The 133,836-nt window shown below is 37.1% G+C and overlaps 2 protein-coding genes and 1 long non-coding RNA gene across 6 annotated transcripts; 1 reads left to right on the top strand and 2 right to left on the bottom strand.

Moving 5' to 3' along the window:
• Positions 1–34,937: 34,937 nt before the first annotated feature.
• Positions 34,938–35,523, bottom strand: LOC126626662 (uncharacterized). The gene is made up of 3 exons (XM_050296037.1): positions 35,394–35,523; positions 35,177–35,307; positions 34,938–35,109 (listed from the first exon to the last, which is right to left on the bottom strand). The coding sequence occupies exons 1-3, from the start codon at positions 35,521–35,523 to the stop codon at positions 35,008–35,010; spliced, it is 363 nt and encodes a 120-aa protein (XP_050151994.1). The 3' UTR covers positions 34,938–35,007.
• A 16,207-nt stretch (positions 35,524–51,730) lies between these two features.
• LOC126626655 (pentatricopeptide repeat-containing protein At5g47360-like) lies at positions 51,731–55,374 on the bottom strand. 2 transcript variants are annotated; one of them, XM_050296032.1, is made up of 3 exons: positions 53,673–55,374; positions 52,578–52,707; positions 51,731–52,012 (listed from the first exon to the last, which is right to left on the bottom strand). In XM_050296032.1, exon 1 carries the CDS (start codon positions 55,267–55,269, stop codon positions 53,836–53,838), a length of 1,434 nt encoding a protein of 477 aa, XP_050151989.1. In that variant the 5' UTR covers positions 55,270–55,374; the 3' UTR covers positions 51,731–52,012; positions 52,578–52,707; positions 53,673–53,835. The 2 variants fall into 2 exon arrangements, with proteins under 2 accessions (XP_050151989.1, XP_050151988.1); XM_050296031.1 differs by lacking the exon at positions 51,731–52,012 and having other exon boundaries at positions 52,407–52,707.
• Positions 55,375–72,726: 17,352 nt separating this feature from the next.
• Positions 72,727–75,759, top strand: LOC126626663 (uncharacterized). 3 transcript variants are annotated; one of them, XR_007624759.1, is made up of 3 exons: positions 72,727–73,347; positions 73,440–73,550; positions 75,106–75,759. It is a non-coding gene; the product is annotated as an uncharacterized LOC126626663 (long non-coding RNA). The 3 variants fall into 3 exon arrangements; XR_007624758.1 differs by having other exon boundaries at positions 73,435–73,550; XR_007624760.1 differs by lacking the exon at positions 75,106–75,759 and adding an exon at positions 74,141–74,394.
• The last annotated feature ends 58,077 nt before the right edge of the window (positions 75,760–133,836 follow it).

Raw genomic sequence — 133,836 nt, 5'->3', positions numbered from 1 at the left:
TAACTCAATCCATCTCTATTGACGAAGATTAAGATCCCTCTGAGTAAACAAATACTGGAGACTCTTATGATCTGTGAAGATCTTACATTTCTCACCATAAAGATAATGTCTCCAAATCTTCAAAGCAAAGATGATAACTGCTAACTCCAAATCATGTGTAGGGTAATTCTTTTCATGAGGTTTCAACTGCCTCGAAGCATAAGCAATTACTCTACCATGTTGCATCAATACGCAACCCAAACCATTCAAAGAAGCATCACTATAAACCTCATAATTACCGATATCATCAGGAAGTGCTAGAACAGGTGCATGAGTAAGGTAGTACTTCAGTTGTTGGAAACTTTGCTCACATTTATTATCCCACTCAAACTTAACATCCTTTCGAGTCAACCTCGTCAATGTCAGAACAATCATTGAAAAATCCTTAACGAACCGTCTATAGTAGCTTGCTAGGCCAAGAAAACTCTGTACCTCGGTGACGGTTCGAGGTTGCTCCCAATTCTCCACAGCTGCCACTTTCTAAGAATCCACTTGAATGCCTTAAGCAGAAATGACATGTCCCAAAAATGCCACTTGATTCAACCAAAATTCACATTTGCTAAACTTAGCATACAGTTGGTGTTCCCTCAAATTGTTCAGCACCAACTTCAAATGTCTAGCATGCTCAGCCTTAGACTTAAAGTATACCAGAATATCATCAATGAAAACAATAACAAACCTGTCCAAATATGGCTGGAATACTCGATTCATCAAATCCATAAAAGCTGCCGGTGCATTAGTTAACCTGAATGGCATCACAAGAAACTCATAATGATCATATCGAGTCCTGAATGCGGTTTTAGAGACATATTCAGTTTTAATCTTCAACTGATAGTATCCCGACCTCAAGTCAATCTTAGAAAATACATAAGCACCTATAAGTTGATCAAACAAATCATCTATAAGAGGCAATGGATAACGGTTCTTAATGGTTACTCGATTCAATTGCCTGTAATCAATGCACAGCCTCAAAGTTCCATCTTTCTTCCTCACAAATAACACTGGAGCTCCCCAAGGTGAAGTACTAGGCTGAATAAAACCTTTATCCACTAACTCTTGTAACTGCACTTTCAATTCCCTTAATTCAGTAGGAGCCATTTTATAAGGAGTTAAGGATATGGAATTCGTACCTAGAAGCAGATCAATAACAAACTCCACCTCTCTATTTGGCGGCAATCCAAGCAAATCCTCAGGGAATACATCCGAAAAATATCTGACCACACGAACATCCTCCACACTACTAGGAGCATCATCATTCAACACCACATGAGCCAAATATCCCTGACAACCTTTCGACAACAATCTTTTTGCTTTCATGGTTGAAATAATATCATGCCTCACCCCATTAGGCTCTCCTACAAATGTAACTTCAGGTAATCCAGGACAGTGAAATGTGACTGTCTTCCCATAACAATCTATCTTGGCACGATTATAGTGCAACCAATCAGTGCCCAAAATCACATCAAAATCCATAATATCCAACGGCATAAGATTAGCCGGCATAATAATATTCTCTACTATCATTGGACATCCTGGATATATCCGATCCACAAAACACATATCCCCTCTAGGCATAGAAAATTCTAAATTATATCCTAAAGGTGTAGGATGAGGTTGTGTCACTTGAGCAAATGTATGAGAAATAACAGAATGTGTAACACCACAATCAATCAATACTCTAGCAAAATGACCACGAATATTTAACGTACCCATGATTAAATCTGGATTATTCTGGGCATCTTGCAGTGACATGTTGTGGATACGTGCCTAGTTCTGCTGTCGTCCTCCGCGACTTCTGTTGGCATGAATACCACGTCCCTGCCTCTGCTGACCCGACTGCCTCGAAGATCCTGCACTATTAACAGCAATCTCTCCCTGCTGGGGCTGTTCCCCTTGGTACCACTAAGATCCACCGGCTGAATGTGGCTGATAAGACATAGATACTCCCTGATACTGAGGGTACCCACTTTGATACTGAGGATCCTGAGAATACTGCTGCTGTCCTGAGGTGTAGTGATAGGATTAAAAGCACACCACAAAGTAGCACACAAATGTCCTATTGATTTTCCTTATTAACACTAAGATTTGTCAATTGTAGCATATGAAAATAAGGGTCTTTCTCGCAGAAGTTTGTTTTATCTAACTACCTAAAATGTCACAAAAACTGGGTTGCTGTCCCTACTAACCAGCCACCGAAAAATAATTATTAGACCAACTTAGACTTATCTAAAGTCTACGAAATTTTATATGCAAATACTAGACACACAGAGCTACACTCACACAAATATTTGGGATTTTTGGAGTTGATTTTCTTTTTAAATTAAATCGAACAAAAACAGGACAGAAACAGATATTAAGTAGTTCACAAATTAAGAAAAACGAGTTAGGGGTATTGCTATCCACCACCAAATAATCATGCAAACATTTTATGTTTCATTCAAATTTCTTTTATTTCCGAATGAAGATGCTCAAGTTGGCTCAATGTTAGAACTCAACCTATTACTCTTTCTTACGTAGTATGTTAAGAGAATGACGTTTTCAACTTAACTTAGTCCCCAGCATGCAATCTAGAATGGTGTGTTCATAGATTTAACAAGTAGAAATCATTAAGAACGAAAAGAGTTTGAGTCATCACAAGGCATCGTAAGTACTGGCGTTGTCTTACTTATCCTAGAAATTGGTTCACATGTTAATCGCAATTAACAAGTACTACTCTAGAGCATATGTAGGTCCTCATTCGACAAGGGTAGGCACACACATATTCATACCATTAGAACCCTAGATATGCTTACTAAGTATGCATCCATAGAAAACAAATAAAGAATTCATCAATGAGACAACTAGTGAACCAATTTTCATCCATTCATAAAAGTAATTCAAACAAAATGTCATAACAAACTTGCAATCATATTCGGGGCTTCAAAACAGCCCCTAACTTCTAAAAATTTAGTTACACATAGTTCTCAAATTAAACCAAAGGAAAGACATGAGTTTGAGAAGATAAAACCAAAAGAAGAGAATGCCAAGATTTCCTCCTTCCTTTTCTTCCTTCCTCAACGCAGCAGCCTTGCCTTTTTTTCCTTCCTTTCCTTCTTTTTTTTTCTATCTTTTTTTCCTAAAAAAAACTACTCTTTTGCCGCTGCAACCTCAGCCTTTATGCCCATGCTTGCTGCCTCATTTCTGCTCCATAACTCACCCCACTAACAGCCAATTAGTGATGACAATAAGTGAGAGGAAATGGTAAAACAATTGTAACTCTTTGGGTAGCCTTTATGCCAATTACTCCCACTTAATCCTCATCTTTATTTTCATTTCCTCTTATATTTGAATAGGTATCAGCTGGCTTGTTCTTGGCTGCATCAGTTTTGGCTGCTAGATTTATTGGGTTTATTGCTTTCATTGCAGTTACAAACTGCCCAGTCTCTTGTGAACCTTTCAGTGTTAAAATGGTCATAACTTCTTCTACAAAAATGATATTAACAATCCGTGAAATGCTCCAGAAAATAGACATCCGTAGCTTTCCAAGCATATATGGCTCATTCTCTAATTCATTTTGAGCTGTTCACAACTTGCTTCCAAAGTCAGCTGACCTGCACAGGCAGTTTTGACGAATTTGTTACTTAATATCCAACTTGTGCTATTTTTCTTTTCTTTGCTTGACAAATCCTAGAAAACACAAAAACAAAGTAAATAGCTCAAAAATATAAGGAACTAACTAAGAAAAGACAAGTGAATTTGATGTAAAGTATATATAAATATGAGCTTATCAAATACCACCACACTTAGCTTTTGCTAGTCCTCAAGCAAAACGAAGAAAATATGAAAAAGTAGCAACATGAAAAACAATAGCTTCCCCCTATGTGACCCTTATAGAATTTCATTCAAGAAAAAAAATCATCAAGAACCTTAGCTAGCACTAAACAAGCTAATCCAAGCTCATCTTCCTTATTCAAATGTTAGCAGTAACCTTTTAATCATCCATGAAGTGTAGTGTGTGTAATAGCCATGCTAATGCAATTTCAAGTTTTTTTTTTAAAACACCACTTCTAACTAGTGATCTTCTCATGGGACATACACTCAATCACACATATGTTTAGTTTAACTTGTTTCGCTCAAAGAATCAGATGTGAAAGATCTACCATAAGCTTGCATAAAGATCTCATCTCCACAATCATAATTGCAAAACTTGAATCAAGAGGACTTTTATTGGTTGTAATGAGGCTTAGGAAGAGGGTTATAGAAATGAAAGGATAGGTATACAAAAGTTCCAAGCTACATTGCAAGCAATTCTCTTGTTGAGATTTACAAGAACTAAAGCTCTCCAACCACTCTACTAATACCTCCAACCACACCCCTAAACTGAAACTTAAAAAAACACTTTTTATTTGCTTTGTATACTTTTTTTTTCTTTCTATTTCTTCTTTTTTTTTTTCTTTTTTTTTTCTTTTTTTTTTTGGAACTAATTTTGCACATAACTAAATACAAACATGAAATACCCCCACACTTATTCCTTTTCCAAACTCCTTCAAAGTACTTCACAAACATTTCTCATAAGACAATCTCACATTGCTCACTAGCTAGCTTGGAAAAGGGTATGGAAAAATGTTTAAGGTATAAGGGTAGACATATCTGGTGATAAGAAATAAAAGGCTCAACATATACGGCTCAAATTGGCAATCTAATGATATCATTTCTCTTTAGGAAACATGCTTATTTGGGCCATGGTGATAAACCTAATGCCTCTATCCTTTTCAAGTTCATGCAATCAAATGACAAACATTTCGAAAGATCGTTACGCAAGTTCTAGAGATGTAAGTCACATAAGTTCATCACACATGAAAAAATATGAGTGTATGAAAAATGCACACACTTTCAATAGGCTCAAAAACTCACATAGGTTGTTTATGGTCACTATATTCACATGTGAAGTTTTAAGTCATACTTTAGTTTCACATCAACAAGGCTATGTGCATTTGGTTTTTCACAGATGATTAAACATGTACAAGGCTAACAAGAGAATAAGGAATTTCACACAACACATGCTTACTAAATTCTTGATCCCTGTAGTTCAAATTCAATCCAATTATATCATTGGGTCGGGAAACTAACAAAAATCTAATTCAAAGCAATAAATAAAACAAGACAATATTTTTTTGAATTTTCAAATTTTCTGAATGTTTTTGTGTTTTTGTTTAGAGTAAATAATACTAACTAAGAAAGCAAAAAGAAACAACATGAAAACAAATCAAACCAGTTCAAATTTTCAATTTGGACTGAAAACAAAATGAAGCATTTGGACTGAAAACTTCCCCAATTTGCAGTAAAATCAAGCAGTGACCCCTAAACTCCAATTCTGCAATCAACTCCAATGGTGGGCACGATCAAATTTTCCTACAAAGAAAAGAAATAATTCAGTTTAGCATGCAAGAAAATTCAAAAAACAAAAACAAACGGAAAATTGAAAAATGAAATAAAAAGACAATGAATAGAAATATTGGGTTGCCTCCCAATAAGCGCTTGCTTTTACGTCCGCAGCCAGACGGTACCAAGAGTAATCATCCAAGGGGAGATAGTTCTTGGAGGGGTACAACCTCCACATCATACTTCGCAAAAGACTCATAATATGGCTTGAGTCTATGCCCATTCACTTTAAACATGTTTCCGGTCTTTGCACTTTGGATTTCCAGTGCACCATGAGGAAAAATATTAGTTATAACAAATGGACCAACCCATCGAGAACGAAGTTTACCTGGAAATAACTGAAGGCGAGAATTAAATAGAAGAACTTTTTGTCCAATGGAAAAGCTCTTCCTTGATATCATCTTGTCATGAAATGCCTTTGATTTCTCCTTGTATATTCGACTAGACTCGTATGCATCATTCTGGATTTTGTCTAACTCATTCAATTGAAGCTTTCTATGCTGTCCGGCAACACTCATGTCCATGTGGTAGGCTTTGATCGCCCAATAAGCTTTGTGTTCTAACTCTACTGGAAGACAACATGGTTTCCCATAGGCTAACCGAAATGGGGACATTCCAATAGGAGTCTTATAAGCAGTCCTATAAGCCCACAATGCATCGTTTAAGTGCATGCTCCAATCCTTCCTACTAGGACTCACAGTTTTCTCCAGAATTTGCTTCACCTCACGGTTTGATACTTCTGCTTGACCACTAGTTTGCGGATGATAAGGTGTAGAAACCTTATGTGTGACATTGTACTTTCTAAGCAACGCTTCAAATGTTCGATTGCAAAAGTGACTCCCTCCATCGCTGATGATTGGTCTAGGTGTTCCAAATCTTGCAAAGATGTTAGTCTTAATAAAATCTGAAACAACTTTTGAATCATTAGTTTTGGTGGCTTTCGCTTCCACCCATTTAGAAACATAATCCACAACCAATAAAATGTAAAGAAAACCATTTGAAGATGGAAAAGGTCTCATGAAATCAATGCCCCACACATCAAAGATCTCAACAACCAAAATAGGGGTTTGTGGCATTTGATTTCTTGGGCCCAAGTTACCTGTTTGTTGACAACGATCACATGTTGCACAAAACTCGTACGCATCCTTAAACAAACTAGGCCAATAAAAACCACTCTCTAACACCTTCAGGGATGTCCTCTTTGCTCCAAAATGGCCACCACATGCATAAGAATGACAAAAAGTTAGAATAGATTTAAACTCAGATTCGGGGACACACCTTTTAATCAATTGATTAGTGCACTATTTCCACAAATAAGGATCATCCCACTCGTAGTATTTGGCGGTTTTGACAAGCTTATCTTTCTGAGCACGTGTAAAATCATCCAGAATCTTTTTGGTGACCTTGTAATTGATAATATCTGCATATCAAGGGTCAATAGCCTTTAATGAAAACAATTGCTCATTCGGAAAACTCTCATGTAAAGGGATAAAATCTTCCTCTGTGTTTGAATGCACAAATCTGCTAAGATGATCTGCTACAACATTCTCACTCCCTTTCTTATCCTTGATCTCCAATTCCAACTCTTGAAGTAGAAGTATCCATCGAATAAGTCGCGGTTTTGCATCTTTTTTTGTGAGTAAATACTTCAAAGCTACATGGTCAGAAAACACAATAACTTTAGTCCCAATAAGATAAGATCTAAATTTTTGTAAAGCAAATACAACAACTAAAAGCTCATTCTCTGTTGTTGAATAATTCAACTGTGCATCATCGAGTGTTCGAGATGCATAATAGATGACATGTGGCACTTTGTTGACATGCTGCCCTAGAACTGCACTAACAGCATAGTCTGAAGCATCACACATCAACTCAAAAGGTAAACTTCAATCTGGTGGTATGATCACATGAGTCGTGGATAACAACTCCTTAAGCTTGTTGAATGCTACCACACACTCTTCATTCATATCAAATGTTACATCCTTTTGAAGCAAACGGTACAAGGGTCTAGAAATCATTGAGAAGTCCTTCATAAACCTACGGTAGAAACCTACATGTCCAAGAAAAGAACGAACCTCCCTGACAGTAGTAGGGATGGGTAAAGAACTAACAAGTTCTACTTTAGATTTATCAACTTCAATTCCATTTTCAGATATGATATGCCCTAGAACTAATCCATGTGAAACCATGAAATGACATTTTTCCCAATTTAAGACTAGATTAGTTTCTTGGCAACGTTTTAAAACTAGAGACAAATTATATAGACATGTATCAAAAGAATCACCATAAACTGAAAAATCATCCATGAACACTTCAATTACCTTTTCCGAAACTGTAATACTCATTAGTGGACATTTTTCCTTGCCTCAGATGAGTAAACTCCTGTTTCTTAAGATCGATATATGCAGGAGGAATGAACCTTTTCCAAAACTGTTCCTTAAACACTTCCCAGTCTACAATCTCTTCTGGGGTCATCTGGTAAGACTCCTGTCTCCACCAGGATGCAGGCTGTTCTTCCAAAAACCAGGTAGTCGTCTCGACCCACCTATCAGAAGAAAGATTCTCTTGACTTTGCATCACCTGAAAGGTCTTCTCCACATGATTCAACCATTTTTCTGCCCCCTCATGACCTTCATTACCCATGAAGTGAGTCAATTTCAGATTATGAACTGTCTCAAGAGGTGTCTTCTGGGGAGTACGGAATGCTGTCTGAATGGTAGAAACTATAGCTTCCCCTAATTGAGCACTATCAGGGAAACTATATTCAGCTGATTGACGAGGCTCTCTACGAGGCAGCATAGTTCTGACATAAGACATCACAAGGATTAGAACATTCAAGAATTATACAGGACTGCTAAACCTAGGCTCTGATACCAAACTGACACACTCCAACCGAGATCAAGGCATGCTGTCCGTCATGTGAGAGTGAAGTAGCCATGTACATAATGCGGAAGCAATAAAGATAAGAAATATACGAATAATTAAAAACCAAATTACTAGAGTGCACTATTAAACAGAAAGTAATAGGAGTTAGTTACAACAGTAAACACTCCTAATCAAAGCATAAAAGTCTAGGTGCAGTCCAGTAGGACAAGTACTAATTATACAGTACCATAAGATGTCATACAATTATTTAGATATGTCAGAACCGTCGAAGTCCTCGCACCCAGCAACTACAAACTTACCTAAAACCTGGAAGGGCACAAAACAGAAAACGTGAGTGGGCAAAAACAAATGTTTTACAAAACCATTTCATTTATCAACATATCTAACCCCTCGCTGTAAAATATGTATAATTTTTCCCAGAATCAAGGTATATGCATATACATAAATATATATGAAATTATATCAATTCAAATCATGCTTCACATAATCATATTCATATGTATGCCATGCCAAGATATAACAGAGTAAGCAATTCAGGTAAGAATAATTTCATATAAATATAACATGTTAGTCGGAACCCCTGTGGTAGTCTGTACGGTTGAATTCACAGCTCAAACTCAATCTAGCCGGAGTCACTACAATGACCTATACGACAACATACTGCACAAGAGTCAGAACCAAAGGAACAGGTTTATACGGCAATAATGGGTGTGATATAATTATGCTCAATACTACTCTCACATAATAGCTAGGCGATAAATCGCTAGTCACCTACGAGTCGGAACCACCTAAGATGGTCTATTCGACAAGACTGTGCACCTAAATTGGATCCAATATGAGTATATGGTGCGGGAGGTGACATAATAAACAGGCCTGTGCCAAATCTCTGACTAAATCACAATCACCCTAGGTGGAGTTTTATGAGCTCAACATTATTCAATCACATATCACATCATTGACAATTCACATAACCAAACATAACTCACCTAAGCTTACTTGAGCGTCCACAACACCGCATTTATATATATAAAGCATCATATACCAATTCATATACGAATTATACTTATATGCATGGCATTTACGACATACTTTCATTTAAACACATATTTCTGGGAAAATATCTAGTATATAAATATATATTGAAAACCAGAAGCCCACTCACTGGTATGTCGAAGGGTCATAGCCCCCGAGTCACCCTTGAACACGCTCTTCCTCAGGATAAGTCTCACCTATATGCGAATTAACTATAAAAACATTATTTAAAGCACATAGGCAAAACTAGCTAATAACTTCTCATACAATGCTCAATTTTGGTATTTGAATATACCACAGTGACCTACACAACCTCAGGATCATTCCCAATTTTTTAGAATATTTTTCTGACCTTTCACGCGCTACCATGCGCCGGCGAATGCAGGGCAATACGCGTGGCCACGCGCAGGGAATCCTGACGGATTCTCTAACTGCCGTTAGGAATATTCCATGGAATATTCCATTAAAACCCAACGGTAACTGTTAAAGATGACTGACGGCATTAGCATATTCCATCAACTTAACGGAATATGCTCATTTCTTCTCCGGCGAGTCACCGGTCGCCGGTTTCTGGGTAAAACTTTAAATTGCTTATTCTCTTTCGTTTCTTCACCATTTTCCACAAAATTGGTACCAAAATGAAGTTAATAACATGAAGAATCACGTTATATAAGTTTCAAGGCTTAAAATCTACTAGGTTTTCCCCGAGAAAGCTCGATAGTTTGGCTTACCTAGATATACGTCGATCTCAGCCCTTCAACGTCCAATTCCTTCCAACGAAGTACCCCGAGACTTGTGAGGACCTCCTTAAGCTTCCTATAACCTTCAAATTCCCTAAAACACAAGATTTCACGTATGCATGAACAATGACAAAATCGGAGCTAGGGTTTCCACGTGAAATCGAAAGTTTCCTTACCTGAAAATGGTACCTTTGAACTGGTATGGTCCTCACGAACACAATGGTGATCTTAAAACCTTCGATCTACAAGGCTTGAGAGGGTTTCTGGGTTGGTCTGTACAAAGAAGGGAAAGAGAGAAAGAGTGAGAGTCTGAGAGAGAGAGAGCACAGGAAGGAAATAAAAGGTGGGTGTGTGTGTGGTCCAAAAGCCACCAATCAAAACTAAGAAAAGTCTTAGTTCTAATTGGGTCACCAATCTAACACAATTTAACCCAATAATAATTCACACACACATCAATTAACGTCCGAGGACAATTTCATCATTTACATCATTGACAATAGAAGTTCGGGACGGGCTGTGACACCGCTTGCCACGTTATCACTTAACTGTGAAATTGATAGAAAAGTTAACAAAGGTACGACATTGTAATGAATTCATAAGTTAAGGTATGACATTGCAATGTTTAAAACATGAGGTATGAGATTGTGGTCCGACTCATAGTTGAGGTAGTTTTATATAATTTACCCAAAATAATAATATCTGTAACCATAACTTTATTTATGGAATCACTTCAAATTATGCATAACCTGCTTCCTGTAGAATTTATGAGAAATTCATAAATTCCGTTAATACGCTAATTCTTATAAACGCTAATCTAATATAGGTGTAACGTAGAAAATTCGTTATTAAATATATAAATGGAAACTAAATAAATATATAATATTTAAAAGCAAAGACTGACCCATAAATCATGTCGTCGGGTTAAACCCGCCTCGTGCTTATCGAAAGTCCTTGAAATGCGTTTCACCTAGAAACGAAATCAGTTATGTAAATATATATAGTAAACTAACGTAAATCCGCGTGTTTGTACAAAGTACGGCTAATAAAGAAACTAATTTAAAACGATTGAATTTCGAGTTCGGCACGTCGACAAACCTAAGAAGGGACATCCGGTTCCTCCATGCACTACCACAAGGTGGTTGCATAGGCAGCCACGCGCTGACCACCACCCATTCAACGCGTCTTCGCGATTTCCAGATTTTTGCAGATTTTCTCTCCAACTTTCAAAGCTCCGTTTGAGCTCATTTCTTAGCCAAAATCAGCGATTCAAGAACCAAATAAAAGCTCAGAATGTGAGGAACAGAATACCAATTAAAGGTGGAGGTGAGGTTGACATTGATTGGAAAAATGGCATGAATGTGGCTTGATGGCCATAGTTCTTGTCGAAAATTTAGGGAGTTTTTTTCCCCAAATTGTTTTTTCAACGCCAAACTCTACAATATCACATTTATGCACTTAAATCTCGTTCAAAACATTATAAATGAGCCATTTAGGGTCGTTGGAGCCTTACCTTAGTCGTCAACGACGAGGGTTCGCTGGAGAAGATGATGAAAAGTGTCCAAAAGTCGCTATGTAGCCACACCGTCAGACCGGAGTTTCCTGAACTGGCTAGATGACGATGATGGTGACCTCACAACGAGTTAGTGGTCTAGCTTTCAATGGGTTTTGGCAGAAGACGACGGGGCTCAATCTTGGTAGCATCTACGTAACTGCAGCGATGAAACGAGCAAAAGAGAGGGATAAATGATGATGGAGAGAAAGTCATGGTAGTTGTGAAGGATGATTTTGTGAAAACATGTTCATTTAAGCAACATCAATAAGCATGCAATTAACAATCAAAGGCGGAATCATGCTTGCATGCACTTAAAAACAAAACATTAACCATGAAATTCAAAGCCTAGTAGATTGGTGAACCAAGACTCAACTCAAATCAAAGTGAGTTGAGAAATATACCTTTGTAGATTCCTCTTTGCATAAGCAAAGGCTAATCACCCAAAGAAAGGGCCTTCATTCCTTGCATATTAAATCTATGGATTTGGATGGATGAAAAGGTTTCTCCAAGTTCCCAAAATTGAGAACCTCTAAGTATCTTCACCAAGGTTAGATTGGAGAAGAAATGAGTGACCTTGGAGTAGTGGGATTGCTAGATGCACCCTCCAAGGGGCCGGCCTTTTTAGAGAGAAATGGAGAGACATGTTCTCTCCAATTTTTTCCAAAACAAACCCTTAATGAATTTTGGCTATAAAGTCATATTTATACCTTTATTCATTTGAGTGGCAAACTTGTAAATAAGTCCAAGTTCACTACCCTTAACCATATGGCCGGCCTTAGGGTGTTGTTTGGGCTTTTAGGCTTTTGTGAATTAAGTTGTCATACAAGTTAAGTCAATGGGCTTGACATTCGAAGCCCATTGGGCCTAAACGTCCAAAACTATCCCGAGGTCTTTAACGAACTTATTCGTTTGATTAATTAACATATTAATTAATCCTTGCCATAAATAATTAAACCATTTAATTATTCTTACTCATCTCCATTGTTTCTTCAATCTCCACCTTACACGGTGTACGATCCATTAGGTTCCTTTTAGCGAGGCAGTGGGCGATTCAAACTCTTTCAAATCGATTGTGAATTGAAACTTACTTTCAATTCTCCCTTTAGTGATTATACACGTTTAGGGCTTCCACAAACCAAGAGTGACACCTAGCAGCATATCATGGTTACCCAAGCTAATCAGAAGAGGTGGAGAACCTATTCAGTTTAGGATTACAAATGCAATACGGTCTTTCTCTAATACAATACTCTTGACCACATTGTTTGGTTTGATAGTTTATTTATTCATGTCTACTATCCAATGTGATTCGTGTGCTTATATGATTACCTTGAATGTGATTTGGAACGCATTCCTAAATCTCATTTATACTCTGGCCAGAGATTCTAAATCATATCATAGAGTATTCTTCCTCAAACAGTTTGAAGGTTAGAGATCCCTTGTTGCGCATTCACTTGCCTCTATGGCTAAGTGGCTTAACCCCAATGATGTCGTGGACACTCCAATGGAATGACGTTTGACATAATCAAAGATCAAGTACTTAACCACAAGACAACGACGATGCCTCAGGTCAAAGGACTACTTTGCATTATCCCAACCATGAGTTCTCATGTGACATGAATATGAGAACTCTTCGTTGATCGTGTTCAGTGAACTCATTCTCTATTGAGCACCTACGTACTTGTCTTGATGTCATACACACCAATGACTCGAGACTAGTCACTCTCCCTGAGAGAAGATACAGCACGTACTGATCTTAACGGACTGTCAATGCCCAATTGGCAATCCTATGATCAGGAACGTTTAGGATGTGTCTACGAAAGAATGGTCTCATGAATCTAACTTCTTTAGATCGCATTCTCCCAATCACATATTCCTTGGACTTTATCGTTTAAGTATATAACATTTATATGAGACGGCTCAAACAATAATCTTTGCCCTTTATAGTTAAACTAGATTAGTTTAACATGCGAAATGTCTGTAAAGTATCATCATATGATTGGTTTTAGGGCACATTTCCAACAATCTCCCACTTGCACTAGAGCCAATCAGCTTGGTCATCAGTGATGATACCTCTTATGTAGTCATTTCATAAATGGCTGAATAGTAGGCCTAGACAATGGATATCTATATGTTATCCATAGAAGCAACCTTGAGAATAACGACGTCACCATTATACATGATTCTCAATCATGCGGTTCAGTTTCTCATTTGAGTTCGGACCTTGATGAGACCTTGATTCCCTGGCTTGAGCTATCGCCCCATTAGTGTCATACACTTTCTGGTTGGAACCGAATAGAGAGTTCATAAATGAACTTTCCCATCCAAACAACATTGTTGTAAACTTCTATATGACAATATATTTTGCATTCATAATGGAACACACTAAAGTCATTACTTTAATGTTTCCATCCAAATATCTCTTTATTCATAATAAAGAGATATCTGTTTATCTCTTCATTCATAATGAAGAAACATCCAATGATGGATTAGATTCATAATCTAATACATTCATGCTTCCATTACGTTACTCTAATTCTTCCTCGATCTTTGAGGAATTTATCCTTTAGTATTTCTTAAATACTTAAAGACTCACTTGACAGTTGCCATGGTTCTGATCCTGGGCTTGCACTGATATCGTCTTGCACCTTTCTAGGTACAACTCATATCAATGTTTTTCATACAATATGAAATACATAAATCACCTTTCTGCGTATGCATGAAGGATTCTATTTACGCATTATTTCTTTGGGAGTCAAAGAGTACGTTCTCTTTGAGAAAAGCAACTCCTTAGTCTCACTAGAGTTGTCCATTTGATTGAAGTTCATCATCATATGAGAAACTTCCTATCATCTTTTGTCTATATTTAGGGCTTGATATAATCCAATTATATCCTAAAATCTATCAATATAGATTTCCATCCCATGTATATAGACTTTATCTCCCATATACATTCTATCTTCATATAATGTTTTAAAGTCATAACTTTAAAGAAGAAGTATTCTTTTCATTTCCAAAATTAATATATCATATATATTTAAATTTTAGGAACATGATTAACTCCCTTATACATTCTATCTTCATATAATGTTTTAAAGTTGTAACTTTAATGAAGAAGTATTCTTTTCATTTCCAAAATTAATATATCATATATATTTAAATCTTAGGAACATGATTAACTCCCACTAATCTTTTGTAAACCTAGTAAACAAAAGATTCATTTACATCTTTACGAGAAATCAAACGATTTGATCCTTTTCTCATAAGATGCTCATAGCTCCCACTAGCTTGCTTAGATTCATGATGGATGGATCTCTACAACTTACATGTCTTGTGATTTATAGTTTTAGACATATATTATCAAGACTATCTTAATAATGGTTTCGGAAACCCATATTATGTCCAAACATTGAATCACCATTTAGTTGTAGCTAGCTATCTTCGAATTAATTGAAACCAAGACTACGTCAAAAATGGTTTCTTCAAAGTCAACCATTCTCTTTGATTGTAGTCACCTTAAGCTACCAATTAACTTATGAAGGTTTCATTATTTCGGGTCAAATGGTATTTTACCATTTCCTTGAGTATATATCATATATACACTCAATGTAGTCATAAGGATTTTCATTCTTATTTCTTTCGAATTAAGAGGTGTAACTCTATGACATAGTCATAAAGTTCAAACCATTCAACTGAGACGGTTTATAAATCATTCTCGACTATCTTGGAGCTTTTGGTATAGGAACTAGGTTGTTATATTTGTTGATTACTTTCTTGTCTCACAAAGAACCTATTCTTTTGAGTTCTATCTCTCGTTCATTTGCTCTTAGGCAAATCACATTGTAGGATTACAATGAACTACCCAACAAAACAACATTTGTTAGTTGGTTTATAGAAGTGATATCCAAAAGTTAATTTAAGGATATCCCACAAGATTGTTATCAAACAAATATTGCTTTTAGCACACAACCCCAAATCTTAACATGCTTAAGATTTGTCTTTCTTTCCAACTACATCTTATGGAGTTATGAAAATTTTGGAAGATCTTCTAATTGACAATCATATTGTTTTAGAAGTATATATATCCTATATATGGGTAATAGATAACATCTAACGAACCAAATCTTATTCGAGTTCGTTCTTCTCCTAATGGAGAAATTCATTATCTTATGATGCTATTTTCCTTGATATCTATCAAGGAAACTCATCTAAAGTGTTACTTTTCCTTGGATCAAATCTAAGGAGGTAATTACTTTAGATGTCTTACTCATCAACTTACATTTCTTGAATTCTTTGAAACATTTTACAAAGTATTCGGACTTGTGTTTATTCAAAACAAACTATAGTCCAACCGAGAGTGATCTTCGGTGAATGTCATATAACATGAGTATGATTATGTTGTGGACAAGTGCCACTAACATCTAAGTGAATTAACCTCAACAACTTTGTGATTCTTTCTTCTTTCCAAAAGAATAAAGATTCGAACATTTTGCCTCTATACAATTTTAACAAGAAGGTATTGGATCCGGATCTAACGATCCAAAGCATCCATCTTTCACCAACTCGTAACTTATGTTTTTAGAGGTATCACAACTTTAGTTGGGATTAGTCACTATCTTGCAACCTTTTGGGTTTTAAGCATCATTGTATTCTAAACAGTTAACACTACCATATCATCTCTACTATAGAGATAATTAATTAGATTACAATAATCTAATCATTCATTAATAAAGAACAATGTTTTGTCAAACAAAACATTTATCCATTTCACAGAGTGACGGAATTTAGTTCCTTAAAATTGGAATATAAAGACAATCTATGTTTCTCCAATTTCTTTGGTAGTTCATATGAGGAAGTAAGTACCATCTGCTTTCGCAGAGATCTACATTTGATTCACGTTTTGAATGTGAAGTACTTTCTCTTCTCTCATATATCTTCTACTTCTTATTAGTCACACTTTTACAACGATTGTAAAACATAGTTACTAATACGGAATCAAGCATTCAAGTAGAAGAACCAACTGTTTTGAACTATTCAAGAACAATTTACAACACCTTCGAAATGTGTGTTCTTGACACTTGCAAGACATTTCTTGCAAATACCCCTTCCAATGTCCATCCTTTCATAAAGAAAGTTTGTTCCCTTGGAGTTAATTCTTATCTTCTTCATTTGACTTTCACCTTTGACTACATTAGTCATGGTCCCTAAACTCCTACTATCTCTCTTGAAACTTATTTCAATTGTGTTGTACACATCAAACATTTTGGAGAGCATGTGGTTATTGTTCACTACATAGTTTACAATAAACTTAGTGAACCATTAGGATAGGGACACTTAGGTGAAGTCCTTGCCTAGTTTCCGTCTCGTTAAGTGGTTTATCACTTCAACACTCAATGATTCAAAATCATCATAAGTCCATGTTGATGGACTGTTTTTGTCAATCAACCATTATGTTCTAAACATAATTACAAACTTTCAAGAGTTGTACAAGGCAACTCTTATTTCTTCATACAACAATTTGTAAGTGAAGAATCATGGCACATTAAGTGTCCATGCCTTTGTGCTTTCTTCTAAAGTTCCTTGTTCATTTAACAAAGAAACAAGCACTAATGTTTGCATTGACTAAGGGTTGTTCAAAGCAACTCTTATTTCTTCATACAACGATTTGTAAGTGAAGGATTATGACATTAAAAGTGTTGTCCTCTTTATGATAGACTTTTTCTAACATCTTCTTCCAATGATACATTATCAATGGGAAGATTGTGAGGATGAGACTACTTAGGTACATTTACAAGCCATTAAAGACAATCTATGGTTTTGTAGTACCAAGTCCGGAAACTAAAGCTTTCGGCTTTTATTTGTCAAGTGTTGGATAGCGTTTGCAAATATATTGGTAAACAAATACATAACGAATATAAATTGATTGATTTTAAGCCATTTGATTCGGGTCTTTAAATCAAATAGCACCACCCACTATTTTTGGCAAATTCCATATCCCTCATTGGAATTCGAGAGTTTTGGATGAAACTCTTAGTAGGGTATGGGAGACTCACTACTACCAAGCCCACCTCACAATGATATGATATTGGCTAGCATTAATAATAATGAGAGAGTACACTTACTCATTTGCATCTCTTGCAAGTACCCATCTTATTTGGCCTCTAGAGAATGTAACCTCACAATGATATGATATTGGCTCCATTGCACTTAGTTAAGTCATTCCCACCATGCTTAGTTCATGAAGGGGTTCAAGAATAGCCTCACAATGATATGATATTGGCCATCCTCGTTGCCTACACTCACCTCATCAAGTATGTATATAGACTCCTCCTGAGTATAAGCATGCACTTTGCACTCCCCCATGATAGGGTGAAGGCGGTGTACAAGTCATAAACGATTGGAGCTACCATGGTGGAAGGCCACGAAAAAGTGTTCAAAGCACTCTCACGCTTATCAACTTAATAATGGTTTGGTTGAGGGTTTTAGGTCTCATCACATATAAACATTCATTTTAATCTATATTAAAACAATTTTGGTCCTATTACAACTATTGGTCCATTTGATTGTTTTAGTTGTATATAATACTCCCACTATGCTTATAAAACGGTTTTTAAAGCAAGAGTATATGATACTACTAACACAAGGTTTGCATTCATTGATGGACTATATAGTTGCCTTAGGGCCTTAGGATGACTATTAACCTTTGTTTAGATTCAACACGAGCCTTGTGTTGAATCTCGGTCTAGGGATGGAGATTGATTTTAGTTACGCGTTAAATCACATTAAGGCGTGTTGTCTTAGGGGCGTTGGACCCAACTACTTCATTTTCATGCATATCAAATAAAGCAAGAAAGAAGTACTTCAAAGTAAAGGTGAGCTTATGCTCATTACAACATTTGCATTAAACAAATTACTTTAAAGTAAAGAAGAGCTTAAGCCCTTTTACAACATTTGATCAAATCAAATTACAACCAAAATCTAATCTACACATTCCCATGGTTCAAACAAATTTGAAACGGCCTATCACATAGCTCAATTATATTAGGCTTAGGTTCATAATCACCCTTTAATTAATTAACACTTTAACTAATTAAATTGAATGCAACATTTTCATTTGGTTTTTGTATCCATAAAATTGATTTAAATGGAGCTAAACAAAATGAAAATCCAATTCTCATTTAAAGAGACAAAACAATTTTGTTCTCTACCTAATTTGGGCCAATATGCAATAACCACAACTTTTGGGCCATAAAGCAATTAACCTCAACTTTTGGGCTATATTGCAAACCTTTTGGGGTCACTTTGTAAAGACACAAAAGTCCACTACTTCATGTAATTACACTAGAACCCAAAATTTAATCAATGCAAAAACTTCATTAAAGGAGCAAAACAATTTGTCCTTTAGCGTTTTTGGACCTAAACGTAAAAACGTAAACTTTTGGGCCAAAGTGCAAATACACAAAAGTATCAAAACTTTATGTAATTGCATAAAAGGCCCCAAAAGTACCCCCACTAGGGGGTGGCCGGTTTTGGAAGAAGATAGAGTGATGTGTGTGTTGATTTGTGAGTTTTAGACATAAAGCAACAAGTGGTGCAAGTGGTGTGTGTGAAAGGAAATTAATCCTTACACACCCACCAATATCTCTTACACCATTTAAACAAATATCTAAAACATTTAAACATTTGAAAATCATAAAACATAAACTTTATGAAATAAATCAAAACTTTGAATCAAAACACAAACCTTTTTGTTCTTGGCAAAAATGTCAAGAACAATGAAGAACACTCATGAAAAAACTCAAAATTTTCCATGAACATTTTTCACCCAAAAACATTCCAAAAACATTCAAACTTTAGGGAAATAACATCTAACCAAACTAGGGTACATAGGGGTTCCAAAAGTCACTTGAAAACACTTTTAACAAGTCAAACAAGAACCCAAAAATCCACCATTTGGATTTGGCCGAAAATCCCCAAAGTCATGGCACCAAATTTTAGCTCCAATATTCATGCTCATATGAACTACATCTACAACATTTGAGATGGCAAATTTTCAAACAAAATTTACATTCAAAGAAGCAAGAATAAAGCTTGTAACAATTACAACTTTTAAATCACAAACTATGAACTACAAAACACAAAAGGATTCACCAACTACTAGACCTAGGCTCTGATACCACTTGAAGGATGATTTTGTGAAAACATGTTCATTTAAGCAACATCAATAAGCATGCAATTAACAATTAAAGGCGGAATCATGCTTGCATGCACTTAAAAACAAAACATTAACCATGAAATTCAAAGCCTAGTAGATTGGTGAACCAAGACTCAACTCAAATCAAAGTGAGTTGAGAAATATACCTTTGTAGATTCCTCTTTGCATAAGCAAAGGCTAATCACCCAAAGAGAGGGCCTTCATTCCTTGCATATTAAATCTATGGATTTGGATGGATGAAAAGGTTTCTTCAAGTTCCCAAAATTGAGAACCTCTAAGTATCTTCACCAAGGTTAGATTGGAGAAGAAATGAGTGACCTTGGAGTAGTGGGATTGCTAGATGCACCCTCCAAGGGGCCGGCCTCTTTAGAGAGAAATGGAGAGACATGTTCTCTCCAATTTTCTCCAAAACAAACCCTTAATGAATTTTGGCTATAAAGTCATATTTATACCTTTATTCATTTGAGTGGCAAACTTGTAAATAAGTCCAAGTTCACTACCCTTAACCATATGGCCGGCCTTAGGGTGTTGTTTGGGCTTTTGGGCTTTTGTGAATTAAGTTGTCATACAACTTAAGTCAATGGGCTTGACGTTTGAAGCCCATTGGGCCTAAACGTCCAAAACTATCCCGAGGTCTTTAACGAACTTATTCGTTTGATTAATTAACATATTAATTAATCCTTGCCATAAATAATTAAACCATTTAATTATTCTTACTCATCTCCATTGTTTCTTCAATCTCCATCTTACACGGTGTACGATCCATTAGGTTCCTTTTAGCGAGGTAGTGGACGATTCAAACTCTTTCAAATCGATTGTGAATTGAAACTTACTTTCAATTCTCCCTTTAGTGATTATACACGTTTAGGGCTTCCACAAACCAAGAGTGACACCTAGCAGCATATCATGGTTACCCAAGCTAATCAGAAGAGGTGGAGAACCTATTCAGTTTAGGATTACAAATGCAATACGGTCTTTCTCTAATACAATACTCTTGACCACATTGTTTGGTTTGATAGTTTATTTATTCATGTCTACTATCCAATGTGATTCGTGTGCTTATATGATTACCTTGAATGTGATTTGGAACGCATTCCTAAATCTCATTCATACTCTGGCTAGAGATTCTAAATCATATCATAGAGTATTCTCCCTCAAACAGTTTGAAGGTTAGAGATCCCTTGTTGTGCATTCACTTGCCTCCATGGCTAAGTGGCTTAACCCCAACGATGCCGTGGACACTCCAATGGAATGACGTTTGACATAATCAAAGATCAAGGACTTAACCACAAGACAACGACGATGCCTCAGGTCAAAGGACTACTTTGCATTATCCCAACCATGAGTTCTCATGTGACATGAATATGAGAACTCTTCGTTGATCGTGTTCAGTGAACTCATTCTCTATTGAGCACCTACGTACTTGTCTTGATGTCACACACACCAATGACTCGAGACTAGTCACTCTCCCTGAGAGAAGATACAGCACGTACTGATCTTAACGGACTGTCAATGCCTAATTGGCAATCCTATGATCAGGAACGTTTAAGATGTGTCTACGAAAGAATGGTCTCATGAATCTAACTTCTTTAGATCGCATTCTCCCAATCACATATTCCTTGGACTTTATCGTTTAAGCATATAACATTTATATGAGACGGCTCAAACAATAATCTTTGCCCTTTATAGTTAAACTAGATTAGTTTAACATGCAAAATGTCCATAAAGTATCATCATATGATTGGTTTTAGGGCACATTTCCAACAAGTTGGTGGTGAGGTAGAGAGCTCAAGGGAGAGGTAAGAGAGAGTGTGAAATGAAATGTTAGATTAAAAAGGAGAAAGATGAGAGCGTTTAAAAAAAATAAAATAAAATAATGGAAAAAAGAGGGAGACACGGAGATAAGGGAGAAGAATGGGGTGTGGGCCCCATTGGCTCACAAAACAAGCCCATAAAAAGATAAATAGAAAATATCTCATGTGTAATGTAAATTACCAAATCACCCTTCACGTTCTTTGTTTCATAAATTTTTTGTCCTAACTCTGATTTCGATTCCACTTGCGCGTGTTCATACCGTCGAGTACATAGAGAATACGGTAAACTAATAGTTCATATGTCACGAAACAAGGGTCAATGAAGGTAAAAAAATCTTGTCCCTAGAGGCATTTTCGTCAATTCACTCTTTTAAAATTAATAAAATTGTAAAATTAGGTTCGAGTTGTTACAATTTACCCACCTTAAAAAAGTTTCGTCCCCGAAATTTGAAATAAGTTGCTAAACAAAAATAGTGAAAAGGTAGCAGAAAAAAAAAAATATATATATATATATATATAGAAGATATCAAGTTAGAGCGGTTGCATAAAAGAAAATGCCATTCCGTCGTGATTGGATTGCAATGATTCCTTTTCATGCCTCCAAAATCAACTTTCCTTCTCCTTCATTACAATACTATAATATAGGGTAAATTACATAGTAGCCCATCAGGTTTGAGGTCTATTACAACACCATACAACATCTTTAAAGCATTTCACTTTCATACTTCACATACTATTTTATTTCAAAATAATACCTCCGTTACATTTTCCATCCATTGATCCGTTAAGCGTTGACGTGGCTACCAAATGTGTGCCACGTGGCAAATTTTTTATTTTTTTTTTAAATATGAATCTTTTGAACAAAAAAAAATAAAAAAATCCCCTTCTTTTTCCCCACCCGAGCCCATCCCTTTCTCCCATCCCCATCACCCACCCTTACCCAAGCCCACCCCCTTCTCCCATCTCCCATCCCCCATCACCCATAACCCATATCCTACCCCCTCACCTTGCTGAGACGCCAGATGTAGTGGGCATGAAGTCGCCGGAACCCATTGAGAGAGAGGACCACATATCTCAGTTGCTGGCTGCCATAGCCGGTGTTGGTGGTGGTTGGGGTTTGGGGGTAACCACCTCAATCTCCTCATTCTTTTTCCATCACAACCACCCATTCAAACTTCAAACAAATTTAAAAATGACCCCTGGCTAATTTGGGGATTCTGGGGATTTGGGGTTTTGGTGGTGGTTGGAAACCAATTTACAGGAAGTGGGTTGGGGTCCTGCCGTAGCCTCAAATTTCATCTACACCACTACTGGTTCATCATTTATGGGTTGTGGGGGGTGAAGGTAACCAGATGGATGCGATGGGTGGGGGATGAACGTGGTTGCAATGGGAAGATGAGATTGTTAGCTAGGATCGGGTGGAGGTAGTTGGTTAAAGATTGTTAGCTATGGTCAAAGTCTAGATCTTGGAGTTGGAGCTGCCCACTCTCTTCACCGCCCTCCTCGTCCTCAGGTAGGTTGACGCGGAAAAGATGATGGTTTTGAATTTTGGGAAATAAAATTTTGAAATCCATGAAATTTTAGGGGTTTTTTTTTTCTTTTTTTCCGGATTGAGAGCTCATTTTGATTTATAGGTTCTGGAAGAAGTGCATAAATTTATGGTGGTTTGGAGGGAGAAGAGGAGGGAGAAGGAATGGGAGGTGAAGTGAGAGGAGATGGAGAACAGTGGGTTGGGAGGAGAGTTTCTGGGTATTTTTTTTTCCAGAAGAATCAGGTTTAAAAAAAAAAAAATTGCCACGTGGCACACAGATGGCAGCCATGTGGTACAAATGTGGCAGCCACATCAGCTCTTAACGGATAAATGGATGGAAAATGTAACGAATGTACTATATTGAAATAAAATAGTAGGTGAGGTATGAAAGTGAAATGTTTTAAAGATATTGTATGGGGTTGTAATAGACCTCAAACCTGAGGGGCTACTATGTAATTTACCCTATAATATAATACCTTTATAAAAACATAAAGTCAAAAATATTTACATATGTATAAAAAAATGACGTCAAAAATACATATATAATGATGTAAAGTTAAAATAATTGTACTAAAGATAGAAAATTTTCACCTACGTACTCGCAGCGTCACATACTCCGAGGATATGTATGTAGTATTTTGGGTCAAGCCCAAACAATAAATAAATACACTAACATAGACGACCCTATTTGCCCACTTACTTAACAAACCCAACAAATAAGTTATCGATATTACGGTCTGCAGCCCCCAATACCGACAACTCACTGTTTTCTCGATAAGCAAACAGTAAATTCCCAAGGGTGCAATATTACCATCTTGCCCCTAATTGGGAAATACACATAAATCGTTTGATTAGCGCCTCGATCGCGCTCACGTACTACCATCTTGGACAACATCGTCAATAATACACAATTTCCTACATCGTAATCTCGATCCTTCGAATACTTGTTCGCAATACTCGTCTATCAATGATGTATTGTGCATAAAATCTCTATACAACGACTCAAACGGTACCATAGCCAAACCAAAATAATAACTATCGTTGTATGCAACATAAATAAAGATAAGTATCTATCATAACCATGCTAAAACTACATAACAGACAAAAGCAATGTGTTCTCCAAGGTCCAGATAGTTCATTCAGACTAGCCGTTAGTTTGACGGTGAAATGTGGTATTGAATAACAACTTAGTACTCATGGCTTTCAAGAAGACTTCCCAAAGACTTGGAAGTGAAACGCGCATCATAGTGAGATATAGAAGTGACATGCACTCCATGTAGCCGAACAATGTAGCTCACAACGCCTTAGCGAGCAGATTCATAGTGAATTTCTCTCGGATTTGGCAAAAAATTATGCCCAAAAGGCTAAAAGAACACTCAAGAATTTGAGGGTCAAAACAAGTCCATTAAATCTAGAATACAAGATAACTATGTTGAATGCATAACATCTCGTTACAACAGTAGTTTCTGGGATATTCAATCACCAACGGTAAAGATTCGTTTAATAGATTATTTGTTGGGTGATTAATGGTCACAACTAAATTTTTAATGTTTGAGCAATTCTCCTAGATGGACCTTTTGCCTAAGAAATAATATGAAGCGTAGTAGGGTAGACACGTACTCAAGGTTGACTAGAATGCCTTCCAGCATAAAGAAGTGATAATTACTGAAACATCATCATAATCTCTACATGCATGAGATACCTTGTACCAGGAGATTATGGTGATATTTCCCCAGCTCCATTCAAATACAAGAAGTGATTATAACCACTCGAACGATTTCTTGATAATTTGTAAGTACCGTCAAATCAATACTCGTGAATTCTAGCTGAAATGAGATAGGATAGGCTGAACATATTAAAGGGCAGATATGTCATTTGATGCAGTAAACAATAATTACGTTTGCACAATCGGGGTGATACACGATAGTGCAATCTTAGACACTGATTTGGTTTTTCTATTGTCCCTGTCTAAAATTTAGGTCATTTTAAATGAAAATGTATTTGAGAAGACTATGAGGTTGGTAAAGATTTTGAGCAGGTTTCCCCACTAAGAAATGTCATTGGATTTTCAAGTAAAAACGGTAAATGTTGACTCTAAGTCATGAGTAAAATGGTTCATTTCGTAAGGTTTTGACCGTTGGGAAACATAAGCGATAATCCGTCATGCTGCATCTACACAGCCAAAACATCAAGAGAAACATCATCGTGGATTTTGAAATGATTGTTGTTATCAAAAAGTGTATGGACAAACATCAAGGGAGGCAACACTTCAATTGTCAGAAATTTTAATCATATTCCATGTCTCAACTAAACTAGTTTCCTCGGCCAACTTGGAAGGAAAATGTTACAGCTGAAAAGTTGCTAACAACTGCCGATAAAATCGACAAGGCCAAGAATAATTCGAATTTTACAATAATTTGTGGGAATGTTACACTTTCTTTAGCTACAACCTTTTGGAGAAATGACAAGATTATCGTCTGCTCAGATTACATCTCCAGCGAAAAGTACCAATCTAAATAAGCTAACATTTGAGGAATTCGGTATAAAGCTGACTATTGGTGTTTAGAAAATTTAGTTTCGTTGCTGAAGTAGGTAAGAAAGTCATCGGCAAGACTACTACAAATATGTCAGGCTACAAAAGAAAACTTGGGCTCCAAAATCTGGTCGGGTAGATCATCAATTCAAAGTAGGGTTTAATGGTTTTTAATCGTCACCCGATTGAGTTGCCAGGAATCTAGGTACAATCTTAAGGTTCGGTCTATCATCTTTATGACTAGGTTCAAGGTTCCCTAAGATAAGGTGTAAAGTTTATGGTTTTCAATGATGCAGGAGTCGTTCAATAAGATGTAAGGAAAATTGGTGTTTTACTAGGAAGTGGGTCAATGGTGTACTCTATTTTGCACCTTGGCGGTATCCTAGATAAATTTTGAGAAGTGACACCAAGATATACGTCATTGAATTGTACCATACTACCTTTTTTCTCCACAATAAACACTAATAGACCACACGACTTTCTCAGTGTTCATTTTGCTCTTATAACAGAAAACTAACTCGTGCTTCAACTAATACTTGGCTATGAAAATGTTTACAATGATGACTGATCGAGAATGTTCTGGTTACCCAGATGGGTGGTATGGTTAAAACAACTATGAGTTTACTGTCCTCCTACAAGGCTTGCTCTTAAGTTTCCACAATTATAATTTCTTAGGCTTAGGTAGTCACTGTTAATCAGTTTATTAGTCGCACCGCTAATTGACACATTTATAATATTTTAATATTGTTCACTAGCTTGAAACTGTGAACATTATGGCATAAAGGTATCACTCCCAGATACTAGTATGTGTCCGATATCAGAAATTATATCACCTGAATACTGGTTGACAGCTCCTGAATATCGGACATTATCATCAATTAGTAGCACCACCATAGGCTAATTACAGGTTAGAGCTCGCTCTGATGGATAGTTTCGGTTAATTGATAAGGAATTGGTCCTATGACTTGGTTTCGTTGATTATAGGGGAAATTGATTATTGTTAATCGAAGGTATAACAATTTTTACTCCCATGCCTATACTCATTGCAATGATGAGTAAAACATTGAAAGAAATTTTGGGAATTAATGTTGGTTGAAGTGTTCTAAGGTTGGAGAAATGAATTTGTTAATAACTTACTTTAGAATGGACTCTACGGAAATTGATCTTCCTCTTGAAGATCCAAAATTATTACTACGTTTGAAGGATTAGTTTTATTTGGGACCAAAAGTGGTTGTCCCCCAGATGTTCTTCCATTGAGTGCTACCACTTTAGTACCAAATCGTCACTTGAGACATCTTTGGAAATTTCAAGGAAAAGTAGAACTTTGTCTGACGGGTTCTGCCAAGGAATCAAAACTATTTATGGTTTCCTATCTCAAAAGGGTTGGTAACGATGACTGGATAATAGCGGAAGTGATTGGTAAATCTCTAATGGTGCACATGACATGCCCTGATCCCGATGTCTGAAGGACAGCAGAATGACCACGTGCTGGCCAACACCCGAGAGTGACGCAAGCTATTTAATGAATGCATATGTCGAGAACATGAGAAACATGCATATAAATTTCACACGAACTACGCAATGTAATATTCAAATACAAACCTTACTAAAATAATATAATAATATTCAGTTGTCAGTAAAATGATAGTGATAATGCATGACATGTTCAAAGCATACATCTAATTCAGAATATAAGCGAAAGGTGTAACAGAAGGTGCCATTACAAGTGATGTCAAAGCAGAGGGGATGACACGAAATCACTAGTAGGGGAATGCCTCGTAGCTCGGATTGTATGCCTTATTCCTAGGTCCTAAGGGGGCACAAAACAAAACATGAGTGGACCAAGTTGATATATAAGTAATATTGAAATAGTTATTCATCAACATACTAACCCCCAAAGTTTTATGAAAACTCAATAGTGTAATATGTAATAGGTTTTTCGAAAAACTAGCATGCCATAAAACCTTCATTAAACATATAATGTGCTTAGTAGTGGTATCATCTTCAGCCCGAAGGCATATAGAACTCTTCTGGCTGAAGCCACCTACACACGCTCGGCCGAAGCCATATATAATTATCTTCCGGCCAAAGCCACCTACACACACCCGGCCGAAGCCAATATAACTGTATCATTCTCCCGTAGGCACATAGTGACCAGCAGATAAGCACAAAAATCATTGAAGATAATCTTTCCGAAATATATCTCATCGGAGTTTAATAGCTCAAACATCATATCATAAATCATGTTCATAGTATATAGTCATAAATCATATATACTACAAGAACGTAAATTCAATAAAGCATGATATTTCATAAAGCGTAAATCCAGTTTACTAAAAACTGTTTCATAAAATGTAGTAATTAAATCATGCTTTCATGTATGCATTTCTAATAGTTAAATATGTATTTTGGAAGGGGTCCACTCACAGATACTCCATCGTCAAAGAGCTGTGCGAACTAGGGGAGACGGAAACGCCATTAACAAACGCACTTAATCACATAAAGGGTCCAATTAATAAAACCTAACCATAACGATTGAATTTCAAAAAACGGATGTTATAAATAGATTCAGGACGTCGAAAAAATAAGGAGGACCTCTCTCCATGCCCCGCCGCATGCACTGCCACGGGGCGGCTGCTAGATGACCATGAGCCAATTTGGGTCGCCAAAAAATTGGCAGGAAAAGTCACCGGTGCCGTCGTGGATAGTTACGGAGCACAATACATTTGGTGGAGGTACGTGTGCTTCATGTGCCGGCGACAAGTGCTTACGCGCAGACTCATACACCAACTAGGTTCAGGGTTGGGCCGGTTCGGTTCTGGGTTTAGGCTTGGGGTTCTGGGCTTAAGCTTAGGGTTTCAGGCTTGGGCCTAGTGGGTTGAAGGCCTGAGTTGAGTCGGGTTGTAACCTGGGTTTGGATATGGGTTTTAGGGTTGTCGGGTCGGGTTGACCCAGTTTCAAGCCATAAGTCAGCTGGTTTCTGGGCAAATTTTCCAAGGCTCATAACTCCTATAATACTCAACCAAATCAAGTGAAACAAAAATGAAAGTTGTAGTTCTCAAATAGATGAAGAGATTGATACCTTGCAAGCCGGCCAACTTGATGTGGTTTGGCGAGAAAACTCCTCGAAATTGGTGGTGCTTCGCTGATAAACTGAGGAAGCTTTCCTTGTGAGGTTCCTACGTCCAAATACCACTAAAACTTCTCAAAACTACTTTCAAACATGCACCAAGACACGATACAATTTTTGGACGAAGTTCGAGGCTTACCTTTGCCAGATAACGTGGAAACTCGTCGAAAAACTCGGTGAACTACTAAGCATTGTGCAACGAGTTTGGGAAGGTTTGGAGAGTTCTTTTTCGAATCTGAGTTCACTGGGGTGTTGGTGGGGATATTGATGTTGTTGTGTTGTTTGTTTATGGGAGAAACTCTCAAAGAGGGTGGTTTAAGAGAGACCCGAGAGTGTAGAGAGGGAGAGAGATGAGATAGTTGCGAGAGAGTGTGTGTGTGGTTTCCAGACAAAGAAGAAAAAAAGGGGGCCATTGGAAGGGAAAAGGGAGAAGACATGTGGGCCCTAGTGAAAAGGTCACTAAAGACGAAACACGAAAATATCCGAAAAATGTCTGACGTTCGTAACGTAAAACCTTTGTTATAAATCCGAATTTGAAACCATTCGTGCCTACGCGTTCGTGGTGATGAGTACGACAAGAATAACTTAATTAAATTAAACCTACACATTTCGACGAGACAGTCAACGAAAGTCCACAACTATGCCTTAAGGGCATTTTGGTAATTTCATAAGTTTGAAAATACAAAATATGATAAAATCAAGGATAGGGTTTCACAGCACAACTATCAATATAGTAGCCCTGCTTCGGGCCATCAACTTGTCTCAAATCTACATATTTCCTTGGCAGGGAAATTCTTCACTTAAAGTCTAGAGGCGGTCGCCAAAATGTTCGTCTAGAAAGTCGATAAGTCGTCTAAGAAACTCATAGCTGAGGAAAAGATAACAAGTTTTTCTTAATCGACGAGTTGGCAAGATTTGACATTAGGTTCAAAACCGATAATACTTACATCACATGTGAGATGAATGCAATACTACCTAAACTTATGCTCTGATACCATACTGACACACCTCGACCCGGAATGTCCACCTAGACTCCGAATAGAGCTGTGTTGGCCGATAGCAGAAGGGTGACGAAGCCATAAAGTGTAGTAATGTGAAAAACGTGAGAAAATTGAAACCTAAAAAAATGCAAGATTGCGCTAATGAGCAGGAATGAACCCATTTCACACGTGATGTCAGAGCATAAGTAAAGTACAGTAGAGTAGATTGAGAATTATACCATCGAAAGTAATCACCTATACCAAGATTTGCCAAGGATCCTCATCGACACAAAAGCTTTGTTACTAAAATCTGGAGGGGTGAAAAACAAGGGTGAGTGGGCCTAAAGTTAAAGCTTTGTAAAAATCTTTTTGAAAACATAATAACCCCTCGCTGTAAAACAAGTATAGTTTCCACATATAACAAGCTACGTATAGTATGCAAATATTTACCGTAGCCTGCAATATCTCAAGAGTTCAATACATCACCATATTTTGTTAATAAACACCTAACGTCCGATAATCATATAATCTAGCATAAATAAACTTAACATATTAAGTGCTCATCAACTTATGTTGACACACGAGTTCATGCAGAGGTAATCTGACATGAACATGACTGTGTGTAATAATGATTTACGCTATAGTACTACAATCACGTGAAGACTGGCGCTATGCGCGTCACATACGAGTCCTAATTGCCTATAACAATCTAGGACAGGACTGACACCTACAATGGATCCAAGGTGAGCATACAGTGTGATGTGAACATACACGTGAAAGACTAGCCCTTGCCCCTAGCGACTATTAACACCAGTGTAGCATTTATGATGAGCAATGATATAAATATGATCATACTACAAAAATTTCGTAATTCACAACAATAAAATAATAATATCCGTAACCATAAATTTATTTGTGACATCACGTCAAAATATGCATAACTGTGCATCCCGTAGACTTTATGAGAATTTCATAAATTCTGTCAATACACTAATTCTTATAAACACTAATCTAATCTAGGAGTAACGTAGAAAATTTGTTATCAAATATATAAATGGAAACTAAATAAATATATAATATTTAAAAGCAAATACCCACTGACAAATCATATCGCCAGGTCGAACCCGCCTCGTGGGTATTAAAGGTCTTTGAAATGCGGTTCACCTAGAAACGAAATCATTTATGTAAATAACGAACTAACGTAAATACGCATTTTTGTACAAAGTACGGCTAATAAAGAAACTATTTTAAAACGATCGAATTTCGAAAAACGGACGGCGGATTCTAGTTCGACACGTCAAGAAACCTAAGGAGGAACATCGAATTCCTCCATGCGTTACCGCACGTGCTGGCCACCACGCATCATTTCTCAGCCAAAATCAGTGATTCATGAACCAAATAAAAGCTAAGGATGTGAGGAACAGAACTATACCAATTTAAGGCCGAGGCAAGGTCGGTGTTGATTAAAAAAATGGCATGAATGTGGCATGATGACCAAGGTTCTCGTCGGAAATCTGGGGAGTTTCTTTCCCCGAATCATTTTTTTAGCACCAAACTCTACCAAATCACATGTATACACTTCAATATTGTTTAGAACATTATAAAGAAGCCATTTAGGGCCGTTGGAGCCTTACTTCAATCGTCATTGATGAGGGTTCACCGGAGAAGATGATGAACAGTGGCCAAAAGCCGCTGTGCAGCTACACTTCATGGATGGAGCCAATGAAGGCTCATTGGGGGCAGATGCCCCCACTCAAGTAATTCATTTGTTTAGTTGCAGGCTACAATTATATAATATACACGGGTTATCTTTGAAGAAAATATATGTATCTAATATCCAACATACATTCATTCTACTTATACTCCGTATCAAATATTATATGAGCAATAGTGCTCTTGTTCTATCATCCAAACCGAAAAAAAAAACCCTCTCCCGCCTATCATGTACTTATATTTTTCTCATCACTTTGCCACTTTCCATTACTATATTGAAATTGTTGTAACATTGGTATTGTGATACATCATCATTTGAAACCATCCTTAATATCATATTGCGTATAACCATACTAATATGGTTTTCTTAGTTGTTTTCGGTTGCCCCCACTAGAAGAAAATTTTGGCTCCGTCCCTGTACATTTCAAACCGGAATGTCATGAAATGGCTAGATGACGGTGATGGTGATCTCACAACGAGCCAATGGTCTAGTTTTCAATGGGTTTTGACAGAAGACGATGGGGCTCCGTCGTGGTAGCATCTACGTAACTGCAGCGATGAGACGAGCGAGGGAGAGAAGTAAGGGATGAGGGAGAGAAAGTCATGGCAGTCGGTGGTGGTTCACGTGGAGTTCGTCGGAGAATATGCCAGGTGGTGTGTGGCGGGGATGAGGGAGACAAATTCATTCTTTAATAATCATGGGCTAAAAATTTTACCCATAACCATTGGAGTAGAAAAAATATTTATGGGATAAAACCTAAATTTTCTGAGTTAAAAATTTAGGTTTTAACCCCAGCCATTGGAGTTGGTCTAATGCTCATGTTTTTACTTTTTTGATATTTTCTTTCAATTATGCGTAGAAGGGTATAATCTATTTTTCTTGATTTTTAGTAGACAGAGTGTTTTATTAATAAGTAGTATAAATTATATAAGTCAGCAACAAAGGTTCAAATGTATTTTAAAATTTTATTATTAGTAAGGGGAGAGAGGATTCGAAACTATTACAATAGTTTAGAGAAGAAGAGAGTCTCAATCCTGGGACGCATGGTCAAAACCCCAACACCATATCTATTAAGATATTGAACCACATGCACAAAGAAGGTCCAAGTTGTCTAATATCCTAGTGGATAACATGTTGAGTTTCTAACCATGCGTTCGGGTTCGAAAAGTTTCTAATGCTCCCACTCCTCTTAATAATAATAAAACTTAAAAAAAAAAAAATAGGGGAGAAATGCGATGAACGGGTTTATTATAATAAAACTCACTAGAGTTTATCTTATACACTTGTTTTGAAGAGAATGAGAAAAAAACTTTTGAAAGAGTAGAAGAAGGATGTTGGAGAAGGAAAGTGGTGAATGTGCAAATGTACGATCAATTAGCATTTTCCTCTTAATTTTTAAAATTTATGATCAGCTTATGTAAGATTATGTATAGAGTATGAATGATACATAACTATAGTTCGTAAGATGTATTTTCTTACTTTATCTTAGGGGATGAATGGGTGTATTAACCTCATACTAAATTGGTCTTCGAAGTTCTCTAATTGCTCGTCTTGCTTTGTCAAACATGCAATGAATTTATTAGTGTTACTTGTGATTTTGTTTCCTGGAGTTTAACAATCCTTTAAAAATGTGTTCATTGTGATTTTTAAAACAAACGATATTATCTGCACTAAGTGGGTAGGAGAGTTAGTTAAATTTTACAATGAGCTAGTAATATTGTGGTTCGAATTTACTTTTGAAGAGAATCGAACCTAAAAGTTCTGACTTACAGCTAAAAAAAAACACTACTAAACCATTATTGAATTGAATAGATTATTTTTTCGGGTGCAGGGAAGCATGCGCAAACATATGTGATCATGACCAAGGTATTAAATATCGGTAATATCGGAAATATCGGTAGTCCGAAAACAAGGAAATATCGATAGAAATATCGAGATAATATTGATATCGATAAAAATTACATGGAAACCACGGAAATTGTAAGAAAAACTTGGAAATTTTTATTGAAACTTTGCAGGATGTTTATTTAGTCAATTATCTATTAGTTTATCACAAAAAATTGGAAGGAAATGCATTGCATGATGGATTTAACATTATCAAGTTGATTATATAGCGAGTTGACAAACATTGTGAGTGTAGAAAATATGTAGTAATTAATGAAAGAAGTCTAAACACACCATAATCATTTATATATAATGAATTAGTACAATATTTTACACTTTAGTACCACATAGAGTTTCTATGAGGTTCAAATTTTTCACTATCTTCATCATCTCTATGTGTAGAGTGAGTGTATTGTGAATAGTAGTTATCAAATGATAAATCCCCAAAATAGTTTTGCATGTAATTGTTAACATGCCACCCATATGAATCCGAGATTGGTTGAGGTTGTCCATGAGAAAAATCATTTGAATATTGAGTCTGGGATTGTTTCCATGAGTCGCTCGATTTCATCCCAACAGGAATGGGATATGAAGGGTAGGGAAATGGTTGGTTATGAGTATAACCATAGTTACTACTTCCCACTCCAACAGAATCCGAAGTTCTAGATAACGAGTCATCTTCTTGACTTGACAAAATCCCCTTCCCTCTTTCTCTACGATTATAGTCCTTCCCTATGGCACCAATTCCTGGTCCTGCCCGCCTACTACCATGGTCATCATCCTGTGTTGCATGCGTGAAGTTTGTTGCCTCACCAGTGAAGGGGCTCATAAATCCGGGAAGTGGTCCATAATAGTTTCCATATCCACCACCACTACCTCCAGCTCCACTGTATCCTTCATCATTCCCACTTCCGGTGGTAGGTGAGTCTCCTGATCTTGTACTAGAGCTATCATTAGTATCAGCACGATGTTGTGGTTGTGTAGGATTGGAAGAAGGTGGAATTCCAGTGTTTCTTGGTCTTGGGTGCAAAAGTTCTTCCAAAGAGTCAGCGCTGCTAGATCCCACCTCCTTCTCTAATACTCTTTCTACATTTATCCCTTCATTACGTGCTTCTTCAGCAACTCTGGGAGCTGGGTTGCCTTCATCATCATCTAACTGAAGAGGTCTAATCCATTGATAAAGTTGGTTACCCTCTGTATCATCATCTTCACCAACAATATCAAACACATCTAGTGGGTCACCACGGTCGACATGATCTATTTCTGCTTCCTTATCTCGAATTTGAAGCTTCATGTTGTAGTAGCAATAAACTAATTTTTCCAACTTACTATGAGCCAACCTATTTCTTTGCTTTGTGTGTATGAGTGCAAATGTGCTCTAATTTTTTTCACAAGCAGATGAGGAAGCTGTTTGTGATAATACTTTGATTGCTAACTTTGTCACATATGGTGCATCAGTCCTATACATGATCCACCATTCAGCTACAATGAAAAACAATGTTGATAAGCCTAATAACTCGAACAAATTCTATTATAAACTTATAGTGAAATATGTTTACACTCACTAGGAGACATTGTTGTTCGAGCAACAATTGATGTTGGTTCTCCAAAAGTTCTTCTTGCATCTTTAAACCATGTTAGCTGAATTCAATAAATCGTGTTAGTTTAATCCAACAAAGTAATTATTATAATTTAAGTAATTGTGTACCTCATTTCCAAATTGGCCAACTGCTGGTGATGCAGGGTCTAATTTAGAGTATACATTATGTACAGCACGTATAAGAGTACCATCATCTCCAACACCGGGTCTGTATTGGTATCGAGGATTCAAATAATATGCTGTTCAAAGAAACACATACTCTAATAAGAGAAATAATACTTATGCAACTATAGAAATGAATTGCAAATTATGACATAATTTATACCTGCTGCATGCAAATCGTGGTATAATGTTTTATACAATCGGTCTTCAATTATCTTTATGACCCACCTTGCACCATGTTTTCTTTCCAATTCATCCTTCACTACACGCATCAACTCATATACTGCCCCCATAGTAGGATACACTTCTGTGTCAACGATCCGTAAAACTTTGTAAAGAGGTTCAAACACTTGTCACACATGTTCTGATTGAGTCCAAAAAGCATGATCAATCACTATACTTTCCACCATACGACCTGTATTTGAGCGGCTGAAATTGTGGTTGGCCCAATCGTCACTAGTGAATAGTTGCTTCAACCCTGCTTTCTTCTTAAGTAGGCTGTCTAATGCAATATAGTTGGTTGCGAATCGAGTGGTAGCTGGACGAATAATTTCTCCTTTGCAAAATTCACGCATCTTTGCCAACAACCAACCGTGATTGTAAATATAATTTGTGATCGTTCTAGCTCTTTTGACCACAGTAGCAACATTCTCTCTCTTCCCCATTGCCTCAAACATGAGATCAATACAATGTGCTGCACATGATGTCCAAAACACATTATGATGCTTCATTAACTTTTTTCCAGCTTTGACAAATGCAGAACCGTTGTCGGTCACGACTTGGACAACATTATGCTCTCCCACCTCCATGATTACATCCCTCAATAATTTGTAAATATACTTGTAGTTCTTTATATGGTCTGAAGCATCAACAGACTTAAAAAAAAATGTCTTTCCCTTGGAGTATACCATGAAGTTTATGATAGACAATCTGGTCGGGCCAGTCCATCCGTCACACATGATTGTGCAACCATTAGTTTCCCACTTTGACCTCAACTTGTTAACATACTCGCCAATGTCTTTATACTCCATATCCAAATATTTGTTTCTTATCTCATAGAAAGTGGGAGGTTGTACTCCAACACCGGCCTGTTGACATCCTACTACCATATTTTTGAAATGATGTGATGATGCTTTCTCAGCAGGGACATTTTCATAAATAAAGAACTTGCTAATTAGACGCCCCATTCCCTTATTCACATTACCTCCAGTGAAATAACTCCAAACACTCTTTTGACGTGCTTTTGATGACTTATATAAACTTGGGGCTATTGGTGGTGTTGGTTATGATTCTCTAAGACTGCCTCCCCGTCTCAGTTGTGCACCACCACTTGTCCCGAAACCTTGTGCTTTATTAGGAAATTTATGAAGGTGTTCTTTTTCCCATGCTGACTGTTTGGAGGCACGTAATGCTTGTTTCAAACTGCGTCGTTCTTCAGGTCCCATGTCATCATCACATTCGTCCTCATCGTCATCATCATCACTGTCAACTGCTTGGCCAATGACTTCTCCTCGTAGCCCAGCTCGAATATTTTCCATTCCATGTGTTATCTTTTCCTTCTGCTGTTTTTTATTTTTTAATAATGTGCTGATGAATGCCTTCACTTCTGGGGGGACATTATCGCATCGTTGGACATTTTTTGCTGGATCTAATCCACTAAGATGGTACTTAAGTCGTGTCACTCCGCCACTATTCATTACCCAACCACAATATTTGTAAATTGTGCCATGTTTCCGTCTATTGGGTCTCCATGTTCCCAAGCTGGATCACGTTTAGTAACTCCACTAGACATCTTAAACGTACCTATATTTATTTTTCATGAAAATTAGACAATTATTTTTTGATAAAATAAGAGAACCTAAATAATAAAGTTATTCTACAGAAGAATTAAATACGAAGTAAAGAAAATGATTGTAAAAATTTAAGTAATTATACAAATAATATGGAATAATAAAACCTAATATTAATGAATAATAATCCAATTTGATAAAAAAAATAATCCTAATATAAAACATGGTGATGAATAATAATCCAATTTGATAATAATCCAATTTAATGAATAATCCAATTTGATAATAATCCAATTTAATGAATAATCCAATTTGATAATAATCCAATTTAATGAATAATCCAATTTGATAATAATCCAATTTAATGAATAATCCAATTTGATAATAATCCAATTTAATGAATAATCCAATTTAATGAAGAATAATCCAATTTGATAATAAAACCTAATATTAATGAATAATAATCCAATTTGATAATAAAAAAAACCTAATATTAATGAATAATAATCCAATTTGATAATAAAACCTAATATTAATGAATAATAATCCAATTTGATAAAAAAATAATCCTAATATAAAACATGGTGATGAATAATAATCCAATTTGATAATAATCCAATTTAATGAATAATCCAATTTGATAATAATCCAATTTAATGAATAATCCAATTTAATGAAGAATAATCCAATTTGATAATAAAAAAACCTAATATTAATGAATAATAATCCAATTTGATAATAAAACCTAATATTAATGAATAATAATCCAATTTGATAAAAAATTATCCTAATATAAAACATGGTGATGAATAATAATCCAATTTGATAATAATCCAATTTAATAATAATCCAATTTAATGAATAATCCAATTTGATAATAATCCAATTTAATGAAGAATAATCCAATTTGATAATAAAACCTAATATTAATGAATAATAATCCAATTTGATAATAAAAAAAAAACCTAATATTAATGAATAATAATCCAATTTGATAATAAAACCTAATATTAATGAATAATAATCCTATTTGATAAAAAATAATCCTAATATAAAACATGGTGATGAATAATAATCCAATTTGATAATAATCCAATTTAATGAATAATCCAATTTATTGAATAATCCAATTTGATAATAATCCAATTTAATGAATAATCCAATTTAATGAAGAATAATCCAATTTGATAATAAAACCTAATATTAATGAATAATAATCCAATTTGATAATAAAACCTAATATTAATGAATAATAATCCAATTTGATAATAAAAAAAAACCTAATATTAATGAATAATAATCCAATTTGATAATAAAACCTAATATTAATAAAATAATAAATAACATTAAACATATTAAAATTATCCTAGGGAATAATTATACAACATTACTTAATTACTTAAAAAAATTAACATGTAATTGTTAACATTACTTAATTACTTACAAAAAGTAACATGCAAGTATTAATTACTTAAAAAAATTAACATACGAGTCCACACAAATTTATTTGTTGTTGTATAAATTACAATAATATAAATATAAGTTTGTAAACTTACCTTAAATATGGAACCCTTTGTGTTCAAGCTTTGGAATGACTTTGAAAATGGTAAGGGAAGAAGAAGAAACGAAAATGCTCTGAATGCCTCTGATAGTTATACTCCACCTCTGATAAGGTGAAAGAATATAATAGACAATGGCATACTGTTCTGCATGTGAAGAATATTACGGACTCACAGTGGCACACGGTTTCATTATAAAAGCAGTATTATTTGATGTCCATGGTCTGAAACTGCAAAAAGTTATTGACATATTGTGAAATCAGTCAGGCATCTCAGATGAGATGACCCAACCACACACACACACAGACATGACACCACACACGCACACAACACACGCACACTCACCGCACACGCATACAGTCTCTCTCTCAGACTCTCGAACCTTCTCTCTTCTCTTCTCTGACTCTGAGGTCCCTTCTCCCCCTTCTCCATTCTCCCACAGGCCACAACAACAAACACAGATCTCCTACGTCTCTCGATCCTTCTCCCACACACACACACGCACAGAGACCCAAGGTCCCTCGATCCTTCTCCCACTCCCACACATACGCATAGAGACCCATATCGGCAGATCGGCTTCTGCTTCTCCCTCGTCTCCGCCATCGTCTCTCTCATTTCTCCCTGCACCGAGGGTCCGAGACCCACATACACACACGCACACCCATCATCATCAGCAACCTCGTATTTCTCCCTCTCCTTCTCGTCTCTGCAACTCGGCGAACTCCGGTGAGGCCGTGGGCTTCTGCTTCTCCCTCGTCGCCGCCGTCTCTCTCCTTTCTCTCTGCACCGAGGGTCCGAGACCCACATACACACACGCACACCCATCATCATCAGCAACCTCGTCTTTCTCCCTCTCATTCTCGTCTCTGCAACTTGGCGAACTCCGGCGAGGCCGTGCGTGTCGACTCACTTTCCGAACACCTCCGACGGTTTCACGGCAAACTTCATATATAAAAACGTTCATCTCGTCTTCTATTTCATTTTCATACCTAGATCGGAGTTTAGGGTCCTGTTTTACAGTCGGCCGGAGCTTCTACAGCTTCGGGGTTCTTCTCCGAGCAGACCATTATCGAAATTATCGATAATATCGCGATATTATCCCGAAAACCATTTGGATATTGAAAAAAAAATCGGTTCCCCTAAAAACCGATAATATCGGCGATATATCGCCGATATTATCGGCATTTCGGACCATGATCATGACAACGGGTTCTTTTCTTTCGTTTTGTTTTGTTTTTTATTTTTATTTTGAAGGATTTTTTTTTCTCACTTGTGCGTATGACAGTTGGGATAGTTGATACAAAAAAACAAAAAGAAGAATTGAGAGATAAAAAGCTGCTACAGCTCAAACAATATACATACATACATACATACATACATATATATATATATATATAATATTATATAATACAATACCCATTGCATGCACTTTGATCTCGTGATCCCGTCATAGTGTTTTTAAACAAACAAGATGGACTTTGTATTGAATGGCACTCTTTTGTTGATTTTTTTATTTGTTTTTCTCGACCCTAATTATATAAATAGTTATTCAAAGATAATTTATTTTGACAAAATTGATGAAAATGACTATAGCTACATATTTTGATAAGTTGAAGGATCAATGGTAATGGATTTTTAGTTGAGGGACCATTGCTCTAATTTGATTAAAATTGAGGGACAATTGCTACAATTTACTTAAAAATAAATAAACAAGTGTCATTCAAAACAAAATTCACCCTCTTTATACAAATTTAAACAAAACCTTATCCTCTTATGAATTATTAGAGGAAAATTTAAGAGAAAAAAAATGGCTAGTCGACAATGGCGGTGATCATGAGATCAACCATGGTAATAGCATTCTTGACCCATGAAATTAGAAAATGTAAAACACTTACATGAAATGAGTACGTGAAAATGAAACTATTTTATACGAGTTATGCGACATGATTTAAACACGTGTAAGTTCAAAATACTACAATTAGAAAAGCGTTGCACTTGTAAAACTCTAGAAATTGCAATTGGAACGGTATTTTGAAAATGGAAATAGGCGATTTGAATGGAATGAATTTTCATTTTTTGGTGGTTTGGACAAAGACAAAACCAATTTGGTAGTTTGGAGATGAGAATAAGGGCATAATATTTTACCCTAAGAATAGCAATTCATACCAAATGAATCGAAAACATTTATTAAGATCTAATCTTATGACTACTAAAATCCAGAATGGGCAGTTGATCCCCACCCACGCATTTGATGACTTTCATTCCTTACAGTTTCTTTCTTTTTTTGAGGAAGATTAAGTATATTTTCTACATTTCAATTTCACCAAAAGAAGTAACGCATTTATATTCTTAGTCATACCGGTACACCGACTACTCTAATCCTAGTGCAAATGGTAAGGAGAACCCATAAGGGAAGAAAGAATGGACCGCAGGAAAATGGTAGGTTTTGATGCAAATTTCAGATCTTCAACGCTCATACTAATCCTAGTGTAAACGGTAAGGAGAACCAATAAGGGAAGAAAGAAGGGACCATGAGAAAAGAGGAGGTTTTGATGCAAATTCCAGATCTACTAAAAAAAAAAAAAGAATGCTAGAAGCAATCGCTCATACAAACTGTTACAACTTACACTGACTACCCTAGTTCCCAGTGTAAATGATAAGGAGAACCCATTAGGGATGAATGAATCGTACAACTTCAAACTTACGACACCATTCAAGATGCTCATTATCTACTGCTACTAGAAACGCTTTCTTATTTGATTGTACTCGAAACGGAAGTACTAAAGGTTTGGCTCTTTAATGCTTTAAATTATAGGTGCACCTTTGGTTTTATAAGAAGGTGGATCCTTTTCATCAAATCCACCAAGGCACTTAATTTGGATTTTTGAAATTTGATCCAACGGTTAAAGTTATTACAATTTTTAAAGGATCCCATATTTTTAGCCGTTGGATCAAATTTTAAAGGCTCATATTGATTAATTAGATGAATTTGGTGAAAATGATCCGGCTCATAAGAAGATATTATAGGTAAGTTACATTTTAGTCAACATCAGAAGCCGTCCATTTGTTCACAGCCAGAACTTGTGGTTGGCGATGTTCCTAAGCCCATATAATTAACAGATTCTATTTCGATTGCTTTATGTTTATTTATTTATAGGATAATACTATAGAGACTAAATTTGAAGATAAAATTTGCAAACTAAATGATGTATCACCAATAAAAATGAGCATGTATATCAACGCTTAAATAATAAATTAATCATTAACTTCCATATCCTTTAGTTTTCAAAATTTTATTTACAAATTTAGTCTCTCCAACATTACTCTTTGTTCATATATGTGCAATTACAAGCACAAACAAAACTTTTTTCAACCATTGAACTGCTTTCTTATTTTTTTTAGGATGGTGCTATTTACATACCCATTTTTACTTTTCACTCTTATTAATTTTCATCATTTTGAAATTCTTGGATTCATTCGATCTGATGACCAAAAATTAAGAAGGATGTGGGAAAGGAAAAAGGAGTGTTGATAACATACCCTATTTTTTATTTGATAAAACACGAGACTTGTTTAGAAATGTTTTTAAAATAACTAAAGTGCTTTCAAATCACCAAAAATTGAAGGTGCTTTTTCTAAGTAGCACATGCATTATTATTACTAGTCTTAATGCATGCGTGTGAGCGCGTGCAGAAAGCATTTTTTGAATCACGGTGTGCTATACGCAATTTACACATTTTAAATGTATTTATGTGTGAATTGATAAAAGGAAAGTCAAATATTTCAAGTAAATGAATATTCTTAGATCATGGTAGAAAAAACTCCTCACAAACCAATCAAAGCAGTTGAATTCACTTAATAAAATTGATCTTTCAATTTTCATCTACATTCTATTGAATTTACATTAAGAATATAGAAAATAATAATATTTAATAAACAAGTGATTGAATCACATTATTGCTAGCCCATTGCCTACCTCCCTCTCCCTTGGTGTAGATAATATCGTTTGTTAAAAAAAAAAATCATTTGACAACTAACTTAATCACATTATTATACGCGTGCGAAAAACCTTTTTTTATAATCGGCATTGCACGCCTCTTAAGATGTTTTGAACGTATTTGCGAATAGAGAAAATAATATTTAATGAATAACTAATTGAATCATATTATTGCTAGCTTATTGTGAGGTACTAATTTTTTTTAAAAAAAAAAGAAACTATACAAAATGAATCAATTATTAAAAAAAACACTGTTAAAATGACGAATATACCTCTGCATTATTTGGTGCATTATTTTGGGCTGCTTTTGAAATTTTTTGTTTGGAGTGTTTTTTTTAATAATTGATTCATTTTGTACAGTTTCTTTTTTTTTTTTAAAAAGAAACTATACAAAATGAATCAATTATTAAAAAAAAAAACACTGTTAAAATGACGAATATAACTCTGCATTATTTGTTGCATTATTTTGGGCTGCTTTTGAAATTTTTTGTTTGGAGGCATTTTTGTCCAAACTCCGCCTATGTCTTACATGGCCGGTCCCAAGCCCGGATAAAGGAGGAGGGGGAGGGCGTCAGGTAGTCGACAGCCGGCACTCCATGATCACGTCGAATCCTTATGAAAATGAATCCAGAACAAAATCACGCTAAAGCTAGGGCGTCACCCGTAAGTGGCGCGCTGTGTGGCCCGAGCACAGTGATAAGTGAGCAAGGGTCGCTGTATCTCCATCGGCACCCGGATGCAGTGTTAAATGAGCAAGGGGGCCATAGAAACTTCTTTTCGAACGACTCCACTCAAAGTTGTTTGGGAGCATATGCTCCTATCAACTTTACCCGGGACACACAAAAGAAGTACTTTGATCCTATTAGACGGGGGAGGGTGAAGAAGCTAGGACAGAAGGGTAGAGTTCAAGAGAGCAAAATGCGTTTAGGAACGTGGAATATAGGAACCTTAACGGGAAAATCTATGGAAGTAGTGGAAGTTATGGTGAGGAGAAGGATAAATATTATGTGCCTACAAGAAACTAAGTGGGTTGGTAGTAAGGCAAAGGATCTAGAAAACTCAGGGTTTAAACTTTGGTATTCGGGCACAAATAGAACGAGAAACGGTGTTGGCATCATCGTGGACAAGACCTTGGTACAAGATGTTGTAGATGTCAAGAGGGTAGGAGATAGAATCATGGCAATCAAGATTGTAATAGGACAAGAACTTATCAATGTGATTAGTGCGTACGCACCTCAAGTAGGGTTGGATACGAGTTTGAAGGAGAAATTTTGGGAAGATCTTGGAGACTTGGTGCAAGGAATTGCTCAGACGGAGAAGTTATTTATAGGAGGAGATTTAAATGGACACGTGGGCAGGGAGACATGCAACTATGGAGGTTTTCATGGTGGCCATGGTTTTGGGGAGAGAAACGAGGATGGGGAAGCTATCTTGGATTTTGCAATGGCATATGATCTCTTCTTAGCCAACACCTTCTTTAAGAAGAGAGAAGAACATGTGATCACCTACAAGAGTGGGTCGTCAAAAACACAAATAGATTTTCTTCTAATGAGGAAAGGGGATCGTATAACTTGTAAGGATTGCAAAGTTATACCAGGAGAGAGCGTGGCTAATCAACATCGCTTGTTGGTGATGGATGTACATATCAAAAGAGTAAGACAAAAGAACAAGACTTGGAAGTGCCCAAGGACTAGATGGTGGAATCTAAAAGAAGAAAAACAAGTCATTTTCAAAGAGAAGGTAATCACCCAATGTGTGTGGGATAGAGAGGGGGAAGCTAGCCAAATGTGGGATTCCATGGCTAGTTGTATCCGAAAAGTAGCAAAAGAGGTATTAGGAGAGTCCAAGGGCTTTGCCCCACACCAAAAAGAATCTTGGTGGTGGAATGAGGAGGTACAAACAAAGGTGAAGGCTAAGAAGGAATGTTGTAAAGCCTTATACAAGGAGAGGACCGATGAAAATGGTGAAAGGTATAGAAAAGCGAAGCAAGAGGCGAAGAAAGCTGTCAGAGAAGCTAAGTTAGCGGCTTACGACGATATGTATAAACGACTAGATACCAAAGAAGGAGAGTTGGATATCTATAAATTATCTAGAGCAAGGGAAAAGAAGACAAGGGACCTAAACCAAGTGAGGTGCATCAAGGATGAGGATGGAAAGGTTCTTGCTACAGAGAACGCGGTTAAAGACAGATGGAGAGGTTATTTTCATAATCTTTTCAATGAAGGACATGAAATGAGTGCTTCTTTAGGGGAGTTGAGTAACTCAGAAGAGTGTAGAAACTACTCTTTTTATCGTCGAATCCGGAAGGAAGAAGTGGTTGTAGCTTTGAAGAAGATGAAGCATAAAAAAGCAATAGGCCCAGACGATATACCAATCGAAGTGTGGAAACTTTTGGGAGAGACAGGTATAACATGGCTCACTGACCTTTTCAATAGGATTTTGAAAACGAAGAAGATGCCAAATGAGTGGCGAACGAGCACTTTGGTGCCTATCTACAAGAATAAGGGCGACGTACAAAATTGCATGAACTATAGGGGTATTAAGCTAATGAGTCATACAATGAAGCTCTGGGAGAGAGTCATTGAGCATAGATTGAGGCAAGAGACACGGGTTTCGGACAACCAATTCGGGTTCATGCCAGGGCGCTCAACCATGGAGGCAATCTATCTCTTACGAAGATTGATGGAAAGGTATAGAGATGGGAAAAAGGATTTACACATGGTCTTTATAGATTTGGAAAAAGCGTATGATAGGGTCCCAAGAGACATTCTTTGGAGGATTTTAGAGAAGAAAGGAGTACGAGTAGCATATATCCAAGCTATAAAGGATATGTATGAAGGAGCAAAGACTGCCGTAAGAACTCATGAAGGACAAACCGAAAGCTTTCCCATAACTGTAGGATTACATCAAGGCTCATCCTTAAGTCCTTACCTTTTTGCGTTGGTAATGGATGAGTTAACAAGACATATTCAATATGATATTCCTTGGTGTATGCTTTTCGCAGACGATATAGTGTTGATAGATGAAACTCAGGAAGGGGTAAATGCAAAGCTTAACCTTTGGAGAGAAGTGTTGGAATCTAAAGGTCTTCGCCTAAGCCGATCAAAGACAGAATATATGGAGTGCAAGTTCAGTGCAAATGGAGGCCAAAACGAGTTAGGGGTGAGGATCGGAGATCAAGAAATACCAAAGAGCGACCGTTTTCGTTACCTAGGATCTATCTTGCAAAAGAACGGAGAATTAGATGGAGATCTCAACCATAGAATACAAGCTGGATGGATGAAGTGGAAGAGTGCATCCGGCGTGTTATGTGACCGCCGTATGCCACTGAAGCTCAAGGGAAAATTTTATAGGACGGCAATAAGGCCGGCGATGCTGTATGGCACAGAATGTTGGGCGGTGAAACATCAACACGTACACAAAATGGGTGTAGCGGAGATGAGGATGCTTCGTTGGATGTGTGGGCACACAAGAAAGGATAAGATTAGGAATGAGGATATCCGGGGTAAAGTAGGAGTAGCCGGAATTGAAGGAAAGATGAGAGAAAATCGGTTACGGTGGTTTGGACATGTGCAAAGAAGGCCTACTGACGCTCCGATTAGAAGATGCGACGATGGGACAGAGGTTCAGGGCCGAAGGGGTAGAGGAAGACCTAGGAAAACTTTGGAAGAGACTCTAAGAAAAGACTTAGAGTACTTGGATCTAACGAAGGACATGACACAGGATCGAGCACAATGGCGTTCTAAGATTCATATAGCCGATCCCACTCAGTGACTTGGATTTTCCAAGTCTCCAACCGAGAAGTTTTCCTCACTCGGAAAATTAAGGGAACACTACCCCAACCTACATGCTCCACTCAGAAAGCTTCAACATACAAGCTTCAACAAAAGAAAATTCAAAGAACTTAGCGAAGAAGGCTTTGGTGTATTTAACACAATACGTTGAAATGAAGGAAAGCTTATTTATTGATATCCCCGATAAGCTACAAATATGTACATATACAAGAGTCAAAATAAACACACAAGAGGGAGCCTTCACAAAGGTTGCTTAGGAGAAGTCTTAGCAGTCGGTAGAGCCCCAGAAAGAGAAGGCACCGGAGGGGGATCATTTGGAGCCTCAGTACTGGACAGAACCCTAGAAGGAGGAGGCATCAGAGGTTGATCATTTGGAGCTTCATTACGCGGTACAGCCCCAGAAGACGAAGGCAATAAATGCCTTTGGAACAAACCTACAAATCTCTGATGATCAAGTAAAACCTGACCATCAGTTTCCTTCATCTGGTCAAGCTTCCTCTTCATGTTTGTAGCATAGTCATGTGCGAGCCGGTGCAACTGTTTATTCTCATGCTTGAGCCCTCTAATCTCCTGTTTGAGACTCATCACTTCAGCCGCCAATGATTCAACTTGGCGGGTTCGAGCAAATAGGCGTTGGGCCATATTAGACACAGAACCTGCACACTGAACACTGAGAGCAAGCGAATCCTTAACAGCTAACTCATCAGACCGTTTGGAAAGTAGTCTGTTATCTTTGGGAGTGAGAAGGTTCCTGGCCACCACCGCAGCGGTCATATCATTCTTCATCACGGAATCCCCAACGGTAAGAGGACCAGTAGGGGAGACGAAGGATGGGCGCCATATGTTGTCTGGAGAAGGTGGGGCTGCCTCTTCAACAAGGTTCAAGTCAAAACGACGGTCGGAGGGGCCAGACATTTTCAAAGGTGTTGAAGAGAGAAGAGGTCGGACAAATCAAGATCTTAGAAGTGCAAGAATGAAGCTTCTACTGGTGGAGATTCAAGTGTGCTTTGGAACTTAATGCCAGCCCTTATAAAAATCTGCACTCGACGGAGCTTCAGAAATCGAAGAGGCGCCTGCTCAGAAATCGAAGAGGCGTTTGCTTTCTCAAAAGCTGGGCTGCTTAGAGATCACGAGGGTTGATCTCAGAAATCTAAGAGGCGTTTGCTTTCTCAAAAGTTGGGCTGCTCAAAGACCACGAAGGCTGGTCTCAGAAATTGAAGAGGCGCTCGCTTTCTCAAAAGCTGGGCTCCCCAGAGACCACGAGGGCCGATCTCAGAAATCGAAGAGGCACCTACTTTTCCAGCCTTGTCAGCACCTGTCACACGCACACTCAGCTTTGCGGAAATTATGGGCATTCTGTCGAAGACTTCTGGGGAAGTAGAAAACACATGAATCTTACTGTTCAATCACCCACTTCCCACACGCAACAATAGCTCATGGGTACCACAGAAAACTTTGCCAAAGTTCTCTGCCAAAGTTGAGCACGTGAAGCTTGCAGCTCCCACTACATCGCTCTGACCAAGAAGGGTAAAAGAATAGCAAAGAAACAGCACTAACAAAGTTTAGACCCATAAATTTTGAAGGTCTAGCTACCATATTATTACCCACAAGGGTAAAGGAACAGTACCACTGCTGGATAATTGGACAGTCCCTGTGTGTCAACCTCTGTGCTTCGTGGCAAGGTAGACTAGCAAACATGCCCAACCTTTACTCACATTCGAGAAAACACTCCCAATAAGATTGCTTGCTCCAAAATCGAAGAGGCACCGTCCTCCGAATCTCGAGAGCCAGACTCCCAACATGACTACTTTCTTAAAAATCGAAGAGAGGGTAAAGGAACAGTACCATTGCTGGATAATTGGAAAGTCCCTGTGTGTCAACCTCTGTGCTTCGTGGCAAGGTAGACTAGCAAACATGCCCAACCTTTACTCACATTCGAGAAAACACTCCCAACAAGATTGCTTGCTCCAAAATCGAAGAGGCACCGCCCTCCGAATCTCGAGAGCCAGACTCCCAACATGATTACTTTCTCAAAAATCGAAGAGACACTGCTCCCCGAATCTTCGAGAGCCAGACCCCCAGCGTGACTGCTTTCTCAAAAATCGATGAGGCATCGTTCTTCGAATCAATCGAAGAGGCGCTCGCTTTCTCAAAAGCTGGGCTGCTCAGAGACCACGAGGGCCGATCTCAGAAATCGAAGAGGCACCTACTTTTCTAGCCTTGTCAGCACCTGTCACACGCACACTCAGCTTTGCAGAAATTATGGGCATTCTGTCGAAGACTTCTGGTGAAGTAGAAAGCACATGAATCTTACTGTTCAATCACCCACTTCCCACACGCAACAATAGCTCATGGGTACCACAGATAACTTTGCCAAAGTTCTCTGCCAAAGTTGAGCACGTGAAACTTGCAGCTCCCACTACATCGCTCTGACCAAGAAAGGTAAAAGAATAGCAAAGAAACAACACTAACAAAGTTTAGACACATAAATTTTGAAGGTCTAGCTACCATATTATTACCCACAAGGGTAAAGGAACAGTACCACTGCTGGATAATTGGAAACTCCCTGTGTGTCAACCTCTGTGCTTCGTGGCAAGGTAGACTAGCAAACATGCCCAACCTTTACTCACATTCGAGAAAACACTCCCAACAAGATTGCTTGCTCCAAAATCGAAGAGGCACCGTCCTCCGAATCTCGAGAGCCAGACTCCCAACATGACTACTTTCTCAAAATCGAAGAGAGGGTAAAGGAACAGTACCATTGCTGGATAATTGGAAAGTCCCTGTGTATCAACCTTTGTGCTTCGTGGCAAGGTAGACTAGCAAACATGCCCAACCTTTACTCACATTCGAGACAACACTCCCAACAAGATTGCTTGCTCCAAAATCGAAGAGGCACCGCCCTCCGAATCTCGAGAGCCAGACTCCCAACATGATTACTTCCTCAAAAATCGAAGAGACACTGCTCTCCGAATCTCGAGAGCCAGACCCCCAGCATGATTGCTTTCTCAAAAATCGAAGAGGCATCGTTCTCCGAATCTCGAGAGCCAGATACCACAGACCACTTTTTCAAAGTGCTCTGACAGAGTTAAAACATGTGAAACTGACAGCTCCCACTACCGTGCTATGACCAAGCAGGGTAAAGGAATAGCATTACTACTTGTTAGGGAGACTCCTATATATGTCAACCTCCATCCCCAACGGACAGGCAGACCTGCAAAAATGCTCAACCCTTCATCATATCTGAGAGGGCACTCCCAACGAAGCCTTTCGAAATATTCAGCTTTCTTTCCCCCCGATAATACCTCTGCAAACAAGCTATATACTAGAGCAAGAATATCTCATATCATCAGGGTTAAAAGCAAGAGTATCCCATATCATGCTTTTTCCCTGTCTTTTCCTTTGGCCTTGTTTTTACCTGCAAGACAAGGAGAAAGAGAGCAATCAGTCAGCACTTGGAATCAAGCTTCCAGCCAAGAACTGACTGCCTGGAACCCCTTACCTGATTACTTACCTGGCATTGCTCTCGAGTACTCATCTTCAACATCTTATGTTTCCAGGGAAGATTCCGCATCTGCTTGAGGAACAGATAGGGCAAGTGCGAAGGATACAAGGAAGCATGTGGAGACAAGCGTAACAGCACACGTGCCGATACATCCATTACTCTGTCAAAAGCAAAAGTATCTCATATCAGCAGGGTGGAACGTACTCTAGATTTGATGGACTTGTTTTGACCCTCAAATTCTTCAGTCGGCCTTATACTCTGGAGGAAACCAGAAAACCCTCCAGCTCAGTTCAAGAATAAGCCTGTGGAAAGTTACTTCTTCAAAAGCAAAAGTATCTCATATCATCTCTTCTCATTTTTCTTCTCTTTATCCTTCATGCTGCTGCAAGATGGGGAGAAGGTGAACAATCAGTCGGAGCTCTGATTGCTTACCTTGTCTGTCACCTCTTTCAACAGACCCCCTAGCTCGGCGACTTGGGGGACTCCTACTACATGGTTTGTATCGCGCTTGACCAAGCCTGAAACTACAAGTAAGCTTCAAGTGAAATTGATACATTACCTTGTGCATCTCCACCAGTTAAAGATACCACCCCTGGATGGAGGAAGAGTACTTCCAGAGAAGATGCCACATCTACCTATGAGACAGATAAGGCAAGTCAAGACGACTCCACACTCCGATACTTAGAAGTTTCGTGATTACGAAATCATTCTCCCACAATATTTCTTAATGTCATTTGTACTAAATCATTCACTTGTACTCACTAAAGGAGAGCTTGAACCTATGTACTTGTGTAAACCCTTCACAATTAATGAGAACTCTTCTATTCCGTGGACGTAGCCAATATGGGTGAACCACGTACATCTTGTGTTTGCTTTCCTATCTCTATCCATTTATATACTTATCCACACTAATGACCGGAGCAATCTAGCGAAGATCACAAAAAGCGACCGTTTTCGCTACCTAGGATCTATCTTGTAAGAGAACGGAGAATTAGATGGAGATCTCAACCATAGAATACGAGCTGGATGGATGAAGTGTTAGAATGCATCCGGCGTGTTGTGTGACCGTCGTAGGCCACTGAAGCTCAAGGGAAAATTTTATAGGACGGCAATAAGGCCAGCGATGTTGTATGGCACAGAATGTTGGGCGGTGAAGCATCAACACGTACACAAAATGGGTGTAGCGGAGATGAGGATGCTTCGTGGGATGTGTGGGCACACGAGAAAGGATAAGATTGGGAATGAGGATATCCGAGGTAAAGTAGGAGTAGCCGAAATTGTAGGAAAGATGAGAGAAAATCGGCTCCGGTGATTTGGACATGTGCAAAGAAGGCCGAATGACGCTCCGGTTCGAAGATGTGACTACGGGACAGAGGTTCAGGGCCGAAGGGGTAGAGGAAGACCTAGGAAAACTTTGGAAGAGACTCTAAGAAAAGACTTAGAGTACTTGGATCTAACGGAGGACATGACACAAAACCGAGCGCAATGGCGTTCTAGGATTCATATAGCCGACCCCACTTAGTGGGAAAAGGCTTTGTTGTTGTTGTTGTTGTTGTGGAGGCATTTTTGTCCAAAATTTTTTGGTGAAGCTTGTGACCCCTAAAGGGGTTGTTGGCTTTATATATAAAGATAAATTTCATTGTGCCTAATAGAAGCTCACAAATGAGCAAAAGTGCTATTTAAATAAGCATTTTCAAACAAGCTCACTCCTATATGTCAATTGCTACATCATTTGGTGGCGAGTAAAATTTTGGACATGTTTAAGTGGTTAATATTAGTGATTTAAAGCTCTAATCCTACCACTAAAGTATGATAAATCTCAGGCTAAGTCATTTCACAATTTTTAAATACCAACTAATGGAGTCCCAATGGCCATAAAAACTTGCAGTAATAATCGTAACCGAAGCAATTACATTTCCCCTCTGAACCCAGGAAGCTAATCACTAAAGCTTTTGAATGACTACAGGCACCTGTATAGGATGCACATCAAGTACAACGGTTGGTGCTTTGGTATCAAATTGGGGTGGAACTAGCTCCTCGTCGTTCTATCACGAACTTCACTTATCTGGTATACCTACCTCTCTTGTCGCCTTTCCTCGTCGTCTATTTTTGTTTCTTATAAGGTTTCCAACTTATCCTGTCCTCAATATAAAGGTTTGTCAGCTAAGAAACAAGTGTAAGAACCACGGGCCACTTTATGAACCATAAAACGAAACCTTCTGACGCTTAGAATTTACTAATATGCAATTAATCATCAGAGTATTCCACATTGGACTACATCACATGATAGGAAAAACGAGCTGATATAGCTTGAACAATTTTCCATAATTCTCAAGAACAATCAATATGACTAGATAACATAATTCCATGATAAAAATTGTGTTTTAAAGGTTTGTATCGCCCTGAGATTCAATTCGGTTGCTGATCACATACGTAATTTGCAACTATTTAAGGGATGGATGAGCGGAAGTAGCTGAATACTAGTTTGCTCAACCTAGGAGACATTCGAGTCTCAAAAAATAAAAAATAAATGTATCTAAACCATGACGATTCCTTGGGTATCAAAACAGTGTCATGTCAAACTGTTGAAAACATATAATTAAGATGAACAAAGATGAGCATCTCTCCATCAGCAAAATCACTTCTTTGTCAGAGAAGATGAGGGAAAGAGAGCTAAATATGTAACTAAAATTCCAACTTACCATGCAAGTGCCTAGTTCTGTAAGCTACTGAAATAATCCCAACAAAGTCACTGCAACACGTCCACAATTCTCTTAAGGCCCAGCCATTTACATCTGGCCATTTAAGATATATGATGGGAGCCAAGTCATCCTGTAATTTCATACATCAAAGTTAATGTCAGGCCTTGGAAGAAACATTCCGGTCATACAGAATACAGGCACCAAGATATCAAAAGTAACTTCAGAAATGGGACTATATACATAAGAACCAGTAACACTAAAGTAACAGAGAAAGTTCAGGCATAGATGAACTGTATCAGCTTATCGCTGTTTTGATTAACTTTTCTTCATTAATGCCATGAGCAGATTCTTCACTAATGCCATGAGCAGACTACAGAGACCTCGGTAACACTAACAAAGTAATAGTTGTGATCAAATTTCTTCACAGTTTTGTTATGCGTGCCCGTCGTTTATTATATGATCGAGAGATATTTATTAAAACTAAAAATCAAAGAAGACCATGTATAAACTACCGTGAAGCAAAACTAGATCAGAAATCCAATGCAGTTGAATGAATGTTAGAAAAGCCAGTAAGGCATTCAACACCAAGAGGTAGAGGAATAGTACAGGCATGAGGTCGGTTGAAAAGGAGAAAATTCTTGGCCTCATTTTCAATTATTCAAAGGAATAAAATTTTCATAGCCTCAAATCCACATATTCAAGACTGCATATATACAATCACAGGCCACCAAGAATGAGACTGCAACTGTTCTAGCAAAAAACCTACCGTCTTTCATCCACAACATAAGGAAAAGAAGAGACATTTGAAATTCCATCTGAAAATCAGCAGTCGTAATCCTCTGCCTCCCTCTCCTAATACAGAAACACAAGCTGAAATCTAATAAAAGAACTAAAAAGAAAAGGAGTAATGCAGTTTGCTTATTCACATGCTTTCCTATTGCAGTGAAGTAGACTGATATTTCCAACTAGAATTATCAAACTTATACTAGAACTTATGAACACTATTCAATATATCATTCACATAGATTTGAGGCATCAGCTTGATGAATTCAGAACAACATAAAGTCAAAGTACTTAGCGGCTACCAGGAATTACCATTAGTCATTTCCACTTCCCAGACATATCATATGCAAATACTACCAGCTCAACTCAACAATTGTTTTCTTCTTGGTCGGAGACTTTGAGTTTAGTAGGAGAACACAACCAGATAAACAAATGGGAACCTCCAAGACAAATGAAGATTTTCTTTTGTTCAACTTCACCTTGCAATTATAGTCAAATTCTTAATTAACTCCTCATCTCCAGATTTCTTCAGGATCTCAGCTATATTGTCAACGTAAGGAGCTTTCAGTTCAAATCCTTTTTTTAGCATTGTTTTCGCTAGCTTTGCAGCATCCACTAAATGCATTTGCTGACAAAGTCCCATTAAAAGAACAGGATAAACATCAGAGTCGATGGAAGACAAGCATTCCATTTTATTAAGTTCATCAAACAAGCACAAAGCGTCAACCACCCGACCATCCAAACAAAGTTTTTTCAACATAATGCTACAGGCCAAACTATTTGGTTTGACCCTGCCATCAACCATCATCTTAAAGACCTTTTCTGCCTCCTCAGGTTTCCTACCTCTTGCCAAGGACACAACAAGAGAACTATAGCAATCACCATAGCTGACACTACTTCCTGCAACAACTCTATCAATTAACTTATAAGCCTCTTCAACTCGATCTTCCACACACAAACCCTTAATAAGAGAACTAACTGTAACGCAACTTGGGGCGCATCCACAAGCTTCCATTCGGTCCAAAATAACCAAGGCATCCGTCGACAATCCCTTGTCACAAAGCTTTTGAATCACAGATGTATATGTAACTACATTAGGAGTACAATCCCCACCTTCCTTCTCCATTTCCTTCAATAACTCTAAAGCTCTCTTCATGTTATCACACCTACAAAATCCATCAAGAAGTGCCGAGTACACCACAGCATTAGGCAAACAACCATGTTCCTTCATAACCTTAAACAACCCACAAGCATCATCTAACCGACCCACATTACAAAACCCTTTGATCAATACCATGTACGTGATCAAATCGGGACAAAGATCCACCAAATCCATCTCCTTCACCAAACTTTCAGCCATATCCATATCTTCCATATCACAAAACAACCTTATAATAACATTATACACCGTAGTATCTGGACGCAAACCAAATTCCGGCATTATCCTTAATACCCTCAAAGCTTCATCAGCAAGCTTAGCTTCTTTACACAAATTAAAAACAACCTTAAACATCTTAAGATTAACAAAGCACCCTTCAACTTTATAAGCCTCCAAAACATCGAAAATCACAGTCGGTTTTATCCTAATCTCACACAATTCACAAGCTGTGCTATACATAAAATAACTGTGCCTATAAGTGGATTGAAGACCAGCCCATATGAAAAACCTAAGACCCATCTGTGATTGGCTACCATTGCATCTCTGTAAAACCTGACTTACATATTTGGAGTCCAATTTCACCTGACTCGACGCTAGGATTTCCTCTACGTTGCCACCATTTCTCTGCAGGTGATTGTACACTGTTTCAGCCGATGCCGCCGCCGTAGAGAACTGCAGGATTGACAATTTGTGATTTTTGAGGCCGAAAGAGGAGGAGACGAACCGGGAGATTGAAGAAAGGCTCATCATTTCAATGAAATTTAAGGGTTTTGATCCAAATATGATTAAACCCTAAATGCTGAGTGCTGGGAAGGCAGCTGGAAGAAGAAGGCGGCCACTCTAACTAACCAAACGACCGTGTTTTGGCTAAACATAGAAAATTTTGAAATTTGTAGATTTTTTCAGGAGTAATGCTAAATACACTAAATTTATAGACTAAATTTGAAGACTTCATGACATGTCACTAATAAGAAATAAATGCATTAATCAACACTTATGTAATAATCTAAGGTAATGCTTGGGAGACTAAATTTGTAAAATAAATAATATGTCATCAATAAGAATAAGCACGTTTATCAACGTGTAAGTAATAAATCAATCATCAATTTCCATGTCCTTTAGTTTTCAAAACTTTGTTTACAAATTTAGTCTCTTTAGCATTACTCATAAGCTAATTATCAACTTTCATGTCATTTAGTTTGCAAATTTAGTCTACAAATTTATTCTTCTTGCTATTACCTTTTTCTCATGGGTGATGTAGACTAAATTTGCAAATTAAATGATGTGTCATCAATAAGAAATAAGCACGTTAATCAAAATTTAAGTAATAATCTAATCATCAACTTCTATGTTATTTAGTTTACAAATTTTTATTGAATTGTTGATTAACATACTTATTTTTTTATTAGTGATACATTATTTAATTTCCAATTTAGTTTACTTAGCATTACCTTTTGTCATATAAATAAATATAGATATGGTGCAGTACTATGAATTGTGATTGTGTAAATCTTATTGAATCGTTACATAGTTCCATAATATATTTTAGATAGTGTCCTAGTTGTCATCTATTACTTGAAACACAAGGATTACAACTATAAATAAAGGCGCAAGGTGTGAAAAATCATCCCACATAATTCACCAAATTCTCTCTTTTCTCTTTGATTGCCGCTCCTCTTCCTCTCTCTATAATTTCTTAGCAAAAAAAGGCCTACAACAAGTTGTTTTTTTTTTTTTTCCAAATAAAAAAGAACACATACTAAACATATTTTAGTTTTTCGGAAAGTTGCTTTGGACTCAATTCTTTAACTAAGCTAAAGTGACGAGATCATATTCCAAATACGAACATGTAAGCGAAAATAGACGTAAATAACGAACGTCGACGTGACATCTCTGAAGGGTGTGTCTGTTGGAAATGTGCCCTAAAACCAATCATATGATGATACTTTACGGACATTTCACAAAGTTAAACTAATGTAGTTTAAATATAAAGGGCAAAGATTATTGTTTGAGACGTCTCATATAAATGTTAAATGCTTAAACGATAAGTCCAAGGAATATGTGATTGGGAGAATGCAATCTAAAGAAGTTAGATTCATGAGACCATTCTTTCGTAGACACATCCTAAACGTTCCTGATCATAGGATTGCCAATTGGGCATTGACAATCCGTTAAGATCAGTACGTGCTGTGTCTTCTCTCAGGGAGAGTGACTAGTCTCGAGTCATTGGTGTGTGTGACATCAAGACAAGTACGTAGGTGCTCAATAGAGAATGAGTTCACTGAACACGATCAACGAAGAGTTCTCATATTCATGTCATATGAGAACTCGTGGTTGGGATAATGCAAAGTAGTCCTTTGACCTGAGGCATCACAGTTGTCTTGTGGTTAAGTCCTTGATCTTTGATTATGTCAAAGTCACCCCATCCGCGGGTGTCCACGGCATCGTTGGGGTTAAACCACTTAGCCATGGAGACAATTGAATGCGCAACAAGGGATCTCTAACCTTCAAACCGTTTGGGGGAGAATACTCTATGATATGATTGAAAATCTCTTATCAGAGTATGAATGAGATTTAGGAAGGCGTTCCAAATCACATTCAAGGTAATCATATAAGTAAACGAATCACATTGGATAGTAGACATGAATAAACTATCAAACCAAACAATGTGGTCAAGAGTATTGTATTAGAGAAAGACCGTATTGCATTTGTAATCCTAAACTGAATAGGTTCTCCACCTCTTCTGATTAGCTTGGGTAACCATGATATGCTGCTAGGTGTCACTCATGGTTTGTGGAAGCCCTAAACGTGTATAATCACTAAAGGGAGAATTGAAAGTAAGTTTCAATTCACAATCGATTTGAAATTGTTTTAATCGCCCACTGCCTCGCTAAAAGGAACCTAATGGATCGTACACCGTGTAAGGTGGAGATTGAAGAAACAATGGAGATGAGTAAGAATAATTAAATGGTTTAATTATTTATGGCAAGGATTAATTAATATGTTAATTAATCAAACGAATAAGTTCGTAAAAGACCACGGGTTAGTTTTGGGCCTCAAGGCCCAATGGGCTTCGAACGTCAAGCCCATTGACTTAAGTTGTATGACAACTTAATTCACAAAGGCCCAAAAGCCCAATAAAACCCTTATGGCCGGCCATGTTAGAGAGAATGGCTTTTTGGTTCTTTAGGTCACTTATTTGAAGGGACTATATAAAGGACTTTATAGCCTAAATTCATTAAGGTTTCTTTTGGAGAAAATTGGAGAGAACATGTCTCTCTTTTTCTCTCTAGGAGGCCGGCTCCCTTGGAGGGATTAGCTAGTAATCCCACTCCTCCAAGGTCACTCATTTCCTCTCCAATCTAACCTTGGTGTGGAGACTTAGAGGTTCTCTATTTTGAGAACTTGGAGAAACCTTTTCATCCGTCCAAATCTATATATCTTAGATGCAAGGAATGAAGGCCCTCTCTTTGGGTGATTAGCCTTTGCTTATGCAAAGAGGAATCTACAAAGGTATACATTTCTCAACTCACTTTGTTTTGAGTTGAGTCTTGGTTCACCAATCTACTAGGCTTTGAATTTCATGGGTAATGTTTTGTTTTTTGAGTGCATGCTAGCATGATTCCGCCTTTAATTGTTAATTGCATGCTTATAGATGTTGCTCAAATTAACATGTTTTTCACAAAATCATCATTCAAGTGGTATCAGAGCCTAGGTCTAGTAGTTGGTGAATCCTTTTGGGTTTTGTAGTTCATAGTTTTGATTTAAAAGCTGTAATATGTTACAAGCTTTATTCTTGTTTCTTTGAATGTAAATTTTGTTAGAAAATTTGCCATCTCAAATGTTGTAGATGTAGTTCATATGAGCATGAATATTGGAGCTAAAATTTGGTGCCATGCTTTTGGGAAAATTCGGCCAAATCCAAAGGGTGGATTTTTGGGTTCTTGTTTGACTTGTTAAAAGTGTTTTCAAGTGACTTTTGGAACCCCTATGTACCCTAGTATGGTTGTATGTTATTTCCCTTAAGTTTGAATGTTTTTGGGATGTTTTTTGAGTGAAAATGTTCATGGAGCTCTTATGGGTTTTCATGGATATTCTTCATTGTTCTTGATGTTCTTGCCAAGAACAAAAAAGTTTGATGTTTTGATTCAAAGTTTTGGATAATTTCATATAGTCTTTGTTTAGTGATTTATCTTATATTTAAATGTGTTAGATATTTATTTAAAAGGTGTAAGAAATATTGGTGGGTGTGAAAGGATTAATTTCCTTTCACACACACCACTTGCATGAATTTATGTCACAAATATCTTGCAAGGCTTTATGACTTTGTTGAAAAATTTCCAAATTTTTGTGGACTTATCTCCACTCCTTTTTTCTCCCTAAAACCGGCCACCCTATTAAATAGGGTATTTTTGGGGCTTTTATGCAATTACATAAAGTTTTGATACTTTTATGTATTTGTATTTTGACCCGAAAGTTTACGTTTTGACGTTAAGGCCTAAAAACGCTAAAGGACAAATTGTTTTGCTCCTTTAATGAAGTTTTGAATTTATTGAAATTTTTGGGTTCTAGTTGTAATTACATGAAGTAGTGGACTTTTGTGTTTTTACAAAGTGACCCCAAAAGTTTGTGTTTTCGCAATATAGCCCAAAAAGTTGTGGTTATTGCATGATGGCCCAAATTAGGTTGAGAACAAAATTGTTTTGTCTCTTTAAATGAGAATTGGATTTTCATTTCATTTAGCTCCATTTAAATCAATTTTATGGATACAAAAACCAAATGAAAATGTTGCATTCAATTTAATTAGTTAAAGTATTAATTAATTAAAGGGTGATTATGAACCTAAGCCTACGATAATTGAGCTATGTGAAAGGACGTTTCAAATTTATTTGAACCATGGAAATGTGTAGATTAGATTTTGGTTGTAATTTGATTTGATCAAATGTTGTAAAAGAGCATAAGCTCTTCTTTACTTTAAAGTAATTTATATTATGCAAATGTTGTAATGAGCATAAGCTCATCTTTACTTTGAAGTACCTCTTTCTTGCTTTATTTGATATGCATGAAAATGAAGTAGAGGGTCCAACGCCCCTAAGACAACACGCCTTAATGTGATTAAACGCGTAACTAAAATCAATCATCATCCCTAGACCGAGATTCAACACTAGGCTCGTGTTGAATCTAAACAAAGGTTCATAGTCATCCTAAGGCCCTAAGGCAACTATATAGTCCATCAAATGAATGCAAAGTTTATGTTAGTAGTATCATATACTCTTGCTTTAAAAACCGTTTTATAAGCATAGTGGGAGTATTATATACAACTAAATTCAATCAAATGGACCAATAGTTGTAATAGGACCAAAATTGTTTTAATAAAGATTAAAATGAATATTTATATGTGATGAGACCTAAAACCCTCAAACCAAACCATTATTAAGTTTGATAAGCGTGAGAGTGCTTTGAACACTCTTTCGTGGCCTTCCACCGTGGTAGGCTCCAATCGTTTATGACTTGTACACCGCCTTCACCCTATCATGGGGGAGTGCAAAGTGCATGCTTATGCTCAGGAGGAGTTTATTTAAAACATTTGATGAGGTTAAGGTAGGCAACGAGTGTGGCCAACATCGTATCATCGTGAGGTCATACTTGAACCCCTATCTAAACCGGCATGGTGGGAAAGAACTTAACTAAGAGAAATGATGCCAACATCGTATCATCGTGAGGCATTGTTTTCTAGAGGCCAAATAAATGGGTACTTGCAAGAGATGCAAATGAGTAAGCGTACTCTCTCATTATTATTAATGCTAGCCAACATCATATCATTGTGAGGTGGGCTTGGTAGTAGTGAGTCTCCCATACCCTACTAAGAGTTTCCTCCAAAACTCTCGAATTCCAATGAGGGATATGGAATTTGCCAAAAATAGTGGGTGGTGCTATTTGATTTAAAGACCCGGATCAAATGGCTTAAAATCAATCAATTTATATTCGTTATGTATTTATTTACTAATATATTTGCAAACGCTATCCAACACTTGACAAATAAAAGCCGAAAGCTTTAGTTTCCGGACTTGGTACTACAAAACCATAGATTGTCTTTAATGGCTTGTAAATGTACCTAAGTAGTCTCATCCTCACAATCTTCCTATTGATAATGTATCATTAGAAGAATATGTTAGAAAAAGTCTATCATAAAGAGGACAACACTTTTAATGTCATAATTCTTCAATTACAAATTGTTGTATGAAGAAATAAGAGTTGCTTTGAACAACTCTTAGTTAAATGCAAACATTAGTGCTTGTTTCTTTGTTACATAAACAAGGAACTTTAGAAGTAAGCACAAGGGCATGGACACTTTATGTGCCATGATTCTTCACTTACAAATTGTTGTATGAAGAAATGAGAGTTGCCTTGAACAACTCTTGAAAGTTTGTAATTATGTTTAGAACATAATGGTTGTTTGACAAAAATAGTCCATCAACATGGATTTATGATGATTTTGAATCATTGAGTGTTGAAGTGATAAACCACTTAACGAGACGGAAACTAGGCAAGGACTTCACCTTTGTGTCCCTATCCTAATGGTTCACTAAGTTTATTGTAAACTATATAGTGAACAATAAACACATGCTCTCCAAAATGTTTGATGTGTATAACACAATTGAAATAAGTTTCAAGAGAGATAGTAGGAGTTTAGGGACCATGACTATTGTAGTCAAATGAGAAGTCAAATGAAGAAGATAAAATTAACTCCAAGGGAACAAACTTTCTTTATGAAAGGATGGACATTGGAAGGGGTATTTGCAAGAAATGTCTTGCAAGTGTCAAGAACACACCTTTCGAAGGTGTTGTAAATTGTTCTTGAAAAGTTCAAAACAGTTGGTTCTTCTACTTGAATGCTTGATTCCGTATTAGTAACTATGTTTTACAATCGTTGTAAAAGTGTGACTAATAAGAAGTAGAAGATATATGAGAGAAGAAAATGGTGTTTCACATTCGGAACGTGAATAAAATATAGATCTCTGCGAAAGCAGATAGTACTTACTTCCTCATATGAACTACCAAAGAAATTGGAAAAACCAAAGATAGTCTTTACATTCCAATTTTAAGGAACTTAATTCCGTCACTATAGTAGAGATGGATGAATGTTTTGTTTGACAAAACATTGTTCTTTATTAATCAATGATTGGATTATAGTAATCTAATTGATTGTCTCTATAGTAGAGATGATATGGTAATGTTAACTGTTTAGAATATAATGATGCTTAAAACCCAAAAGGTTGCAAGGTAGTGACTAATCCCAACTGAGTTGTGATACCTCTAAAACATAAATTACGAGTTGGTCATAGATGGATGCTTTGGATCGTTAGATCCGGATCCAATACCTTCTTGTTAAAATTGTATAGAGGCGAAATGTTCGAATCTTTATTCTTTTGGAAAGAATAAAGAATCACAAAGATGTTGAGGTTAATTCACTTAGATGTTAGTGGCACTTGTCCACAACATAATACTACTCATGTTGTATGACATTCACCGAAGATCACCCTCGGTTAGACTATAGTTTATTTTAAATAAACACAAGTCCGAATACTTTGCAAAAGGTTTCAAAGAATTCAAGAAATGTAAGTTGATGAGTAAGACGTCTAAAGTATTTACATCCTTAGATTTGATCCAAGGAATGGTAACACTTTAGAATAGTTTTCTTGAAAGATATCAAGGAAAGAAGCATCATAAGATAATGAATTTCTCCATTAGGAGAAGAACAAACTCGAATAAGATTTAGTTCGTTGGATGTTATCTATTGGTGGATTTATTTAGTGTGTGTTGGATTCTTTTCCATCACAAATTAAGCAAGTAATCTACCCGAAATAAATGTTTATGGATTCTGTTACATGTTATATGAGAGTAGATTTGGAAAAGAAAGCTGGGGCAGAAGTAGACAGTGTTATGGAGATGGATGTATGTACTTCAGGAGGAGGTTTGGTTCCAGAACCTTATATGGGGGAGAAATAATAGGTTAGGGTTTAGAGTTTTTATAGGCCTTTTTTTAATATTTGGAGCTTAAAGTTTGGCAACACATTGGGTTTAGCACATTTTAACTTACAAATTGGGTTTAGAAAATAATACCCAAAACAAATAATTAAATAAAAAAATTAATTTAATTAATTCGGTTAGGTTCGATTCGGTTCGGTTTCTAGATCACTAAAACCGAACCAAACCAAAACAATTCGGTTAGGTTCGGTTTTTTCAATTCGGTTTGGTTTTTTCGTTCGGTTCGGTTTTTTCGGTTTCGGTTCGGTTCGGTTTTCGGTTTTTTGAACCCACCCCTAGTTCCCGTGGTGGAAACTCGTGGTGGTGGTGCCTTTCCACTTATTGTCGCATTTAACCTCGTGGATTGCAGTGGTCCCATTCCTTGGATATTAGAATTTTCACTCATAGAATTTTCTAAATTTCTAGCCATTGTGTTCTTCTTTTATGTTTTATCAAAGAATCTTTGCAAATAAAAAATTCTAATAATAAGAATATACGAAAAAATACAAGTAGACTAGAAAATAGAGAAAAGCCTTTTTTATGCGAGAGTCTTCTACGAGTGTGAATTTCTTCTCTCAATGAAAGGACCAATTTGTGGATGCAAATTTCTTCCTCCTTGATCTTGGACAATTTTGCACCTACAAAACAATTAACACCTTAGGTTAAGGCCAAGAGCCTCACGCGCCCACGATGAATGGGGGGGCTTTGGCCGAAGAACTTCCAATGCCAAAGTTAGAATTTAGAGAGAAAGAATGTTTAGAGAATTTTGGGATTTTTACCAAAGTGTTGGAATGGCTTTTTGGTGAGAATGGGATCACTTTTATAGGGATAGGAAGTGGCTGGCCATCACTTGGGTTTTTGGGTTTAGTTTAGGTTTAATTAGCCAATTTATTATTATTAATTGGCTAATTTAAACATAAAGGAATGTTTTGATGGTTATGGGTTTAATTGGCTAGCTAATTAGTGTAATTAAAAAGGGAAAATGGTGGAAAAGGTAGAAAATATGATAGGCTCTTTTTGGATGGGAATGGCCGGCCCTTGGTGTGATTTTGGGGTGATTTATTGGGGTATAATGGGTGATTAATTTGGTGATTAATGAATTAATTCATTAATTAGCCAATTAATCTCTATTTTTATGGGATAATTTATAGGTTATGAAGTAATTACCTATAATGAGGATGGATGAGATAAATTGGAATTGGTTACCTTTTTTGGAGCATTTTTTACTTGGTTGATGATGATTGTCCGCCGCTCGCGCGTAGGAATCTCGGTATGCCTCAAGGGTATTTTTGTCCTCTTTTACCCAAAAATCCAAGTGTCACCTTGTGATTATTTTTGGTTCCACAACGGGGTCTCACAAGCAGTGCATCACCATTCAATATGCTTTGACTGAACTGGGTCGAGCTATTCGGTAGACTCCAGCCGAACTAGGTTCATACATTTCTCTCACATTTATGGTAGTAATCAGATCCGAGAATTGGTAAACTTCTTCTATCTACACTACTGCTTCAGGGGCGAGTTAGAAACAAGGAAGGACGAGAAAAGTATTCTCCAGTCAAAATTCGATGGGATTTATAAACTTCAAAATTGTTCTCATTCATGGATGTAATCATGGTGTGCTTCAGGTAATGTCTTTCATGATTAGACAATCCGTAGGAGCGAGCCAAAGAGCCAAGGAATCCTCGATCGGGAGGTATTTCCATTTGTAATGCTTTGAGCATAAGTCTTCGAATAACGATCATGGCGAAGGCTTATTCAGCTCTTCTATGCCATTGTTGGCTTCAATGGTTTCTCGGCTTCTTGATAGTCAAGTGAAGATTCACGTCTTGTAACCCACATAAAGTGGTTTCTATTAGAAACGTCCAAATCAGAAAAATCAAACTTGTGACGGTTCGACAATCCACTGAATTAGAGGGAACAAGATTGTGATTGGTGTTATAGGAATAAATCATCCATAAGCATCAAAGTTAGAACATTTGAGTTCTAAGACATGGTTTCATGAAAAACATCGGGTTTTTATGGGTGTATTGTTTTATGAAAACTTCAGGTTTCAAAAGCACTAAATTTGAAACTATAGGTTCAATTTAGTTTATGAATGTTTAGTTCATAAAAAGAGAGGTTCCTGCAAGAACATAGAATGCAATATATAACTAAGTGCAGTGGATTTGAGTTTTTTGGGAAACTCAAGTGTGAATGCTTCGGGACTACGAAAGTGAGTCAACGGTTCAAAGAAGAGAAATAAATTATTGAATCGTTAATGTCCAAAAATAATCTTCAGGTCAATAATTTTGGATTAATTATCAGATTAATAGACTGCAGGTCATTTTTAATTAATTCAATAGATCGGGACCATTCAGGGTCAATCGTAGAAGCAAAGTAATTAAGAGATTCAGGCCTATGCACAAAAATTATGTTGACTGCAGGCTACTTAGGAAGCAGCCCAAAAAATGGGTTTATATCTGCTATGGGTAACCCCAGTCCAATCTGGGTTCCGAGCCAAATCAATTAGGGAAGCCCAATTGGGCTCGGGATGTGAAAATGAACCGCCATGTTGCTGGTTGTGGAACCCAGCATGAGCTAGTGTTGGCTGCAAGTGATGTAAACCCAGCAGCAATGGCTGATTGGCAGAGACGAGCCACTGGGTAACAGGCTCAAAAACCTAAATGCCCAATCTGGGCTTTAGAAGCCAACGGGTCTGGTTTGTGGTCCTGGCACCCCAACTTCATTTGGTGCGTGCAACTGTTGGTATATCTGAACGGCGGCGCCACAATTGGTGTTGTTCTCAGATGAGGACAACTCGAGGGTCAACAAGAACCTTTAAATTCACGACGGAGACTTGTTCAACGTCGGAATCGAAGAAAATTGCGAGTTGGTTGTCGAAAGCCCGATGAGATTCAATCTGGAATCTCAGTCCAATTGGTCATCAGGGATAAAGAAGCTGTCAACTTGACGACTGTAGGTCGTCGGTTTTCACCAGTATTGGTGGAAGAGGGTCAGAGAGCCTTGGCTTCAAGTGATCGTAGGTCCAACCAAGGAGACAACGTGCAAAACGGTGTCGTTTTGCAATTTGGGATTTTCTGGGCAACGATTCAATAATAGCGCGGCTTGGCTGAGTCGTGGCTTCCAGCCACAGCTTGGTTGCGAATTTCGGTTTCCTTTTTTTTTCTTTTTCGATTTCTAGGGTTTTCAGAACCCAAAAAAAAAAAAAAAATCATACTTCTATTTAATTTCGATTCTTTGACTATTCCACATAGCAAAAATTGCGTAATGCATGAAACAAATATATATATATATATATATATATATATATATTGACAAAATATATAAACATATACAATATATGACACACCCCGACCCAGAATGTTCACTAGGACCCTGAATCGGGCCGTGCTGGCCGACATCTGGACAAATTTCACGTGTGATACAGAGCATAGGTATAGTACAGTAAGGTGAGATAATAATTATACTACCATAAAAAGACATACATGCTAAAAAGTGCCACGAATCCTCGTCGATACAGAACTCTGCTGCTAGAATCTGAAGGGGTACAAAAATAGAAAATGTGAGTGAGTGAAACAAAACTTTTCAAACCAATTCCAACCACCAAAGGTAGTAGCCCATCGCCGTAATACCTGCATAATTTCCCAGAAAATAACAGGCGTGACTATAAATCAAAATCATAACCAAAATAATAGTCTTACAGTTATGCCACGTCCAATATCTCAACAAGAATAAGTAACCCAGGTGAAATAAACCAATATGAAATGGCATGTTAGCCGGATCTACCTATCGTGTACGCTTGAATCAATATGTCATCACATGCTAGCCGGAGTCACCTCACGTGACCTGTACGACTTATCCATATCTCATCAATCAAGGCTAGCTCATAAGTCGGAGTCACCTCTAGTGATCTGTACGACTTATCCATATCTCATCACATATGCTAGTTCATAACATATCTCGTCATATATGCTAGCTCATCACATATCTCATCATATATGCTAGCTCATAACATATCTTATCATATATGCTAGCACATAACATATCTCATCATATATGCTAGCTAATAACATATCTCATCATATATGTTAGCTCATAGCATATCTCATCATATATGTTAGCATCTCATCATATATGCTAGCTCATAAGTCAGAGTCACTTCCAATGACCTGTACGACTTATCCATAGCTCAATAAGTATACCTGCACATGAGTCAGAACCACTTAAAGTGGTCTGTATGATAGAATTGTGCACCTACCTTGGATCCAAGGTGAGCGTAAGGTGCAGAAGGTGAACATCACGTGAAGGATTGTGCCCTGGCCACAGACGGGAAAACTAACATCGGGGTGCAGGTTTATGAGCTCTAACTACATCTGATATAACGTGTACGACTCATGGGCAACTTGTACGACAAGGTCGAAGTTGCCTAAAGCATAAATGTAGTCATGCCATAACTCCATCATTTCAATTAATACCATAAACTCACCTGAACTTAACTGCGTGTCTTGCGTTCACCTTTGCACTTCAGAGCGTTCACCTTTAATTATGTGCAAGTAACATACATGTGAATATACCAGGATGTAAATCTGAAATTCAACCATATCCTAATACTTCCAAACATAAAAACATATATACAAATGGCATAAAATGCATAAGCTGTATTGCCCCACTCCCGAACTAATTACCTTCGGAAATAATTATCGGTAATAAGCCTAACTAAACACTAGCTTAATAAACTATCATTACTAACTATTTTTCACTTCAATGTTACGATTCTTCACACATTGATTTATAATCAACATTTAACCACTAAAACATAAGGTTAAGTCTCACATTTTCCACCAATTTCCTTCACATTGCTCAATTCCCCAAACAAGGCTATTGTCTTAATTATTTAGTCTCATTTATTGTATGACTGCATCCAACGTCTCGTTAGACTACCTACGTGCCCTAAACAGGGATCAAGCCAATCATAGTTCACAGTAATTATTTGTAGGTAACATGCACAAATCAATTTAGAAGCGTTTGTGGAACTATCAATTATATACACATGACAAAAAGAAAAAGGCCCACTCATCTGGAGTCCACACTATGATTCTCTAGCACGCACATCAAGGCGTCCCGAGCGATTGCCGTCTGTGACCAATTATAGAATCACATCTCAGAACTCTTATCAATAGAATACGTAATTCACATATGGCACATCCTCAAGGACATTCTAAAATAGTTTGAGACCCATTGACCACAAGTCAACCGTCGATCGACGGTTGGGTCAACAACCCTACAAAACTTGATCCAGAAGATCCGTATCTCAGATTTCCAATCTGCAACCTCCAAAGATTCACATTATGCTTCTAGAATAACATACTAAAATTTCATTAAGATCCAACAGTCGGATCTCCGCCAATTACCCAAAACCAAGTGGTGGTTAACATTTATTTTACGAACTTACAAATCCAATTCGGGAAGATCCGTACTTCGGATTCCTGATCCGTAAATTCCTATGATCCTTAAATATTACGCATTATAATGTATCCAAGTTTGGTGACAATCCAACAGTCGGATCGTCAATTCATATTTTGGCCAAACCAAGTATTGTAACAAAATTTGATTCAAACGATCAACCTATGACATTCAGATATCAAAACTGAATTTAGGGCATTTAATTTAGCTTAAAAGTAGCATCAACAGTCTCCTAGCCATGCGTCGCCGCACGTGCCGCCGCAGGTGGCTGTCGGCCGCACCGACTCGCCAGAAAATCCAACTATTTCAAAAAATTACCAAAATTTAGAGGAATGAAGATCTTAATGAGTAGAGTAACTTTCATACCTCCTTGCTTTCTTCTCTGGTTGGTCCCTCACTTCTTTTCTCTTCCTGATTGGGAAACAGCCTTTCCCTTCTCCTCCTTTCTTCTTCTCCCCCCATTCATTTCCTTTTTCTTCCCCCTTTCCGTCACATACACACACACACACACACACACACACACACACACACTCACACACACACACACATGTCCTCCTAATTTAGCATACATTAATATAATATAAATAGAATAGTTATTTCTTCAAAATATTTTCGGTTCGTAATTCCAAATTCACTTCTGCTTGCGCTTAATTAATCATATCGTTGAGTACTTCAGGAATAAGGTAAAAGAATATTTAGTATGTCTCACTACACATTGGTCAATGAAAGTCCACACCTTCACCTCTAGGGCATTTTCGTAAATTCACACTTTTAAAATTACAAAAACCATAATTTTTAGGGACAAGCTGTCACAATATATATATTGGAAGGAAAATATAAACATAGGGGGTTCATGCATCATGGGGAATGTTTTCATGCTTCATGATCGTTGCAAATATCTTACTTTATTTTAAGCGTACCTGATTGGCAGAAAACAACAAGAGCCTTTGAATTTGTAGAAGATCATTCTCATAAAGCAAGAATTGCATCTCCAATACGTTGTATCACGTTCAACAAAGAAAAATTAAATTGAATCAATAGCATGTTGATCAATTCAATAAAATAATCAATTAATTATAAGAAGAATGATTAAAACGTAATACTCCCTTGGTTGAAGAATAAATTCTTTTGTTAGCACAACGTCAAGAGTGTGCTGATAACGTGTTGTAGGCATAATTTACTGAACAATTATGGAGGCCATATGACGAGAGAGGTGCGGCATATAGCGAGAGATGTGTAATTGCGGGTGTGTGTTATTTCATTCCATTGTACCTTTATTTATAGTAGTAGGGAAGGTTAATTTCTTACCCTTTAGGATTACAACATTTAATAGGTAATCTACTTCTAATAGGAATATAAGAGATATTTTAAGATATACTAGGATTTACACAATCACATTCCTAATCTAATAAAACTGCAACAATATATTATGAAAAGGATTTATACTAGTTAAATTCAATAGTATTTAATTTCTAGAGCTCTTTTTAAAGAAAATATATAAGATTCTATCACATGAAATGTCAGAATCATTACGATATGTGTCATATCCGTTTCAATTGGATTTTGTATGTTATTTGCAGTTTCTGTGGTCTTCACTTGATAGTGATATATTTGTTTATTAGTTAGCTTTATGGTGCAGTTAGAGTGAGAATTCATTTGAACTATATTTTATATACTACATAATGTGGTTGTTGATGGTTAGATTCTTTCTTTAAATTATAAAAAAAAAAAGGTTTTTATCACAAATGATCCTTGAAATTGACTCACCCAATCAAGATGGTCCCTGAAATTGAAAATCAATCAATGTAATCCCTGAAAATGGTTGTTGCAAATCAATGTGGTCCTTCCGTCACAATTCCATTAAAATTTTTGTTAAGTGCTGATGTGGCACATAAATGGGTCCCAAAATTTAATTAAATATTATTATGTGAATAAAAAAATATTTAAATGATAAAAAACAATTGTTATTTTTTATAATCTTAATAGAAAAAAGTAGATGATTGAACACTGTTCATCATCTTCTTCCCCTCCTATTCACAGAAATGATGAAATTGGAAGGAGAAAATCTAGTCCCATATGAAAGTCACAACAAACTCATAAATCCACAATTCAGAAAAGGATCTCATCGCCCTCAGTCACTAGATTTTAAAGCTCTTTGAGTTTTTTTCAAAGGCTTTGCGTCGAGTCTCCATCGCTACCAGTGAATCCTCCACCTCCACTTTCTCTCTCTCTCTCTCTCTCTCTCTCTCTCTCTCTCTCTCTCATAATATCAATTTCTCACCTTCATCATTCGAACAGAGAAAAAAAGTGAAGATTTTCTTTATTTTCTTTTGCTTTTCCCCCTCTTTTTCCTTTGATACATTGGATAGATCTCGATCCTCTGCTCGCTTTTTTCCTTTTGCGTTAATCAGAGATTGATCCTTGGTGTTTGATAAATTTAATCTGAACCTCAGCACAGTAAAGCTCCAATCTTTGTTGGATCTCATTTGGGACACAAAAAACTCAAGTTTTGTGCTTTTTATTGTAATTAGAGAGTATTTGCATTTTTTGGATTTCGTTTTCTGTGGCAATTAGTTAGTGTGGGAATTATTTCAGGTGTTAAATGGCTTCGAAAGCGAACGCGGATGGTCGAACTAGGAGCTTGGGATTTCTCCTTCCAATTTCATCATTTCTGCGAATAGGAGGGGAAGAAGATGATGAACAGTGTTCAATGATCTCCTTCTTTTTTTTATAAATATTTTAATTATAAAAAAATAACAATTATTTTTATTATTTAAATATTTTTTATTCACATAATAATATTAAATTAAATTTGTGGGATTCATTTATATGCCACATCATCACTTAATATAAATTTTAACGGAATTATGACGGAAGGACCACATTGATTTGCAACAACCATTTTCAGGGACTACAATGATTGATTTTCAATTTCAGGGACCATCTTGATTGTGTGAGTCAATTTCAGGGATCATTTGTGATAAAAACCCTAATATATATATATATATATATATATATATATATATATATATATATAATTAAACCATCAACCATCACATCATGTAGTTCATAAAATATGGTCTAAAAACTTGATATCCTTAGCATTTTTCTTAGCTACATGCAGTTTCTCTGTTTTTTCACGTGCCACCAGTAATATATTTGTCGGTACTTTAACAAACTTCAATTCATTTCTCAGTTTTGCCACCCACAGTTTATATAAATACTCTTGTACACATCTTTGTTTCATATTGCGGGAGTACATAATACAATTTTCTTGGTCATGGTTATCAATTTAAAGCTTTTAGATTTTCAGGGGACCAGAAAAAAAAAAAAGGGTGGGGAGGAATGAAGAAAGTAAAGGAACATGGGAAGAGGAGCTTGAGAGACAATTAAATTTACTAAAAAAAAAAAAATTATTTCCTTACAAAAATGGGTGGCATGGGAGAATTCAAGCTCAAGACCGTGTTCCACGACAAGGTATATTTTTACGTTTTAATTTAGTTCTTTGTTTTCTTTTCTGCTTGAATTCTTCTAACTTTAGTTGTTCCATTTTCATTAGTCAATTTTTTGAAGTCTTTTGTGTGTGTGTGTTTTTTTTTTTTGTTTTTGAAGAAAAATCAGCTTAACTAAGGGGAAAAATATCTAGAACAACCAACACCAGTGTAGTTAAAGAGAAAAAAATGTCTAAGCTTCGTTAGGGAGAGATATATCTCAAACATTTACGTTAACCAACACTTATAACCACATCGGCTGGAAAGTTTTGACTCATGGATTAAAGTGTTATTTATGCGAAAAAAATAATAACATATTTTTGGATAGAAGATTGAAAGCTATTATGTTACTGACATATTCATTTTATCTCGTGGTGATCAAACCTCATGTAGAAGATCTGCGTAGTCGTAGCCGGGAGGTTAGACTGAAAAGTATGACTTAGCTACGTCACGGCAGAATTTCTACGGGCCTTGAGTGTAGTATATGAACAAGGGAGCAAGCATGGTGAGCAAGTGCAAGGCAAGAAGGGTAGAGAGATGGGTTTGGAACACTTGGTACCATGCTTGCAGAGGATGAACCAGTTATGTGTAACATGGAAAATGGTGATAAAAAGACGATGAAGGATAATCTTTTATGGCTAGTTGGTTCGTATTGTTAGTTGTTTATCTGTTTATTTTTTTTTTAAATACACTCATGTAGCTAAGGGTGGCAATTTCTGACACGACCCGATAATTCGACACGACACGACACGACACGAAATTAAGAGGTGTTCGGGTTGACACGATAACGAATCGGGTCGTTATCGGATACCCGATAAGCACTTGTTAAGATAACGGGTTGGTTCAGGTATACACGTAGGTAACACGATACACGATAAGCAAAATATTAATTTTATAATTTTATAACCCTAAAAAAATATTATATATATTAATTTAACAATTTTATACCCCTAAAAACTATAATAATTATATATATATATTAAATTAAATATTAAAAATTAGTGACCATTGGATTGGCATAAATATACATATCATTCAATTTCTTAAGTGTTATACGTACAAAATAAATAAATTTAAATCTACTTAATAAATATATGTGACGACCCGTCCCTACTTTTCACTGAAATTTCTTTGTCATTGGTGTGTTTTGACGATTTTACCCTTCTTGGACAAAAGTGGATTCTGACGTGGACGTGGTTTTCGGCTTTCAGTTTCATTCTTCTGATTTCGTACGTAATTAGTACTCATCGCAACGAACGTGTGAGCGTGTGTTAGACTCGAATCGGATCTGTAATGAGAAAGTTACGCTCTGTTAAAGTACGTTAGTTAGAGGTATTTTGTACACATGCGTACAAATTATTCAGTGCTTGGAACACTATAAAGAGACAGATTTTGTACATTGAAAATTGTACAAAATCTAAAAATCCAATCCCATTCCTTAAAAAGGGGATCCATGTCTCCCTACACCCAACCAATCAAATTTCATCTTTTCCTCAAATCCCTCTCATCCATTCACCACCAATCACAACTTTGCCCTCAACCTTGCACCTAATCAGAAACACTATCCCTCAGTGTTGTTCTCCAATCAGAACACTCAACCTCAGTCTCTCTATTTTCTCTCTCCCCAAAAGCTCTATCTTCTTCTCTGCAACATACATACATACACACAGGCACGCCGAACCACCATCACCGTGTGGTTCATTCTCTTGTGGCCTCACTACCATTGAGAGCCCTCATTCTCCAAACCAGACCTAGCAGAGGTCCCTCCTCCTTTCTCCTTCCCTGCACCTTGGAACCATCATGGTTCTCAAGCTATTTCGATGAGTTCTCACCGTTCACGGCTTAGGTAAGCCCCGTGAAATCCTAAAAACCTTCATTTCATTCCTATGGGTTAGTATTGATCTCATGTACATGTTTTTAATGAACGTTTTAGCACAGAAAGCTCGAGGATGGGAGATTGCTCAGTTTTCCAGCCAAGGGTCCGTGGCCATTTGGCCATTTTTAGACCAGATTTTCGATCAACACCGTCAACGTTTAGACTTCTAGTAGGTATGAATCTATTCCCTACATTTCTAGCTTCAAATGGGGTTTTGTATCATCGATTCTGGTGGTGATTCAAGCTAGTTATTAGCTTTGAAAGTTGGGATGAAACTTCCCAGATTTCTAAGAACTAGGAACCGTGGTCATTTGGCCACTTTCAGGCCATTTTTCCAACCACCACAGACCTTATCTTGGCTTTGTTTTGAGGTGGTTTTGTTCCTTACATTCCTACCTTCAAAATGGCTTTCGAATCATAGATTTTGGTTGAGAATCGAGCTTGTTAGGAGCTCTGGAAGGTAGACCTTTAACCTGCAAAACGCAGGAATTCGTGAAAAAGGCGAGTACAGCTGTACTCGCAGGTGCGTGGGCACGTTTGGGCTCACGTGGGTCATCGGCGGGTGCAGCGCATGGCTACTAGTGCAGCCACTTGTGACGCTGCATCCGGCCTCTGATTGACCTTCTGTCAATTTGTGCAGCTTTGACGTCAAGTAGATTGATTTCATGTATTCAAACCCTATGTTTGAGCAATCTACGGAGGTTTTATTTAAGTTTCCGTGTATGTGTTATTAAACTAAGTTAATAAGTAATTTCACATATAGGGGAAACGTATCCCGAGGACGTACGAGGTCAAGCAAGGCTAGGAGGCTTCGTTTCGACTGCGTATCTGTGAGTGGGCAGTTTATTTTATACCTATACATATTGATAGTTTTCCTAAATGCGTAGTTACTTCACTTTTACGCTAATATTGCCAAGTATTCGTTATTGTGATATTAAATGTGATAAATGATGTTATATGGTTGGGATATTACTGTCATGACATTCATATATATATATATCTATACATGCTCATCTTGCTGCACTGGTGTTAGTACTCGCCCCAGGGCTAGGGCCAGTCCTTCACGTGTATGTTCACATTGCACCATTCGCTCTCCTTGGATCCAAGTTAGGTGCCAGTCATGTCGGGTAGCTTGCATTAGGCAATCTGACTTGTATGTGATGTGCTTCTGCACCAATCTTCATGTGATCATAATACTAGCGCGTATTGATTACAACTAGTCCTGTTCATGTGAGAAATTATCTATTCGAACTCGTGTGTCAGCTTAGATGGATGAGCACTTAGCTATACTTGATTATCACATGATTTCATTGCTGTGGCATTTATATATCATGACTTGGCATATTTCTGGTTATAATGCTATTGTATTATTGTTTACATACTTATGTAGTATGTTTTAAGGAAACTATACCTGTTTTACGATGAAGGGTTAGTATATTCGAAAATAAAGGTTTCTACAAAACGTTGTTTTGCTGATCTACTCAACTTTGTTTTTCGCCCTTCCAAGTTTAGTAGATGTGCTTACGTATAAACAAGGATTCTGGAAAATTGATAAGCTCATATTTATATATATTTTACATCAAATTCACTTGTCTTTTCTTAGTTAGTTCCTTATATTCTTGAGCTATTTACTTTGTTTTTGTGTTTTGTGGGATTTGTCAAGCAAATAAAAGAAAAATAGCACAAGTGGGATTTTAAGTAACAAATTCATCAAAACTGCCTGTGCAGATCAGCTGACTTTGGAAGCAAATTTCGAAAAGCTCAGAATGAATTAGAGAATGAGCCTTACATACTTGGAAAGCTACGGATGTCTATTTTCTGGAGCATTTCGCAGATTGTTAATATCATTTTTCTAGAAGAAGTTATGGCCGTTTTAACATTGAAAGGTTACCAAGAGGCTGAGCAGTTTGTAACTGCAATGAAAGCAATATACCCAATAAATCTAGCAGCCAAAACTGATGCAGCCAAGAACAAGTCAGCTGACACTTATTCAAATATAAAAGGGAATGGAATTGAAGATGAGGATTAAGAGGGAGTAATTGGCATAAAGGCTACCTAAAAAGTTACAATTGTTTTAACAATTTCCTCTCACTTATTGTCATCACTAAATGGCTATTAGTGGGTGAGTTAAGGAGAAGAAAATGATGAAACAAGAATTGGTTTAAAAGCAGCGTTGGGGAAGGAAGGAGAGAGGAGGATGCCTCGGTCGATTTCTTTCGGTTCTATCTTCTCAAACTCATGTCTATCTTTTGCTTTTACTTAAGGATTGTGTGTAACTAAGTTTTTAGTAGTTAGGGGCTGTTTTGAAGCCCCGAATATGATTGCAAGTTTGTTATGACATTTCATTTGAATTACTTTTATGAATGGATGAAAATTGTTTCACTACTTGTCTCATTGATGAATTCTTTATTTGTTTTCTGTGGATGCATACTTAGTAAACATATCTAGGATTCTAATGCTATGAATATGTGTGTGTCTGCTCTTGTTGAATGAGGACCTACATATGTTCTGGAGTAGTACTTGTTAATTGCGATTAACATGTGAACCAATTTCTAGGATAAGTAAGATAACGCCAGTACTTACGATGCCTTGTGATGACTCAAACTCTTTTCGTTCTTAATGATTTCTACTTGTTAAATCTACGAACACGCTATTCTAGATTGCATGCTAGGGACTAAGTTAAGTTGAAAACGCTATTCTCTTAACATACTACATAAGAAAGAGTAATAGGTTGAGTTATAACATTGAGCCAACTTGAGCATCTTCATCCGGAAATAAAAGGAATTTGAATGAAACATAACATGTTTGCATGATTATTTGGTGGTGGATAGCAATTCCCCTAACTCGTTTTTCTTAATTTGTGAACTACCTAAAATCTATTTCTGTCCTGTTTTTGTTCAATTTAATTTAAATAGCAAATCAACTCCAAAAATCCCACAAATTTGTATAAGTGTAGCTCTATGTGTCTAGTGTCTTCATATAACATTTTGTAGAATTTAGATAAGTGTAAGTTGGTCTAATAATTATTTTTCGGTGGCTGGTTAGTAGGGACAGCAACCAGTTTTTGTGACATTTTAAGTAATTAGATAAAATAATCTTCTACGGGAATGACCCTTATAAAAACAAAAGATAGACATGAGTTTGAGAAGATAGAACCGAAAGAAATCAACTGAGGCATCCTCCTCTCTCCTTCCTTCCCCAACGCTGCTTTTAAACCAATTCTTGCTGCATCATTTTCTTCTCCTTAACTCACCCACTAATAGCCATTTAGTGATGACAATAAGTGAGAGGAAATTGTAAAACAATTGTAATTATTTAGGTAGCCTTTATGCTAATTACTCCCTCTTAATCCTCATCTTCAATTCCATTCCCTTTTATATTTGAATAAGTGTTAGCTGACTTGTTCTTGGCTGCATCAGTTTTGGCTGCTAGATTTATTGGGTTTATTGCTTTCATTGCAGTTACAAACTGCTCAGCCCCTTGGTAACCTTTCAGTGTTAAAACGGCCATAACGTATTCTAGAAAAATGATATTAAAAATCTACGAAATGCTCCAGAAAATAGACATCCGTAGCTTTCCAAGCATATCAGGCTCATTCTCTAATTCATTCTGAGCTGTTCGCAATTTGCTTCCAAAGTCAGCTGATTTGCACAGACAGTTTTGATGAATTTGTTACTTAAAATCCCACTTGTGCTATTTTTCTTTTATTTGCTTGACAAATCCCACAAAACACAAAAAAAAAAGTAAATAGCTCAAGAACTAACTTTAATTGCTTGACAAATCCCACAAATCTCACTTGTGCTATTTTTCTTTTATTTGCTTGACAAATCCCACAAATCCCACTTGTGTCGGCCAGCACAACTCGATTTGGAGTCCTAGTGAGACTTTCCTGGTTGGGGTGTGTCATATATATATACCATTGAACTTGATGGGATACGAATTCTACGAAACTAATTTTAACAATCCAACCGTCAAACTGTTGGAAATGTGCCCTAAAACCAATCATATGATGATACTTTACGGACATTTCAAATGTTAAACTAATCTAGTTTAACATATAAAGGGCAAAGATTATTGTTTGAGCCGTCTCATATAAATGTTATATGCTTAAACGATAAAGTCCAAGGAATATGTGATTGGGAGAATGCAATCTAATGAAGTTAGATTAATGAGACCATTCTTTCGTAGACACATCCTAAATGTTCCTGATCATAGGATTACCAATTGGGCATTGACAGTCCGTTAAGATCAGTACGTACTGTGTCTTCTCTCAGGGAGAGTGACTAGTCTCGAGTCATTGGTGTGTGTGACATCAAGACAAGTACGTAGGTGCTCAATAAGAGAATGAGTTCACTGAACGTGATCAACGAAGAGTTCTTATATTCCATGTCACATGAGAACTCATGGTTGGGATAATGCAAAGTAGTCCTTTGACCTGAGGCATCACAATTGTCTTGTGGTTAAGTCCTTAATCTTTGATTATGTCTAATTCATCCCCTAGGGGTGTCACGGCATCGTTGGGGTTAAGCCACTTAGCTATGGAGACAAGTAAATGCGCAACAAGGGATCTCTAACCTTCAAACAGTTGAGGGAGAATACTCTATGATATGATTTGGAATCTCGGGCCAGAGTATGAATGAGATTGGGGAATGCGTTCCAAATCACATTCAAGGAAATCATATAAGCAAACGATTCACATTGGATAGTAGACATGAGTAAATAAACTATCATACCAAACAATGTGGTCAAGAGTATTAGATTAGAGAAAGACCGTATTGCATTTGTAATCCCGAACTGAATAGGTTCTCTATCCTCTTCTGATTAGCTTGGGTAACCATGACATGCTGCTAGGCGTCAACCATGGTTTGTGGAAGCCCTATACGTGTATAACCACTAAAGGGAGAATTGAAAATTGTTTCAATTCACAATCGATGTAAAATGGTTTTAATCGCCCACTGCCTCGCTAAAAGGAACCTAATGGATCGCACACCATAAAAGGTAGAGATTGAAGATTAAACGGAAATGAGTAAGAATGATTAAATGGTTTAATCATTTATTTATGGCAAGGATTAATTAATATGTTAATTAATCAAACGAATTAGTTCGTTAAAGACTTCGGGATAGTTTTGGACCTTAAGGCCCAATGGGCTTCGAACGTCAAGCCCATTAACTTAAGTTGTATGACAATTTAATGAATAAAGATTCATTAAAGCCCAAAAGCCCATAAATCCCTATATGGCCGGCCATGAAGATGAATTAGGGTTGTTTGGTTATTTAGGTCACTTAAAGAAGTGACTATATAAATGACTTTATAACAAAATATTCATAATGTGATTAAGGGTTTATTTTGGGTGAAAATGGGTGAGAATTGTCTCTCCATTTTCTCTCTAAAGAAGCTAACACCTTGGAGGGTACATCTAGCAATCCTACTACTCCAAGGTCACTCATTTCTTCTACAATCAAACCTTGGTGAAGAGACTTAGAGGTTCTCAATTTTGGGAACTTAGAGAACCTATTCTTCCATCCAAATCCATGGATCTAAGAAGCAAGGAATGAAGGCCCTATCTCTTTGGGTGATTAGCCTTTGCTTATGCAAAGAGGAATCTACAAAGGTATTAATTTCAACTCACTTTGTTTTGAGTTGATTATTGGTTCACCAATCTACTAGGCTTTGAATTTCATGGGTAATGTTTTGTTTTTGAATGCATACAAGCATGATTCCGCCTTTAATTTGTTAATTGCATGCTATAGATGTTATTCAAATGAACATGTTTTTCAAAATAAATCCTTCACAAACTTGTTTGTATATGCTTCGACATCGCATCAACAAAAATCGCAATAAACAAACATTCAGAGATCAAGTAACAGGATAAAACTTTTCGACGGTTATCAACGAAAAATCATGATTTAACAGTTATTTTAACTTCGATTTTGATGATTTTTTACAGCTACATTCCTTGACTCTATACGAATATAATGAATGAACTCGATCTTCAATTTAAAATATTTAAACTAGTGGATACCACAAATCTTATGTTATACTTAATGAAAGTATGAATAAACTCTTAAGTGTTAGTGAATCTATTGTTTTGATGAGATACGCATTCTACGAAACTAGTTTCAACGATCCAACCGTCAAACATGTTTGTATATACTTTGAGATCGCATAAGCCAAAAATTGCAAAAAACAAACATTCAAAGATCAAGTAACGTGACAAAACTTTTCGACGGTTATCAATGAAAAATCATAATTTGACGATTATTTAACTCCGATTTTGATGATTTTTTACAGCTACACTCCTTGACCCTATATGAATACAATGAATGAATTCGATCTTCAATTTAAAATATTTACACTAGTGGATACCACAAAATCTTATGTTATACTTAATGAAAGTATAAATAAACTCTCTAAGTGTTAGTGAATCTATCGTTTTGATGGAATACGCATTCTATAAAACTAATTTCAACAATCCAACCATCAAACTTGTTTGTATATGCTTCAAGATCGCATGCGCCAAAAATTGTAAAAAACCAACATTCAGAGATCAAGTAACGGGACAAAACTTTTCGACGGTTATCAATGAAAAATCACGATTTAACGGTTATTTTAACTCCGAATTTGATGATTTTTTACAACTACACTCCTTGACCCTATATGAATACAATGAATGCACTCGATCTTCAATTTAAAATATTTACACTAGTAGATACCACAAAATCCTATGTTATACTTAATGAAAAAGTATGAATAAACTCTTTAGTATTAGTGAATGTATCATTTTGATAGGATACGCATTCTATGAATAAACTCTTTAGTATTAGTGAATGTATCATTTTGATAGGATACGCATTCTATGAAACTAGTTTCAACGATCCAACCGTCAAATTTGTTTGCATATGCTTCAAGATCGCATATGCCAAAAATCGCAAAAACAAACATTCAGAGATCAAGTAATGGGACAAAACTTTTCGACGGTTATCAACGAAAATCACGATTTAACGATTATTTTAACTCTGATTTTGATGATTTTTTTACAGCTACACTCCTTGACCCTATATGAATACAATGAATTAATTTGATCTTCAATTTAAAATATTTACACTAGTGGATACCACAAAATCTTATGTTATACTTAATGAAAGTACGAATAAACTCTCAAATGTTAGTGAATCTATTGTTTTGATGGGATACGCATTCTCCGAAACTAGTTTCAACGATCCAATCATCAAGCTTGTTTGTATATGCTTCAAGATCGCATAGCCAAAAATCGCAAAAAACAAACATACAGAGATCAAGTAATAAGACAAAACTTTTCGACGGTTATAAACGAAAAATCACGATTTAACGGTTATTTTATTTTAACTCCGATTTTGAAGATTTTTTACAGCTACACTTCTTGATCCTATATTAATACAATGAATGAATTCGATCTTCAACTTAAAATATTCACATTGGTGGATACCACAAAATCTTATGATATACTTAATGTAAGTATAAATAAATTCTAAGTGTTAGTGAGTCTATCGTTTTGATGGGATACACATTCTACGAAACTAATTTCAACGATCCAACCGTCAAACTTTTTTGTATATGCTTCAAGATCGCATATGCCAAAAATCGCAAAAAACAAACATTCGAAGAACAACTAACATGACAAAACTTTTCAACGGTTATCAACAAAAAATCACGATTTATTGGTTATTTTAACTCCGATTTTGATGATTTTTTACAGCTACACTCCTTGACCCTATATGAATACAATGAATGAATTCGATCTTCAATTTAAAATATTTACACTAGTGATACCACAAAATCTTATGTTATACTTAATGAAAGTATGAATAAACTCTTAAGTGTTAGTGAATCTATTGTTTTGATGGGATACGCATTCGACGAAACTAGCCGTCAAACTTGTTTGTATATGTTTCAAGATCGCATACGCCAAAAATCACAAAAAACAAACATTCAGAGATCAAGTAACGGGACAAAACTTTTCAACGGTTGTCAACGAAAAATCACGATTTAATGCTTATTTTAACTCCAATTTTGATGATTTTTTTTACATGTACACTCCTTGACCTTATATGAATACAATGAATGAATTCGATCTTCAATTTAAAGTATTTACACTAGTGGATACCACAAAATCTTATGTCATAATGATCGATGAAAATTGAGGATTTTGTAAAAGGAATAATATGCAAGCTTTGAGTTCCATTGACAAGGTTTAAACTTTTGAGAAATGCTTCACAACCTTGAAAACAAAGACTCTTTCATTTTGCATATCCTTGCACATTTAATATTTTGTAATAGACTAGTAGTGTATGAATGTTTGTTAATTAGGCTGTTATTTTTTAGTGTAGATGTAGTCCTTAAACGACAAATGTGTTTTATTGTTTTGAAGTAATATTTATGTGGCAATGCGATAACATGTGTTACACGAAAACGACACGAATACGACAAACACGATCTGTTTGCCAGGCCTCCATGTAGCCAAGCAAAAATGTTAATTCTAAAATTTCTAAATGCTGACGTGGCCCAAATTGTTTTTTTAATGTTGCTCCAACCTATTGAAAATACATAAAGTAATTCAGATGACTTCTCTTTTTGGCGTTTTATTCTAAAGACATTTCAGGGGAAACAATAATAAAGGAGTATTACATTGGTTTAACTAGTAAATAATAAACTAATAACAATGGACGAATTAATTCCTTCCATGCCAATCCAAATCAATCTACTAATTTGCACAAGAATTATAAAATCAAAGCATTTGAAGTCATTCATTTTGCTCTTTTTTCAGTACCTAACATATTGTTTGTTTGCTTTGGAGTCTATAACGGGATGACTTTGGCCAAAGTGCACTGTGTATCTATCCTCTCCCTTTATTTTCTCGAGTTTATGTCATTTCTTGTAAGCCTGCCATACTGATAACTCATTTATTTTATACATTTATACCATCCATTCCTAGTCTCTTTGTGATATTTTGAGTTAAACTAATTACGTTTTATGCTCTGCTGTGTTAATGTGCAGTTAATTGTATTTTAAAGTTCATTTGGGGGCAAATGAGGCAAAATGGTGCTGAAAGTGGAGAATTCAATAAGGATTCTAATGTAGAGAGAGATTCAAAGTGTACAATTGAAGATGGTGATGAATATGGTCCTTTAAGACACCAATAATAGACAAAAACGTTTGAAATAAATGCACAATTACTGGAATGTCTTGGCAATCTGTAACAGCCTCTTTAACCTCATAAAACCTAGTTTTTCAGCCACTTTTACACAAGCTTCCCTTGGGGATGCCTAGAGCTCTTTCTCTCCTCTTTCTTTGACCTATCTTCCAGAAACAAAACCTTATTTCCCTTCACCATCTACTGCCACGAAAGAAACCATGCAGCTGCACTATTCTTGGAGAAGTTCAACATCAGAATTGCTTCAAAGGGTTTCTTATATGAATCTCATTTCACTCATGTTGCACTTTTTAATTTATATTTTTTGTGATCATGTTGTGTAATTAAGTTCATAGTTGGGGATTTCGATGTAGCCTTGCAAAATTACTCTATGTTGTTAACTTAAAGTATTCAAATTACCAATTGTTTTTTTGTTTCATTCACTGATTCTATTCTTTAATTTGTTTGTTTATCTTAATGTTTGATCACCCTTAAGGCTGCTTATGAATTATTTGATCAAGGTTCTAGTACACATCATGCTTAATCTTGGTGGACATGTGAATGAATGGAGAAAATGCTATGCAAACATCCTACCATGTGATTTCTTTGGTTCTTTGAAGTTTTCTTGTTCTTAAGATCACCTCCACCGTGCTAAATAGCCTGATGGACAGGCTTCCCCTCCAACCAAATAGCCAGAGCCTAATGGTCTAGCCTATGCAGGCATGTGGATGAAAGGGGGCCCGAGTGAGAGGCTTGTGGGGAGTCACTGGCCAAAGAGCCCGAAGTGGGTATGACGTAAGGCTGACATCAAGGCGACGTCAGCCATGTTCCCCCTATTTTTTGCGTCAAGCGCGTGCAATGCACTCGCGGGTGGGGGTGCGTCCTGACACAATTTGTAGTGTGTGTCTGGTTACCGTTGGCATGCCACGTGGCGCCTCCGTGTCCTTTGGATCTCAACGGTAACTTTTTCTATACCGTTGGCATGCCACGTGGCGCCTCCATGTCCTTTGGTTACCGTTGGCATGCCACGTGGCGCCTCCGTGTCTTTTATAAATTAAAAAAGAAAAAGAAAAAACAGTTTAAAAATCTGAAATATTACTGTTGTGCCACGTGGCACACTCTGGAGGTTTGGTTTTCAAAAATTTTTAATCCAACGGCAATGATTAATTATGTGAATAAAAAAAATATAAAAAATCAATAAAAATCCGAAATTTTTTTTTGAAAACTTAAAAAAAAAAATATTTTACTTTTCTATAAATACCTTCTCATTATCTTCTACATTACACCACAATTTCATATTTTCTCAACTACTTTAAAAAACATTCCTATATTTCTCTCAAAGTTTCAATCCAATTTTTTTTCCAACAAAATGACTAATGATGCAGGTATGAATTGGACGCTTATTGAAGATGTTACGTTGTGTACTAGTTGGGTTAAAGTTACTCATGATCTAATTACGGGTAATGAAATGTAGTTGTGAGAAATGTGGAGTCTTTATTCATACCAATTATCTTGAGAAAATTGGTGGGAAAAGAACCAAAGAATTGATGTCCAGTTGTTGGAGAATACTCAGTCAATCGTTTAGTATGTGGAGAGATGCCTTGGCACAAGTTAGTGGTAATCTTCGAAATGGAGAAAATTTAGTGGATCATGTAACAATATATTATTTATTTGTTTGTACTATACCCAAATTTATATTAGTTACTTTGATTATAATTATTTCTTCTCCCACATTGTGTAGACACTTCAAGCACAAGCTTGGTATAATGCCAAAACCAAAAGCAAAAACAAATCATTCAACTGATGGGAATGTTGGAATATTGTCAAAGATTGTCCTAAATTTAGAGTTGTGCCTATCGGCCAGAAGTTTTCATGAACAGCACCCCTTTACACTCTATGCCCGATCATGCCTCGCATGTTCATGAAGATGACACATAAGAAGTGCCCGAAACGCCCCCTTGAACAAGTGTCGAGGTCGACCCGTTATCCAATTAAGCCTCAAGGTACGAAGGCTTCAAAGAGAAAAGAAAGTGCTTCCAAGAATGATTAAGCAAAGTATATGGAAGAACTTGCTTGCCAAGGTGAATTGACTTTGGTGCGGGAAATGGCTAAATGTGAGGCTGATAAGGCTAGAGATGAGGCAAAAGCTGCAGCTGTTGAGAGAGAATTTCAAGCTAACGAGAGAGAAAGAGAGCTACTTAGGCAAGAAAGGGAACACGTTAGAGAATAAAGAATGGCTCAACAAGATCGTGACATTATGAACACGCCTTTAGAAGGGAAGTCTCCAAATTCTAAATATTTTTGGAAGTCGGAGAAAGTAGACGTGGTGCAAATGAGGCGTGCAAGAGAAGCGAGAGAAAGAGGAGATGGTCCTAGCATAATAAGAGAAGATCATCCTAGCATCACAAATTGGTTAGGCGATGATGATCCATTCACGAGCCCATAATTTTTCAATCACTTTGTTTGTAATCGGCGCCCATAATTTTCCAATCACTTTGGGTTGTAATTTATTATTTATTGAATAGAGTACTTTATGTTGTTTCCAATTTATTGAATTTAGTACTTTATTTAAAGTAAGAGTAAATTTATTTAATTTGTAACTTATTTATACTAAGAGAATCTTTATTCAAAGGACATAAACACACCAAATAAAATTACATAAACGTACCAAATAATAAAAAAACTTACTAAATGAACTAAACACACCAAATAAAATTACATAAACATACAATGAACTAAAAAAAACACACCAAATAAAATTAAATAAACACACCAAATAAAAACAATTCCCACTGGTACTCTATCAAGTCAATTTGCCGGTCATTGTGCATATATGGCTTTTGAAGTGCAGTATATTGTTGAATGAACCTTTCATTGTAATGTCCATTCCTTTCTAATGGCTCGTGTTGCACGGGTTCTTTGGTGGCGTCATGAGCACAATATATTTATGTTCTGGAATTGTTCATTGTGTCTGGCTTATATTCATCAATGGCATCAAAATCGTACTCATCTTTCACAATCATGTCGTGAAGAAGGATGCACGTCATCATGATGGATCTTAGCGACTCTAAATCAAACATTCTGGCATCACCCTTGACAATCGCCCAGCGAGCTTGGAGGATACCAAAACAACGCTTCACATTCTTCCTGCTCTCCTTTTGACAGCTTGCAAAGTGTTTTTCCTTTGCACTTCACGAACGTGGCACTGTTTTGACAAACAATGACCACCTTGGGTAAATGTTGTCTGCTAGGTAGTATGGCCCATCGTACTTATGTTCGTTGACCCAGTATGTGACTTTTGGTACCTTTCCTTGCAGGACATCGTTGAACACTGGAAATTGGGCAAGGACATTGAGGTCATTTTCAGCTCCCGTAACCCCGAAAAAGGTGTGCCAAATCCATGTATTAAAGATGCCACCGCCTCCAAAATGATACTTTTTGCTCATTTTCTGTCCTCATAAGCATCATGCCTTGCACTTGGACAGTTTTTCCAGCTCTAGTGCATACAGTCAATGCTTCCAATCATCCTAGGAAAACCTCGTATCTCGGCCTTCTTCAAAAGCCTTTGCAAGTCCATCTCAGTAGGTCTCCGAATGTGCTCTGCGGTGTAGATAGATTCAATTGCTCTGCAAAACCTTATTAGGGACTCAAGAATGGTTGATTTCCCCATCCTCGCTATCTCATCCACTTGGTTTGCAGATGCTCCATATGCAAGCATCCACAAGGCAACAATAATTTTTTGCTCAGGAAGAAGACCCATAACACCAAAAACATCATTCTTTTGCACAAAGTAAGAATCATGGTTGCAAACAACAATCGTGATGTTGTTGAACAAATATCATTCCATTCTAAAATGCCGTCTAAAGTATGTATTAGGGAATGCACTGTTATGGATAAAATAATCATCCAAGAGATCCATACCTCATCGTTGCTTACTTCTACCAAGGTTTGCGGAACGGCTGGGCCTGTAGATTTGAGCCACAACTAGGATGACTCGATGGGAATGTTAGGCTCTGGCCATTCTTGCTTCGTCATCTCTCCTTTTACGCTCCTCATCCTCTTCCATCTCATTTTGGGCCACCTGGAGATTGAACATTCCTTCTGATTGGTTAAACAATTCTTCCTCTTGCTGATCAATTTCCCACATCATCCTTGAAGAAGAAGACATTGTAAGAAGGAAGTGGAAACTATGAATAATGATACAGATTTTGATTTTGGTGAAAAACGAAGCAGAAACTATGAATAATGATAGAGATCTTGAGAAATTTGGTGTGAGATTTCTAAGGATGGATGGTGGATTATATGGAGGATTCAGAAAAGATTAAGTTGTAGATAATGCCACGTGGCATGCCATCATTCATTAAAAATTTGATCGAAATCTATCCTCAAAGATTGTAAACAGATTGTGACATGTGGCGCGACGTGATTAGTTAAAAATCTTATTGGAAATCTATCCTCAATGATTCTGAAAAGGTAATGACATATGGCACAACAACATTGGATAAAAATCTTATTGAAATCCATCACCAATAATTGTCTTTTCGGATAGTGACACATGGCGCAACGAGAACAATTAAAAATCTTATCCGAAATTACAAATAAAATTATTTTATAAATAAAAACAAATACTAATATTTTATTGCCTATTGCCAGGGCTATTCAGTGTAGGGGTGGAGATGCAAAAGGCAGTTACTGTTCATTAATGGCAGTTACTGTTCACTGGGTGGATTAAATAGTGAATAGCCCTAGGGGGCCTTAGCAACGGTGGAGTTGCTCTAATGGATTCTTAATTGGTAGTCTAAGTTGAACATCACAACTAGGTTGCAGATTAAAAGTACTTGATCACAACCACATATCAAATGGATAATCATAAATAAGTAAAATGAACCCTAGTTACAAATTGGAGAGTTGAATACGTTTTGATTTAATTTTCATGAAATTAGTTTGTAATGGTGAAATCAATATCCCTAGTTCTATTCCCATCGTTTATGAATCAATCTATCATTCTTCTTGATCTTGTCTTGCATTTTAAGTCACTTTAGTTTTCGAAACAGAAAACCAAATTCAGTTTAAATTTTCATTATATATTTAGGGTTTACATAAAGCTAGTAATTTGTAGAGGTCTAATCAGTCCCTGTTGTTCGACCCCCTTACTTGTGCCATTATACTATCCTTATATTTGCACTTGAAAGGAACACAACCATAGGCTTTTGTTTGTTCCCTCTTGACTTCGGCCATGGTAATGAATTATCCAGTCTCTCAAAAAAAAAAAAAAAAAAAAAAGATTATAATGCACTCCATTGACATTATATCTCAACTAATTAAGGAGTGGTAGGAGTGAGTAAATTAATTGCCCCCATCGTTTGCATATCCTTTGAGTGGAAGAGTTTACATAACCTAAACTAAAGTATGGCATGAGTGTAGAAAAATAAGATAGCATTGTTTACATGCTAACTTTTCTTAAGATTGTCCTATTTTGTTTTAGGTTAAAATGGTATAATGCACAAACACAAATTTTAAATTGATAAGACTGTCCCTTTCCTGCATTCTAGAGTCAACAAAGAAACATGTGGCAACATTGTTGAAAAAGTTCAACGTCATCTTTCTGCTAGAAAAACAATACCATCTATATGGCAAGTAGGCTTGTTTATTTCCATTCATTCACCTTATCTATTCCGTTAATGCAATCTACCCGCCTCCCATTATCTATATGTGATAAAATTGATAAGTGGAACAAGAATTTCTTATGGGACACACTAAGGAAAATTCCAAGGTTCACCTTGTTAAGTGGGAGACGGTATGCATGCCTAAGATCATGGGTGGTTTAAGTTTGAAAGATACCCATGTTATGAACCAAGCTCTCATTGCTAAAACTGGTTAGAAACTTATGCAAATGGACTCAGGCTTCTGGGCGCAAGTTTTAAAGGGATAGTATCTCAAACACTACAACATGGTGGGTGCTTGCTCTACTAAGTTCACCAATTGTTCTCATACTTGGTGTGGAATCCTCTTTGTTGCCCAAATCCTCCATAATGTTATAAGATAAGTCAGATCTGGAAGCCAAATTCATTTTTGGAAAGACAATTGGCTTGAGTGTGGTGTGCTTGAAGAGTTTGCTACCATCCCCTTTTCAGGTGACATGCTTGAATGGACTGTTGAAGACTTCCTTATTAAATCTGGTTGGAATGTGGATTTGTTATACTCTTGCCTTCCTCCTATTATTGTGGAACATATTTTCAGTTTACATGTTGGTATTGCGAACAATAGGGAAGATAAGGTAATTTGGAGCCTCACCAATTCTTGAACCTTCTTCGTGAAAACTTCATATCTATCTTTCTTTGGCAATGATGATATCATTCCCTAGAAATGGAATTGCATTTGGAAACTTAATTCCCACCCAAATTAGTGACTTTCCTCTGGACTATTCATCATGGGAAAGTTCTCACTAATGTTCAGAGAGCTAGAAGAAGTTTTACAAATAACCCGTGTTGTCCAATCTGCCTTACTATTGTGGAATCAATGGATCATATTTTCAGGTCTTGTAGGCATTCTCTTTCCTTTTGGAATGGTGTTAAAATCCCTTCTGAAGTTGCCCATTCCTTTGCTCTTGATTTTCAGAGTTGGATTGCCATAAACCTTAGGACGGATTGTTCCACCATACATGGTTTACCCTGGAACCTTATATTTGCTTCAACTCTCTGGTATTGCTAGAAATGGAAGAATAATTTTGTTTTCAATGATGGCCAACAATCGCCTTTCTCACCCCAGAAGTTCATTTTTCAATTTGCAAGGGATTGGTATGATGCCAACAAGTGTTCTTCTAGTAAGCCTCCTAGATAAATCATCTCAATCCATTAGATATGTCCACTAATTGGTAGATATAAAATCAATACAGATGGGAGTTGTAATGACCCATTTAGCCATATAAGTGCTGGAGGTTTGCTTCATAATTCCAAAAGGGGAATGGATTAAGGGATTCGCTGCTAATTTGGGGAGATGAACCATCATGGAAGCTAAGCTTTGGGGTGTTTTTATGGGCCTTTCACATAATTTTCTAACTATTAGATAAAACAAAATGTGTTGATGAATACACAAATTCCACATTAATGCCTTAAGTTGGTTCTACGTCTAATATCATTAATGCCTCTTATGATAAAAATCTCATGTCTGCTATGTTGTGTAGGTGATAAAACTCACACTAAATAAACAATACTGATATAATTAGTAGTTGGTCACTCATTTGCCTCTCTGAAATCTAGGTAAAATGTACATCATCTTGAGTAATTTATAATTATAATATCATCTTAAACTTTTTCCCACCTCCAAACATCTCGTTGGGCGAACCCTCACGAGCAGCGGAGGAAGTCTTCGGTTTTTTCTCAATCGGCATCCTTGAGCAGGCTGGAAAGATCTCTTCTTTCCACCTTCATTCATAGTAAGTTCCACGACATCGATCGGATGAGCCAATGCATTCGCCTTAATCCTCTTTATCTCATCTCTCGGGAGCAGCCCATATTTCTCTCGACGAAGAGGACTAAACAGCCAATGCTATTCATGGTACTTAGCGGGGGAGCTCAACCCATGTTGGCTTTTCCTTTATTTTTTCTCTCGGACTAGCAGGCAGGAGGCCTGTATGCCTAGCATTCTAGCAACCCATGAGGCATGCGACCTTCTCATTTCTCTCAACCCTCGGCCTGGCCTGCGTCAAGTTTAAGAGCCCAAAGGACATGAGTCATGCGGCTCACCTAGCATTGTGCCCCAGCACCTCAATCCGCAACCTCAGCCGCACAGCTGCCCTTGGCTCTAGCTAAGTCGAGGAACCAAAACAGTGGTCCCTGCCACAACACTCTTCGACTCATGCCGAGCCGACTCCTGGCCCCTGCCAGTCAATGTGCCACACCACCTTGACGGCTACCTCACGACAACACTATCCAAGAAGAAGATAAGGAAAATTAAAATTTTCTTACCTCAGTGCGGCACAAAGTAGATGAAAAAAGCAACAAAAGACAGTTCTTTACAAAGGGCAAGTGTAAAAGTTGCTAGGGTAGGGAGAACAAATATCCTCTAGCCTTTTCTCTCTTGTAGGGTAGAGTATATTGCTTTCTGAAGTTGATTTAATCATCTACTTAAGGTAGACTTAAATAAACTTTAGAAATGATTTATTTCCCTTTCCTAGAAGGATCTAATTTCCAACTAATGTGGGAATCTACATCAAAATAGGAAACAATCTTACGTTTCCTAAAGCAAGGGAAAATCTCTACACCTGCTGCCCTTTCCTATGAGTAACCAACAGGTGTGGGGGCATTTGTGGAGCAAAAAATAATTAAGAAAATTATGGAGGCGACACATGGACTTTTGGGTGAAAATGACAAAATTACCCTCGAGGCACAGCAGGATTCCCACACGCATGCAACAGACAATAACGGCTCAATCAAGGAAGAGTCAAAGTTGATCAACATGGTATTTTTTTTCAAAACCCTCTCATCACTCCTCATCAAATCCTCACTCAAAAGGTAACTCCTAATTATCCTATTTAAATTAGGATTGATTACCAAATTAATTGTAAGATATTATTTCACATAATATCTTGCAATTAAACTCATAATTCTACCAATAATGACCGGTTCCTATTTCTCCAAAGAGGGATGACCACACCCCTATATATAGCCTCATTCTCCCACTAAAATGCTAAGTTCATTCTCTCCCAAAAATCCCCTAAACACATTCTCTCTAAAATTTTAACTTTGGCATACGAGATTCTTCGGCCAAAGACCCCCCCTTTCATCATGGGCGCGTGAGGCTTTTGGCCATAATTTTAGGTGTTATTATTTTGCAGGTGCCTTTTCGTCAAAGGAGAAGAAGGTGAAAATTTGCATCCACAAAACGCACATTTGGTTTTCATTATGTGATTTTAAATTTTAAAGTTTGTCCCTTTTACATGGGTGTTATCTTAGAGAACATCCCGGTTCAGTGGTTGTGTTATTTTTAAAGTGTTGGAAGTATGCCCACAAAGCCACTCATTTGATGTAATAGCTTTTGGAATACTTATTGTATTAAACGTTTATATGTTTAATGAAGGGCAAAGCTTATTGTTAATCACTATTTATTGTATCATGTGTTTAAGCAATAAGGGAATCCAAGGAATGTATTTGATCTAAGAGATAAGTGATCTAAGTGAGTTAGATTATCGAGACCTTTCTCTTATGTTCATTCCTAAAACGTTCCTAGCCATAGGATTGCCAATTGGGCATTGATAATCTGCTAAGGTTAGTATGTGTTATGTTGACTCAAGCGTGAGTATGACTAGTCTCAAGTCATTTAGTGTTGGACACTAAGACAAACACATAGGTGCTCGAAAGAGTAATCGAATACACTGAACTACGATCAAAAGAGAGTTCGAACATACATGTCATGTAAGAACTCGATAGTTGCAATATGCAAAGTAGTCCTTTGACCTGAGGCATCATAGATGTCTAATGGTTAGGTCCTTGATCTTTGATCATGTCAAAGGCATTCCATTGGAGTGTCCACGGCATTGTTGGGGTCAAGCTATCTAGTCATGTAGGCATATGAATGTACAACAAGGGATCTCTAACCTTCCATGGTGGAAGGAGAATACTCTAAGATATGATTCGAGAGTCTTTGGCCAAAGCATATGAATATAACTTAGGAAGTTTGTTCCAAATCATATTCAATTGAATCATATAGAGAAGTATCACATTGGATAGTAGACATGAAACAAACTATCATTCAAACAATGTGATTAAGAGTATTGTATTAGAGAATGACCGTATTGCATTGTAATTGTAACTGGATAAGTTCTCCAACCACTTCTACTTAGCTTGGGTAACCATGACATACTGCTAGGTGTCACTCATGGTTTGTGGAAGCCCTAATGATTAGCAAACACTAATTTTAAGGGAGAATTGAAATGTGGTTTCAATTCACAATCGATCGTTAAGAGTAACAATCGCCCACTACCTCGCTAATTGGAACCTAATGGATCGTACACCGAGTAAGGGCGATAGTGAAGACATTAAATGAAATGGATATGCAATTAAATGGTTTAATTGAAGAATGGTCAAAGATTAATTAAATTAGTTAATTAATTTTACGAAAGGTTCGTATTGGGCTTTTAAGTTGGTTTTGGGTTTCGGGGCCCAAAAGCGTTTTGGTCCACAAGGCCCATTATGTTTAAGTTGTATGACAACTAAAACAAAATGGGCAAATTAGCCCAATAACAAGGTAAGGCCGGCCATTAGGGTGAATGGAGCAAACTTGGATTAATTACAAGTTTGCCACTCACTTGTAATGAAGTATAAAAGCAACTTTATAGCTTTATTTTCATTAGGTTTTTCTTTGAGGCAAAGAGGTGAAACATTTTCTCTCTTTCTCTCTACAAAGAGGCCGGCCACTTAGAGGAGATTTAGCTAGCAATCTTTTCTTCTCTAAGTCATCCATTTCATCTTCACACCTCACCCTTGGTGTGGAGACTTAGAGACACCAAACCTTTGGTGTTTTGGAGATCCTTTCTTCACATCCTCAAGGAGCAAAGGAGCACTAAAAGGGGAAATCACAAGCAAGATTCAAGTAGCTTGGAGGTGACTTGAAGGCCCTCCACTTGGGTGAATCCCTTGTGTAAACAAGGATGAGCTTCAAGGGTAAAGAAACTCTAAATCTTTACTTCTCTTTAATGTTGTTAAAGAGTCTTTTGGTTCACCATATACTAGGCTTTGAAAGTCATGGGTTTTATGAATTGTTTTTGAATGCATGCCTACTTTAAAGTGTTAATAGTTTGCATATGTATTCAAATGTTCTTACATGTTCTTAGCTAGGACAAATTTTTTCCTTCAAGTGGTATCAGAGCCTAGGCCTAGTTTATGGTGAATCCTTTTGGGTTTTGTGATTTTCATAATATGTGATTTAAATGTTGTAAATGTTACAAGCTTTGTTCTTGCTTTTGAATATAAATTTTGCTTGAAAATTTAGCATCTCAAATGTTGTAGATGTATTTCATTTAAGCATGAATATTGGAACTAAAATTTGGTGCCATGTACGTTGGGAAATTCGGCCAAATCCAAAGGGTGATTTTTTGGGTTCATGTTTGTCTTGTTAAAATGGTTTTAAAGTGACTTTTGGAACCCCTAAGTACCCTAGGATATTAGCCCTCTTTTGAGTGGTGAAAAATTGAGTTTTGGTGAGTGAAAACATTCATGGAGCTATTATGAGTTTTCATGAGTGTTCTTCAATGTTCTTGAAGTTCTTGCCAAGAACAAAAAGGTTTGAAGTTTTGATTCAAAAGTTTTATGTTTTTTCATAAAGTTTTGGTTTATTATTTGATGGTTGATGGTTATTGGTGAGATGTGATGAAATGGTTTTAATGTTTGTCATAGACTTTAAGTTTTCTTACAAACCATCAATTTCACCTTTACCTCACCCACCAAAATCAACTTGCAAAAACTTTTTAGAAAATTTTTCATATCTTCTCTAAAGGCCGGCCACCCCCTAGTGGGGGTACTTTTGGGGCCTTTTATGTAATTACATAAAGTTTTGATACTTTTGTGTATTTGCACTTTGGCCCAAAAGTTTACGTTTTTACGTTAAGGCCCAAAAACTCTAAAGGACAAATTGTTTTGATCCTTTAATGATGTTTTTACATTATTAAAATTTTGGGTTCTAGTTGTAATTACATGAAGTTGTGGACTTTTGTGTTTTTACAAAGTGACCCCAAAAGTTTTTGTATTTGCATTGTGGCCCAAATGTTGTGGTCATAGTTTCCTTTTGGCCCAAATAAGATGAGAACAAAATGGTTTTGTCTCTTTAATGAGAATTGGATTTTCATTTCATTTAGTTCCATTTAAATCAATTCTATGGATCCGAAAACCAATTGTTTAAAGTTGTTTTCTTAGTTAATGTGATTGATTAAGAAAAGGGTGATTATGAACCAAAGGCCTCGATAATTGAGCTATGTGATTGGCCGATTTACATTATGAATGTTTGGGTTTAGTAGTGTAGATTTGAATGTAATTTGATTAATTCAATTTGTTGTAAATGGACATAAGTCCATCATTTGTGTTGTAAAAGGGCATAAGCCCTTATTATTATTTCATGTATTCCTTTTTGTTTATATGTATGCAAAATGGAATAGTTGGGTCCAAAGCCCAATAGAAAATAACGGTTTAATTGGATTAAACGCGTAACTAAAATCAACAACTACCTACCTTAGACCCAAGGTCCAACACAAGGCTCGTGTTGGATCAAATTAAACGGTTCATAATCATCCTAAAACCTAATATGACTATATAGTCCATATGAGGATGCAATGCATTCGTTAGTAGTTCCATATAGTCTCGCTTGTTTCTTCGAAATAGTGGGAGTATTATAAACTACTAATTCATATTAACTTGGACCAATGGTTATGATAGGCCCCAAGTTCTTTTAATGAGATTAAAATGATTTTGATGTAGCCCAACACTACTCCCTCAACAAAACGAATATTAAGTTGATAAGCGAGAGATGTTTTGAACATCTCTTAGTAGGCCTTCCACCGTGGGGGACTCCAATCGTTTGTGACTCATGCACCGGCTTCACCCTATCATGGGGGAGTTCAAAGTATGTGCTTACATCCAGGAGGAGTCCATAAACATATGATGAGGTGAGTGTAGGCAACGAGGATAGCCGACATCGTATCATCGTGAGGCTATTCTTGAACCCCTTCACAAACTAAGCATGGTGGAATAACTTAACTAAGTGCAATGGAGCCGACATCGTATCATCGTGAGGCAACATTCTCTAAAGGCCAAACGGATGGGTAATTACAAAAGTTGTAAATGAATAAAGCGTTATTCTCTCATCATTATTTTTGCTAACCAACATCGTATCATCGTGAGGTGGGCTTGGTAATGGTGAGTCTCCCATACCCCGCTAAGAGTTCAATATAACTCTCGAATTCTATTGAGGGATGTGGAATTTGCCAAAAATAGTGGGTGGTACTATTTGATTCAAAGACCCAATCAAATAGTTTTAAAACAAACAATCTAATACGATTTTTGTTATGTTATGTAGTTAACGACATGCCTAAAATTATACCCACCATTATACTTGACAAAAAGGGCCTTAAGGGCCAACGTTTCCTTGCTTGGTATCGCCACATTGAGAATGTCTCAAAGGTGAAAGACATATTGTATGTGCTTAAGCAATCCCCTCCTCATTTACCTCCTACGAAACTAGCTTCAAAGGAGGAGTGTCAAAAATATGTTAGACACTATGATGATGACCTACAAGCCAAATGCTTAATCCTCACTTCACTTAGTGAGGAGCTTATGAAGCAACATAAGCACATGGACACTTCTTGTGCCATGATTGAAAGTTTGCATAAGATGCATGACATTGAGACTAGTAATGTATGATTCTCAAATGTTTGTAGTCTAATGAATGCCAAAATGGCAAATGGGACATCGGTCCATAAACATGGACAAAAGATGGAAAAGATATTTAAAGATCTTAAAAGTTTAGGAACTTCCATCGATGGGAAAATGGCCCAAGACTTTTTCCTTGCATCTCTCTCGGATGATTTCACTAAGTTTATTGTAAACTATAAAGTGAATAGATTCGATCATGCTTTAAATGAGATGATTGACATGTGCTGTAAATTTGAAAAAGGTTTCAAAAGGGACAGTGGGAGTGAGAATGCAATCACAAGGAAAATGTTGCATAAGAAGAAGGCAAAGAAATCCAAAGGAACATGCTTTCATTGTGGAAAGGATGAACGTTGGAAGAAGAAATACAGGGTGCGCATTGCAAGCCTTATGACACGAACTTTTGAAGAGACTATTTCTGTCATAGAGAGTGCTTTTACAGTGAGCTCCAATTCCTGGATATTTGATTCAGGCGCTAGTCAACATATCTGCAATACGTTGCAGGGACTAGCAGGGAGCAGGTCACTGCGCAATGGGGAGATGGTTGTGCGAGTTGGGAATGGCACTAAAATCTCTGCAAAAGCAATAGGCACCTACATGCTTAACCTACCCTCTGGGGAAGTCCTGGAACTTAAAAATTGTTTATATTTTCCTTCATGTATAAAGAATTTGATTTCCATCTCTAAGCTTTTATGAGATGGGCACTCAGTATTGTTTGACAAAATGAGTTGCACTTTATACTTGAACGGTCGTATTATCTCTCATGGTAATATGATAGAGGGACTTTTTCACCTAGAGACGAATAGTGGGATGCACTGTATTGCAAGCGGGAATACCTCAAAACCAAAAAGGGATAGAGAAGAAGTTAACCAAGAAAAGATGTGGCATCTTAAACTTGGACATGTGAACCTTGATAAGATTCGCAAGATGTCGAAAGACGGATATTTCCGCCCATTAGGTGATGACCGGATGGGTACTTGTGAATGTTGCTTGAAAGGGAAGATGATCAAATCTCCATTTACTGGAAAAGGAGAGCGTGCCACTGAAATTCTAAGGTTAATCCACACTGACGTATGTGGACCTATGTCTACTACGTCGAGAGGAGGCTTCTCCTACTATATCACATTCACCGATGATCACTCTCGGTTTGGCTATGTGTATCTTATGAAGTACAAGTCAGAATCCTTTGAAAGGTTCAAAGAATTCAAGAATGAAGTTGAGAAGCAAACTGGGAAATAGATAAAGATCCTAAGATCGGATCGAGTGGGTGAATATCTGAGTAATGAGTTCCTAGATTATCTCAAAGAGTGTGGAATAATATCACAGTGGACTCCACCGGGAACTCCACAACTTAATGGAGTTTCTGAAAGGAGAAATCGAACCTTGATGAACATGGTTCGTTCTATGATGAGTTCCGCTGATCTACCAGTAACATTCTGGGGATACGCTCTATATACAGCAGCTTACTTGCTTAATAGAGTACCTTCCAAGTCAGTTTCACAAACACCCTATGAGATATGGCATGGAAGAAAGCCAAGTCTTAATCATGTTAAGATTTGGGGTTGTGAAGCATATGTCAAGAAGCTTGAAGCTACTAAGCTCGAAGCGAGATCAGTAAGGTGCTATTTTGTGGGATATCCTAGAGAAACTATGGGATATGAGTTCTACCATCCAGACAACCAGAAAGTCTTTGTCGCCAGAACTGCTAAGTTTCTAGAGGACGAATTTGTTCTCAAAGGAACTATAAGCAAAGAGATGGAAATTAATGAGATTAATGATGAACCACAAACAAACACTCGACAAGTTGACAACCCTATTCCTGAACCCCTAGCTCCACGTAGATCTGAACGAGTTAGTAAGCCACCTAAGAGGTATGACTTAGACAATGACTTTGCGGAATTGCACCTTCTAGGTGACAATGACACAAAGGAGGACCCTAGGGACTACACTGAAGCAATGTCCGACATTGATTCAAAGAGATGGCTAGAGGCCATGAAATCCGAGATGTATTCCATGTATCAAAATCAGGTCTGGACTCTTGTAGACCCTCTAGAAGGTATTGTACCTGTTGGAAACAAATGGGTCTTTAAGAGGAAGATAGGCGTTGATGGGAACGTGGAGACTTATAAGGCTAGATTAGTAGCCAAGGGTTACAAGCAAAGAGAAGGGATTGACTATGAAGAAACTTTCTCTCCTGTAGCCATGATTAAGTCCATTCGGATTTTGCTTGCTATAGCTGCGTACTATGATTATGAAATCTGGCAAATGGACGTGAAGACGGCCTTTCTGAATGGCTACCTAGAGGAAGAGCTTTACATGGCTCAACCCGAAGGTTTCGTGTCCAAGTCTGAAAAGACTAAAGTATGCAAGCTTCAAAGGTCCATTTATGGACTTAAGCAAGCCTCCAGGAGCTGGAACATTCGTTTCGACACTGAAATCAAAACGTTTGGTTTTACTCAAAACGAAGACGACAATTGTGTTTATCAAAAGGTCGTTGGGGATGCAGTTGTATTCCTAGTGTTATATGTAGATGACATATTACTATTCGGGAATGACACTGCAGTACTTTCTTCTGTAAAAGTGTGGTTGTCCAAAACCTTCCATATGAAAGATTTAGGAGATGCATCTTATGTATTTGGGATAAAGCTCTATCGTGATAGATTCAGAAAATCAATTGGATAATCCCAATCTATGTACATTGATAAGGTGCTAAGTAGGTTCCAGATGGAACAATGTAAGAAAGGTTTTCTTCCTGTTAGACATGGAATTCACCTTTCTAAGTCCATGGAACCTAAGACTCCTGAAGAGATACGACAAATGAATGTTATTCCTTATGCTTCCGCCATAAGGAGTCTCATGTATGCCATGATATGCACAAGGCCTGATATCGCATATGCTGTGAGCATTACTAGTCGATATCAATCTAACCCAGGATCAGAACACTGGGCAGCTGTCAAGACGATCCTTAAGTACTTAAGAAGAACTAAGGACATGTTCTTCGTTTATGGAGGAGCAACAGAGTTGCGAGTGGAAGCCTATACAGACGCAGATTTCCAATCTGACGTCGATGATAGGAGTTCCAACTCCGGATATGTATTCACTCTGAATAATGGGGCTGTCAGTTGGAAAAGCAAGAAACAAAGTGTAATTCTTGATTCCACGACAGAGGCTGAATATGTCGCTGCAGCTGAAGCCGGCAAAGAAGCGTTCTGGATGAAGAAGTTCATCACTGAACTTGGAGTGGTTCTAACCATTACATCACCAGTAACTTTGTACTGTGATAATAGTAGGGCGATAGCTCAAGCCAAGGAACCCAGGGCACATCAAAAGAACAAGCATTTTGACAGGCACTTTAATATCATTAGAAGATATGCTGCCGAGGGGAAAGTCAACATTCTCAAAGTTGCTTCAGCCGATAACGTAGCAGATCCACTGACAAAGCCAATGTCTCAAATCCAGCTTGACCGTCATATGGAAAGGATGGGTATTAAATACATGGGAGGATGGCTTTGAGTGCAAGTGGGAGATTGTTGGAAGTATGCCCACAAAGCCACTCATTTGATGTAATAGCTTTTGGAATACTTATTGTATTAAACGTTTATATGTTTAATGAAGGGCAAAGCTTATTGTTAATCACTATTTATTGTATCATGTGTTTAAGTAATAAGGGAATCCAAGGAATGTATTTGATCTAAGAGATAAGTGATCTAAGTGAGTTAGATTATCGAGACCTTTCTCTTATGTTCATTCCTAAAACGTTCCTAGCCATAGGATTGCCAATTGGGCATTGATAATCCGCTAAGGTTAGTATGTGTTATGTTGAGTCAAGCGTGAGTATGACTAGTCTTAAGTCATTTCGTGTTGGACACTAAGACAAACACATAGGTGCTCGAAAGAGTAATCGAGTACACTGAACTACGATCAAAAGAGAGTTCGAACATACATGTCATGTAAGAACTCGATAGTTGCAATATGCAAAGTAGTCATTTGACCTGAGGCATCATAGATGTCTAATGGTTAGGTCCTTGATCTTTGATCATGTCAAAGGCATTCCATTGGAGTGTCCGCGGCATTGTTGGGGTCAAGCTATCTAGTCATGTAGGCATATGAATGTACAACAAGGGATCTCTAACCTTCCATGGTGGAAGGAGAATACTCTAAGATATGATTCGAGAGTCTTTGGCCAAAGCATATGAATATAACTTAGGAAGTTTGTTCCAAATCATATTCAATTGAATCATATAGAGAAGTATCACATTGGATAGTAGACATGAAACAAACTATCATTCAAACAATGTGATTAAGAGTATTGTATTAGAGAAGGACCGTATTGCATTGTAATTGTAACAGAATAGGTTCTCCAACCACTTCTACTTAGCTTGGGTAACCATGACATACTGCTAGGTGTCACTCATGGTTTGTGGAAGCCCTAATGATTAGCAAACACTAATTTTAAGGGAGAATTGAAATGTGGTTTCAATTCACAATCGATCGTTAAGAGTAACAATCGCCCACTACCTCGCTAATTGGAACCTAATGGATCGTACACTGAGTAAGGGCGATAGTGAAGAAATTAAATGAAATGGATATGCAATTAAATGGTTTAATTGAAGAATGGTCAAAGATTAATTAAATTAGTTAATTAATTTTACGAAAGGTTCGTATTGGGCTTTTAAGTTGGTTTTGGGTTTCGGGGCCCAAAAGCGTTTTGGTCCACAAGGCCCATTATGTTTAAGTTGTATGACAACTAAAACAAAATGGGCAAATTAGCCCAATAACAAGGTAAGGCCGGCCATTAGGGTGAATGGAGCAAACTTGGATTAATTACAAGTTTGCCACTCACTTGTAATGAAGTATAAAAGCAACTTTATAGCTTTATTTTCATTAGGTTTTTCTTTGAGGCAAAGAGGTGAAACATTTTCTCTCTTTCTCTCTACAAAGAGGCCGGCCACTTAGAGGAGATTTAGCTAGCAATCTTTTCTTCTCTAAGTCATCCATTTCATCTTCACACCTCACCCTTGGTGTGGAGACTTAGAGACACCAAACCTTTGGTGTTTTGGAGATCCTTTCCTCACATCCTCAAGGAGCAAAGGAGCACTAAAAGGGGAAAATCACAAGTAAGATTCAAGTAGCTTGGAGGTGACTTGAAGGCCCTCCACTTGGGTGAATCCCTTGTGTAAACAAGGATGAGCTTCAAGGGTAAAGAAACTCTAAATCTTTACTTCTCTTTAATGTTGTTAAAGAGTCTTTTGGTTCACCATATACTAGGCTTTGAAAGTCATGGGTTTTATGAATTGTTTTTGAATGCATGCCTACTTTAAAGTGTTAATAGTTTGCATATGTATTCAAATGTTCTTACATGTTCTTAGCTAGGACAAAATTTTTCCTTCATAAAGCATCATGAGTTTTAATGTCATATGAAATCCTTCGAGACCGTTAGATAACGATTTTGTTTCGAGGAGTGATTGCTTTTTACATTCCTTTTTTCACCTCTTTGCATTCCTTTGTTTTGAACCCCAATGAGAAATCTTTTTTGTATGATAACAATCTATCATGCAGATGATACTGTAGTGAAGGAAAGTAATCATGCCTATGCACCTTAGTGTAGATTCTCCCACTAATTCCCCTTCCCCCTAACAACTAAGTATCTAATCCACTAACGTTATCACTCTCATAACAAAACGAACAATACTTGGGTTCTCAAGGGATGAATAAGAATTCCTACTCAAAACTATTCATTGCCAATTCATAAAACTTCGTGTTTTAATCAGAATTGTTCATATTATAAATCGCTTTATAAAAATCGCCTATGCAAAAAATCAAATAAAACTAAGGCTATTTAGTCAATGAAATGTTTTGAAATCTATCTTTGATGTATTGAAGGGTTCCGAAATCTCTCTTTGGCGTATTTTAGGGTTTGGCAAAAAGTACCTTAATGTGCCGTCATGGTTGTTTGCCAGTTTTCTCAGCAAACTAGGGTCTTTGCTTTTTGCTCATATATATATATTCTCTTGCATTATATCTTATTTGTTTAATAACCATCCATTATTGCTATCATACGATTGTGTGAAATTTTATGCCTTGTTTGGTAGTTGGGAATGGAAGAAATAGGAAATCTCTTGTCGACGTACTGAACGGTTCGCAATACGAAGATATTTTTTATGCTCATTTGGTGCTTAATATTGATTAGATTGGATTGGACAAAGATTCAAGGTCAAATTAAAGGTAGAGTGAATCATTTTAACAATTTTAAGGGATTAGAGAAAAAATTATCTCATTTTCGTCTTGCCATTCCTTGGGAATTGAAAGTGATGATTTTTCTTAATTAGAAACTTATCTTCTACTTTCACTTTCGACTGGTTACTACAATTTACATGCATTCTTGAGAGACGTCGTATCTATTATTTTCTTGCATGCCGTATACGTCACTAAATAGTATTAAAATGAAAATCAAATCAATATATTGGTAGTGAATTTGCAATTTACACGAATTAAACTTAAAATGTCCTACTTACAAATGAGAAGAAATATCATTAGAACATAATAAGTCTTCGCTTTTTGGTTTCTTTCATGCCAAGAAATTCTCTTCAAACGTGAATGGGGGTTTGGATAATTCTAAGAAAAAATTAAATAAATAATAATTATTAAAAATAAAATAAAATAAAATCAGCTGCAAACCTTTGGTTGCTCCCACACGTGTGTGTGCAGACTTGTTAGCTGTAAGCAACCAAACAGAACACACCTCTCTCCTGGCATTCGCCCTCACTCTATCTTCTCTTGTGCATTGGAGTAGTTCTGTTGATTGTTGTCATTAGAACGGCATCATTTGTAATCAAGAGGGTTGGGTCATTTGCTCTTACCCTCCAAAGGGCTAAAAAAAAAATTGCTATATTGATGACAAATATTTAAGAGAACTATTATTGACATTGTAAAAATCTAATTTGCATTCCTTACAAGAGTATTTTTCTTTCCAAATATAAGAACTTTAGAGTGCATAATTAAATTTTTTGAAGTACCAATAATAATTCTCATAATTAATTAACAATTACTATATGGAGAACAAATAAAAACTTAGAAATAAAAAAATGATTTCGCTATCTTTCCCCTTGAATCGATACCATATTTGCCGATTTTATCCTAGTTTAATTTAGCTATTTCCCTGGACTATTATAAATGACCAATTTTCCATTAAATATGTATTTGTTATTTTTCTTTTCTTGTATGTGACATTTTACAAAGGCTGGATGAAATGGAGGAAACATGACGTAAGTAGTGGCATTGGCCATTTACTATAATTCGGGAAAAAATTAGCGAAACATTCTTTTATTTATTATTTTTATGAAAATCATTACCTTTTAAAATAGAGATGGGCGGTGACAGTGACATATTTGACATCTTGTGCTCATGCGAAAAAAAAAGCAAGTCCATCAACCGTTGTTTAAAAGAATAGTGGTTATGTTTATAGTTCCACATAAAGACCAAGTAATAATACATTAATATTTATAAAAATGAACTTATTAGCACTTCAAGAATCTCATTCTACACTCCTCATAAATGTATTTTTTCTTCTAATTATAGAAAGTTTGAGTGCAAAATGAGATTTTGGTGTGTCAATAACAATTCCCTTTATAAAACATAGACTAAATTGTACATAGCGGTAAAACACAAGGTTGCAAAATTTTCTTTACTCTAAAAACAAGGTACTTTTCAATTTGCTTTCACAAGTGGAATTGTGGAAATTTGTCTTTGACTCAATCTCTCTTCGATGCATTGAGGGGTTTGGAAAATATACATTAATGTGTGGTTATGGTTTTTTGCGATTGATTGGATAAGGTTCAAGCTCAATTGAAGATAGAGGTGAATGACTTTTTATTTTTAAGGGATCAGAATGGGATTAGGCATAAAAGAAACTTGTCCCTTTTAGTCATACATTTTTTTGGAATTGAAGGTGATATGTTTTCTTAATAAGAAATTTATCTTTTACCTTCACGTTAAACACATTTTTTAATCCTTTTACTTTGACATACCTTGTATAATGGAGTTATTCAAGAATACTGGAGAAGAAGAAACCTTTTACTACCATTTAACCCATTTCAGCTCATAAACCTTTCGTTTTACTACAATCTAGCCCATTTCAATGGAGAAGAAACACATATTTGGTTTTCTTTATGTGATTTCAAATTTTAAACTTTGTCCTTTTTCACTGTGGAAAATCTCTTTCACGTATTGAAGGGTTTGGAAAATGTACATTAATGTGCGGTTAAGGTTGTTTAAAATGAAATACCATATTTTATGCTAGTTTTCATGTGTGGTACCCTCTCGAGTCCATGACCAGACACACCAAAAAATAGTACATAGCTCCATCCCTTTGGCTGCTCCTATATATATATACTGCAATAAATATCTAAGTTCGAAAAATGGCTCAGGGCTTCCTTCTCGTCTTCATATTCTCTTTCATTATATCTACAACAAATATTCACGCAAGCAACCAAACTGAACACAACACTCTCACGGCCTTCGCCCGCACTCTATCTTCTCTTCATGTAAATTGGAGTATTTCTGTTGATTGTTGTAGTTAGAACGGCATCACTTGTAATCAGGAGGGTTGGGTCACTCATTTGCTCTTACCCTCGGGCTCAAGGGAGGTATGTTTGTCTCATCACTCTCAAATCTCACACACCCCACCAACTTGAACCTTTCCCAAAATTCACTTTATGGCACACTTGAAACCAAATTCTTCTCATCCTTGAATCACCTCAAGATCCTTGATTTGAGCTATAACCTTCTTTCTGGAGAGATACCATTTTCTCTACCACCCAAAAATATTCAGACAATAGATTTGTTAAGCAATCACTTCCATGGTGCAATTCCCTCTTCTTTTTTCCAACAAGCTTGGAATTTGTCAGCAACAACACCTTCTTTAGGTATATCCCTTCATCTATTTGTCTTCAATCCTCTCATTCCATAAGAGTATTGGATTTTTCCTCCAATGAATTTAGTGGAAACATTTCTCATGGGCTCAGGGGGGGTCAAACTGCAGATTCCTCGTTCCGGTCACAATAATTTGTCAGGATCACTTCCGAAAGACATCTATAACGTTACCAAACTTGAGGAACTTGCATTACCACTTAATTCACTAAATGGAGCCATTAGTGAAAGAATTGCCAACCTCACAATCCTTGACTTCTACTTTAATCATTTGAGTGGTATGATTCTTATCAATTTTGGGAAGCTCTCCAAGTTGAAATTCATGAATTTTGACTTCAACAACTTAGAGGGTAATTTGCCTCCATCTTTGATGAGCTGCACAAACCTCATAGAAATACATTTGGGATTTAACTACTTGGAAGGAGACCTCACCACACCTAATTTCTCCAAAATCACCCACCTTAGTAAACTTGACCTAGTTGGGAATAATTTCATTGGTATCTTGTCGATAAGCCTTTACTCATGCAGGTCCCTAAAACTAATTTGGTTGAGTGGAAATTGTTATCTAGAAGGAAAAATCATCCTGAGATTCTTTCATTGGAATCCTTGTCCTTCCTCTTGGTTTCTCATGCACGATTGACTATTATCATAGGGACAATGAAGATATTAATGGGTTGCAAAAGTCTTTACACATTCCTCCTTACTGGTTCGTTTGACCACAAGGCAATGCCAACTGATGATGACATGGTGGATTTTCACGGATTCCAAAATCTTTGTTTCTTGAGTTTGGTTAAATGTGGGCTTATTGGTCAGATAACCAGTTGGTTATCAAACCTAAAGAATCTAGAGATCTTATTTCTGGGTAATAATCAAATCACAGGGTCAATTTCAAGTTGGTTGGGGACTCTTCCAAAACTCTTTTATGTGGATCTATCACTCAATCAAATTTCAGGTGAATTTCCTAAAGAACTCTGTAGATTACCAATGTTACAAGTGAATGCATCCCTAATAGACAATTATGAATTCGAACTTATCATCATGAAGAAACCAATCAAAACTCTAACTTCTATGCCTCATGGAATGTTTAACTTTCTAGGTTTGATAGACCTATCAGTCAATAACATTAATGGTAGTATACCTACTGAGATCAGTCAATTGCAGCTTTTTTGTGAGTTGTATCTTCACAGCAACAACATCTCTAGCGACATTCTGAACCAAATATCTAACCTAATATATTTAGAGAATTTGAACCTCTCCACGGATAATTTGTCTGGAAAAATTCCCTCGTTCATGACGAGCCTTAATTTCTTAAGCGTTTTCAGTGTCTTATACAATAATCTTCAAGGACAAATACCAACAAGCATGCAGCTTCAGAGCTTCAATGCTTCTTCATTTGAGGGGAATCCAAAACTTTGTGGCGCTTCACTTCCAAATGAGTGTAGAGAAATTGATCAGGAGAACAAGAACAACGTTTACCAATATGCGGATAATGAATGCGATGAGCTTCCCTGGTGTTATATTTTTGTAGCCCTAGGTTTTATTGTCGGATTTTGAGGAGTTTGCGGTTCTTTAGTTCTTAAAAAGACATGGAGGTACGCTTATTTTCGATTCCTGAATAATGTATAAGATTCGCATGTGAAGATGGCGGTGTGGCATATGAAAAGAAGGATTAAGGACTAAATTCTATATTTTACTATATATTTTTAAGTTTCAATAAAACTATTTGGATTCACAAAATTTACATATATTTGCTGACTCACTCTCTAATAGAAGTCCTACCACTGTATTTAGATGTACACATATGTATTGGCGAGTTAATATGTAAGTGTGTAAAGTTCGTGTACATAAATAGCCTCACTCTCTCAGTATTTATTTATTATTGTATTTTTATGTTTTCATTATGATGTAGGGTTTAGGGTTCTTATATTGTAATACGATAAACCTATTTAGTCACACAAAATTTACCACATTCGTTGAGTAACTTTTTAATACATGTGTATTACCATTAATTGTACATGTCTATATGAGTCTCACATGGATTAGAGAGCATGTCAACAAATATGTCAATTTCGTGTGTTCAAATAGCATCACCATTATTAATATATGCTTCAAGTGTCACCATGGTGTAAGCCGAATGTCAACACTGATGAGAAGATACTATGTCACGCTTCGATCCCGAGCTACGACTAGGATTGACACGTGACGTCATCACACACCTTTTCATCTTTCAATGTGTCAACAGTGTTGAAATTTTTCTATACTCACATGGATGCATCTAACCTCTGTGTTAGATTGCCTATGTACCCTTAGTTAGAATCAAGCCATTCATAGTTCATCATTCTTTCGACTTTGACATTTATCATAGTACTTTCTGACAAAAATGCATAGAATTCCAGAATCATTCAAGTAAACTTGACGAGCATAATTCATTAAATTCCAGACTAAAAGCAATCATTTCATGACCAGGATTTCCATTACGACATTAACATAAAGCACACTGTTTTCCAACACCGATTCATAATCACTTCAAATAATTGATTCAATGACTCAAAGATGCATAATTCAACTACATTAATGAATCAATAATATCAAATATCGATTCACAAAGTTTAATTAGGCAAGCCTCTATATTTCCCTACCTGGATTCCAAGCAATAATATTATAACCCTAAGTTACAAAAACAAATGTTTACCCTGATTAATTTTATTCACTAGAATCTAGGGTTTCTGACTAACCATGCGGAACAAAAAAAGATCTATAATTTCGGTCCGCTCAATAGATTCCAACCTGGAAGTAGTCACTCTAGAACATGTATGGTCGCCTATCGGGGATTAACCAAGCAGGACCCTGAATATACTAAGCAGAACCATAGGCATAGTCTAATTGTGCAGGTAATGATCACCCATCGTGGATTTACCACTCATGATCACCCTTGAAATACGTATAGACCCTCATTGCTGATATACCAAGCAGGTCCATATCCTAACTCTAGGTAGTGATCACTTGTTGCAAATATACCAAGCATGATCATTCTTAGAATGCGTATGGTCCTTCATTGCGAATAAACCAAGCAGAACCAAAGGTATAATCTAATAACGTATTCAGTGATCACCCATCGCAGATATATCAAGCATGATCACCCTTAAAATACGTATGGTCCCCCATCACAGATATATAAAGTAGGACTATCCATGTACCATTGCTACATGGTGCAATCATATCATTACACAACAAGCATCAAATCAACATGAATTCTAATTACTAGCATACGCATTATTGATACCACGAGACAAACAATCATCGAATAAGATAACGTACATTTTATAACCTACGTCAGTTCATTATGAATCATAATTTCAAATGTATATACTATTAGTTTCACTTAACTAACCAATACCTAGCTGCAAAGACATATGAGTTCTACAGAATAATTCTAACGAGGTTCCAACTCATATTTTTCATACTAGTAATCATACATCCCATTTATGTTATCTCGAAGTTCAATAAACATATATATCACAATAAGGCATCACATGCACGTAAACTGAAACATACATTAACTAGGATAGCTCGTTAACCAAGATAGGTCACTACGCTCCATTTAGTATCTAGTAATACTAATTTTAGTATGAAGAACAATTCAAAACATGTTGACCAAAGGTTAACTCTTGGTCAATGTGATCAATGAAATAGTTAATGGAAGATCCGCTTACCAGATTCCTTATCCGTAACTAATTAGGGGTCTGAACATGTTTTTAGAACAATATACTAAAATTTCAGGATGATCCAACGATTAGATCTCCGCCAATTGCCAAATTCGAGTAACGGTCAACGATAGGTCCTACAAACTTAGAAATACAATTCAGGAAGATCTATCAGTCATATTTCTAATCCATAAGTTTCCATGGTCCTCAAAATATTATGTACAATAACACATTCAATTTTGGTGATGATGCCAAATCGTCGTTCGCTACAAGGGTCAAGTGGTGGACTTTAACGAAACTAAGTTCAAACGACAGAATTTTGTCAATCGGATTTCAATTATGGAATTAGGATATTTAATTTAGCCTAGGAAGGCCAAGTGGTGTCTGGGGCCACGGGCCGCCACACGCAGCAACCAACGGCCCAAATTCGAGGGCAAATTCACCTATTTGCAAAATTCCTCAAATTATACCAAAATGAAGATCATAAGAAAATGATTAAGTTTTATACCTGGGTCGAGGTTCCAATTTGGCCGGGAAGTGGCTTGAAATTTCCTTGGATCGTTGGAAATCCTAGAAATGGGTATTTGTTGATTCGTCTACAAATCGAACTCCGATGCCACGAACTCAGCTTGGTTCTTGTTCCTAAGATTAAGAGGAGTGGAATGAGTGTGGTGGCTGATGGTGATAGCTGTAGGAACAGTGAATCACCGCCGTAGCACTCTAGGAGTAATGACACTATTCTATGGGAAAAATAAGCCAAAACAGCTTGGGTTTTTGGTGGAAATAGGAAAGGATATGTCGGGGATGAGTTTCCAGGTGGTGGCTAAGTGAAATTCGTATGAAAATTGCCGAAGAAGCATTGGGATTCAGTTGCAACAGTCAGGTCTGTAGTTAGGTCATGGATCATAAACGAGTCGAAAAGGGATTAAGTGCTGGGCTCTCTCTTTTACTGATTGGGCAGCATCTCACTCACTCTCTCATCTAATTGGTTTCCAACTCTCTCCTTTCTTTTTCCAATTGGTCAGTTGCCTCTTCTTTTTTCCTTTTTCTTTTTTTTTTTGGGTAGCCCCTTCTTTCTCCTCTTATATTATCTAAGGAAATAAACAAAAATTACCCATTTTCTTAATCTTGGGATAGAAATAGGATTTTTCAAATATGCACACATAGGACAGAAATATGATTTTTCCTACACCTTGAAATGACCTAATTGTCCTTGTACTTAAATGGGTTAATTTGTCAAACCTAGTTAGCATTTCGACCTCCTTGTTCGAAAATCTGTGGCGCCTAACCTTTAGCTCTAAGAACCCTAACCCTAGACAGCTTGATCCTTTTCCACCCCATTTCAGACCGACCCAACCTTTTCCACCCCAGTTTCTGACCGACGTAAAGTTTGGAATCTATTTTATATATTTCGGAGGTTTTGTGCTGTGCATTTCCACATCCTTTCAAAAAATTTGAATGGAAAAATAAAAAAGAGGTACGTTTTGAAATGAAATTTCATTATTTGAACCAATATTTTGTAAAATTGGGAATTTTGGGTTTTGGGTGCAATTTAGTGTTTGGTACTGTTAAGTTGTTTAATGTTTGTGTTGTGTAAGTGGTTTAGATATTGGTGGAAACTCATTGATTGAAATTTGTTCATCAATTCGTGCATAATCCGAGCATGTCTATATGTTGGGCACACTTGAATTTGGTTCTTGAATTGGTTGAATTTGGGCATACTATATGTATATTCTGTGTATATCATTTTGATATTGCTGGAAATAATCGATTGAATTTTATTCATGATTTGGTAGAAACTATGTGCATATTATGTGCATATCATATGCATATTCTGTGCATGCGTTGATCTTGGGCATACTTGGTTGTATTTGGTTGATGAACTAATTTAATTTGTGCAGACAATAAGCATATATTGTGCATAATAAGCATAAATTGTGCATATTTGGTGTGCATGTTTATCTTATTTAATTGATTTGCTTATGTTGAAAATCTTCCATGTCAAAAGTCAAATCTTCATCTCCGTCGGAACTTGTGTGTCCACCAGATAAGGTGTTTCCTTCTACCATCTCCTGCCTATCATACACCTTGGGGAGTCTGAGTAATATTAGAGGCCAAGTTTCAAAGGATCTACTGAAGAAATTTGAGGATTCTTGTTTCAAACATTTGGTTGATGTCAACCGCATTGACTGGTTTGGGCAACTCACCTACTACACAATCCTTGGCTATTAAGGATAGAGTGAGTGATGATTCCATCTCTTTCCTTTTTGGAGAACATGTTGCGACTTTCGAGAGCTGTGGATTCTATTTGGTGACTGGACTCAGTTTCTGAGAATTCCCCCCCAAAGAGAAGGAAGATGAATGTCGTCTTAGAGACATCTATTTTAGGGGGTAGAAGAAGATAACGCTGAAAAATTAAAGGATCAATTCAACTTGTGCCAAAATCCAGAAGATTTGTGCAAGTCAGTTATTGCCCAAGATTTTCCATTGAGACACCAACTTAAATCCATCCCATCCCAAGCTGAAGAGAATTTTTTTTTTCTCAACAATCGGTACGTGTTTGTTCTAATTTTAATAAACTTATTGAATTTTTATTACCAATTGGTTGTACTTATGTACCCAACACTGATTTTGTCGGATGCAAGTTCTTGTCCAGCCGATTACTCCGACCGAGGAAGAAAAAAAGGTGCCTTATTGGAACATCATGTTTGATGATGTTCAACCTTGTAGGGATGCAACACCAAAAAAAGAAACTGAAGGTGTTGTGGATCCTGATCATGACTCTGAAAGGGAAGGCAGAAAAAGGATACCACACACACATGGGAGCGTTGCTATCGTCGTCTCGTTCAGTGGTGACTACATAAATCTGTAAATTGTTGTTTCAATTTAGAGGCTTGTACTGTATCTGAATGGAGATCAATTTCGGTAAAGTTATGATACGAAATCATTGTTTTTTATACGTAGGATTATGAGTTTATTTCTAAGCGACAGTTTGAAGAATTTTTAATGATGATGGATGTCCGGTTGAGGACAGTTGTAAAGGAATTAGAGGCAGAGCGGCGTGGCCGCATAGAGTTGGTTATTGAAGTTAAGAATCTTCGAGGCAACATAGCTGGTAAATTGTTTGACAAGTCTTCGACCCTTGATAAGTCGGTAGGGTCAGGCGGGATGTAGATAATGTCCCCGAGGATGTGAAGGTCGACAGTTACCCTAAACGTCCATTGGGTTTTGAAGATCTTACCACACCGTCCCTTCAACCTGATACCTCAATTGGTGAAGCAAAGTCATCTCCAGGAAAAGGCATAATTGAAGTGATAGGCCTCGGTGTGAATTGTCTTGCTTTTGATGTCGACTTGTCCGAGATAATTAAGGCCAAGAACACAAACGATGTCGCCCAATCACTCATGCATAGATTGGAGTTTAGAGTGAATAGTGAGTTGCGGGAAAGGCGAGTTTTCTATCTTAGAGAAAAAGATGAAGACACAGAGGTTAGCGAGCATAATAGCAACACTGCAGAAGTCGTCGACATGAATGAGGCCGCATGTCCATATGATTTTGAGCCATTTTTCGCTAAGGGAATGCGGCGAAAGCTTAAAGGAATGCAACTGGTGCACATTTTCACCCATCTTCAATCTTACAAAAGAAGGAAAGTTGGCGATATTCTGGCCAACGAGGATTTTGTTGTTGCCCTAGATCCCATGCAGATCATCCTAAAGCCGAATGTAGAGGTTTTCGTCGACTTCTTGACGTGTTGGGCTGGTTCACCAAGGTAAGTTCATTTTTGGTCGTCATTCAAACGATTGAATATGAACTCGATATCCATATATCCCTAACAACCTGTGGTTTTTTTTTCTGTACCAGTAATAGACTTAACTTATACGGATTGGCTACTGTGGGTCAGGATTTTTTACCACACTTATCCAATTTGAGGGTACTCCGAACAGCAATGTAAGTAATTATTCTTCATTTGTAACTAGTTTCTGTTTACGACATTATAAGCGAGTACAAGAGTTTAATTTTTCCTTTTACAGTGCATTTGACCTTGGATTCAGCGCATCAACGTCAGGCTTTACCTTCTGAAGAAGTAATCGATAGAACGCCCTAGAGATTTTGGGAAGTGATGGACAACTGCTGACTTTTATTTATAGGTAAGTGTTATGTTATTATTGTTACCCTCTATTCCATCTACGTATGTTCCTAATATGAATTCGTTGTCATTTACAAATAGGCAGACATGTCCTCGATTTTGGTTTTATGTGTGAAAATCTGCAATTGTGTTGCAATGCATCAGTGCAGGAAAAGCTTGAGCAACTGCTCTTTTCCTTTCTTGAATTTTGTTCAATGTTTCAATTCGAGCTACATTCAAATCTTCAACTCCTTAACACATAGCTTGAATGTATTCTTCATTGTGTAGATCAAATTGGTTTTAAAGTATGACAGAACTCACATTGATTTCGATATGAAGTACAACATCTTGCCCGAAGGTCAAGGCATAAGGAGTAGTTCCAATTCCTTCTTTTTTCGAGGTTCTGTAAGCCCACAAAGTATCTCCCAACTTCTCATGCCACTTCTCTGCACTATCTACCACTGTTCTCTTAATGATACTTACCAAGATCTTATTACTAGCTTTAGCTTGACCATTTGATTGGGGATAATAGGGGCTAGACTGGATCATCTTTATTTTGAACTTGTGTGTAAACTTCTCTACTTCTTTCGAGATAAAAGATGGCCCTTGGTCTATAACAATTGTCTCAGGCACCCCATATATGTGTAAGATCTTGGTTTCAATGAACTTCTTCACAGTAGCTGAAGTGATAGTCTTCACAGCTGAAGCTTCCACCCACTTGGTGAAGTAGTTGGTTACCACAATTATGAAGGTGTGCCCTTTGCTAGAAGCTGGGTAAATTTGACCGATGAAGTCCATTTCCCACCTTCTGAAAGGTGAAGGCTTTACTACTAGATTCAAGGGTACAGAAGGCACATGTTGGAGGGGCCCATGTCTTTGACATTCTTCACAACCTCGGGTATAAGCCTTACAATCTTTTTCCATGTCGAGTCAAAAGTAGCCATATCTTCTTACCAGCCACCTCATTTTGGTTCCAGCTTGATGTGCTCCACAAATACCTTCATGTACTTCAGCTATTATCTTCATTGATTCTTCTAAGCCTAAGCATTTCAACAAAGGTCCATCTGGAGTCTTTCTTAGCAAAGTTCCATCCCACATGACATACTTAGTTACTTACTACCTATTTTTCCTACTTATGGGGAAAGAAGGATCTTTCAAGTACTGAGTGATGGGTGTTCTCCAGTCTTTTATCTCGGGTTCTTTGGTCATTACATCTAGGCTGAACCCTTTTTCAAAGATAGAATTGAGGTTTCTCTTTTGTACTTCTATATCCACCTCGTACCTTCTTTCTTAGATTGGTGCTTCAGAAGCCAATTGTGCCATCTCATTGGCAATTGAATTTGATTCTTTAGGAATATGATTGATTAATACTTCGGTACCTCAATAACTCAGTAGCTGAGTTGCTACCAAATAATACCCAGCCATGGTGATGTGTCTACAATTGTAGTCTTCATTTAACTGATTGATCTTCAACTTTGAATCCCCAAAGATCTCCACTTCTATTGCCTCCAACTCTATCAAGATCTCCAAGCCAATGATTAATGCCTTGTACTCAGCTTGATTATTGGTAATATCTTGATTATCTATAAGAAATGAATAACAATGGTGAACTCATTTAGGACCAATGATTACAATCCCAGCTCCAGCAGCATGCTGAGTGCAAGATCCATCAAAATACAGCCTCCAAATAGTAACCCATAGGCTGGTTATACTTTTTACTTATTGCTGGATCCATTTCTCCTTGCCCGAGTAAGTACTACCTGGTGGGATCCAAATGCTGGCCATCTTCAAAGTTCCTAGAATGTTGACAAGTTCAATATGTGATTCTTGGTGCTCAGTCAAGAAATCTGCAATTACTTGTCCCTTTATTGCTTTCTGAGGTACATACTGGAAGTTGAACTCTAATAGTGCTAGAATCTATTTCCCAATTCTCCTAGGTAGCGTTGGCTTTGATAGCGTATGCTTGATCACATCGGTCTTGGCGAGGATCTGGATGTGGCAGGGCAACATATAATGCCTTAACTTGCAAGCAGTGAAGTCTAGAGCTAGACACAGCTTCTTTACCAGGGTATATCTTGTTTCCACTTTAGTAAGGGTCCTAATAAGGTAGTATATTGCTTGCTCCTTCCTTTCTTCATTGTTTTGGGCCAACAAGCTTCCTATTAACCTTTCAGAGGCAGAAATATAAAGCTTTAAAGGCTTCCCTCATGAGCTTTGATGGAGAGGCCAAGTAAGTCTTTACTTTGTCAAAAGCCTCCTGGTGTTGTGAGCCTTACTTGAATTCTTCTTGGTTTTTTAGCCTTAAAAGAGGAGTTAGTGGCTGAATCTTGCCCGCCAAATTAGCAATAAATCTCCTTAAGAAGTTGATTTTTCCCAGTAGCCTTTGCAACTGCACTTTGTTTGTGGGAGAATGTGACTCCATTATAGCCTAAGCTTTGTTCTTGTCTACTTCCACACCTCTTTGGTGAAAAAGGAATCCCAAAAAGTTGCCCGATCTGACTCCAAAAGCACTTTTTTTTTATTCATTTTTAACTTATGGATCCTCATTCTAGTTAAGGCCTACCTGAGGTCTTCTAAGTGTTGCTCTTCACTTTTAGACTTCACCACAATGTCATCAATGTACACCTCCATGCTGTAGCCGATTAAGTCATAAAAATGGCATTTATTTCTCTTTGATAGGTTGCACCAGCATTTTTGAGCTCGAATGGCATGACTACATATTCATATGCTCCTACATGTCCTGGGCACCTAAAAGTTGTCTTATGTATATCTTATTTAGCCATTTTTACTTGATTATAACCAACATTCCCATCCATGAAAGATAGAACTTTGTGTTTTGCAACTGCATCTATGGATAGGTCAGCCATGGGCATGGGGTATTCATCTTTAAGCATGGCTTCATTAATGTTTCTATAGTCAACACAACAACACATTACATTAGTTATAGCTTTTAATACGGGTACAATGTTGGCCAACCACTCAACATACTTGGCAGGCTTAATAAATCCAACCTTTACTAGCCTCTCAATCTCTTTTTTGAAATTTTCTTCTATCTCGTTCGACATTCTTCTTAAAGCTTACTTCACAGGTTTATATCCCTCTTTAATAGGCATTTTGTGTTCTACTAAGGTGGAATCCAAACCTGGCATCTATGTATAGTGCCAAGAAAAACAATCTTTAAACTCATGTAGAGGGCTCACTATCCTTGCCCGATCCTAGGCTTCCAGCAAACCTAGGCTTCCAGCAAACCACTGAGTTGTATTGGCCTTGGATCCGCCTCAGTTCCCAAATTAATGGTTTCTAAGAGGTCTTGTATTTCTGGCACTGGCTTATCAGGTTTGTACACAAAAATTCAACTGACTCTGGACCCTCAGGCACCTCATCTGGCCAGTCCAAGTCATATATACACTCAGCCATGTGTATGGCTGTCTCTATCTCCTTTAAAAAAAAAAAAAACTCTTATTCTTCTCTATTCTGGCTGCTAGAAACCTCTTTCTCCCACTCTGTTTCTTCTCTGGTCGAGCTCTCTCACTTCTTTTCTCTCTCTCCCATATACCAACAGCCTTTTGATTAAGAACCTAACTGCAACTACTTGGTCATTTCTCTTCTGTTCGGACATCATTGGTGTTGGTGGGTCGTGACAATATGGGGCATGTCTTATTCCTCCCTTTTGAGAGACAATCCTTGTTCTAAGAGCTATCCGGCGGTCATTATCTTTAGCTCCTAAACACTGCAATATCCCAATACTAGGGTTGCAGAAGTTTGCCTTTGTAACATTGGTTGTGGGGAGAAATGGTTGTGACTTGGCCTCCACCATCTCCCAAAATCATGGTTCCTCACATCTGGACTCGTGGTAGACAGCAACTTGTTGATGTAGAGTGGATGGCATAGATAGACTTTGGTGAATCCAATATTTACCAAGTAAAGCTCCATAAGTAAAGTTATTATCTACCACAAAGAAAGCTAGCACCATTTGCTTGGATCCCAAGTTAACTTCCAAAGGCAATATCCTATATGTCCTGGTGATAGCTCTAGAGAAACTAGAGACTGTTAGGTCAGTGGGAATAAGATCTTCCAATCTCTTCATTTGTTTAAGTGGAAGCACATTGATCGTAACTCCTTAATCAATCAACACCCTCTTGAAGGGTACTCCCTCCAGATGAGCAGTTACATAAATGGGTTTGAAATGGTTGGCTAGGGCTAAACTCGGGCTGCTGAAGACCATTATGTCCTAACATATCCTCCCGGGCTCCTTCCTTGTGGGTTCAGGCAAACTTGCCATACCTGACTTCTTTCTCCCAGCTTCTTCAACATTAACAAATGTCATCACTAGTTCTGCTGCCAAATAATCACCCTCCATTGTGGAAGGCTGATCTAGTTCAGCGAAGAACATGGCTGATAAAACATAAGTCATGTTTACATGGAAGTTGCTAAGTCAAGGTGCTTCTCTTTTCTTTCCTCCAATCTGATACACAAACTTATCTATCTAGGCATGTGCATCTTTTAGCAACATCAATCTGGGCACTTCCTTCTTTCTGATTATTACAAAGCCATGCATTTACCTTGGGATTTCATAAAGAGTATCAACCAACAGAGGTGAAGGTATTCCTCTTTCAGGTGAAATGGTCCCAAAACAAATTGGTTCTGGACTTCATCTTGGTGTTGACATCATCACCACACCTTCTTGTGCTTTCATCAAGATTCTCTACTTCCCTAGATGGGGGTTAGGAGACACATGATATTTTCCCCCCTTAACTTTACTATTGGCATTTTCTATTTTTGTTTTACTTTTCCATTGAAGTTGTCTTCTTCCCCCTTGGAGAACCTTCTCAGACATTCTTCAAGGTTTTTAATGTGATAGGGACTTTTATAGAGTTTATGTGGGCTTTGTGCTGCCTCTGAACTCTTCTGATCATTAATGCCCCCATCTCCCTACATGTCTTCCATCATTTCCAACTATGTACCATTTTCAGCCGAGTAGGACTGAATATTTCTTAGTGACTAGGGAAACTGGGTTCATTGTTCTTTCCTTCCATCCCTGTTTTATCCTGACATCATAGCTTGGCTGGAGAGGTCTAATATCTACCCATCTTGACATTTTTGCCTCTTTGTCCTCCACATCTTCAGAAGCTTCATAATCTCTAAATACTTCGAACAAGCCGTTAGGTTCGAAGTCTCCTCCTAACCTCTGAAAGACATTTATGGCGGTCTCTTTCTCAACTGCCTGCATGATACTCTTGTGGACCTCTTGCTCTTCTTTCTCTCTTATTTTGATCAACTCTTGATTAATGATAACTCCTAGCATTATATTTCTAGCTCACATTTACACTGGCACTTGCTACATAAAACCACTCCCTTAACTATAGCAACATTAGGTCTATCGTGCAACCATCTAACTCTTTTTGTAAGCCTGACAATTTGTTTTCTTTCTCCTTTCACTTCACATGTGGCCTTTGCCTTCCTTTTCTCAGCCCAGTTCAGGTTGATCATGCTTATTAAGGCTTTTGGGAAATGATCTGTATCTATCATTATATTTGTCTGGGGTTTCTCCAAAAGTAACTTTCCCTTGACTATGAGGTACTGTACCCAGTCCGTGAATTGTACACAGTTGGTTATAGAATGGTTAAAGGTGTCGTGCAGTTTGCGATACTTCTTTCTTCTCAATTCTTCTGGCTTAGGCACCTTTTTAGTATTGTTAAGCACAATCACTCTTGCCCGCACCAACTCTTCATAGATTTCTACTGTCTTTGTCACATCAAAAGAATAAGCCTGGTACTTAGGGGGTTTCATAGGCACGAATCTCCGTCATTCATCAGTACTTTTTAGTCTTTAATTGGCTAGACCAAACCCTTCACCATTAAAGGTTTGAAAGAAATGGTCATTTCGGCCGCACACAGTTCAACTATTTCCCCTCCATTACTGTCACTTTCTCTAGGCTCTGATCCGTCGAACTCCAATTGGTGAATTGCAGCTTTGCTTTTGTAGAAATGAGGCACCTTGGATGAATGTTTCACTTGCTGCTCTTTAGCTAGTAACTTCTCATACTTCATAGTAGCTATTACCAACTCTTACAGTTTATTGAATTGCACATCATAAAACTTCTCTTGCAATGGCAATCTCAGGGTTTTCTAAGCAATAGATATAAGTTGGGCATGGTTGATAGGGAACTGGCAACTCATCCTTGTCTTTCTAAACCTTATCATGAAGTTATATATGGACTCACGCTCATATTGTTTCACCTCAACTAGATCGTTGACAGTCATCTCGGGTTTGACCCTATAAAACTACTCGTGGAAAGCCATCTTCATTTGCCCCCCAATTGGCAATGGAATTTGAGGCTAACAAAGAGTACCACTGGGATGGTAAACCAACCAACGAGTTCCCAAACAACTTTTACTTATAGTTAAGATTGTTTTCAAACGCCACCAAGTAGTTGGAGAACTTGAAAACGTGATCTCTAGAGCACACATTTTAGTCTTTTCTACTGAAAGTTGAGAACGTGGGCATCTTGAAATTGAGGTGGAAAAGGTTATGATCATCAATATACTCAGGGTAGGGCTTCTGGTAGGTGATCCTGAACAGCGGGCGATCTGTGGTTAAGCATTCTAGACCACCATCCTTCTCAGCTCGGCCAACTCATTTCTAAGTTGCTGGTTAGCTACCTTGTTATATGGGGTGTAAGGAGGTCCCCACTTTGGGCATACGCTCAATGCTCAAGAAAGCCTCTTTCTTTGGTTCAGGTTATCTCTATTTGGCCTTTTCTTCCTTATTAGCCAATGGTGGTGGCCTATAAAGAGGAGGTTTGCCTACAACTGTGGGTCCACCTTTTCCATTAGACCCTCTAGCTTGTTGATTAATCACATATTTTCTCTTATCTTGCTCGATCTGTCCCTACTGTCTAGTGGGAATAATAGAAGGTCGAGCAAATATGTTTCCAAGATCTCTTCCACTTTTGGCTGATTGGTTCCAGGCTCCTCCTTTTTCCTCCCCCTATCTTTCTTTACCTCAACCAAAGGAAATAGAAGAATACTCCAGATCTAACCTCCTTTGCAGACTTCTTATTAAGGAACATAGTCTGCTCACTTATCCTCTAGTCTCTAGAGAGATCTTCTTCATACTCTTCAACATTTGCACCATGGTAGTTTGCAAGTCTTCATTGGTTACCTTTCCTCCGACTTCTCAGATGAAGTTGGGCTCTCCAAAATAGTAGGACCTCGTAGGGATGGAAAATCTTTCAGGTCATCTGCCATGTCTGATCTTGGTAGACAATGGGGTGGCCTGTACTCTGTGTTCCACCTGAAGGTTCATTCCTTCCAAATTCTTCTTGGCATACAAAACTATATGGATCCCACCCAGGGCCAACCCTGAGAAATTGGGGGCCCTAGGTGAGCCTTCGAGTGGGGCCCTAAAATTCTTTAACATCCAACTCATTGTACATTTATATGTATAAGAAAAGGTTTTGCTAAATACATGAAAAAGTTCATTTCTACATAAAAAATCATTAGAATTCATATCCAAAGATGAAAGATATGCAAACATTACTTAAATATTACACATCTCGCGTTTTTAGACGCAAATGTATTAATTAAGTTTACATAATCTTACTTTTCAACCAATTCTTTTTCAATTGACAAAATAGCTAACCCATTCAATCTTTCTTGTGACATAGTTGATCGAAGATATGATTTGATCAACTTTAATTTTGAGAAACTTCTTTCTGTAGAGGCAACTGTAACTGGTATGGTTAACAAAATTCAACATCGAAACTTTGAATTATCTTGAACCAAAACTAGTTAGGAAGCAAAAGTAACCAACATTGTTAAGTGCACCCATAATCCATTTATCTTCTTGAAGGGATTTAACCACTTTATTAAGTGCATCCACAAGTTCAAATTTTATAACTACAATATAGACACTTGACAAGTGAATACTCTGATTTCGCATAAACAATACGCATTAAAATAAACAAATCATAAACCCTAGAATTGAAAATCCTAATTATATTTACAAGCAAAGCACTCACAAATCACAAATTAAATTATAGAAAAAAGAAGTAGGAGAGAAGAGAACCATTGATCAGGTACCTGACCTCTGTAAGTGGAGTGGGCAAGAACCGATTCGCAAGCGCAGACTTGCTACCAGTATGTTGTGCGTTAAATTCCCAAAAAAAAAGTTGAATTGTTGATGAAGTTACACCCCCACCCAAGACACTTTGTACGCCAAGTTTCAAGACAATTATATGATTTTATATTTAAATATTTTATTAAATTCAAACTCTAAAAATATATTTATATATATTATATATATACACACATATTTAAAAAGAAAATTTTAGGCCCCCCCACCCAAAACGCTGCACGGCAAGTTCCAAAAAATATTTATAATTTCATATTTAGATATTTTACTCAAACTGCAAAATTAAATATATAAATATATATCGAAAATTATGATTGGCACTCCAAAATTTTCATTCTACATTCCAAACTTTCTATATTTGGAAAGAAAAATACACTTGTGAAGAGTGTTTGATGAGATTTTTGAAGTGTCAATAACATTTCCCTATATATATATATATAATAAAAATAAATAAAAATATATTTGGGGGCCCTAAGTGGGCGCCTACTCGGGCTACCCTTAGGGTCGGCCCTGAGTCCAATAGTGGGGCAAGATTTAAATGGTAAACTTACGCTACCATTCTCAGATGAGGAAATAAAGCAAGCTCTTTTTCAGATGCACTCTACGAAGGCACCGGGTCTAGATGCATGTCCCCGGGGTTTTACCAAAATCATTGGGCTATCGTTGGGCAAGATGTGTGCAATGGAGTAAGGTCTCTTCTCTCTTCTATAATCATGCTTCGGAAAGATCTAACCGTTATGACTCAACTGAGACTGATAAGTTTATGCAATGTTATTTACATGATATGCTCAAAAGTCCTCACTAACAGGTTGAAGTGTATGTTGCCAAAAATCATCTCACCAACACAAACTGCATTTATTTCTAGCCGTTTAATTTCGGACAATAGCTTTGTGCCATCAGAGATCACACATTTTATGCATAAGAATAATAGTGGATGCATGTCCATGGCGTTGAAGCTCGATATTAGTAAAGCATACGATCGAATTGAATGGAGTTTTTTTTTAGAGCAAGTTATGAGGAGGGGTTTTGTTGAAGAGTGGATTCACCTGATTATGATATGTGTAACTACAGTAACCTATTCGTTAAAATTAGATGGGGATCTAGTAGGCTATGTCCGGTCTAAGAGAGGGTTAAGACAAGGAGATCCACTTTCCTCATACTTGTTTGTGCTTTGTGCCGAGGGGTTGCTGCTTTGTTTACGGCAAGGGAGAAAAGGGGGCAACTAAAGGGGTCACCATTTGCAAGGGTGCACCAGCTGCAAGAATGTCAAAGGGTCAAGGCGTTGCTCAAGATTTATGAAAATGCTTCGGGCCAAGCAATCAACTATGAAAAGAGTTGCGTATCATTCAGTGGAAATCTCACGAAGACTGATGGGCAACTACTTGACAATTATGTAGGCGTGTCTCAAGTTGCATACCATGACCGCTATTTGGGTTTACCGGTTTTTGTAGGGAAACCAAAGACGGCTACATTCGCTTACATAAAGGATCGCCTATGGAAAAAATTGAATAGATGGCGGGGCAACTTGTTGAGTAGTGCGGGCAAGGAGTTGTTGATTAAGATAGCGACACAAGGAATACCACTATACCCTATGCACACTTTTCTTTTGCCAAAAACATTTTGTAATGAGTTGAACCAAATGGTTGCCCAATTTTGGTGGGGCTGAAACCAGGGGAGGCGAAAGATTCATTGGATTAGTTGGCAAAAATTATCTAAAATGAAAAGTGGGGGAGGTTTGGGTTCAAAGATTTGTATGCTTTTAATTTGGCTTTATTGGCAAAGCAAGGATGGAGACTACTTCAATAGTCGGATTTACTAGTGGCTCAGTTATTTAGAGCCAAGTACTACCCGAAGACGGATTTCATGAGCACCCTTGTGAAAACAAATGCATTTTTTTGCTGGAGGAGCATTGTGGAGGCTCGGAAGTTTATATGAAAGGGGGCGATATGGCGTGTAGAGGATGGCAATAGTACAAAAGTGAGGGGGGATGGTTGGCTCCCGAGATAAAATTTCTTCAAGGTTACTAGTCCTATTCCTCGGGGCATCGACAACTCTTTTACGATAAACAACCTGCTTCTTGACAAATGAGGTATTTCTTGGGACATGGCTATTTTATGTGATATCTTTTGTGAGGAGGAAGTCCACTTAATTTGTAGCATCCCACTTAGTTCTCTTAAACTACAGGATGTGCTCATTTGGCATGCGGAAAAGAATGTCAAGTTCTCCACCAAGAGTGCATATCATTTGGCACATTCGTGTGGAGAGAAAAGTGCACGGGTTGCGAGCGGATCCTCGATGGAAAGTGAGATTAAATTTTTTGTGGAAGGCGTTGTGGAGAGCGTATGTGCCAGGAAAAATAAAATTGTGTATGGAAGAGCTGTATGAATGCAAGCCCACGAAAGATAACCTGGTTATGAGAAAAATCATTCAAGATGCCTCTTGTAGTTTGTGCAGTGGTAGAGTAGAAACGATTGAGCATGTATTGCGGGATTGTATAATGGCAGCAAGCATTTGGTTCTCTAGTCCGTTGGGCTTTCGAGTTCATGAAGCCAGAAATATTTCATGGGTGGATTGGATTGCAAGTTTGGCACGATCTTTGGCACGAGACAATTTAGATGTCGTACTAATGACGATATGGCATTTCTTGAAGGAAAGGAACGCGCTCAGTGTGGCAAGGCTCGACAAGGCACACTAGATATCAATTATAATGCTCAAGCTTGGCTAGCAGAATATAAAAAATGGCATGGGTAACAAATTAATGAAAAGCTGCAGACAAAAGGGGGTTGTAGAAAAATGGAAGAAACCAGAAGTGGGTTGGATCAAATGTAATTTTGATGGGGCATGGAAGGAAAGGATAACAAGGGAGGAATTGGAGTAGTAATCAAAAGTGACGAGGGAAGATTTTTGGCGGCATTATCGATGCATCTGGACGATATAGCTTCACCATGGTTGGCAGATTTGGAGGCAGCACGTGCGGCCATCACACTGGTTAAAGATTTGCAGAATGAGCAGCTGGAATTACAGGGTGATGCTGCTTTGGTCCTGGCTGCTTTTAATTTGCATGCCGAGGATGATACTTTGTTGTGGGGCAATGTAGTTAACGAGGCAAGATTTTCCTTAAGGTCTATTCCATAGGCCAGAGTAAGACATGCTCCTAGAGAGGCAAAAAAGATTGCTCACAGATTGGCGCAATGGGGTCTTTCGATCACAAACGAATTTGGTTTAAGTAACCTCCGGATGTAATTTTGGACTTCTTGATAGAGGATAGTTAACTATGTAATTTTATTGGTGTGGGACGCTCTTTTTCCCTTCAACCGGGTTGAAATCTCTGACAAAGTTCTTATCGAGACTCAATAAATATGCATCATACCCTACTATCTTTTACGTATTCTATATCAATCTTAATGAATATCCAAATTTTAAATCTTGGACGTTCCAGAGCATACGAGGAATCAGATGCATTCTCTACAGATCTTTCCAATTACTTTCGGCCACAAATGTGAGGAAACACAAATAAAAAGAGAAGAGAAAAGAAGGGATACCTTATCACCCTTCTCCGTTCTTCTTAATCCTCTTATGAGGATTATCTTCTTAATTTTGCTTTTGCTTTTGCTTTTTATTTCAAACTTAAAGGCTAGTCTAGTATTGCTACGCTTTAAAAAAAAATGCTTATGTTGTGCTGTGAGAATAGACAACTGTAAAATAAAGTTGTTGAGTATTTTGTTTTTTTTGTTTTTTTTTTTTTTTTTGTAAAAATACTTTTAATAAAAAATAAAAAAAACAGTGTCTAAATATTTGGTAAAATTTTATATAAATTGCTTTGAATAGGTTAAATGACTAAAATTTTTAATAAGCTGTTTTTTTTTTATTAGTGCACCTCAATCTCAAACGAACCATAAAGCTACATCCCTGCTGCAATGTATGATTACTACAGTAAGCACCACTTACGTTCAATTTAATATGTATGGTTTAAAGATCCGTCAAGGACCTTCTTTGTAATTTTATTGGGTGTTTTAAAAAATTAATAATAAGCACCACTTACATGCTTGATTGGTGTGTACTAAATATACATTCACATAATTTTCTAACTGTTAGATAAAACAAAATGTGTTGAAGAATACAAAAATTTCACATTGATGCCTTAAGCTGAAAAGCCTTTAAGTTGAGTGGTTCTACGTCTAATATCATTAATGCATTTTATGATAAAAATCTCAAATCTGCTATGTTGTGTAGGTGATAAATCTCACACTAAAAAATAATACAGATATGATTAGTAGTTAGTCACTCATTTGTCTCTCTAAAATCTTGGCAAAATGTACATCATCTTGAGTAATTTTTATAATTATAGTATCATCTTAAACATTTTCCCAACTCAAAACATCTCATTTCTATTTGATATTTTCCATAATTTGTTTAATAAAAGACCGTTTGATAATTATTTTATGTTCAGTTTTCACATTTTTTAAATTTGAAATTTTGTTCCTAACTACTTTCAGTTTTAGTTTTTTTTTAAAATATAAAACTAAAAATCAAAGTGAAAATTGAATGTTGATTTTATAGATCATATCATATCTAGGATATTCTTATGGGATTCTACCATATCTTGTAGACTATATATTATCCTATTAAAATTGTAATCCTATTAGGATAAGGAAATTACCTTCCCTACTACTATAAATAAAGGCACGATAGGGTGACACACATCTAACAATTACACATCTTTCTCATCTCTCTCTGTGCCGCACCCTCTCTCTCTGTCTTGTATATTGTTCAGTAAATTAGGCCTACAACACGTTATCAGCACGCTCTTAAGGCTGCGCTAAAGAGAGTTTGATCTTCAATTAGAGGAGCATTAATTTAATATTTTATTGAATTAATCTACAAGCTATTGATTCAATTTAATTTTTATGTGTTGAACGTGATATAACGCATTGAAGATGCAATTTTGGCTTTCCAATATGGCTCTTCTACAAATTTAAAGGCTTTTATTTGTTTTCTACCAATCAAGTATGCTTAAAATAAAGTAAGATATTTGAAACAACCGTGAAGCATGAAAGCATTCCTCATGATGCCTAAACTCCTACATTTATATATACCTTCCGATATATATATACACATTTCATGCATCACGTAATTTTTGCTATATGGAATTTGTAAGTCAAATCATCGAAATAATTATAAGCAATTAGGGTTTCTCAAACCGTAGAAGTCAAATAAAAAAATTAAAAATAAGAGACTTTTGCGGCATCAGCCATGGCTCATGGTTGAGCCGCTGCTGGCACCACCGAGCCGAGTTGGCCTGCAGCCATGCCATCATCTTGGACGTCATCATATAGACGGCATGGACTTCATGTAGCAGCCCCGTGGGCTTGCTACCCATACGTAAACAACCAGGCCTTCAACTTGGGTTGGATTCCATCTAGGGCCTAAAGCCCCGAGCCCACCAACAGGTATGCAGCCTTGGTGGGTTCATTCCCACTCAAGCCGACCCAATACCAGCAAGCCCAGTTCTTGCTGGGCTCAGTCATAGCATTGGCCCGCCTGCGACAAGCTTTTGCTAGCTTAGCCTTGCCCACGTATGACCCGACCGGCCTGTAGTAAAGCCTATTTGCTTGTTGGGTTTGCCTTACTTCTCGGCCCACTCCAACAGGCCTGCAGCCATGCTGGGCTTGGCTCGCCCCAAACCAAAATGGAAGACAACCTTTGGCTGGGCTTCGCTGCGCACAGACCTAGGCCAGCTACGTGCTGGGCCTGCTCCCCATGCCAGATTTTGGTCCAATACCAGCAGGTTTTGTTGATGGGCTTATCCCAACACACGACCCAAAACCTGCAATCCTTTACCCGTGACCCAACAAGCTTGCAACCATGCTGCCAGGCCTACCTGAGCACTGCAGGCAACCCAATCAAGCTAGGCTGTGTCAATTTTTTGACCCATTTAATTTTTTTTGGGGATATTTTGGTTAACGCTAATTAAGCTAATTTTTGGCATTCCCCTTTTACCATAGTGGTGAAAAGATGTTGAGTTATTGCATGACGGCGTGGATTTAAATTCCGTCGATGGCTAATCTAACATCTAATCTAACAAATTCTATCGTTTGACCAAAAAAAGAAAAAAAAACTTTAATACACTTGTCGCTTGGCCCATCGCCAACAAAGCTAATATGACTCGTTTGTCATTATTTTGCTTCCACGATCGACCATGTATGGTCCCGATCTATTAAATTAATTAAAAGTAACCAGCAGTCCATTAATTTAACAAGAAATCCAAAATTATTGGCCTGAAGTCCACTTTTGGACATTAATGATTCAATATTTTATTTCTTTTCTTTGAATTGCTGACTCCCTTTCGTAATCCCGAAACACTCACACTCGAAATACAATCTAGGTTGAATTAAGTTCCTTGACAAAGAGTGGTTGGACTTGTCGTTCCTGCACTATCCAATGTAACCTTGTTGTGTTGCAAATGAGAAAGGAAGCGTAATAAGATTAATGAAATAGTGTGATGCAATGCTACAATTTCCTCTAAAACAAAGTTTTGAAATTAGTACGTGAAGCTTGCTTATTCATATTCTCAAAGATAATAAAAGCTATTCAACACCACTAATAATGATAAAAATGGTTTGCTAACCACTGTGCAAAGTGCTGGTGATTTTTTTCAAGCGAAGCCATTTGGTGAAAGTCCAATTTTTTGCCGTTGTTTATCCACTAATAAAATTGTTGGCAAGCTGTCAATGTTTGTTTTCTAAATAAATATGTAGGCATCTTGTCTACGTTTAGGGTTAAATTAAAAACTTTGTTCCGTAGATTCTTAATTTTTTTTATATTGCGAAAAATTGGTAATGTTGGAAAAATTAATATAGACAATATATAGTTGTTGTACTACAAAAGGACTCGTTACGTCAATGCATAAAGTGATAGTCTAGCACATTTAGGCATTGACGCTTGAAGTGGTAGTTTTGTTTTAGACTGCACTTTACCACTCTGAAGAAGCTATGCACTACTTCGACAATGCAATACAATATACAAACATGTAAAAGAAAAATCATAGTCGTCGTTACCAAAAAAACGTTTTAAATCAATAATATTTCTCTTCTCGATGTTACAACTGATGACACACCCTGATTCGAGATGTCCACTAACACTCCGAATCGAGCTGTGCTGGCCGACACCTGGAGGATGACGAAGCCATTAAATATGATGATGTGGAAAAATGTGAATAAATTTAAACCTAAGAGTGTCTAAATACCAAAATACGCTGGTGAGCGGAAATGAATCCACTTCACACGTGACGTTAGAGCATAAGCAAGTGCAGTAGAATGAATTAAGAATCGTACCCTCGAAATAATCTTCAATACTAAGAATCGCCACGAATCTTCGATGATAAGAAAGTTCAGCTAATAAAACCTGGAGTGTGAAAACAAAACAAGGGTAAGTGGCCCTAGAAATAAAATTTTAATAAAAACCATATAAAACATTATAACCCTTCGCTACAACACCTGCATAGTTTCCAAAAAGATAAAAAATATACCACAACACAGAATTTCATCAGCAATATCAATAATCATGTGATTAATAACCCATACTAGCACGCAAGTCAGAGTTGCCTATAGTGACTTGTACTACTTACCCATATCTCATCATATGCTAGCTTATCTCATATCTCATCTCATCACATATGCTAGCTCATCACATATCTCATCACATATGCTAGCTCATCACATATTTCATCACTTATGCTAGCTCATCACATATCTCATTACATATGCTAGTTCATCAAATATTTCATCACATATGCTAGCTCATCACATATTTCATTACATATGCTAGCTCATCACATATCTCATTACATATGCTAGCTCATCACATATTTCATCACATATGCTAGCTCATGAGTCGGAGTCACCTCTAGTGACCTGTACGATTTATCCATAGCTTAATAATTATACCTTCACCCGAGTCGAAACCACCTAAAGTGGTTTGTATGACAGGACTTGGTGTAAATAAATACGCTCAACTGCTACGATCACTTGAAGACTGTGTGATTAATCGCGGGTCACTTACGAGTCGGAACTACCCATAATGGTCTGTACGACAGGACTGTGCACTTACCTTGGATCCAAGGTGAGCGTAAGGTGCGGGAGGTGAATATTATGTGAAGGATTATGCCCTGGCCAAGGGCGGGAGCACTAACACCGGGGTGCGGTTTATGAACTTTAACTGTATCTATTGTAACATATACAATTCATGGGCAACCTGCATGACAGTGTCGGAGTTGCTTATCATTGCAACCTATACGACAAGGTTGGAGTTGCCTAAACATACATGTAGTCATACCATAACCCTATCATTTCAACTAATACCATAAACTCACATGAACTTACCTGGGTGTCCTGCGTTCACCTTTGCACTTCAAAGCGTTCATAATAATTGTGTATAGGTAATATACATATAAATAAACCATGATGAAATTTGATACTCAACCACGTTATAGCATTTCCAATATATATATATAATGTGGCATAAAAATTCATAAGCTGTAACGCCCTACTCCTGAATTATTCATTTTCAGGAATAATTATAGGTGACAAACCCAACTAGACACTAGTTTAATTAATTATCATTACTTACGTTTCCTTGCTTCAAATTCTTGATTCTTTACACATTGATTTATGACCAACATTTAATCACCAATTCATAAGGTTAAATCTCACATTTTTACCAAATTCCGTCACCTTGCCCAGTTCCCCAAACAAGGCTTTGTCTTAATTTTTTAATCTAAATTATTGTACGACTGCATCTAACATCTTGTTAGACTGCCTACGTACCCTAAATAAGGATCAAGTCATTTGTAGTTTGCATAAGTACTTCAAAATATTCACAGTAGTTATATGCAATAATCAATTTATAAAAGTTTGTGGAATTGTCAATCATATATATATATATATATATATATATATATATATGATAAAAAGGAAAAGATCCACTCACTGGAGTCTGTGCTACAATTTCCTAGCACAACCATCGAAGCGTCTCGAACAATCGGCGCCTACGAAAAATTATCAAATCACATCTAAGAATTCTTATCAATAGGTCAAGTAATTTACGTAAAACACATCCCTAAAAACGTTTTAGAGTGATTTAAGCCCCATTGACCAAAATTCGATCGTCGGTCAACAATTGACGGTAGGGTCCACAACCTTACGTAATTCAATCCGGAAGATCCGCTCCTCGGATTTCCGATTAGTAACTTCCAAAGATCCACCAATAGTCAAAACAAAGTGCCGGTTAACATTTATTTTTCAAACTTACAATTTCATTTCCGGAAGATCCGTATATTGGATTTCCGATCCGTCAGTCCTTATGATTCTCAAATATTATGTATTAAAACGTATTAAAGTTTGATGACAATCCAATGGTCGAATGGTCGATTTATGTTTTTACCGAGTAATGTATCTTAATGAATTTAGGTCCAAACGATCCATCTACGTTATACAATTGCCAAAATTGAACTCAAGGCATAATTTAGCCTAAGAATAACATTGACGGTCCCCTGGCCATGCGCCGCCTCGGGTGGCGGTTGACCACCCCGACTCGTCAGAAAATTCAACTATTTCTAAAAATTCTCAAAAATTATAGAAATGAAGATCTCAATGAGTAGGGCAACTTTCATACCTGTGACCAAGGCCAACTTGATCGGGAAAAGCCCCAATTTAGCTAAAATCCGTCGAAACCCTAAGTGTGGGTGTGCTTCGATTCTTCCTCCTCGATGATCCACCGCTCCTACAATTGATTAGGCTTTGTTACATACCTCAAGAGAAGTCTAATGGTGGTAGAGATGGGTGTGATTAGTTTTAGATTTAGGTAAATTGAACCCAAACTCGCCGCACCCCTCCATGCGGTTTCTCCCAATTTCAAAGCCAAAACCCTTGATTTTTGAGGTGTAATAGGAAGAGGGAAGGTCATGGAGGGTTTTACAAGGGTTGGTTTGATGCGATTCGTCAGAAAAATGGGCCAAAACCCATCGGAAATGGCAAGAACACTGACCGGGTCGAGTTACCAGTTCGCTGGTCGTGATTCCCCGTTTCTCCCTTCTCTCCTTTCTCGTTCTCTCTTCTCTTCCTAATTGGTCAGACTCTCCTCCCTCTTTTCCTGGTTGGTTCATCCACCCTCCCAGCTCTCCTTCCTCCCTTCCCTTTTTCCCAATTGGGCGGCAACCCTTTTCCTATCTCTTTTCCTTCACAGCCACTCACGTGGCTCCAAAAAAAAAAAAAAACAAGTCACAAAAATATTTCCCAATTATGAAATTTATCTATTTGTCTTCAGTACTCGAAATCTCATAAAATTTTATCCATAGTTCTGCTTTCGATTCCACTTATGCCTATGCATTTGTATCGTCGAGTACTTCAAGAGTACGACAAATAATAACACGTACGAGTTACTAAAAGATGGTCAACTAAAGTCAATGATCTCGCTTCTAGGGTATTTTCGTCAATTCCCTCGATTAAAATAAACAGAAAACATAATTTTTAGGATGGGTTGTCACAACTGAAGCCAATTTCTAATCCCCTCAACTTATCTATAGTATTAGCAACTAAATTAACAAACAAACAAGATCAACTATAAACCATCATATCACTAAATTCGATCACATGCGTGTGTGAGCCACACGTGACTGTGATGGGACCCCATGAAAGTGACAAGGATAAGCCTATCTCCTTTTCAGCCCGTAGTCTTTAGTTTAGACCACGTCCAACCCCTGGGAAAAGCCCATAAGCCCCACAACGAAATTGACAGTTTTTCTTTTTGGTGCATCCACCTGTCACCTTTACATTCCCCCATCCAAACAAAACGTCACCATTTCATTGGTCAAGCTCGTCGCCCGGTTCCAAACTTCCAATTAGATAAGAGCACGAGACAATAAAAAACAAAACGAAAAATTAATCAAAACAAATTAAATTCAGAATTTCTAGAAAAAGAAAAAAAAAACAAAAGGAAACGGTAGACTCTCGTTTCTCTCTCTGGTTTGAAAATAAAGCTTCACAGAGAATAGAGCGAGGGTTTTACGAAGGATGAGAGAGAGAGAGGGATGAGTGAGAAAGATACAAATCCTAAGAGCTTCGAGAAAGACAGCACAACACATACACAGAAGAGAGAGAGAGAGAGAGAGAGACAGAGAGAGAGAGAGAGGAGCTTCTCAATTGGTCTGTGTCAAAGCTAGGGTTTTTTTTTTGTTCGTGAAGTTAAAGTAGACGACGAACTGCATCTTATAATTTTATTTTATTTTTTTTGCCATTTTCCATTACAATTTTGATGAAATGGTGCGATAAAATGACGCAAGGCTTCATACAACCGTATATGGAGATTTACATATAAGTTCCTAAAGAATTATATGAACTGATTCAAATAGTTCCAGACCGCGAAACACTCTCAACTCAATTGAGGTGTTCAATTTAAGGATTGAAGTAATCCGGGCAGATGTGGTATACCCATCTAAGTGATTATTTGATCAATCATGCATGGATATGAAATTAAGAAGTATTTTGAATTCCTAGAGTAGCAATTTATGTCGTTGACATGAATCTCATTAAGACTTTGGAAGAGCTTGAGGAAATTGCCTCGCACTTGAAGATGGAATTTGAGATAAAGGATCTAGATAAAACTCTTTATATTTTGACCTGAAGTTTGAGCATTATTCTAACGGCATTCTGGCCCATCAATTGAACTACATGCTGAAGGTGTTACGTTTTGAGCATACCCATGATCATCCATATGTTAGATGCAAATGTGACTTTTGAAAAGGTTGTGAAACTCGAAGTTCAATATCTAAGTAGGCTAATTTCAATTTTGCCCTTTGTTGTACTTAAGTCATTGCATTAGATAGGACATTTTCTTCATTGTTGATCCATTGGTAAAGATGCAGCACTACGCTTACACGCAGCCACTAAATTGGCATTAAAGATGTTTTTTTGCTACCCTAAAGGTACTACGGATTTGAGCTTATCCTTACTCATTAAGCCGATTCAACCTTCCTTATTCTTGGAACGATGTTTGCCTTGTTTGTTATGCTAACGTTGGTTACTTATCAAACTTGTACAAGGCATGTTTGCAAATGATTATGTCTTTACCGTTAGGAACACTGCAATATCTTGGATGTCCACGATATAGACCTTAGTTGCGAAATTTTCAAGTTGTTCCAAGACTCACCGCAACTTACTGCATCACACATGAGAAATATGCTTGAAAGCTCTTGTTCAGCATATCCAAAATACCTGCGATTTTTCATCTATCATTGAGTCCCAATGGCGATGCATAAAGACAATGTTGCATGTATCGACTAAACCATGACATAATACATCAACAAAGTTAATAACAAGAGGAATTGATAGAAAAACTTATAGAGGTCTGACATTGCAACAAATACGTAAGATGAGGTATGACATTGTAAGTTTAAAACATGGGGTATGAGATTGTTGTTTGATCTATAATTGAGGTGGTTTTGTGTAATTTACCCACAAACTAATGTATACAGTTGAGGATTTATACTAGTTAAATTCAATATTATTTACTTTCTAGAGCTCTTTTTAAAGAAAATATGTAAGATTCCATCACATGAAATGTCAAGATCATTACAATGTGTGTCATATCCGATTCAATTGGCTTTTGTCCGTTATATGCAGTTTCTTTGGTCTTCACGTGATCTTAGTGATATATTTGTCGATTAATTAGCTTCATGGTGATGCTAGAGAGACAATTTATTTGAAGTATATTTTATATATCACATGATGTGACGGTTGATGGTTGTATTCGTTCTTTAAATTATTTAAAACAAAATTTAACCATTAACCACCACATCATGTAGCTCCTAAAATATGGTCTAAAAACTTGATATCCTTAGCATTTTCTTAGCTACATGCAGTTTCTCTGCTTTTTCACATGCAACCAGTAATTTATTTGTCGGCACTTTGACAAACTTCAAT

Source organism: Malus sylvestris, chromosome 6, assembly GCF_916048215.2.
Source record: "Malus sylvestris chromosome 6, drMalSylv7.2, whole genome shotgun sequence".
NCBI lineage: Eukaryota > Viridiplantae > Streptophyta > Magnoliopsida > Rosales > Rosaceae > Malus > Malus sylvestris.
Note: the sequence above shows the minus strand (reverse complement) of the source record. Positions and strands in the feature narration are given on the sequence as shown.

Excerpts from the sequence above, each read along its gene's own strand:
- LOC126626662 (XM_050296037.1), bottom strand. The coding sequence starts at position 35,523 with ATGGGGGCAGTATATGAGTTGATGCGTGTAGTGAAGGATGAATTGGAA. Across the intron at positions 35,308-35,393 it reads CCACGATTTGCATGCAGCAG|CATATTATTTGAATCCTCGA; the intron begins GTATAAATTATG and ends TTCTTTGAACAG. Across the intron at positions 35,110-35,176 it reads TTGGCCAATTTGGAAATGAG|CTAACATGGTTTAAAGATGC; the intron begins GTACACAATTAC and ends TATTGAATTCAG.
- LOC126626655 (XM_050296032.1), bottom strand. The coding sequence starts at position 55,269 with ATGATGAGCCTTTCTTCAATCTCCCGGTTCGTCTCCTCCTCTTTCGGC.